This window comes from Stegodyphus dumicola, chromosome 4, assembly GCF_044657685.1.
Source record: "Stegodyphus dumicola isolate Sdum_Otavi_A_Nest chromosome 4, ASM4465768v1".
In the NCBI taxonomy this organism is placed as follows: Eukaryota; Metazoa; Arthropoda; class Arachnida; order Araneae; family Eresidae; genus Stegodyphus; species Stegodyphus dumicola.
The window spans coordinates 33,324,941-33,427,462 of record NC_140771.1 but is presented as its reverse complement, the minus strand read 5'-3'; the positions used below and the strand labels follow the sequence as shown (position 1 = coordinate 33,427,462).

Genomic DNA, 102,522 nt, shown 5'->3' with positions numbered 1-102,522 from the left:
TCAAACTCTGCCCGAACACTAAAGGCTAAACTTCGAAGCTCTATCCAGCGCGTTGGAGCTGCGCTTTAGCGATAAGTGATTAAAAGACTACTGCAGGCTTCAGTTGAAATCCTGCCAACAGAAGCGTACAGAAACACTCCTGGAACTCGCCAAGGACGTGAAAGGCAGTCTCATCTAGCCTTTTTAAATTTCCCAACCGAAACAAAGAAAATCTTATCCCTACAGTACTTCATCGAGGGCATCCGGTACCTAAGATACAGAAAGCCCTGCGAATGGTAGATATTAAGAATCTAAAAAGCGCCTTAGTTTAAGCCGTGAAATTTGAGGTAGCCCAGCAGACAACTCGTAGAAACCGCCATTCAATCAGAGCTGCTCAAGTGGAGGAGGGAGGAGGCAATGAATCAAGTGACTGTTCATCTAGGCGGTTTAGGTGAGATTGAGGAGGAATATGAGTGGTTATAAATCCATTCTAAAGTGCTGAAACTTCAGTGTGAAGGCCAGGTGGGAAGGAACTGCAGAACGCTCCCAACAAAGAGGAGGGAAACTAATTATTAGCCGGGCGTAGGTTACAAAATATTGAGAAGGCCTATTTTAAAGCACTTCAGATTTCTGCAGTGAGTGGCGGCAGTAATGGAGTCTTCCTCATGAGGATATAAATGGATATGACTGGCGATACAGAAGACAATGTTAACATCATCCAATAAGATTTGGATCAACATTTGAAAGCTAAACTCATCTGGACGCAGCCCTCCGGTACCTTCCAGACTTCCCGGGGATGGAATCGACATCGATGAACTATTTAACTTTAACATCACGTTTGGAAGTGTCACCTACCATCACACGACAAAAGTAGCAAACGTTACAGACCCTTGCATACTCAGGCCAATCTTTTTTAAGGAAATACAATTTTTAATTGGGCTTTAAAAATAGCGAATTGTATTCAGCCTCTGAGGACACCACTGTGTTTGGAATTAAGATGATGGAGCTAAATCCGCCCTCCGAATAACAGTTCAAGACTATAGCCCAGTACTACTAAGAAGAGAATTATTACTTTCTTGATCTATATCTGAAAACAGAAATTTCTGGTTCGGCACAATGGAATATCCAAAGAATTGTGACAGCCCGAAAGGAATACTAGTAACCTCGGCATTTGTGGACCTACCAAGGACCGTCACCCCGGTTAGAGATGTCAGCTGAGTGATAAGGCAAAGGCCATTACGAAAGGTGAAGTGGTACTTGGCTTGTACCCCAGTGACCTGCGTTAAAGTCTTTCAGTCTCTGTGCCTTCGGGGAGACTAACATCAGATTTATTGCAGAAAGCACAACAAATCGATGAATAGAGGAGTGTTGCAGAACGTGGCATTCAAGAACTTCAAAATTTTCTTAAGCATATCTTCTGACGTGGTCCAACCAGTTTGTCAGAGCATGGATTTATACGGGACATCATACATCAAGCAAGCAACATGCAAGACATCTACTGATTGCTAAACATAAATAGGCAAGAAAAAATTGCAAATAACGAAGATTTTTCAAAGAGAGTGCTTCTGCTGGTGTAATGCAAGGGCTGACGTGCAAAAGAGATGCCAATCTTGGGATGCATATGTTGGTTCGAAATTACCGAAGAAACGCAGCTGAGGAAAGCAGCAGCGTTACAATGTGGAAGCGCCTTTTGAACGTATGACCTTCCATAACCTCATAATTCTGCCACGGGCTGCTAAAGGTAAGAAATGCATTCTCGTCGTCATTGATTACTTCATCAAATGCCCTGAAGGGTATCCTATTCCTAATCAAGAGACTGCCACGGTACCAGACGTAATGATACAGCATTGGTTTTCCAGGCTCGGAATGTTTCTTCAGTTACATTTTTATCAAAGAAGAAATTTTGCTTCGGCTGTAATTAAAGAACTCTGCAAGCTACTAGGCATCGACAAAAACCAAATGACAACATTACAACTCTAGTCGCACGTCATGGTAGAGAGGTTTAATCGAAAGATCCTTAATAATCTCTCGCTGATGGTTTCAGAAACGAACAGGACTGGGACCAGAAATTAGCACTGTTCTTATTGGCCTATCGTAGTGCTGTCTACGAGACTACCAGTTATTCCCCATCGCAGATGCTGTTCGGTTGTAATCTTCGACTATCTTCACTGCCTGAAGAGTACATTCAAGCTGATGGAGGCGAGTCAGCTTGGCAACAGGGGAGATGAAAACCTAATACGACACGAGAGCTCCAGAACATTGATTCAATGAAGGTGACGAAGTGTGGTTATAAACTCATTCGACGTTAAGATCTTTCTCCTAAACTGCAGTCACGCTGGGACGGTCCTTACGCAGTCCTAAAGCAGGCCGAACGAAGTCGTGATTCGGATCCGCAAGTCATCAATTTCTAAGTCGTTCATAACGATAGGCTAGCTCTTTAATATGGTCATAGTACGTATTCTCCATATAGTGTATAGAATATAAATATTATACTAACATCATGCTCCTATGTGTATATAAATTTTAAATGCATGAATTTATTTATTAATTTAGTATTGTGTTGCGTTTTATTTATTGAAATTATTTTAGTATTGCATTGATACTTACATAATTTTAGTGAAATTATGTGTAGTGTTTCATACATAATGGAACATGGAAGACCTCAAGAAACGAAGCGCAGCTGGAAAGTAAGTTTACAGGTGCGAATCCATTTAAAACTGAATAAACGGCTGGTGAGATGGCACTAAGCTAGCGATGGTTTTGGCGTTTTTTAGCCAAATTCGGTGAGAAATCACCAAATGTTCCAATCATAACGAGCGTTTGGCGACATTTTGTTCCAGTGCCTGTGTAACTGTAATTTGTAATCTATTTGAATAACTGTAATTCAACCCTCTATGTAACTGCAGCCGTGTCCAGTCGTTATACGTATTTTTAACCGCATATGCCTTTCGGTAATTTTGAGAAATGGAAGGTACTGAAAATTTCTTGACGGCCATAAGAAACGACATAAAGCCGGAGAGAACATCAGTTGTCAGTTTCTAGTTCAGTGTTGACTTTGGAGTATTAAGAGATCTCTGTGCGAGCTTTGCTTTGCATTGTGTTGTGTTTAACGATCCTAGTAGGCTGAAGTGGTAATTACTGATCATGATCTATCATATTGAGAAGAGCTGTATGAGTACTTTTGTGCAAAGTTCCTGAAATGTAAAGTGTTTCTTTGGGAAAATAAATTTTATCAAACTATTATCGGTTCCGTGGACATTCAGTCCAGTACGAACCGTACGCTCTGAACAATAGTTTAAACTTTTTACATTTTCCCCAAATTTTTTAAATCTAGAACAAAGAGGATTGTTTCAGGATACGAACATTAAACGTGGACACACTGAATTCTCATCCTAAAATTAACAGGTGGTATTCAAGACCTCTACGAGATGATATTGATGATCCAAATGCACTAAATTTGACCAATGTCAATTTTTTTTATTGAATGTTTCTATCGGTCGTCAATAAAACAATTAATCTTCCTACGTTTTGAATAAAACCTTAAAGTTCTTTTAGCTAAGGATTCAAAAGATTCGAATAGCAAAATTGAATGAAAATTTAATTTTCCAGTTTTAAAGAAATGTATTTCAAGCTCGTGCTATTCGAGGATTTGAAATTCCATCTCTAGTAAAAAGAATAGTATTGAAAGTAATAACGGTAACACTGACTTCTTTGAAAACATAGAATATAATAATAATAGTGCATTTCGTTAGAGGTTTTTTATTTTCTAAATTATTCTTTAAACCATCCATACGGGTTGTATGCAATGCAATTTTTTCCTCTTGATTTCAAGAGATCAAATTAAGGGGAAAATGCGAAAGGTATATTTATTTCTTATACAGTTTGTCTTATAAAGGTGACAGAATCTATAATTTTTGTCTAGTTTTGCGTAAAGTTTTTCAACATGAAACCTTAAAGAGATTTCACCCACATAGCACAAAAACATCCTTGGGATATCCCGAGGATGTTGCTCGCGGGATATGCGCACATCCTCAGGACAACCCGGAATATCCCGTGAACCTTCTAAACACCTCCTCCCGAGTGCTTAATGTCACATCCCGGGATATCCTCAGGACATCCTAACTAAGTCCCATTGACAGCGTGCGGGATGTTATTAGGATATGAACTCCTACTTACTACATCCTCAGGACATCCCGGGATATCCCACTAACCTCCTAAACACAGCCCATTATATCCTAAAAACATCCTATCTATATCCCATCGACAGCGTATGGGATGTTATTAGGATTTAAAGGTCCTACTTACTACATCCTCAGGACATCCCGTAATAACCCAGTTTCCTCCTACACTCATCCTCCCGAGTGCTTAATGTCACATCCCAGTATATCCTTAGGACATCCTATCTAGGTCCCACCGACAGCGTATGGGATGTTATCAGGATTTGAAATAATAGTTACAATATCCCTTTAACCTCTTAAATACATACTTTCAACTGCCTAATGTTACATCCCAGTATCCCTAGAAATCTTCTTTATATTCCAGTGAAACTGTGTGAAGGTGTTATGATAACCTGAAACTTGCTTATTTTCCACAGACAGTCTCAGGTCTTCCATCTGTGGTTACTATGGAAAAATAAGAAATTTTAAGAATATTTATACAATTTATTTTCTAATTTGAATTTCAGTTTATTTAATAATTTGTAAATATATCTAAAACTGAGCAAGAGACTTGAAGTAAATTATTAATATAAAATATTATAAGAGAAAATTTTGCTTTAAAATATTAAAAATCTTTCAATCATTTTTAACCATTCAATAGCTCAAAACTGAATTCTTCGATATATTCATAATTAAATTATTCTACAAATTCAGTTCTGACTTCAGTTAATTTGTATTCAAAATTCAATAATAAAATTAAGCATTTAATAACCTTTAAGTAGTGGACCAGATGTGTGTAAATTTTGAAATTCTGAACTTAAGTCGGTTACGTTGATTGAATCATTATTCATGGCTACAGTATGATTAAACAGTTCATGAGTTCGTCTTGCTATTTGCTGTAATGGAGCGGAAGATTTTCTAATCAATTTTTTTATAGAAGATATATAGCTTTTAAATTTAAATGCACTGTAATTATCTAACGGCCCAAACATTTTTACATCTTCGCAAATATGCAGTAGGCCGTGAACATTATGAGCAATATACTGTTTTTCATAATAAAGCCCAAAATTTACTACGAAGAGTTTTAATAGAGACTGTGCGTATTCATCAATTGCCGTCTGATTCTGTATTTTGCATAAGAGTCTAATCGAAATATGAAGTAGTAAAAAATGATCATGTAGCTTTTTGTTAAATTAAAAAAAAATAATAATAAATAAGTGGGCTAGTGTACAGTAAAAATTGACGGTATTCTGTAGCTTTCCAGTGTTTCAATTCTTTTAGAGTTGGTTCCTTGGTTTTCTTGCAAATTCAATTGGTACATAAGGCTTTAAAAACTGGTCATTTAAAAAAAAATTAGTTCAACATTTTTATGTGGTAATCGTGCTTGTAAGGTGCCTCCGCCTATCCTAATAGTAATCATTTTTTGTACTACTGCTAAGCACACAAGGGACATAAAGTCTAACAGAATATTTATTAGTCCCATATTTGGAATATTCCTTAAAATGGGATAATCGTTTTGGTAATCGTCATCAGTCAGTTCTTCTTGAGACATAAAAGTTCATATTTCGAATCACAGTTTGAAATGGAACTTAAAGAATATTTACTAACGCGAAAATTCGACACAGTCCTTTTTCATAATTAAATACTACTTCATCTTCTGACGAATCCGATAATATACGTTGATTTATTCTGCTGTAAATCCGTTTTTTAGATATCTGAGATAATTTTTTTTAGTTCTGATCATTTTTGTAGAATAAAGGAAACATTTAGAAACTTACTTTTCACACTCTGTCAATGTGACGCTTGCAAGCGTCAGCAAGTCAGTTCGTAACTGAAAGAGAATTTGGAAAGACGGCTATTAACGTTTAGCAGAATAGCTGAATTCTGGAAATCAGAAAGTAAGTACGTGTACTTTCCAATTCGTGGGGTTCTTCAAGGATATCACTATTACGGAGCAATTAAAACCGTTGGGGAAGTTCTACGTCCTTTGTTGTGAAGGGATGTGAAGAGATGTTTCCCTTGTAGGGGGATACAAAAGAAGGGAAGGTCTGACACATAAATCTGCCACGTTAACAAAAGAGAAATCTTCTTCGGGCATCGGTTACAGAAAAAGTGCTCAGAGGTGTTACATTCTGAGCGGAGCTCGGTTTCTCAAAAGCAAAGAAAATTTGAGAAGCAGTTTTACGGACAATGATAATGATGGAAACGAAACTTTAAGATTTTCAACTTCAATTGTTATTTATAGTATAAAATAAAGTAATAAAAATGCTGAGTTTAAAGAACGCGTTTAATTTAAAAATTAAATCATTTTAATTTAAAATTTGAACATCTATTTAATCCGTTATCTAATTTTGAGTTTTCATAACAACATTTAACTTTGTGTTATATTCCTTGAAGAAACGTGTTTACTGCATTTTCTGGATGTTACAAATAAATTAATAAAGCAGCAATTGTTGTTAAATTATGAGGAGTCATGTAGCATTGTCGGCATAACGTATAAGACTGCAGAGCGCTGGATATATTTTTTTCGCGCTTTGTTTAGCAAAGACCGAATATTTGTATGGTTAAAGAGGTAGCAAAGTGAAGTTTGAAGAGAGTAAGAACTTAATGTTAGTTCTTCCCATTCTCAAACCTTATTTTCCTATTACAGAGAGGTAAAAAATAAGTTACTTCTTACCTCAGTCGCTTTGAAAGACTAATTCTCATTATTAAAGAACTTACCAGAAAATGAACGAAGAAACTGCAATGAATTTTTTAGCCCAATAAAATTATTCTTCTGTTTATAAATTATTCTTATTTTTATAAATTCAAATTAAAGGAGGTTAAACCTCGTACAGACTAGTTTTTAACTGCGTCTGTAAACTAAAATTTCGTTTGTTAAAAAAAAAAAAAATATTGTTACTTATTATTCACAGCACTAAACATCATTCATTACTAATATAATAGTGTAACAGATCAAAAAGTTTTTTTTTTTTTTTTTTTTTTTTCCAGTTTCAAAGTATAGTTATTTCTATGCTAAGAACTCGATGAATTAAATCAATGAATTTAATAGAATACTTTTCTAACTTGATATTTCTGATTAGTGCCTCAGAGACGGGTATTACGTATTTCCAGCGTCATTCTGACTAGAGGGCGCTGCGTTCGTCCTAATATTAAAGAACCTTGGTCCTAATAGTCAGTGGCAGGCAGGATACTAAAGGTGTAAGACGTGGAAGGCAGAGATGCCTAATAATATATGTCTAATTGATTGAAATTTTCGTATATTTTCTTGTAAATAAATGTTGTTATTGTTAACAAAACCTCTTATTATCTCTTGGATGCACCTTTAGTCTCACAGAACCATTAGATGCAAAATTGGTGCATCTTGTCCGCGAATGTGGAATATCGGAAGCAATTAGTCATCATTACTGGATTATAGTTCTGAGAAGTTTGGATACTTTACGCACGCTTTTGGATACGTAACATTGCATACTGGACTGTGGAGGTAAGATCTTTTGAACTCACAAATTCTGAGTTAATATGGATAAGCTTTCGAAAATAATTGAAAAGAGAAGTAACGTTCGCGCTAGTGTTACTAAACTAGTTAAAAGAGTGCAGAAGCTTGATGAAGCCGTCGAAGACGTAAGTTCATTATCAGAACTACTGGAACTATTAGAAACGAAGGAGCAGATCTAGAAAAGCCATGATTTAGATGTGGAAGCACTCATAGACGATCCGGAAAAATTTAAAGGTGAATTAAAAGCTTCGGAAGAATACGATGACAAAATATTGTTAGCTAAGATTAAACTAAAGAGCAAAATTAAAGAATTAGCAGCAGAAAATGTTCAGCAGACTTCTTCAGTTCTTAACACATCTAGTGTTTCGGAAAACACCGTTACGGCTTTAAAATTACCTAAGTTAGAAATTTCGCGATTCTATGGTGATTCTGGCAAATTTATGGAATTCTTAAACTGTTTTGATAGCGCAATCGGTTCAAACAATTCACTTACGAAAATTGAAAAATTCCAATATTTAAAATCTCTTCTTTCTGGTCCTGCATATAACGTAGTTGCGGGTTTTGAATTGAATGAGAAAAACTATGACTCATGTCTTGAGCTTTTAAAACAAAGATATGGTAGAACTGATTCTATAAATTCTTACATGACTAAATTATTAAGCTTAGAATCCGTGAGAAGTTCGTCTAATGTTAAGGGTTTGCGTAAATTATACGATGAAATAGAAGTTAATATAAGAAATTTGCGTTCATTAAATGTAACGGAGGGTTCATATGGGCATTTATTGAATCCAATATTATTGAAGTTGCTACCACAAGATTTGGTGTTAGATTTTCACCGAAAACGAAACAGGGAAGTGAATTGTGAGGTTTCGGAAATTATTACGTTTTTGAGGAATGAAGTCGAATCTAGGGAAATTGCCGAAACTGTGATGAGCCCCCTAAAAAGTTACGAAGCAAAACGATCCTTTTCCCAAAATTATCAAAGTGGTCAAACTTATCAGAAAAACTATTCAAAGCCTAAAAATATATCAACCGCTTCAGCGTTAAATACACAAATAAAAAATGCTTGTTTATTCTGTGACGGTCATCACGATTCCGTAAGTTGTAAAAAATTGGATGTAGAACAAAAAATAAATAAGCTTAGGACTGAAGCTAGATGCTGGTGTTGTTTCCAGAAATATCACGTGTCTCGTGTATGCAGGGCAAAAATATCATGTAAAAATTGTTTAAGCAATTTTCATCATGAGTCAGTGTGTAGAAAAAATAAACCCGTTAATGTTACTTTGAAAGGTTGTGAGAAGCAAGTGGAAAGCGAAACTGTTTTGAATGACTCACAATCTAAATCTAATAAAAGCGCCGAGAATATTTCTGTGTCTCATAGTAATATATGTACCAAAAATAAGCCCTTTTTACAAACATGTACAGTTTTAGCCTGTTCGGATAAAAATTCACTCTTAACTAATGTTATTTTAGACAATGGTAGTCATCGAAGTTTTATTTCATCTCGATTAGTTAAAGAATTAAAATTAAAGCCAATACGCTACGAAAGAATAGCTATTTTTGCTTTCGGAGACAAAATAGCACGTGAGAAGGAATACGGTATCGTTTCATTGACGTTGCGCAATAGGGATCAAAGTTCGAAATCGTACGAGTTAGAAGCTGTCATAACGGATTATATATCTAATTTGTCCTTGAAAATTCCTGATGTATCTATTCGCAATGCGTTGAAGGAAAGAGGTTTACCTTTGGCTGATTCATTTTCTGGCGACTGCCAGACGGAAATACTTATCGGATGCGATTCATTTTGGGATGTTGTTTATGACCAGAGAGTAAAGTTAAATGAAAACATTACTGCGATAAATTCTTGTTTCAGTTGGTTACTAGCGGGAGTGAAAGGAAGTAATAAATTGACTAATAATTATGAAAATGTATATTTAGTCATGGACTCTTCTTCCATTTTGTGCGATTTGAAAAAATTTTGGGAAATAGAAGAATTTCAGTCAGACAAACAAAACTTTTCTGAATGGGACAATCAGTTGATTGAAAAATTTGAAAATTCTCTGGAATTTAATGGGGAAAGGTACGTTTGTAGATTGATGTGGAAGGAAAACTTGGGACCTGCAGTTGGGTTGAATTCTAATTATGAGGTTGCGAAAAAGAGTTTTGATTCGTTAAAGCACAAACTAAATAAAAATCAAGAAATTTATGACCAGTATAAACAAATTATATCGGATCAGTTAGAATATCAGATTCTGGGAAAATGTGTTAATGAAGATAAAAATTCAGGATATTATATGCCCCACAGAGCGGTAATTAGGGATGACAAGAAAACAACTCGAGTTAGAATTGTTTATGACTGTAGCAATAAGGCTAATGAAAATAATAAATCTCTTAATGAGTCTCTAGAATCAGGAGTAAATCTTTATGCAAATTTATTGGACATAATATTCTTAAATTTGGAGAATATCAAGTTGCATTTTGCGGAGATTTAGAGAAAGCTTTTCTTATGATAGAGATTGCGGAGGAAGATAGAAAATACCTTAAATTTTTGTAGTTTTCCGAAGAGGTAGGTCATTCAACCGAAACTCTCCATTTAAATCGTCTCCCATTCGGTTTAACTACTTCGCCATTTTCCTTGGCTTGCGTTTTGAAATTTCACATAAAGAAATTTAAGGAACTTCATCCAAAATGTTATGACATGTTAAATTCTTTTCTTTGCTATGGAGCCAATACTGATCAAGATGCTTATTATTTGACGTCTACGGCAATAGAGATATTAAAAGCAGCGGGATTTCATTTGAGGAAGTTAAAAACTAATTGTCCGGAATTGTATAAACTTTGGAATGAAAACCGATATGAGGAAAATACTGACTTCGGGCAAGGAACAGGTTTCTTGGGATTGAAGTGGGATCCGATTGAGGATAAAATTAAATTAGATTTAAGAGATGTTAGGGATTCCATTGATGCTAGAATCACCAAGCGTCACGTTTTGAGAGTTATTTCAAAGATATTTGATCAATGTGGACTGATCAGTCCCTTTGTAATCACTGTGAAAATTCTTCTGCAAGAGATGTGGGAACGTGGTCTACAATGGGATGAAGATTTGCCAAGTGACCTACAAAATAAATGGAGAACCTGGTGTTCTGAACTTTGTGAGCTTGAATCAGTATCTATTGAAAGAAGGTTTTTTGAAAGTGTAGAAATAAGTGAAGTTTCTCTTCATGTGTTTTGTGACGCCAGTCCCAAGGCATATGGGGCTGTTGCGTTCCTAAGGTACGTGAATTACAATGGCCAAATCAAAGTGAGCTTTATAATGTCAAAAAGTAAAGTTGCTCCTTTAAAAACTTTGACTCTTGCAAGATTAGAGTTAATGGCAGCTCTCCTCGCTGCACGTTTAGGAAATTATTTACAAGGTCTATTTCCTAATTTCGCGAAACAAATTTTCTTTTGGAGCGACTCTCAAATCGTCCTTCATTGGCTGAAAGGATCTTCTAAACAATGGAAACCATTTGTCGCCAACAGAGTAGCTCAAGTGCAGGCGCTGACTCTACCAGAGTGTTGGAACCATTGCAGTGGCTCCGACAATCCCGCAGACCTTACTACTAGAGGAGAATCGGCTAGGAGGATTCTTACAAGTTCTCTGTGGTGGTCAGGCCCTGTTTGGTTGTCTAAACCACTTTACTCGTGGCTTCTTCAAGAATCGCTACAACATTTTAATGACATCTGTGATGAACGTGTTGTAGTGAAAGAGCGACAGAGCGACGGACTACACTGGTTAATTCAATGGTAACCAGTTCAGCTAATGGAAACTTACCTATGTCGTCGTTACTGGACGTTAATGACTTCAGCGAATTAAGTAGATTACTGCGTGTTACTGCTTGGATTAAAAGGTTTGTGCACAATTCTAAACCTAATTCTACAAAATTAAGTGGACCTATATGTGCTCCAGAACTCGAGCAAGCTTTGCGTTTTTGGATCAAAGCTACTCAATTCAAACATTATAGTACAGAAGTTACCCAACTTCTTTCTAAAGGAACTATCGATAAGAGTTCACGCATATTTAATTTGAATCCTGAACTTGATGATAATAACTTACTTTGTTTAAAGGGACGTTTACAGTTTTCAAGTAACGATATGCGAGCCAAACATCCTTGGCTTCTTCCATCTAATGATAAATTTGTTGAACTACTTATCTGTGATTCTCATACTAAAATGTGCCATTTAGGTGTTGATGCAACTTTAACACATTTACGAGAACAATTCTGGATTGTTAAAGGTCGTCAATTTGTGAAAAAAGTGTTAAATAACTGTCTGATTTGTAGACGATTCAGAGTGTAATCTGGAATGCAGGTGATTGCCCTTTTACCGCCTGATAGAATTCAAGAGCATCCACCATTTGATGTATGCGGTGTGGATTTTGCCGGACCATTTTTTGTTCGTGATTTTAATTCAAAGTGTTATTTACTTATATTCAGCTGTGCAGTGACAAGAGCTATCCACTTAGAAGTAGTTCTTAACATAAGTGCTGATTCCTTTTTGTTAGGATTCCAACGATTTGTTTCTCGTCGAGGATTATGTTCCACTATATATTCTGATAATGCCAAAGCTTTTAAAAAAGCAAATAGTGAATTGAAAAAATGGTGGAATCAGATAGATAATGATCAAGTTAAAAATTTGTTTGCTTCTAAAGGTATAGTTTGGAATTTTATAGTTGAAAAAAGTCCATGGTGGGGAGGTTTCTGGGAGAGACAGATACGGACGGTTAAAACCTGCTTAAAGAAAATTGTTGGACGATCCTCTCTATCTTTGAAGGAATTGGAAACTGTTTTTTTCGGAAATTGAATCCGTGGTTAATTCCAGGCCTATCACGTATCTGTACAACGAACCCTCAGAACCCTCTCCACTCACCCCATCTCATTTTCTTATTGGTAAAAGATTGGTGTCTTTACCTGTAATAAAACATAAAAATGAAAATTTAAATGTTAATAGGAATTCTTTGGTAAAGAAATATAAATATCAGCAAACACTTTTGAATCACTTCTGGAACAGGTGGAGAAAGGAATATTTACTTAATCTAAGATCAGCTTATATTTCTCCACAACCAGGTAAAATAGTTTCATTTAAAGTGAATAATATTGATTAATGATGAGCGTTATCCCAGAAATATGTGGATGATGGGAAAAATTTTAGAGCTATATCCAGGAAGAGATGGAAAAGTTCGTTCTCTTCTTATTCAGACTCCTAAAGGACAAATAAGACGCTCAGTACAACTTGTGTATAATTTGGAAATTAATCCTTAATTGTGTTAGTTTAATTGAGTTGCAACCTGTTAATGTTCTATCTGTGTATTAATGATAGTTTAATTGTGCTTATATTTTAAGGCTTGATATTTGAACAATTTTCTTTGGAAGTTAAAAGTGTAATTGATTTTTGTATGTTAAGTCACTGAATAATTTTGAAGCTTTGTATTTGATATAATATGCTATTTATATTTTTATTCTTGTAATTTTAAATGGTTCCTGAATGTAAATTTAGTTGAAATTCAATGGTAAGTGAACTCAAGTGAGTTCAGGTGGGGAGTATTACGTATTTCCAGCGTCATTCTGACTAGAGGGCGCTGCGTTCGTCCTAATAGTCAGTGGCAGGCAGGATACTAAAGGTGTAAGACGTGGAAGGCAGAGATGCCTAATAATATATCTCTAATTGATTGAAATTTTCGTATATTTTCTTGTAAATAAATGTTGTTATTGTTAACAAAACCTCTTATTATCTCTTGGATGCACCTTTAGTCTCACAGAACCATTAGATGCAAAAACGGGTAAGTGATTATAGTGACTGATTGCCGTACAGAAGGGCTCAAGTTCGAATGTCATATAAGGCATGGATGCACATCATGCCCAACTGTTCATAGGATAAATGTCTTCGTAAAAGATTTTCTGAGTTAACCTGTAACGTAAATAATATTTGTGTTCAAAGATATTAGAAAAGTATCTAAAATAATGTTTACAAAATATATTATGTAGCAATTAGAATTTAATCGTAAACACACTTTCAATATAAAACTCAAAACGGATGAAAACACGTGCCTATAATTTGTAAGAAAGTACTCTGATCAATAGGCACTGTGAAACAACAACAAAAATTTGAAAATATTATTACTTAATACTTACAGCCAACATATACGAAAACCAGTGTAAGCATAACAATTAAATTTCCATATGCAGAATAGGTAATCCATAGAGTAAGATTTCGGTTCTTATAACATGACTTGCGTGTGGTACAAGGTTACTTTAATATTTTCAGATATGAGCTTCCATAAAAAGTAAGTACCGAAGATAGCTGAGAAACAACATCCTCAGGAGATCTTCATATATCCCGAGACATTACGACTTGAATAGGACATCCTTAAGATGTTGATTTACGAACTCCTCAGGATATCTGAAAATCAACATCCTGAGGAGATCTTCATATATCCCGGGACATTGAGACTTGAATAGGATATCCTCAGGATGTTGACTTAAGAAGTCCTCAGGATATCTGAGAATCAACATCCTTAGGATATCCTAACTGCTTCCCGGGACATTGCGACTTAAATAGGATATCCTGAGGATGTCTTGTGTTATGGGGGCATTGTTTTAAGTTTATGAAAAAGATCTTAGTATAGTCAATAACTTTAAAACTTTCACTTCGTGACTTTGTTTTTAATTAAATTAGAACAATTTGTTTTTAATTAAATTAGAACAATTCTTAAAAATCTCAATGAAAAGATGTACAGAAAGCAACTGGCAGAAGGCATTTACATATTGTTACGTTTTTCTATTCGTCTTCTGACACCAGTTGTTGCGTTATTTTGTTCCTTCACGGTCGTACGGAGTTTGTAGACTTGGAGTGAATAACGACGACACTTGATGAAGTATTGAAACACACTTTATTAGTCAGTATTGTCAGGACAGCTCCAAAACACGTTTTGCTGTCGTCTATGAACTACTATAAACACGCTGGAACAATCAGCGACACAGCCTTCACAATGTCAGGCAATAACGGTGGAGACAGCTTCCTGCAAAGCACACGACTCTGCTTTCCGGAGTACAGCTTCCGACTCTGCTTGGTCGTTCTCGGAACTCCACGTACTCTCGAGACTCTACACGCTACAACTCGCGATGCACTCGATGACACAGAGAGCACAGCTCCTGACTCTCGGTTCAGTCGTTTCCGGAGCTCAACACGCTCTCTCGACGATGCATTAACCGCGATGCTCTACGAGACTCTTTCGGTGCATTCGACGACCCACTCGGCACTGGATGCCCGGCTGTCAACACGATCGCTTCCGCAGGGATTGACTCGCTAGACGAGACACACTCACTCGACGAGAGACGCACACTCAAGACTACTCACTAACTGACTGCGGACCAGCAGGGTTTATATAGCTTTCGGCTTGTGTTCGGGAACATTTTGGGGTAAAGCGGTAAGAATTCGTTCCAGAAGGTTCTCCAACCGTCCATGGTATATCGCAAATTTTATCGCCAAATGGTCGATTTCTCGCCAAATGTGGCCACCCTGCCCTCCTTGCTATTTTATAGCAACCCTAAAACTGCTTTGCGGGGAAGCCATCTCACCGCGCTTGTACATTTCGTAACAATATTTATAGTTTAGTATGAAAGTCCTTGAATTCAACCATTTTTCGTAATCGTTTTCCAAAATTGCGTAATGTATTGCGAGAATAGACAAATAAGTTTAAGATCTCATTTGTTATAGCAATTTTTGCATGTACAATGACGGCTTTTTCTTCAAGCATCTCTACAGATTATGTTAAATTCTGTGCTGAAAGCAGTCATCCTTTTGCCTCAGTAAAGACATCAAGTATTGTGCAGCCAGCTTTTTGTGAATGAAATCATAGAAACGTTTCTAAAAACGAATTATTTTCTGAAAATTTCTTTTTGCAGTCTTTTTGCGCAGTGTGAAATCTTTCTGATAATATTTCTAAATTAAAAGTATCCCCTCTTGTCTTTCGATGGCCGCATGTTTTCACTTTAGTTTCAAACTCTTGAAGCGGAAGAAAAATCAATTGCCCACTTTAGCAAAATTATATTATAATTAATTATTGAGCACACGACTGGAGTATTTTAATCAAACAGAAAAAAATAATAAAACTGAGTGAAACTAATTCTTCCTTATATTTCTACTCTATGGTCTATACTAGTAGCTAATAATGTAACGATCCAATCGTTGCATTCATTGTTCCAATGTAATCCATTCGTTCAGATTTCCTTTCTTCTTACTTCAAAAGATATAGTATATAGATTCAGAGCTGTATATGTAAATTTTTTTTAACGCTTCCTTAATTCGCCCTTGTGAAATAAAGCCATATAATTTCTTTTTAACGCCCCTTTTATTCTCAGTTGCAATAAAATCATCTAGACTTCGGCATTTTTCAACTCCGCAAAAAAACTTGTGAAGTGTATGTTGTTCACTCTTCGTTTGGTAGATTTCCATTTTTTAGCTTTATGAAATAAAACATAGAAAATTTGCTTTTCTGAGAACGATTTGCTTTCTAGGAACGAGGGAAAAATAGACATGTCGGTGTACTTGTCCCGCTAAGAGAGATAAACTGTGTAATTATTTAAAGTCATTTTATTGCATTATTATTTTGGTGGGAATTTTATAGAATTTTATTTAACCGTAGTTAAGAAATAACGAAAATTAGTTTTTTTTTTAATATCTAATAAAGTAAAATGAGCTCAAATTACATTTGTTTAATGGCACTCCCATTTACCAAACTTTTGATTTTGCGAATTTCCTTAGCTTTCTGTAGAAGACTGAAAAATCGAGAGTTCTCTGTGTTGTTATTATAATTATTTATAAGCTTATATTTTACCTAATAACTAATAGCATGTATCTAGCCTGATAATTTCTCTTCAACGTCTCTTTTCATAAATTGTATTCTGATTCAATAACAAAAATTATTGATAGTAGTGTAAATGTATTTCAGTATACCTCTTTGCTAATTTTACTACATTTTAGAAAGCAAAACAATTAATGAAATACACATTTATTATAAGTATTGTAAAATATTTAATGTGTTTGATGTTAGTGGAAGATTGCACCACACTCCGAAGATGTAACTGGATTTGTTTTACTTTCAGAATAACGTGCCTCTTTATTTCTACAACTGTGCGATTTCACTCAACGAAATTCTTACAATTTGGGTAAAAAGGTAAGTAATCACAAATCCTTGTTCTATTTTCATTTTATAGACCCCTCTTCTTGCAAATATTATTCTGGTACGTAAGGTAACTTAAAGATTTATTGGATTACAGCAAAACATACTAGGACTGGCCAATTGGCTCATTTGTCAGGATTTGAATTCGATCCGAATTGCTGACATTTAGACGTTTTTTTTTTCGGGGGGGGATTTCAGGGAAGTAGCAGGGTTATATTCTGGAGACATATTCAGCATCGTTACTTCAGATCACGATTATCATTTAACGGATGGCGTTTTTTACGGTTTATACCAGCAGTCGTCAACCCTTAGAACTTCACGGACCACTACATATATAATTTCATATTTGGCGGACCACTAGCATGGGGGGAGGAAAGGTAAATACAATGAATAGTCAGCAAACTACACACATTTCGTTCACATTGAAAAATTACATGAAAAGTACAAAAATCTTACCTTCTTGTACACAAAGCTTCACATTTCCAAATCAGTGAAAAGGAACTTCACGAAAAGCAAGAACAAATTGGCAAACGCAAAGCAATATCAATAAACTGATAGTGTTATACCGCCAGTTTTTAATTATTGTAAAGATAATAATCACCTATAAATGTCGGTTCACTTTTCAAACAGCTGCCACAAAATGTTAGAGTCCTGCATTATATTTAAAGAAATTAAATGATGAAAAATCTGCGTAAATGTATGTATATTTCTCGCATTGTGATAAAACAACGGTATCTAGAGTCATCCAATTTTGAATGACGTAATCCTACTGCGCATATGGGCATCTGAAATCCCAAATTTGGAATTTGTTTTATTATCGATTTCATATTTTGTAAAACTTTAACGAATTTTTGAGTAACAAATTCAACGATTTAAAAGCGAGCAATAGCAGCACCCTACGGAGGAAAAAACCTTTTTATCTCCAGCGCGTCGAACTATGTATCGGAAATTCTAAAGATATGCTCATTTTAAAATTATTTTGCGACATTAGCATTGAACTAAATTTTATGGTTTAAGTGCAAAGAACATGATATTTAATAAAAAAAGGTAACACACAAAATGTAAAAGAAAACGCCCCTTTGGACGTAATTTAAAATCTTCTTTTTCTTCTTCTTCTCTCTCTCTCTTTTTTTTTTTTTTTTTTTTTTTGTAATCTCTTTATTGGCATTAAGGTGATTGGTACTTATTTATGTATTATCTGTTACACACTAGCTTTTGCGGCTTTCCACGTGCTAGACGGCTTTCTGTAGATTCTTTAAATATATAGTCATTTCTTTTATAACCCAAAATATAATTGTTTAAAATAATAATCTTAATAATAATAATTAGATCATTCATTTAAGTTAATTTAGAATTTATTCGATTAGGGGTAGGGTCTCGAATCCAGGCACCCTGGTGTCGAACGCCGTTCCACCGGAGTACAGGAAACAACTTTTCTTGAATTACAGAAGTCCAGCAAAATTTAGTTTAAACAGTCGAAGTGTATTTTTCAAAAATTCTAACGCTGAAATTACATAAATTTATTCAAGTATAAAATTAATCTGGATAGCAACAATAAGATTAACATATTGTCCCTAGATGAAAGAAATTTGGAGAATATCGATAATATCTGGATCAAACTGGGGGGAAAAAATGCCAGACTAGGAGTTGTGAAACAGCACTGAAACTGTTCATGGAAGGAGGTCGAATTTAACATCATTTTAGGACAGAAGAGAAAACATCTCAGCTTACCGAAATTCATCTTTTAAGGAAATTTTGGATCTCTTATAAGAAGTGGAATGCTTTGTAAAAAGGACCATGAAGATTAAAAAAGACAGCATTACGAAGGCATTTGTGCGAAGGTTTCTAAGGATGGTAATATTCATAAAATAATAAAAAGCCTTTGTAAAGAGAACAAAGAGCATCAGATTCTGCACAACATATTAGGGCAGCCTGGGGACCACGTTTGGCAGTGCTAGGTATTATTTGCTAGGTATTATGCCAAAACAATCAATAGAAGTTCCTGCCCTTCAATCTGAGAGAAGATAGAGCAGTATTATCGACCTTTCGCAGCATTATCGAACTTGATAAAGCTATTATAAACCAAAACAATTCAGCGCCAGGATAAGATAGGTTCACAGGAACTGCTATGAGAAAGGTAGCTGTTGATAGCAAGCAAATGTTACTGGAAACATGCAACAACTCATGGGTTTCGGGGTAGGTCCCAGAGCAATGGAAAGAGACGGTTGTGATTCACTTTCTGACACTCGAAGGAAACAGCTCTGTGATGTCAGCATACAGACCAATCTCCTTGACAAAAATTATGGCCAAAGTTATAGAAACAAAAGGCGGAAAAATCGTTAATTATTTTATCGAGATGATATTTTTTACTGTACAGACAACACATACTCCAAGGCAGGGCTTAATTTCTAAGATTAGGAGTGCCGGAGCCCTATGGAAGACCGTCAGCAAAGAAGAACAAGAGTAAATAAATAAATAAAATGACTATTAAACTCATTAATAATTTTAAAATTAAATTTTTAATTATTATCAAATTAATTAATAGCTATTTAATTAATTTTTATAAATTGTTATTTAATCAGTAATTGTTATATAATTAATTAATTACAATTTTATTGATAATTATTAGATAATTAATTATTATTTATTGAAATAATTAAAGATTGAAGTAATTGAATAATTAAAATTAAATAAAATGTAAAGAGATAAATGGAAATTTAATAGGCTATTTTTTATAATTATGAATTTAATAAAATTTTTAATTTATAATAATTTTCTAATTATAATTTTTATAATTATAATATAACGCGATTTTATAATTTTATTGTTAAATTAAAATTTTCGAGATAAAATTTCTACCGAAATTGTTATTCAATTACATAAAAGAAGTGCCGCAGCCTTCTTATTCAGGGCTCGGTGCATTAAGGCTAGAATTATGATTTATTACAAAAACTAAGATGGGTTCCGCCCCAGTTTAAGCTCTGATCCAAACGGGGAGGGTTATCATCACAAAAATTAAATAAATTTAAAGTATAGCTGATAAAAGTTCCAGGGCGAAACAGAATGAGGGTATGAGTGAATGGAAACAAAAAATGAAGGGAATATCGGTGAGAGAGAACGTTCTTTTTGACCGCGGCTCTCTGCTGATATAATTGTAGCCATCAAGCAGATGTGTGTCAGGGCTAAAATGATTTTTGAATCTGACTCCTAAAGATAAATGTAAAGTTGCTGATTACGCTTTCCTCCCCATTAGTGGATACTGTGGGAAGACAATGTATAGAACGTGCTGGAGCAGTTTATCTCAGTATTTTCAATCTTATTGTACTCGCTGTCACTTAACGTACATTTGAGAACAGAAATTTTCCTTCCTGCGAGGATAGCTAACTGTAAGCATCGATAACAATGTACTAGATTCGAAGGCATGGCGAGAAATTTACGCGTTCCTAAACAAACTCCCCCAAAATTATTGCTTTTCTTAAAGAGAAAGGTTTCCGCATGTGAGTGAGGGAACTTTACTTGAACATCTCATAAGTTCGTATTTCTAGGGAAAAAGAGTATCGCAAGGTCTGCTTATTGTTAAACTAAGACGTTAGGAATGCTAAATTTTTTTCCCTTTAAATTGTGGTTCAATTTTATAAAAAGAAGTACCGGAGCTCATCTTATTTAGGGCTCCGGTGCGCTCCGGCTAAAATTGTAATTTATCTTAAAAATTGAGAAGCACCGGAGCCGGGCTCCGGCGCAATTTAAGCACTGCTTCAAGGTGCTTAGCAAATTACAGCGGTGCTTGACAAAAGTGCAAATCTGGGTTAATGAGTGGAATTTATGCATATTCTCGAAAAAACATTATTTTCGGATGGAAGAAAAGCAAAGAAACGAGTGGTTTTATTAAACAGCATCACCATTTCAGTAAAGAACAAGTTAAAATTTTTGGATTGCGGTTCGACAGCAAGCTGAGATGGAATGCTCATGTAAATAAAGTTATCTAAAGTTAGAAGGAATGTTAAACGCGTTTAAGTTCATGATAATCTCTAAGTGGGGCTCGCGACCTTGTCAAAATTGCGAATGCTACTGTAAGAGAAAGGACTGAATACGGCAGTTAAATTTTTATATCCACTTTACAAAAGGATTAAAAAAATTAGAAACAGACTACAGTCAATTCTTAAATCGGAACTCCAGTTGCTAGTTTTAAGTCAATTCTTAAGACTAGCAACTGGAGTTCCGATAAGCACTCTTTTCCTACTGTTTACGTAGAAACAGTTTTCCTACTCAAACAAGTATGCGCATAGCAGCGACAAATTCCTTGATTAAGAATACTGCTGTCTTAGACTCTTCTCCTATAGCTGCCAGCTTGAAAAGTTGTGAACAGAATTAGTTATAAATGGGGCGGTTTAAACAAGCTCCTTACACTCCATATGCCAAGGGCAAGCTCATCAAATTTGATACTGGTTCTGACTATTTGTCATTTTCACCGATGAGCAGGATTTGTCGGAAGACTGGAACTTCAGTACAAAAATGATTGAATACGAGTCCCGAAGTAAAAACATTCCATACTAGGAGATGCAGCAGAGATTAAATTTTATAGCTGAAAAATATACGAAGCGAGAGTGTAATGTTTTCCAACGCATGAAATCTTTCCGCCATCTTACTGTCTTCTGGTTCTCTCTTATTCTAGAGCTTTATAAGCGGAAAGAAGCTTCCAGCCATCTCACTGTCTTCTGGATTCCGAGTCACAAAGGCGTAGGGTTAAATAAAAAAGTAGACAAAGCTGCAAGAAAGAGGAACGCGCAGGTGTCCTTCAGCAAAAAATGCTTGCAGCTTCCTTACACAATTGCCGGATTACCGCATCCTCAAAGATAAATAAATGTTATTTTCTTTTTACACGTTGCGTTTTTCAATTTTTAAAGTTTACCATAATATTTTCTAGTTTTTGCCTAATTAATTTTAAATGTGGTCAAATTTCCCCGAAATTGTGGCGGCTGCTTTAACAAGGATGAAGGAGCCTCAATAATAGTTATGTGCGTGGGGGGGGGCTGTTAGAGTTTGGCATATTCTAAAAATTTTGCGACTTCTGGCTAAGGTGCTTGTTCTATACATAAGTATCCCTAAAGTCTCGAATTGCAGTTTTTGTTAATCTTCAGCTGCAACAGCAACGACTTTGGGTGAAATATGTATTCGGCAATAATCAATAAAATACGGTAGCTGGTTCCAAACTAAAACAGAAAAAATCCTTTTGTCAATAATGTCTAAATGTCGCTAACAACCACCGAAAGCCTACTTCGCATTTCAAACTAAAAGTAATAATAATTTTTTTTAATTTCCTGAATTTAGAAAAATCATGTATATTTCAAAAATGATAAAAACAAAAATTTCTCGAGAATTGGGAATGGAGCCTTTTTTTTAAATTTTTGACATTTTCTGTGACAAAATTATGGAATGTAATCACTGTCTCGAAATGCCCGCTATCTACATTGGGTTCTTTTCAGAATAAGGTATCTCTTAACAACATTACAAAATTAGGCGTCAAGGGAAAAAAAAAAAGTGTTTCAAAATAGTGGCTCATTTGCAAGTTCATAAAACAACAGATCAATGAAATTTCAAATAAAAAAATAGCATTTAAGAATTAAATAAAAAGTTATATTTAGTTTATTTCCTAATTTGCAGGCCATGGCTTATTTTAATTCATTTTAAAATGTTTATTAGACAGATAACTGCTTCTGAATCCAGAAATCTTCTAAGGATTAGTGGAACATTCAGATTAGTGTTTATAGAGCCTGGGTGATAATGCTAAAAGATAATAACGATGTATCATTGTCGTATTGTATTGTAGTATACCACTCAAAATTTCTTGATCTACAGTAATCAAATGTAACTTAGCTTTATACCCTATATATTTTAACCTCATATTTTTAGACATTCATTATTAAATCATACAACCATTTAAATACAAATTTCTTTTACAGGAAATTGGAAATAGAATTCTTGAAGATTGTGCACACAAGAATACCGGTGGAAATATCAAAGAAAATTCGAGTGGATTATATGTAAAAATAATTTCGCTAAAGAGTCTTCTCAGATGGTCAGTAATGACAGAATGCGAGTTAAAAAAAATTATCAAAAAATTAATGGAGAAATGTACTGGAATATTGATTTTTTAATAATGTATTGTCCTAAGCACTTTTTTAGTGCATATACTATGCATGTTTAAATGTCAAAATAATCAAGCAGCATAGTTATTTTGACAAATCAATTACTCATTTACATTATTTGTTTATTAAATGTGTTCATTTATAATATTTTGAAAACAGCTTAGTAATATTCTGATAGCTGATATTTTTATCATTATTTTATGCAAAATCTTACATGTGAAAATGACTAATTTATTCTTGTGAAATATTTTGTGATTAATCCTATAAAAATGACTGTTTTTAAAATGTTTCAACCAATATCTTGATAAACATGCAAATAAAGGTTGGCTATAAACTAAACAAATAATGAAAAATTTACGAATATACTGAAAAATATGGTTTCTGAATGATATTTGTCACCTGATTTACAAAATACTTCTTAATATCCTTATTTTGGGAAATATAATGAAATACTTATTTTTTAAATGTATTGCCCTAACTACTTTAGTATATAAATTGTGAATGTGTTATCAAAATCATTAAGGAGTATTGATATGAATACTGTGGTTATTTTGAAAAAACAATCACTTATTTACTTTAAGTTATAAATGATGGTTTTTTAAATTTTAGATCAGATTTAAATGTATTTATAATATACTGAACACGGCTTTTTAATAAATATTCTGAGAGCCGACTTTTATCACTCCTCTATGCAAAATCCTATATGTTTTAATGACATATTACCACATGAAAATAACAATCGTGAAATATTTTATGATTCATCATATAAAAATGACCTTTTTTTTTTTTAAATGTTTCGATTAATTTCTTGATGAACATGCCAGTAAAGGCTAGGCATAAATTATGTAAATGAAAAAACAAGTATACAATTAAGTATGTAATGAAAACTATGACTTCTGAACCATATTTGCAAAATGATTTATAAAGTATTTCTGAAAATCATAATAAATATTTTACCATTATCAATAAAAGTTAATAAAAATTAAACGTTGATTGTAGAATGTATAATATTCAGTAATCATTTTTGAATCATAATGATTTATTTTAGTTTATAAAATTGAAATGTCTTTTGCACTTGTTTTATGTTACTACACATGCAAGATACACATTTAGTCACTTTCAATTTTGTTTCCAATTTTATATTACATGATGACATTGTAAAATATAAATCAAGATATTAATTTTTGATATCTTTAATCTGAAATTGATCCAAATACTTTAATTCTGTAAAAAAGAATTTGATGGATATTTTAATACTTAATATTAGATTTAGTTGAGATTTTATTTGAAATACTTTATCTGTTAAAAGATTTTTCTGTAATTTGTTAAAGACTTTTGTTATACTTTATATGTTGAAGACATTTCTGTACTACGTAGATAATATATTAATCTATAACATCCTTAAATGACTTACATGATGTGTGTTGTATTTAGTATCTTTTTTAAGTTGTTCTTTTTCCCTTCTTAAAATTTGACATTAACACTTGTTCTAGCAAATTAAATCAGAACACAGTTTCAACACAATTTATACTACTTTATTTTTATACACACTTTCTGAAAGTCTCTCATATTCCTAAAAATATGTTACTGAATGCTAATATTTTCAAAATGCATTTGATATTAAGTAATTTTATATGAAAATTGTGTATTTAAATCTACAGAAAAAATAAAAAGTTGTTGTCTAAGAAATATTGTCAACGTCAGTTTAGTGAAGTTTCACACCTTATATCAGTTTATTTAATTCTAAGACTAAATTCTAACAGATCTATTAATTCTAACAGATTTAAATGATCACAGCTTTAATACAAAAATGTATCATAGCTATGTAATGTTTTGTTACTTCATGATTTTAGTTTAACAGACAGCACTAAATTTCAAGAAAAAAATCTATTTTTATTTAGAATACTTAAGCACATAACAAGTTGTCAAAAAAGATGAAAAATTAAACATATAAATTAAGTATAAAATAATTTGAACTGAAAAATTAAAAGCTCATCACAAGCATCTTTATTTCCAAAGAGATAATGTTCTGTTCTTTGCATTTGACAATTCAAGAGATCTTATTTTTTAAATTTCTTCTAAGACTGTTAACTTCTATTACTTTAAATACGACGCCCATACATGTAATATGCATTTTAAATATGCTTTAGAGCAATAAAAAGTTTGTACTCTAACATTATACTAAGCTATGTATTAATTGCATATTACACCACAGCAAAGATTCAATATTGTTTCTCTATCAAAATAAACTCTTAATGAAAAATGCATGATAAATATTTTAATTGCTAACATGTCATATCAAACATAGTTATTAATGAAGTATTTCTATGTGATTGTCTAAGACTTGTTATTAACAGTATGCTAAAATTTAACTATATCAATAATTACTGTAACAAATATGTAAAGTATTGGCTTCATCATAAATTTGTAGACTATATTTAAAATATAATATACTAATATATTTTTATCTTCAACAAGATATATAAATAAAACACAGACAACTTCAAATAACAGTGCATTCCTATAACATGGTTTTAACAAAAAAAATCTTACTGAAAGCTGCAATAATGGGCACATTTTCCTAAAAATGTATTCTACCAGAACTAACTGGCTCCAACAATTTTTATTCCCAGATTTAAATGCTGCATATTGCAGGCAGTTAAACCAATCAGAAATAAGATTAAGGATTCAAAAACTATTTTCTGCCACTGCAAGCAATTACAGTCCTCTAGAGCTTCAATTACCAAATGTAGAATTAACCTATAAAAGCATATTCTTATAAAAGCAAATTTCTTAGAAATGTTTCATTAAAGGTAATGAATGTGTTCTTTAGTCTTACAGGGTCTTTAACACAGTTAAAAAACATGTTTAAATTAAATTTAATAATAGTTAAAATTTAAATTTCAAACCAAGCTGTACTATTAAAAACCACAAAAAAAGCACAGACTTAAAATATGTACCAAAATTATTTATATGAATATCCAAATGAAATGTTTTTACATGTAACTGATCTAAATAACTCATAGAAAAATTATGCCAAATAGAAGTTATTTTCACTCCCCTTTATCTTCATATAATTCTAATGAATAAAAATGGAGAAGGAGGACTTCCACTAAGACACTACAGTTTTATAGGTAAATTTGCAAATAATTTACTGCAGCACTGCAAAATGATGAAAGATCATTTAACAAAAATTAAAACATTTGCTAGAAAATAATAAGTGGTTTTGGGGGGAAGGGGGACCATAAAAATCAAGAAGCCACAAAACAGATATCAGAAGACAAGGTGTGTGGTGTGGTATGGTGTGGTGTATTTAATTATGGCAAAGCACACTAGGGCTATCTGCCTAAGAGGAGGGATGCCTTTCGTGGAGGACTTTCTAAGAGAAACTGGCTCGTATACATGTTACACATGGGGAAAACCACGAAAACACCCATGCAGCCAGCCCGTTCGCGGGATTCAAACCTCGGACCGAACTACCAGTGTTCAGCGACTTTACCGCTCGGCCGCTGGTGGGCACTATCAGAAGACAAGACTAGTTTTGGCAGACAGGAAGTGTTCTAATTTAATAGAAGTTAATATCAAAGAAGAGGTGGAAAAAATCACTGTTCATTATTAAATGTAATATATAATGTTTTGTATCAATTAAGAATAATTTTAATGTCATACTTCTTATAATTATAAAAATTATGTAATTATCATCTGCAGTCTAGACCTGTTCTTTGCAGTAGTAACTTTATAATATAACACAAGTTCACATAACAAAATATTCTTTTAAAAATTGGCAATCGAGCGGAAAGACGCTGAACACTGGTAGTTCGGTCCGAGATACGAATCCCGCGAACGGGTTGGCTGCATGGGTGTTTTCATGGTTTTCCCCATGTGTAACGTGTATACGAGCCAGTTTTCCTTAGAAAGTCCTCTACAAAGACATCCCTCCCTTTAGGCAGATAGGCCTGGTGTGCTTTGCCATAATTAAATAATCCAATCCAATCCAATCTTTTAAAAATTGTTTAATTTTGTTAAACTAGGCTTGCTTCCTACATTTAAGCAGCAAGAATGAGTGTATTGTAAATGTCTGTTGCAATGCATTGAAATATTACACTCGCATGTTAAATATTTAGTAACTATGGATGTACTGCTTGCAGCAAAGGCAACTAATTTAAGAAAAGAGAGGAAGGGGGAAAGGAACATTTTCATTAACATAAAAAAAAGATTGTTAAAAAATTTTGATTTTTTAAGTAAATGTATAAATATTATGTATCATTTATATGGTACATTAATAAACTAGTGTTATTAAGTGCAGAAATGGTATGACAGAAATAGGTGATGAGATGTTACATTTATAAAACATCTATCAGTTTATGAGTTCCTTGCCTAAAAACATTTTATTTATACTAAGTTAGGCCTTTTTTTATGTAAAAGTAAAGGAATTAATATGAAGAAAGGTAATTAGCAGAGATAATACTTTAGCACAGTATTAATGACGGATAATAAAAAAATCAGAAAAATGATAAACCATATTTTTATATGTTAAAAGGTAAATAGAGATGTTATTATGATTTAGACTTAACCTTTACAAAATGACATACTACAAAAGCACGATGTTGTTTTACATATAATTGTGGAATTCACATAAGAAATTTCATTAAGTACATTCACAAATCAGCACCAATTAATTTTTATTTTCATGAAATTTTACTTGTTAGTTTTAAAGTTTAAATTATATTTAGTAAGTTATTTTTTAGTTATTTTTAGTAAGTTTTAAAGATATGTAAACAAAAATTCTGTTTTGATTTATTTTTAAATTAATTTAAGTTTCAACTTACTGATCTACCTCTTGCTGACTAATTTCAGCTATCAAAGTATATTGATAATGTGAACATTCTTTGTTTACATTACTGGAAAACAAAAATTTCAGAATATATTATTGTTTTTTAAATAATATAATCAGTCAGCAATTTATTAATTATATAAATTAATTTGTCAATAAAAACCATGCAAAATATAGTACTTATGTCTACTATAATTTTCAAACATCTTCCGATTAAACCCCGAAAATTATAGCCATTGTGGTAAAGTTTTACCAATATTTGTTTTTATGTTTTACATTAAGTAGACTTCTTCTGCAGTAAGCTCATTCTATCAAAACTGAAAATATAGACTCATATAACAAATTAGTTCTATATCACAGTTCAAATTTACAAGCAGTTGATACTTTTGCTTTAAGTTATTTCTTAACTATCTCATTGTTTTTAATGAGCTTTCCTTCTTAATATGTCCTTTCACTTTAGAAGTTGCTAATTTTCTGGCCTTGAAAAATTTCAACACTATTTTATTCTACTTGTATTTCCAAAATGTATTGCTGTATATATTCTTCCCGAAAGTTCTGATGGTACACCTTTATAAAATACCTCACCATACCCAGTGCTGGCACTTATGCAAGTCTTAAGACTTTACAGTTAAAAGATAGAGACCACATAAGGAGATCTTAAAAGTGTTCATACTGTTATGAAGATTAGTTTCTAATTTATGAAAGCATACTTCATAAAAATATGGGAACTTTTATGCTAGTCAAATTTTCACCAGTTTTGTATATTGAGTATCAAATTAAAACTTCCTTGTATAGCAGAGACTTGTATAAAGGACATCCACATTTTTATGAAGTACCCTCATGAAGATTTTGGCTTTCTGAATGGTATCTGACTTGAGTAAAAGTGCGAGCACCTTTGTAATGGGACACTGTTTTGAATGCACTATTAATTCATTCATATTATAAGTTTAATTTCATGCATTCTCCTCATTGGCATTACTAAGAATATCATAAATAATGATAATACATCCAAACTAACAAATGAATGGAATGAGTAACAATTCTTGACATTGCAGTGGCCCATAATGATTTAAAAGCTATTTTAAATATATTAGATATACATTACATTAAAACTGAACAAATATATGATAAAGTATTTCAAGAGTAATATTACATTTTTTAATGTTTATCTTCAAAATGCTCAATTATAATTAAATTCTGATCAGTAAAAATAATAAACATTAAAAAATGATCACTTAAATAAAAAAGTAATAATTCAATCATATAAGCATATAATGCAAGATGTATAGATAACACATTTTAAACCTTGTTACAGATTTAATTTGCGTAAAGTGCAATATATACTCTTAGCATAGCTGTGGATAGTATAAATTGACCTTCTTTCATTTTCAAAATTGAGATGAACTTAATTTCGGCTAATCTGCTTAGAGTTTGTCACAATCTTTCAGCAGCACACAAATGGGAATATTTCAAATACCAAAGCTATAATTTTGTAATCCCGGCAAAAGATATTTTATACAACCATATGGAAGACCTTGGTAAGCTACCTTTACACAAATAATAAAAAGCAGAATTCATAAAGCTTCAAAACCTCTGCATGGAACTTCAGAAAAGACATTAAACTCTTCATAAACTTAACCATTAACACCATTTGCATTAGTCGACAAATATTAAAAACTTATAAGAGTAAATTCACATTATAATTCAGTACATGAGGTAGACAGCACTGTTACTGGATTCTAGAAATATTCAAACCAATTATGCATGCTTATAAATAATTTTTATAACAAATCACATGTTGTGAAAGCATTTCAAAAAATTACACTTCAAATAAATGCTGCGTCATTTTTTAAAATCTCTCGTATGTCTTCAGGTAGTTCTTTACATAAGGCTGGTGTGGTAAACTCAAAGAGATAAGTACATGGCGAGGATTCAACAACAGATGTTATTTTATTTTCTGTACCACATTTTATAATCACCTGGAAATATACATACATATAATGAATGTACAAGTGCTAGTATTATGTAACATGATACATTAAAAAAATTTATGTTAAAAATTTTTTATATGACTTATAGTCATTTCTTTATTTGGAAATTTAGCAAATATACAAAAATTTAAAAAAAAAGCAAATAGCATATTTCTGGTTTTTAGAAAAATAATTTATATTACTGGGATAATATAAAGCACAAAGCCTGAGGTCCAGACTTGTCAGAACTTTGGAATTTTCCGGATTTTAAGCAATAAATTTAATTCAGAAGTCAAACAACAAAAATCAGCATTATACAGTACAAAGTCTTTAATCCGGACTCGTCGGGACTTCGGCGATCCTGGATTAGGGGTTTTTCTGGATTATAGATCATCAATTTAAATCTGGTAAGATGGCATGCAGAAATTATACAATTAAAAATATGAAACCGTAATTTTTGAAATAAAGAGAAATTATGATCTAAAGGGTATCAAAATTTACACCCCCCTACACAATAATAATAATAATAAAAATTTTTTTGTTTCCTTTATTAAACATTTCTTTCAATGTAAGTGTTTTAAATTGCTTTGTTTTATGTGCTAATACTTTCTTTTTAATTCTATAAACAGATATAATTTCTTGTTCAGTTACAAAGTTCCGCTGTTCAAGTCCTATAATTGCTGTGTCGAGAATACCAACTAATTTGTCAATCGAAATTTTTTCGTTTTCAATAACATCTGTGTTACTTTCTTCACTATCGGAGGTGAATTATAATGATGAGGAATTTGATTTAAATCATATCAAAGACGGAGTACATCGAGATGAAATACTACATTTAGTAAGGAATTATAAGCCGAATAAAATAAAAACATCTGCCCTGAAGATGATGATAGTGCTGACACATCATTTTCCAGTTCATTGCGCGCCACGAAAATTATCAGTTAGATATTTATATATCAAATGCATTTCAGTTTGTATCAATTACATACAGTATTTAAAAAGAAAATAAAATTTAAATTATTAAGAAATGTGCTTCTTTTAAATTGCTTGATATGTTAATCAATAACAGATTGATTAAAATTGAAAGATAAAGGATTTTATACTTTCTTAAACAGCAGAACTCCAAGAAAGCACCTGAATGATAAATTAACACATTCCTCACTGCAATAGTGCCTTTTGTCACTACATCCTGTACTAAGAGTTCCCAAGTGCTAAACTTAAATATGCTCTTCAAACTTGTTTATGTTAAAAAATAACGATCAATTGTAATCAATAATACTCCCAATAAATCCTTATAATGATTTAATATTAAGTTTGTACATAAAATTTGTACATTTGTGCATAAACATGTAAAAAAATAGTATTAAACTGAAAATAGTAAATCTTGTATAACATTAGATTTTATGGAATCTATGATATTTTTGACTTTTTCAAATCATGACACTACACATAATGCACGCTTTGATGTGCATTTTTGCATAGATGACGCATTCCTTGTTGACATAGCTTTAGTTAGTGTTATGGGCATTGTATTTATATAATGATGGCCTTCTGTTCACAAATCTGAAGACCTATGGTGTTTGAAATAATTTCCAGGAACTGGTGTATCCCCACACTCACTAGAATCCAGTAGTGAATGAATTATTTCTCCTTGAAACCAGATTTGAAGCGGCCTTTCACTAAACTTGGCATACAAAACATTGGGTTTGTCATATCCAAATGCTGAAGCACAATCTTTACACACCATTTTAATGACTTCCACAATGGTGAGCACAATGGAAAACAGCTGATCAATTCCATCAATCTCGCACATCTGTTTGTTATAATCTAGAACACAATTGAACCTGCCTACGGATTGCTTTGTCGATCCCCTTCAACCGAGGTCTTCTTTCTACTACAAATTCTTAATTGTATACACAAGAACACCTCATTTTATCTTTCAATTTCATCATAAATCTGTGATGCTTTCTCTAAGGGACTGTCCCACCTTGTTTTAGCCCTGCCTTCACAATTTCTTTAGGTTGTTTGATCACAGTGTTCCCTATAAAACTGTTTTGTTTTCAAGCAGCTTATTTGTCATAGGTTTATTATTTGTTATTTATTTCTATAATCATTAACACTGTGAAACTTATAGTGTACTAATTGTCTAAAGCATGTGTCCTTTGTTTAGAAGTTTTTCAATCAAAACCATTACTATGCTTTTTAAATACCTGTTGGTTTTTGATACAATGATTTGCACAACCTCCTTAGTGGCAAACACACCAAAAAATTCTATTGATTGTAAGAAAGCCGAGTAGTCTGCACACTCAGGATGCACATTATATGTCCCTGCTTCCCTGGAAAACAATATCACCAATTGTCATGTAATTCACCATTTACAATTTGATATTGAAGCCACTTGAGAATCACTAGTCTCCCCTCATTATCTAACAAAACATTCTCTATTATTTTATCACATCAGTGTTCAAACCTGCAGCACAATGAAATGAATCTATATATGCTTCATCTCCTTCTGCACTTTCTTTGTCATCACAACTTTTATCTCCACTGTGCGAATCAGAAACAGGACGTCAAGTCCACAACTGCCTTCCCCAGAGCTGTCATCATCAACAAGCAACTTCCTTAAAAAAAGGGCGGGGGGAGAGAAAGGTTTCACTACCTGATCAATTGAAAGAAGTCCTTTATTTACCTCATTTTCTTTCAAAAATGTAACAAGTATGTATAATGCATAAGAAATGCAAGAAGAGAGGGGGGAACTGCATAGGTATGAAAATTTTGCCAAAGCTCTAAAATTTGTGCTGTTTGTGACTTTCTGTAGAAACTTTACAAACACAAAATGATATGGACTGCGATGCATTGAAAACCTATAACTTTCTGGATATGCTGTAATAATACCGAAAAATCTCCTGTACAGGATGAGTTATTTTGTCGTTAGAATTCAGCAAACATACTCGGAAGACAAGATATCTCATCTGCAGCAAAGGTCTCATGCAGTGGAAATATTTGCAAATGAAATGCTGCTTCTAGATTTTTTTTCTATTTGTTATCTATCAATTTCTACGATATAACAGTGTCTGCAAATTTTATTTTGTCAAAATATGATTTTGCTCCTCCACTGAAAATAACAAAATTCATTCAAGGTATACAGCTAGATTTCTATAATCATTTTTGAAACAGTCCAATAGCCAATAAACACAATGATAAACAATACTGCCACATTTTCTGCATTTTAAATTACTTTCATAAAATATTAAATTCAAAGATGAGTCCAATTAAAAAAAATATATGTGAAAGAAAACCTTTGAGTATAATAAATTTCAAAAGATTAAAATTTTATAATACTTAACAGAATTCTACAAAAATGTGTGAATTTATAACAATAACTGGCTAAAACAAATTTTAATTTGCTTTAAAGTACATACATCAACAGAACGGTTCGGTCCATTCCAACAGGATGCTCCCCGAGAGTATTTCATCTGTTGATAATGATCATTTTCTGGTCCACTCCATTTGTCCCATAAACTGAAAAGAATTACGTTTATATAAGAAAATAAACTCCTTAAATGTTTAATATTATTAAAATATTTTTATGAAAAAAAATTTTTTTTGGTTTTTAAAGTTTTAACTTTTAAAAGCAAGCCATTTTTATAAATAAAATCTTCAGCATGAACACTATATCAAGTTATGATTTAGAGCAATGGTCAGAAGCCTTCAAGCTTCTGTTAAGGTACTAATGAAAAATTATCATTTAAACCTCATAGATATCCATAGGTGTAAAATTTAAAGGAAGATTTTTATGACTTTGATTAAAATGTTTTTGTGATAAAATAAATATATTCACAGTACATAGACTTCAAAAACTTTTTATGTGCCTCCTTTATGTATATTAGAAATATAGTTAATAAATAACATAAATAATAATAAATAACAACAAACTAATAACATCTGGCATGCATATGTAATAGTGAATCTATTAATTTCAAACACCTTCCACGGATAACTATCTAAAAAAATGAATAGTATTTGGGGGTGGGGGAATCAGAATTAATAGATAAATTATTTTCTAAAATTGTCACACTCTAACTAGACTGAGACTTTCAAAATTTATATTTTGTTATTAAGTAAAATGTTTTTATGGAAAACAGTGGGTAATCACGTCTGAACCATTAATTTTATCAAAGAGGCTTGTTATATTACAGTACTTTCTAAATGCTTAATCATGTTCCTAAATGGATCAGATTAATTTTCTGTTTGCTTAAGACATAACATACCACAAAGCAATATAAAAGTAGTACAAATAAATCTTTCTGTTAATCCGTACTGTTCTGTACTGTTAAGAATAAATCTTTTTGTTTTTCATGTTACTGCAAACACTCATGATTATTTCTAGCTACACTGAAAATCAGTCAAGAGAAAGATATTTTTGAAATGCCTGCCAATATCTCTATTTTAAAGAATCAAAACAAATTTTACAGTTGGAAGAATAAACAAATTAAAAGAATTAACTTGGACAATAACAATATCTACAAATTTTATTTTGTCAAAATATGATTTTGCTTCTCAACTGAAAATAACAAAAGGTATACAGCTAGATTTCTATAGTCATTAAGACTGGGTTGGTAATTTGAAATTGTCCAATAGCCAATAAGCACAATGATTTCCTGAGGTAAATAATAAAATTACTTATTTGCCTCATGAAGGTCAGACTATATTAGAAAGGAAAGTGATTACCAATAAGACAAAATCAAATAAGCTGGATGAACATTCTAATAACCTGCAAATATTCTTAATATTACTAAACAAAGCTGAGTCATTAAGTTTTTCTTTTTCCAATAAAATTTGTTTTTCATTCACTTATAATATTTTAATAAACTTTAGATAACCTTTGTTTCTGAGTTTTGCTTTATTGCTACAATGCACACTACTTATCTTTGCAGTTAATTTTTATTATTAATAATAAACGCATATATTACATTTCCTTTTCATTAATCCCATAAGCCTTGAGTAGAATAAAGCCACCACATGAACTGATAATCACCATCTTTGGTAATCACAGTGACTATAATCACAGAAGAACAAATTATATTAAACAACAGATAAACATCTCAGAGAGGATTCATGGTATGCATTTAAACTTGAACCATCATACAAGCAGAGAATATATAAGAAATTACAAACATTTGCTTTGCATTATATTTCAAAAATTCATTGAAAGCCATTTAGTAAATAAAAATAAGTTTCATCAAAAGTTGCTTTATTATCAAAATACAATGAAACATTTTTTTAAATGACCAGCCACGATCACAGATTATCTTGACCCTCTATGGAGCTACTCCTCCTACAGAAGGGATTTGAATACTGATTATTTTTACGCTTTTAGGGAAAAAAAAAAAAAAAAAGTCATTTTCAGAATGGTGCTGAGAATGAATTGCTGAATCACTGTATTTGAATGCTCTTCATATCTACAGAGTTCCAACTACCTGGAATTCAGATAAACAGAACTTAAGTTTTCTGAATTGCTTATTCTTCCCGCTAAGCCAATTAAATCAAGACCAAGGCTAATTTATTCACAGGTTTTTACTTTTCCATTAACTTAAATACTATGAATAGATAATACAGCCTCGTATCTCTACTTTAAGAAGCTGTTAAATTAATTTTAATGTCTTGCAAAAATAAGGAAGTAGTGAATAGATTCTTATAAGCTTGGGACTATAAGGCGATTCATCTTTTAAAGAATAGAAATTTTGTATTCCTATTGATTTGTTTTATTGCAATTTTAAAAATTCTGTCTCTCTGTCTTTCAAATGGAAGGGGGATCTTTAAACCTTTTGCAAGATTTAGGATAATCTTTACAAAGGCCATTGCACCTTTGCTTTGTAACTGCACATATCATGAAAGAAATGAATGCATTCTTACTGAAGATTAGCTAGCACAGATCAGCGATGAAATTATTTTTCTTTTAAATTATTTTTTGATGAAACTTTTCATATCATCTAGAAGGGGCAAACTTCACAGATTTTTTTACCTTGCACTGGGAAAATTTTCAGTGTCGAAAGTTCATATGTATGCTCAGTGTTAAATGTGTAGCATTTTATGTATAAAATATCAGTGCCAGCTCCAAACAACAACACAGACAGCCACCTACAACAAATATTTTTAAAGGCCAGCAGTTAATTTGTTCTCACTAGCAACAGCTAAATAAAGATATATTTCACTTTGAATTATTTATATGTTTAATTTACATGGGATACCTGCAGTACAAAAAGTGCTGAAATTAGGTCTGTAATCTATATATAGCTTTCAGATGAATAAATAAAAACTTATAGCTTTAATTGTGTATCAAAGCCAAAAAGTTTAATTTAATAAAAATAAGGGTATTTTTTACGTTTTATTTTACAGAGCTATAAGTACCTTATCTGTATAAGTATAATCTTTAAAAAAAAAAAAAAAAAAAAAAAAAAAATGCAGTAAAAAAAGACAGCACAAGAGAAAGATGACAAATACACTGTATCTCATTGAAAATGCAACATTAAAAGTGATATGAATTGCAATATATTTTAATGGAAGCTATAACATACACAGTACTATAACTTAAGAGATATAATTATTAGAAAGGCTTAAAATGACAAATTTGAGGGAAAAAAAAAAGAGCTAAATTCAATATTCTGTATGCCCATCTTTAACAACTGTAATAGCATGGCAACAGCCAATAAAACTTGGCTATCAGTGGAAATCACTCCATGTAGCCTCATTGCATATCAGTAACACAATAATATTAACTGTAGGTGCTAACATATCATTCTTACTTCAATCATAACTTACATATGCTTAATAGAAAACAAATCCTATGCTTGCACAATCCATAAAAGAGCTAGCATATGCTAATCACAGAGTAAATGTTAAGATGTCGCTTGTAATATGGATAGTAACACTATTTCACTGAAGTGTAGTTCCAGGAAGATTCTTTGAAAGTTTGGAAATTCTGATTTCTACACCTTACTGAATGTAACACGTCAAAAGTAGCAGCAAACAAAAACACTACTCTTTATGAATACAGATATCCTAGTTAGAAAACTCAGAAAGAATAATTTGCATGCATTTAGTGCTCCAGTATTTTTTCTTTTTGCACCACTGAAGAGATGTCAATAGTAGAGTCAAAGGAAATCATACTTAATGGAACACAACCTTGACTTATTTTTGCAGCAGTTGTCTATGACAACCATGATGTGTCACTGCTTTTCTTATTGTGATAATCGTATGGCATGATCCATCACTGCCATGCATATTCATTTTCCGTCTCCTAACACCAATACAACCCCCAGCTTATCCACATTTCTGTTATTAAAGTGCTGAACTCTATCCACTGTCTCCAAATACTCACAAGTGTATTCGCATTTCTCACAATAAATACACCAATCATACAATATAGAAAATCCTCTTCTCCCTAGCTTATAATTCTTCCCTTTTCAAAATTTTATCAATTTTTAATAATAACTTGTTTTATGCTCAGACATGTTTCTGTATATGTAAAATGATACTTATCAAATGCATGAACTCAGTGTTTGGATTAATAAAAACTTTTTTTATAGTACAGCTGAAAAACATTAATTGTGATCATTTTAAAATGCTCAGCTTGAATTTTAAAGAGAAAGCAGATATTTAAATAAAACTAATGCAAGCTATAGGCCACGTTTTCAAATTATACAATGTTTACATAAATAAATGCATTTACAGATTACTTTTTACGCACAAAACTCATTAATTAAAACTAATATGCCCTTTTTTGTCATAGAACTTCCACGATTTTTTATTAGGAAGTATATGATGGAAACGTACAGTAATAATAACTATGCATAAAATGATTTCTTCTTTAAATTGGAATATTCTTTGTCTAACCATTCACAATGGAGAAAGTTATTCATTTCAAGCACTATGGCATTCTTGAAACCAATGAAAAGTAACAGAAATGCCATTTTTTTTCAAGAGACCAGTGGATTAAATTACTCACCCAATAAGAGTTTCTTCTCGATTTACTTTAGTCACTTGTACCACTTTATCAAATGGGCACATTCTATACAAATAACGTTTCTCTGAAAACTCAAAACACTGATTTTCAAGCACAAGAAATTCATCCTCTTCTCCAAAATCAGCTTTCAGTTTTCTTTTTAAGAGCCTGAAGAGATAAAAATTTGCTTTTCACCATACAGAACAACACAAAAATATGAACTGTAAACTAACCAAACGCGGGAAGGGGCGGGGACAGATTAAAAAAAGCAAAAAGTCTTTTACTGGTAAAACTCATTATAAGCAATTAGCATTTAAGATATAAATAAAATAATTATTCTTACAGTAAGATAAATTGCTCAGTTAATTTAAAACTCATGTTACTCTTATAAGATTAACTAATAAAAGTAAATATGTTACGCACTAATAATGTTATATATTATTAATCATAAAATAATAAATAATATTAATAATTCTGATCCAAAATTATATATTGCCATTCTTTGTAATAAATGGAAAGTTACGAGTACACAAAGGTAGAAGAAAAGAAAAAATTTCCATCTTCTGTGAGATGACTGGAATGAATTTTTCAGAAGTTTTAATTACACAAGGTGTCTTTCTTTTAGATTATTAGTGTTGGCCTATCAAATGAAAATCATGTTTTTAAAATTTGAAAAACTAGATGAAATCTAAATGGGACTTATGTACTAGTTATGAGGGAGAGCATACAGCATAAAATAAAAGAAATCTTTTTCAAAAATAGGATCTGTTGAACATAACTTTCTATGGCTAATTAAATATTCTAACAAAAAATATTACAGCTGATAATTAATTTAAGTTAGACATTAAACTTTTACACTTAATTACTTATTTCACATTTTACAGCAGATTCCAGAAATAAAAAGAAAATAATAATAATAATAATAATAAAAACAAAAAAGATGAAGAAAGTTTCAGATTTAATTCATGTAGGTTTACCACACATCCTCATTTTCTTTGCTATGTTCTCATTTTCAAGGAATTAATTAATGTCTGGAAGAATTTTTAAAACCAATGTGAATCTCCACTGGATTTGTATTTTTAAAAATGCATCACTTTCAAACAATGGATGTTAGAAATCTACTGCAACAGAGATAGGAAGGAGTACTGGAACAAGAGATTAAACATTTTTAAAATGGTGCCAAAACTCTGTATCATAACTGCACAGGTTACAAAAATGTGTGGAATCTCAGGTTTCCCTCCCCTCAAGTGGATGAAACCTGAAAAATCTTCTGGGACAGAAAATGAATCATCAATCACAAGAAGAAAGAGAGAGAGGGGAAAAAAAAAAAAAAAAAAAAAGATGCAATTTAACATTGCAATAGGAGAAAAAAAAAACCCACTGAGTTAGTACCATTTCATAAAAATTAGGCTCGGTCATTCTAAACTCCCAAAAATTACACAGTTCTTTGCCATTCCTGCTTAGAATGCCAATGTAGAGAGAACACTAAGGAATCATCTTACTGTGGCAGTTGTGTATTATTCCATTCAAGTGTGTTAAAACATCCAGACATTTCAAAGTAATTTAGATTGATATAGAAATATGCATATTACCTTTAAATACAGTTCCCCTTTATTACAGCATTAATGAATGAATTCTGATTACATAATGAAGTTTACTGTTACATATTCTATGTATAATCAGGTTATAAAATTTTAGGAACAGCATACTCAATAGGTTTCAATTGTTTGAAATTAAACGTCTTTCCCTCATTATGTGTATTTTTATTTGTAAAATGTTATTTAAGATTTAGAGGAGCATTTTTTTTTACTTCAGAACATGGTAACTCTAATTTCACATTACTTCATGTGTGAATCAATCCTTACTACATAAATCTTCATTTTTCTATTAGAATAATTACACATGTCCACTATTTATAACAGAATACACTTAATTTAGGCCAATCCAAGATGAGATTTTAATAATAATAAATTGTTCTTGAAATTTATATTCTGAAATATTTTTTAACAACATGAAGTATGTACCTTCTACTTAAGATCAGCATTTCTCCCTTATATTTTACACAGACATACACATGTGCATGAACTCACATGCTCTTCTTGCAGTCTGCCACTGTGGAATAGCATATCTGAACTTTTAAAATTCAGACTATTAAAATAGAAATTTAAAATTGGAATATGTGCCAGGTATGTCAAATGACGAAATGAACTTTTCATGAATTGTTGATGGTTGCACGGAAAGGCTTCAATTTCACTTGATGGTCCACCAGCGGCCGAGCGGTAAAAGCTGCTGAACACTGGTAGTTCGAGTACTGGCGAACGGGCTGGCTGCATGGGCGTTTTCACGGTTTTCCCCATGCGTAACATGGATACGAGCCAGTTTCCCTTAAAAAGACCTCCACGGGGCATCCCTCCCTTTCTGAGTAGTGCCTAAGGGTGAAGCACGTAATAAATAATAATAAAAAAAAAAAATTCACTTGATAAGTCGTGATCTTTGTATGGAACCAGCAATAATTCTCTTGTTTTATTCTTTAGTTTTGCATTTTAATTAACAATTCAATTACTTACAAATTCCATTTAATAATTTTCATAAAAGTTTTCTATCAAAATTTTACTTCACATTTCATAGGAGATAATTTTCATTCATAAATTCTCTATTAAATTAAATTTTCATTTTCATTTATATATTCTCTATTAAATTAAATTTTATCTCTGCAGCAATAATGCTGGATTTTACTTTTAAATAAATTTTTAAATTCATTAATTTTAAAAGTTCTCCTTCTTGTTTTTCTTTACAAATTTTATTAATATATTAGCACTACTTACTTAAACAAGGCTTTCCAAAATTTTCTCCAAAGAAATATTGTTTTTGAATGTTTTGGTAAAAATCTTAACTGTAAAGAGACAACCTCCCACTTTAATCTAAATATTGCTCGAATCAATCAAACTGAATTTAAAAAATGACGTTGCTCAAAATGATTTACATGTAAATTTAACACCATGCTTCTTGTTAGCATAAATTTAGGTATTTTGCATAATGAAATTTGAAAGGCATACGAAATGAACGTGCGCCAAGATATATATTGGCGAGAGAAAGTAAAGTTCATGAGCAATGCAGTATATTTGACTTTCACCTTAGCTACGTGGAGTGTATCACGGCCAAAGGTCTAATTCAGTAGTACTTTCTCTTTTCAGGTACGGTGTCAAAGTATGTTTCCTGTTTCTTTTTTTTAACTGCCTAAATAGGTAAGCCTGGTGATATTTAGGACTGATGATGATTCTATGTAAGTTATCTTCTTTTCGATAATTCAGTGTTTTAATGCCTGTGAAGATTATTACTTTTTTGTTATGTTTAAGTTAAGCAAAATTATCCTATTTTATTAAATAAAGATTTCGTAGTTAATTTTTTGACTTATGATTCTTTAATGAAAACTTCGCCTGAGGAAACTTACTCACTACGCCTTCAGTGCTACTGCACAAACCAACAAAAGATTATGAGACTGAATAGGGCAATTGCCTTGTAGAAATGCTTCTAAAAAACTGAAATGTTGTAAGATTCCAGGGGCATAAAGTATTAAAACTCGTTGTTGAAAATACTAGTTACAAAGTTTAAAAGAATAATTGTAACGAACAATTATGTCTATTCTAAAAGAATCAGTTTATGTAGAGAAGTTAACAGATGAAAATTATTCAGTGTGGAAATTTAAAATAGAACAACTTCTAATAAAAGAAGGTTTAGATGATGTTGTATTCAAAGAAAAACCGGGAACTGATACTGATATTTGGTTAAAGAATGATCGTAAAGCTAAAGCTTTAATATTCCTAAACATTTCGGATTCGCAAATTATCCATGTTTTGCATAGTAAATCTGCAAAAGAAGTTTGGCAGAAGTTAAAATGGGTCCATGAACATGTAAATTTAACAAACAAGTTATTTCTTCTTAGAAAACTATATTCCATTAGATATAATGAAAGTTCTAAAATGCAGGAACATATCAAAGGAGTACTAGAATTGGCTGAAAAGCTGCGTAGTATAGGTGAAGAAATTAAAGAAAATAACTTAATAGCAATATTACTATGTTATTTACCAAATTCATACAACTCCTTAATAACTGCAATAGAAAGTAAATCGGAAGCTGAATTTTCGCTAGAATATGTTAAAAACAAACTAATAGATGAGTATTGTAGACGTGTGGAAACTAAGAAAGTTCAAAAATATGATTCAGTTGCTTTAAAAAGCAAAAGTGAAAATAAATCAAAGTATGTTACACGATATTGTACTTATTGTAAGAGAAATAACCATACGATAAATGACTGTTTTAATTTAAAACGCAACGCTAGAACTTCCCCGAAAACAGATGTAAATAACAGTAAAGTAAAAAATTATTCTCAAAATTATAAATGTAATGCATGCCAAATAGCAAATACACAAAGTGTAGAAAACATAACAAAACTTGAAGAAAATAAATATCTTAAAATTATTGAAACTGAAAATTCACAGATTCAGTTTAATCAAGTTCTAAAAGTGGAAAATAAACATGAAAACACGCAAACACAAGAATGAGTTATCCACTCAGGAAACTCAACTCATATGACGAGTGATAAGAATTTTTTCTCTCAGTTAAATGACTCTAATAAACAAATAGTAACTGTGGCCAATGGTGCTAAATTAAATTCTTATGGTATTGGTGAAGGCTATTTTAAAGTTCAAAACTTAAAGGGTCAGGTTACACAAATAAAATTAGAAAATGTATTGTATGTACCAGGTTTAGGTAGTAATTTACTTTCTGTTCAATCTGTTACGAATAAAGGTTGCATTGTTACATTTGATAGTAATAAGCGTTACATAAAGCGTAACAATATACTCGTAGCCGACGGCAACGCTCAGCAAGGTTTATATAAATTGACCGTAAATTCAATTGACGAGAAAGCATACTTAGCTATGATGTTTCATGTTCTCATACGAACTGTATACTAAAATAGCATCAAAGATTAGGCCACAGAAATATAGATGCCTTAAAAACATTTGAGAAAAATTATTTGGCAGATGGCATTAAACTTGGCAAATGCACTCATAGTGTGGGATGTTCTACTTGTGTAAAAGCGAAACTAACTGAAAAATCTTATCCCAAAACCGGTTTTAGATCTAAAAATCCACTGGATTTAGTGCACACAGATGTGTGTGGGCCAACTGAAGTCAACAGCTTAGGAGGGAAAAGATATTTCGTAACTTTCATTGATGACTATTCGCGTTATACTCAAATTTATTTTATTACTTTAAAAGATGAATTATTCGACAAACTTAAACAGTATGTTGCATCGACAACAAATAAATTTAGAAAGAAAATAAAGGTTCTCAGATCCAACAACGGTACAGAATAATGTAACGAAACTACTGAAAATTATTTAAAGAAACTTGGTTTCATCAAACTTCGGTTCCTTATTGTCCAGCACAGAACGGCGTCGCAGAAAGGAAAAACCGTTCTTTGATAGAAATGACAAAAGCTATGCTAATAAACTCTAAATTACTGAAAGGATTCTGGGCTGAAGCAGCAGCTACTGCCGCATATCTTCAAAATAGGTTACCAACTAAAGCCACAGATAGAACACCATATGAATTGTGGAATGGTAGAAAACCAAACTTAAGTCACTTACGAGTATTTGGCTGTAAAGCATTTTATTATGTGAACAAACAAAAACGGTGTAAATTCGACAACAAAGCTGAAGAAGGAATATTCGTAGGATATGATTTACGAAGTAAGGGATACAGGATTTATGTAGGTGGAAGGAAAATAATAGCAAGTAGAACTGTTAAATTTTCAGAAAACGCGTCTTTATCTGACAAACATGCAGAAAATAATGCTGAAGATTTAGAATTAATTCACTTCAATACCTCACAAGAAGATGAAGAAAATAATGAAGAAACATCTCTTGGCGATGATTTTACAGAAGATTCAGAAAGTTTTGAAGAGCTAATTAAATGTCAAGAAAATGTAGAAAAAAGGGTTTCTAGCAGATCAACCAAAGGGGTTCCATCGGAAAGATTCTCTTATAAAGCAGAAGACGAAGAATCAATCTTACCTAAAAATAAAGATTCAGAAAGCTTTGAAGAAATTCTAAACTTACCAAAACGTGAACAAGAAGCTTGGATCAAGGCTATGCAAGAAGAAATACATTCTCTAAAAGAAAATGAAACCTATACACTTACAGAATTACCACCAGGAAAACATGCAGTAGGCAGCAAATGGGTGTTTAAGACAAAATATGATGAAACTGGTAAAAATATAAAATACAAAGCACGCTTAGTAGCCAAAGGATTTACTCAAAAATACGGCAGTGATTATGATGAAACGTTTTCACCAGTAGTGAAACACACTACGATAAGAGTTTTCTTAGCATGGGCAGCTTATAATAATGTCAAGGTACATCAACTAGATGTTAAAACAGCTTTTTTGTACGGCAACTTAAATGAAGAAATATATATGGAACAACCAGAAAGATTTGTGGTTCCGGAAGAAAGACATAAAGTTTGTAAATTACAGAAGTCGATTTATGGTCTCAAACAAGCAACTAAGTGCTGGAATGCAGAAATTGAAAATACATTGAAGAATCTTGCGTTCAGTCAAAGCAAAGCAGATCTGTGTCTTTTCTCAAAAGTGGTTCGTAATAAAAGAATTAATTTAATAGTGTATGTTGATAACATCCTAATAAGTTCTACAGAAGAAGGACTAATTCTTCAAACAATTAATGATTTAAAGAAACGTTACCAAATAACGCATCTTGGTGAAGCCAAATATTTCTTAGGCATGGAAATAAATCGCAAGGAAGATGGAAGTTATCTCTTATCACAGAAAAATAAAATAAATCAACTTGTCAAGCAATTTCAACTTGAAGAAGCGAAATCCGCTAGCACACCAATGGAAACAAACTATTATAACCTAAACAAGGAAGAAAATATCCTAACTTCAAATGATAAATTTCGCCAAGCTATTGGAAGTCTTTTGTATATATCATCTATCACAAGACCAGATATCACAGCTTCAACTCACATACTCAGCAGAAGGTGTAATAATCCATGTCAAAGGGACTGGAATGCTGTTAAAAGAATCATTAGATAATTAAAAACGACAAAGAATCTATCCTTACAAATTTTGTCGAGTGAAGAACCTAATATTACAGTTTATTCAGATGCTGATTGGGGACAAGATATTGAAGATAGAAAATCTACACCAGGAAGTGTTATTTTATTAGGAAAAAACTGTATTTCGTGGTTTTCAAAAAAAACAAACTTGTGTTTCTTTATCCTCAGCAGAAGCTGAATATGTTGCACTATCGCAAGCTACGCAAGAACTATTATGGCTATTAAAATTAACAGAAGATTTCAATATACCCCAAACTCTACCGATAAAGATATTTGAAGATAACCAGTCTACTATAAGACTTGTAGAATCTGAAAAATTCAGTTCGTGCACAAAACATATTGATACAAAAGTTCATCATATACACAACTTGAATAACAAAGGAATAGTAAAACTTGCTTATCTTTCAACAGAGCAAATGGTTGCTGATATTATCACTAAACCAATTCCTAAAGCTAAATTTCAGTTTTGTAGGAATGAATTGTAATTGGTATGAGTTTCATTAGCAAAACAGGGGCAATGTTAGCATAAATTTAGGTATTTTGCATAATGAAACTCGAAAGGCATACGAAACGAATGTGCGCCAAGATATATATTGGGAGAGAAAGTAAAGTTCGTGATCAATGCAGTATATTTGACTTTCACCTTAACTACGTGGAGTGTATCATGGCCAAAGGTCTAATTCAGTAGTACTTTCTCTTTTCAGGTATGGTGTCAAAGTATGTTCCTGTTTCTTTTTTTTATTGCCTAAATAGGTAAGCCTGATGATATTTAGGACTGATGATGATTCTATGTAAGTTATCTTCTTTTCGATAATTCAGTGTTTTAATGTCTGTGAAGATTATTACTTTTTTGTTATGCTTAAGTTAAGCAAAATTATCCTATTTTATTAAATAAAGATTTCGTAGTTAATTTTTTGACTTATGATTCTTTAATGAAAACTTCGCCTGAGGAAACTTACTCACTACGCCTTCAGTGCTACTGCACAAACCAACACTTCTCAATAGCTCTGCCACATACACACACAAAAAAAGCAACATTAAATATGTTGGAAAGAACAAAATAATCTTAATCTTCGAATTAATGATCATAAGTTTTAAATAAAAAATACTCAACTTTATTAATTCAAATGACAAGCAAGACTTAAGCATAAAATAATAGTATTAGTACAGCAGAATTGGAACGCTTTCAATTACTTCAGCAATATTGACATTCAAATTGTTGATATTGTTACTCATGACAGAATATTTCAAGAATCACTGTACATGCTTAAAATGAAAATGCTTTACCCTAATGGGCTTAACATATATATTGAGCATTAAAAAGAATCTACAAATTTCTTAACTTACTGCCAATTTCAACTTTTTAGTAAAAAGACAAATAAAGGAAAAAGAAAAGGTTGTAAAAACAATTTTTACCATTATAAGACTATAAACAAGATTATGTTGAAAAATTTCTCACTTAAACAAATATCATTCAAAATCTCATTAATTGGTTGCACGCTTGTAATTGTAAATTCTTAATGTTCATTAGCAACCATTTTCAATTTCCGTATACCAAGCAAAATATTTTTACAAACTTTCAGATAAAAAAAATTAACACAAATCACTTGTAAAATGACTTTCCTTTACCTAGGAAAGTGATTTGTGTTAAAATAATCTTGTAAAATCACTTTCCTTTATCCTAAATATGGCCAAACTAATTTCCATAAAATATTTAAAAATCACCAAAAACACTTCCCAGAAATTAAAGCTCGAATCATACTTTCTTTTAAATATAAAAAAACTTTAAGTCACAGGATTACTAACCACCGTGATCTAGATCCGACTTTAGACTATTACTGTAATTTAGCAGAATATCTTTCATTCCTCAATGAACACCATAAGCACATCATAACAGGTTATTTAGACATTGTCTAAGATCAACAATTAAATGAACTTATGAAATAAGGAACTAAATTTACACCAATCGACAGCATTAAAAATTTAAACTGCCTTAATAATATGAAAGTAACTTCAATGAATTTACTAATTCAGAAGTCAAACAACAAAAATCAGCGTTAATTTACAAAACTTTCACAGTTAAACAAAAGTTAGCTTCATTTTATTCCTATGTTTTCCGTGCTCTTCAAGTTTGCTCCTCCAAACTAGCCCTTGATGAAGAACTAAATTATTTAAAAGCAATAGCTATTGACAGGGGCTTTTCACCCAACATTATTAATCAAGCAGTTAAAAAATTCTCATCTCAACACACTAAAAGCCACACTCTTATTTTAGGAGATTATAAAAATTCTGTTGTCATTCCCTTCTTTCCATCAATTAGCTATAAAGTTGCACATATTTTGCAGAAATTTAACTTTCGGGTTGTTTACTCTCCCATCAATAAAATTCCAACTTCTATACTCAAGGACCCCATTCCGGATATGAATTCCTGGGGTATTTATAGGATTCCTTGCCAGTGCGGTTTAATTTACATTGGCCAAACTAAGAGAGCCTTAAAATTTCGCGTCAAAGAACATGAGGCATATGTTAGAAAAAAGGAAACACAGAAGTCTTCTGTTGCTCAACATTGTTGGTCCGAAAATCACACTTTCAATTTTTCTGCTGCCAAAATTATTCAAAAAACATCTTCCATTGGAGAACTGGATTTTCTAGAGGCATTTCACATTCATAAAAATCTTTCTGTTCTAGTTAACGATCCTAATTCCAATCCAAATTTGCCTTCGGCTTTTAGAGAAATTATGTTTTAGTTCTGGTTTCGCCAACAGATGGCGCCACTTGCTTATTCTTGTCCAGGCTTTCTTATCTTATCTAAACATTATTTCCTATCTTGTTCATTTGCGGTTTTGCAGCTGAAGATGATGGTTCGGTAAAACCATCGAAACTAGTCACTGTGAAAGTTTTGTAAATTAACGCTGATTTTTGTTGTTTGACTTCTGAATTAGTATTTATTCGGCGTGTTATTGTTGTCTTAATTCAATGAATTTATTATCAAAACAGTTCATAAACTTAATCTATCAAGTAATACATTCTTAGAATGGGAAGAAAAAGTTTTTAACAAAATCAAACAGATTAATAAGTTAAAATTTTCAGGCAATTTTAATAGAAACAGGATTCAGCACAAAGCAAAAATTTTCTGCCGCTAAAATAAACAAGCAAGTTATAAGTTCAGTATTGCATGAAAAAGATTTATATAAAAAAAAAAAAAAAAAAGATAGAAACCTACCCCCCCAAAAGGAAAGAAAACATTAAAAAGAAATTTCTATTATAAACAAGTTTAAACTTTCGATTGCAAACTTAAAATTTCAATTTCTAAAGAAAACAATAAATTATCTAACCTCTAAGCTCTTCTTAAATTACATAAAAACACCATTTAATTCATATTTGTTGTCAATGGAATTAAAAATTATAAAAAAACACTGACTTCTTATTTGCACAACAGCTTAAACAGGAGTTACAATTATATAAACTATAATAATTGTAACTTAAAGTTACAACAGTTGATTAATGAATTTCCTTTGCATGAAAAAAAAAAAAAAAAAAAAAAAAGAAGATTTAAAAAGTTATAATTAACAGCAATCAAATTCAATATATAATTTACCAGATTTCCGATTGAATATCTCGAAGTAATTTGTCAGCATCTGCATAATCTTTTCTTGCAAGTGCAGCATCTGTATGAAGTTAAAGTGTTCAGAAATTATTGGTTGAATAAAATTAAAGTCATATTAAAAATTAAAAGCATTTTGCACAAACCTTTCAGAATGGTTTCCTTTTCTGTTTCATCTACCACAAAAGGATCCATTTGATCTGCATTTTCTTTTAGATCCTATAATTTTTTTACAAATTAAGCATCATACATAATAGCTCAAAAAGGGTCAAAATGAACATTAGGACTACCAAACAGTCACTTGATTATTCCTTTCCCTCCCCACTGGTAGAAATAAATATATCATGATTCTTAGTGAAATTCAGCTTTTAATTCTCATAACTCATTTCCACAAAAATTTTTGTGATTCAAGTAGTATTTTGAATTTCTTTGTGTAATCTTGTATAGGAAGGTCATTCAGGTGATCATTAAAAGCATGATTACCAAAGCACACATAAGCGAGAGATAAAAATAAGACTGCAAGAAATTTAGAAATTAACAAAAGCTACAAGATTTTTCAAGCATAGCTATGATTTTAGATTAAGAATTGTTATAAATAATAATTTACATAACATAAAAAGTGTTTTAATATAAGAAATCTTATCCTTCAAGATATTATTTTTGTATCATGACAAGATGTATAATTTCTGTTACATATTTAGTTCCGAAAACCTTAAAATAAGATAAAACAAATGAATATGCAAACCTTTAAAAAGCAATATCAAAAGTAAAATAAAGCATGTAGAGGGGATAAAGATGAAAAATTTCTGAAGTCCAGAAGAAATAACATTGCTTTAACAAGATTATAAATTAGAAAAATATTAACATGATATTTAATGTGATAGAGAAATTCATTGCAACATTTTACACATAAGAAATACAGGTGGAAAGAAAAGCCTGATATTTACAAAAGACTGCACCTGAAAATCTTAATTGAAATAATAATTATTATCAGCATTTAATTATTTGAAACTTTCTAAATGTTAAATGAGTTCAAATCACAAGACTCAGACAGTCCAAAAACAAGTCAAATACGAAGGTTGATATTTATATTTATGGCCTTGGAAACAGTAAGTGTTAGGCAACACCCCATATGATTCCAATCAAAAGTTTGATATTTTTAAGCGTGATTTGTGTTGTTTACAGTAAATTGAAAAATTCATAACAGGCAAAAAATGGAATTGACTTGTGAACATTTTTAAGTGATTATTTTTCATAACTTCGGACATGGATTATCAAGACAAGGGTGCTTAATTCTTTATACAAAAAGCACCATCCTAAAGCACTGTAAAAAACTGGTATAAAGAATTCAGTTATGGTCGCCATTCGCTCCGGGATGAATTCCATGAAGGTCGCCCAAAATTGGTTCTTGTGCCAGAAAATATTAATGCTGTGAGTGAACTGATAAAGCAAGATTGCCATGTGACATACCATGAGACAGGCATATTTGGGCATTAGTATGACAAGTATCAATAACATATTACATGAACATTTAGGAGTGAAACAGATTTGTTCATGTTAGATCCCACATAATCTGACAAATGCTCAAAAGAAGGTTGGTTGCTAGATGTCAGAAAAATATGTTCAAGGTGTATCAAAGGCTGTGTATAACATCTACACATGGATCGTCGATTTATCCATATGAGCCGAAATAAAACATCAGTCAACTGTATGGGTGTTCCGACAAGCCAAAACCAATAAAAGTTGTTCGCAGAAGAAGCACATCGAAGCAAATGTTTGCCTCTTCCTTCAGCATTACCAGTCACACGGTGACAGTGACATTAGAGCAATGCAGAACAGTTAATTCCGAATTGTACATGATCATTTGTTTGCCAGAAGTCATCAGAGAAATTCGAAAAGAGGAATCATTCTTCATCATGACAATGCGAGCTCTCAAACAAAGGAATTTTTTACGGGCCTAAACATCAAATTGATGGGTCATTCACCATACAGCCCTGATTCGGCATCCAATGACTTTATTTTATTCCCACACATCAAAAATAAATTATGTGGTCAGCCAATTGTGACACTTAAAGAAGCAATTGATGCATTCAAAACACATGTTTTGGAGTTACCTCAGTCGGAGTGGAAAAAGTGCTTCAAAAATTGGTTCAAATGCATGGAAAAGTGCATTTATCTTCATGAAGAATATTTTGAAAAATAATAAAACCAATTTTGATCATAAACATTTGTTTTTTCATCATTACACCAAAAATATAAATAGCATAAAGAAATATAAATAGCCTTGTATTGCCCATATTATGTCCTTAAAATACATAAAGTAATCACCTAATAGCAGTCTCTTTTCACTTTTTGAAACCAGATTTGCACTAAAAATACAATGACCATTTTGTACAAAGAGTTCTAGAAACCCACGACCACTTAATTTACAAACGCTTCTAATCCCTGCTCATTTCTGGATATAAGCAAATAAAATTTCAGTGTTCAGAAAATTCGGCAAGGTAAGAGGAATTTTTTCTTGTATGCATATGTAAATTAAATTTTTAATGAAAATAAACAAAATGTAACATATTTTGATCACAGAAATGAATTTATTTTTATGACCAAACTTATTTTAGCATTTTTTCTGTGCATGTTTGCATGCATGGAAAAATGTTTTCACTTTAGTAAAAACTGATCATGAATCTTCAAAATTTTCATTTCAAACAAATTTTTTTTTTTTTTTCAGATATATGTTCCCCTGTCTTCAAAAATTATTTGAGTTTATTTGATTAGCATGTACAAAGAGTTAACCTGTCCACAATTTTTCAGGTTTTATGCACCTAGTGGCTAATTTGTTTACATTCTGTGTGACAAACAAGGCTTTTTACATCATCAGTGAACAGTAATAAATTATTAAAAACAGTTCTTAAAGAGATTTTACTGTTATCAAAAATAGAAAATATGGTTAAGACAACTGCGTTTCTAATCCCCCCCAAAAAACTATTATGTAACCTTTTATTAACTACTAGTAATGTTAACTTAATTTTACATGAGCAGAATAGCAATTAAATTTGAGAAATTTTGCTGCATAGTTTTTTTTTTTTTTTTTTTTTTTTTTTATAAACAGTATATTTATTTATTCATTTTTCTTTCACTTAAGAGCCACTAATTCTTCCACCCAAGTAATTTTACTGGTGGATATACCTTTATTTCCTAAAATATTTTAATGCATTTTTACAAAAATATTCTTAGTTCCTTAAAATATTTTTCTATCATTTATCCTTTCTCTCAGTAATATTTTTCTCTTGCATTGATATTATTATTTTTTTTGTGCATATAATCATACTTAAAAAATAATAGTTCTGTAGTCTGTAAATCTTGAATTAATAATTGACTATGTTTTAGTAGTTAATATGTGCAAATATCGAAGTTTAATAGAAAAAAATAGAACAAACAAAACTCAGAAGACACAACCTATAGCCCACAAAATTCTCTAATCTGTGCAAGCCTTGTCCCAAGATATGTAATTGGAATTCTATAGTATAAAGCAAATTCTGTTTCTGAAATAAAATGCTGGATTATTATTGGACAAAACAAAACCATGACACATAAAATTACATCATTAATGCAAGTCTAAGAGAAATTAATACATTCTTTTATAGGAATTTTAATCCATTTTAAGTCTCTAACACATTAAGTTCAGTAACATATACAAAATACTTAAACATGCTAATTTCATCTCATACTTACATTGCCTTCCTCAGTCACCATTTCCCTTTTTGTAGAATCAAAATCTGTATGTTCATCAGTCTGAGAGAAAAGGTAGACACAATTTAATAATTATTAAATATATATATATATATATATATATATATATATATATATATTTAAAAAATGTTCTATAAGCTACCATAAAATTAAAGTTAAAAAAGTTAAAAAGAAAGAAAAATATTCTAAAATACTCAGGGGAAAATATAATTTTTTCATAAAAACAGTTTCTATAACTGAAATCAATAAATTCTAAGGCAATGTTTCTGAGCACATATCTCGTACCATGTTCTTGTTATAGGTACTATTCATTTTGGAAGCAACCTCTATAGCCCACAAAGTAATACTGTCAGTGCCAGTACAGTTGTTAGAACTGCACAAATTCAAGACAGGACTCAATAGTACAGCCTCTGTCACTGCAATGGATAACCTCCTCTGACAAGCAGAAATGTCTCCCATGCATCTGCTGTTTTCCATGACTGAACAGAAAATGTTTAAGATGTCAAGACTGAAGGAGGGACTGTTATTCATTCACAAGATCAGACTGTATAAGAATAGAGAAGAACAAAATATTGTACAAGAACTCAAGATCATTATCAAAAAACAGCAGCTGATTCATGATGCATTTGCTGTTTCATCTATTGTATCAAAATGATTTTAGGGCAATTTCTGATTCATTCTGAAAATATTACATGTCCTGTACACATACCATTTTCAACAGATTCCCTGTATGCAGAAAACAGCTGGTACCATCTGAAGACAAGTGCCACAACTAACTGTTGTGCACCAATGAAATTTACGAATTTACAAGTTACTTTTCCAAATAGATTTACTCATTCTACTATTTCATAGAAATCCAGCAAACAGTTCAGCTGTACATTTATCATTATTAAGATATTAAACGAAAACATTTTCATATATATAGAAATATCATACAAATTCAATACAGGAAATACCTCAGTGATGATAAAGGCTGGCTTCATGATTTTCCAACCATTTGATAAAAAATCCTCCAGAGTCATTTCTTCCTTTTTATGCATATAGAACTGGAAAAGATAAAAACCAATTTAAGACTAAAAAAATATTAAATTACTCATTAAACATTTAATGAATTTATATAAAAGCATCATACCTGAGCTTCTTTATCAGACACCATGCTATCACCATCATAATCAAATCGGCTGAATGATTTTACTTCAGTAGTTGTCAACCTATAAAGGACATTTTTATTCATTCAAATGCAAGAAAAATTTTAATACAAATAAGTTATAATTAATGAACATCACAAGCAGAAGCAGAATTAAAGTGACATAAATAGAACATATACGAGGGTTGGAACTTTAATAGTGGCAACACAGCTGAAAAAACGCTACGCAACAAAACCAAAGAATATCGCGTATACTACATACCTACCTTACCTCTCAGCAAAAAGACTCGTCCTGCCTGCGTCATGCACATGTGGAGTGACGCGAAGAAAGGATCCTTGTATTAGCTCGCGGTCTAAAGTAAGTGTTGTCAGGATGTTTTCAAAACAAAAACAACGATGTTGGATAAAAATTGTATGTGCCAGAGGTTGTACAGCACGACAGTGTCATCAAGGGCTTCAAGAGGCTTGCGGGGAATCTACATTGCCTTACAGAACCGTAGCAAGATGGGTGAAAGCATTCAATGAAGGATGCCAAAACGTGGCAGACTTGAATGTTACAACAGATGCTTGAAGTTTGCACCATCAGATGGTAAACCTGCCTCTTGCCAACGGACCATTTATTGCCAGGCATGTTCAAACACAAGGGAGTTTCTTTGATTGTAGCAGTTGCGCAGGCAAGTCTTGCCATGAGATCCTTTTCACACACAAAAGGATCATAATACATGACCACGACACTTTTGATGACTTTCCACAAAAACAAATCAAGGCGTGACAAATCCAGTGAGGTTGGGGTCCAGAGAACTGGTTCACCACATACAATCCATTGATGTGGGAATTATCTGTTCAAATGCCTACGAACATCCAGTTCAAAATGAGTCCACTTCTTAATGATCCGTAGTTGCACAAATTTTGTTGCAGATGTGCAAACAAACTGTGGTATGGCTGATGTCTGTCGGAGAAGCGTTCGCAATAAATGCATACAGCGGTTTGTCCATTACCTTCAGCTGTTCTATACACTAAGTGCATGTCTGCAAGCTTCTGGTTCGTATAGCATTCCATGCTCTTCGTATGGTACCTACTGCTCGAATGAGGCAATCCTCACTTTCCACTGCCCTGTACAGCACCCCCAAGTGGCATATGATGACATTTCTGGTATGGGTTCCTATGTAATCCTTAATCCTTATAATGTGCCCTATCTCCTCCAGAAGTCTGTTGCAACATTTATGCGACACCCTGTATATATATATATATATATATATGTAAGATATAACAAAATATGATAGCTGTTTAAAAAAAAAAATAATTGGCGACCTCAAAATTAACATTCTAAATTTGGTGATCTGCCCCTAAATTCATCTCTTCTCACAGGTTCCAGATTTTTCTATCTTATGTAATGTTTTAATGCAGATACCTCTTGTCCAATCAAATTAATTGTAAACTAAAACTCTGAACTGAAACTTTCCCACTCCCACCCTTCTTCCTCTGAAGTTTTATGATACTCTTCCCCTTTTCCACATAAGCTCTCCTGCCGGCAAGATGCTTTTTATGTATGCTGCTGCCGCTTACTTGCTTAAAAGGACATCGTACTTCAAAATGCAACTTACTGTATTCAAATATAATTAGGAAACATCTTGTCTGAAAAAGGATGATTTGATATGCATAAAAAAAAATAAAAATAAAGATTGTGATTTTTCAAGATGCGTTGTGCTAAATTGCATCATCATGCTTTCCACACTGGCACCTTCAAGCCACTACAATCTTCTTGGTCATCTACACAGTATGGTAAGCTGTTAAAGTTCCTGTGCCTTTATCTACACATTTCAAAATCATCACATATATATATTGTGAGGTTATATACATACAGAACACGAGATAAGTATAAACTAATCTAATTTATTTATGAATTTACTAAGATGGAACGAAAATATGATAAAAGATAAAATAAACATTACAGCTGCTAACAGATGAAATAGGCATAATGATAACCTTACAACTTATCTTAGTCCAAGAATAGTTCATATAGTAATCAACAGTTCACAGACTTTGCATTTCTTGTCAAATCTCTGGGTGGATTTCCATAACACAACTGGAAAATTATCCCTTTATCAACCTCCAGGAAGACAAGTCAACACAGTTTTGGGCTCATAGCTGTCTACCTGGTCCTTGAGAGTCTCCATGGCCAGCAGTCATCAGTTTGGACACGGAACTAAAGCATGTCAGCCTTAATCCATGTCTGAGACTCTTCACTCCTCAGCGCACCGCACTGGCTGCTACTCAGATGACATCAGACCTTGCTTGCTATTTGCCGACTATACCCCCCCATATATATATGTCAAACACACACAAACATATATATACAGGGTGTCCATAATTAAACTTGAAATTTGCGAGCAGTCTGTAGCAAACACTATACAGTGGAATTGCTTGAAAATTGGGTAACGGCAGAATGAAATGATGGGAATTTTATCGAGGGGAAAATAACAATGAGTTTCAAAAACTACCCCTAGGTGGCATACCATAGTTTTTTAGAGAACATACAAATAATCTACAAAAGTTTATAAAACATGCTCGATATGATGTCCACCATTGTCTGCTATCATCTAGAAGTGTAAAATCACATGTTCCACTGTTGAAAGCAGCATGAAATGGAAAATGACATATGGCATTCTATGCTTTCTTTAAGGTCGGATAGAGCTATGATGGGATCATAGTAGACCATGGCCTTGAGGTATCCCCACGGTTAAAAGTTGCAAGGATTCAAGTCGGGGAATCTAGGAGGCCAAGCTGTAGGAAATTGCCGGCTGATGACATCACCGAAATGGCGGCAGAGCACTTGTTTCACTCAACAGGCAATGTGTGGAGAGGCACCATCCAGCATAAACACTGTGGTTGTATTACATCGCCTTGCCTGAAGAGCTCGAATAATGGATTGCTCTAATAATGAAGTGTATCATTGTTAAGTGATGGTGCATGTCACAGGCTCTGTGGTGCTGTGCTCTTCGAAAAAAAAAAAAAGGGATCCACAATGAAGGTTGCAGTAAAGCCACATTAAACCGTTACATGCAAAGAGTGTAATGGAATTTGTAGGAGCCCAAATATGGCAATTATGCGTGTTATCCACACTTCCCATATGAAAGTGGGCCTCGTCGGTCCACACAATGTTCCATGGCCATTTATTCTGGAGCTCATCTCGCAAAAGAAACCACAATGAAAAAGTCTGTCGACTATCTAGATCAGCTGGTGAGAGCTGCTGCACTAGCGACAGTTTATAAGGACAGTAGCATAAGACCTTCTGAAGAAACTTATGAAACGTGGAACGAGGTTGGTCAACATATGCTGCCGATGGTTTGCGATCTGTCTTCCTTCACTTGCATCGCTACATCATCGGAATGGGATGAAAATGTGCTGCAACACATTTTCATCCCATTCCTGGCTGAATACCCAATGTTTCCATTGCTTCAAATTTCCTAATCATGTTTGTTAGTCCTTGGCTAGTGAGTGGACATTTTCGTAACCGGTTCAAAGACCAAAATTTTTGCAAAGCTTCAGCAGCAGTCTCCGTTTTGGTAAAGCAATTTCAGCAGTAAAGCACGTTCCTGGAGAGATTGCGTCATCTTTCTTGATTTGGAAATGAGTATGACTGCAGTTCTCCCCTTGCATCTTTATAGGGTTGCTGTGCTCACACAGGATTACTATGGTTGTGACATTTGCATATGCTAATAGTAACATAGCAATGTAACATTGCACAATGCCATTTTTAACGGATTGCTCTAATAATGAAGCATATCATTGACCGGTGACAGTACATGTCACAGGCCGTGCGGCGCTGTGCTCTTCGGAAAAAAACGGACTCACAATGAAGGTTGCAGTAAAGCTGCACTAAGCCGTTACATGACAAGAGTGTAATGGCATTTGCAGGAATTGATGTGGGTTTGTAGCAGTCCAAATATAGCAATTATGCATGTTAACCGCCCCTTTCATATGAAAGTGGGCCTCGTCGGTCCACAAAATGTTCCATGGTCATTCATCCTAAAGCTCGACTCGTGCAAGAAATCACAACACAAAAGTTTGTCGACTATCCAGATCAGCTGGTAAGAGCTGCTGCACTAGCGACAGTTTCTAGGGATAGTAGCGTAAGGCCTTTTGAAGAATCTTACTAAGCGTGGAACGAGGCTGGTCAACAGATGCTGCAATACGCCGAACACTAGTCTGCCAATGGTTTGCGATCTGTCTTCCTCCACTTGCTTCATTACATCATCCATTACATGTGCTGCAACACACTTTCGTCCCATTCCTGGCTGAATACCCAATGTTCCCATTGCTTCAAATTTCCTAATCATGTTTGTTAGTCCTTGGCTAGTGAGTGGACATTTTCGTAACCGGTTCAAAGACCAAAATTTTTGCAAAGCTTCAGCAGCAGTCTCCGTTTTGGTAAAGCAATTTCAGCAGTAAAGCACGTTCCTGGAGAGATTGCGTCATCTTTCTTGATTTGGAAATGAGTATGACTGCAGTTCTCCCCTTGCATCTTTATAGGGTTGCTGTATGTGCACAGGATTACTCTGGTTATGACATTTGCATATGCCAATAGTTTACATTACACAACACCATATAGTAGTGTTTTTTGAAACTCGATGTTTTTCCCCCCTCGATAAAATTCCCATCATTTCATTCTGCCATTACTCAATTTTCATGCAATTTTGCTGCATAGTTTTTGCTACAGACTGCTCGCAAATTTCAAGTTTAATTATGGACACCCTGTACACCACATTTCTCACACTTAAGTGCTCAATAATTATGTGTTTCATCATCTGTAAGGGATTACTAAAATCTTTGTATTTTTAACTTGTCAATGCACATAATCAGTATTTAATTACAAGCTCAAAATGTTCATGTTATCTATAAAAAGGGAACTCAGATAAGCATTAGCCAACTATATTTGGCAACATTTTGTGGGATAGAAACAAAAACTTTTTGAAAGGATGGTTTTAATAGGAAAGTACTTAAAAGAGAGGAAAAAAAAAAAAAAAAAGAAAGAAACTAAGCGACAAGGGGAGGGAGGGAAAAAACCCTATTTGCATAAATGGCCATCACTGTGGGCAACATGTAAGAAAAATACAATTTAAATATAAAATGCAGGAAACATGTTTCCTTAAAAGCAGCTTTAAAAAATCCTTAATGTTACAGAATCCAAATTATATATATATGTATATATATATATATATATATATATATATATATATATAAAAATCATAATGTGTTCTGTTTCTACCAACAGAAGAGATATTTTTTTTTTCTTTTTCTCTGTCAGTAAAACTGAAGCTAGGTATTTCTAATAATAATTTTAAGATGCTACTAGACAGTTCCAAACTTTAGAACAGTGATTCTCAAAGTCCGAGATACTGCCCCAAAGAGGGCACTAGAGTGGCCTAAGAGGGACATTAAAGCTCCAGACATATCAGGGAGGCATCATATAATGGGCCGTGGGAACATCTGTCAAAAATCTTTCCAGACAAATGAATACAGATTTGCAATTTTTTTAAAGCCTCGAGAAAACGTTTATAAAAGCCCACATTTTCGGAACAGAAAGAACAAATCTTTTTACAACAGTATCCAAACAAGATAATGGTACATTATATGCTTCTTATATTCTTATATATATCATATTTACTAGATCAGAAAAACCACATATTATTGGAAAAGAACTGATTCTAATAGCCATAAGAGATACACTAGAAACAAAGCTATTTAAGTTACCAACTAAAACCATTAAAACAAGAAAGAAGTAAAATATCCTTTTCAGTTATGACACAGTTAAAAGAAGAATAAGTGAGATGATTCAAAACAGTAAACTCTAATGAAATTTTTAAAAAATCTAATTTTTCAATAAAATGTGATAAGTCAACTCTGCCAGGATAGTAAGCCTTACTTTTCACATTTTATAAAGGATCAATGAATCTGCTAAGCATTGTTATTTGCTTACAAATTTAAATATTAAGTTATCGGTATTGGGAAAATAAAGATGCTACTTTAAAAGCAGACTTAAATTTAAAACTAGACATAGCTTACTTACCAGATTACTTTAATAAATTCAATGGATCAAATCCAATATGATTATTTGAATTTAAAATTTGCAAATGTAATTTCTGCACTTGTGGCTAAGCTTCATAAAGGAAGCTTGAAATAGGAAATATTATCCACTTTCTAAATTTCTCAAAAAAATAGTGAAGATGTGCTTGGAATTTCTAGAACTGGACTTCAAGAAACAATTTTATAGTATTTTAAAAATATTTACACAACTGGTTTTTGAACCCCCTCTATGAAATTTGAGAAGTATCTCGATAAAAGAATTTATTGAGTTAGGTACAAATAAGAAGCTGAAATTTAAATCTGGTTACTAACAGTTTGGGCTGCAGAAGCAGATAACTGGATTTTATCCTGGTTTATGGAATATTAATTTGAAATTTCTCATAGCACTCCCTTTTTCCTATTTAGAGAAACAATTCTAACAACTAGAAAAAGGAAACAGCTGCAAAAACTATCATAGAGATTTGAGAATCTGTTTAACAAAAATGTACCAAATACTGACAAACTGCTATTTTACCAGTAAATATAAGTTGAGAACTCTGAACATTATTAGAAAATGTATGCATCTGCCATAGAATACAGTTCTACCATTTCAGGAAGTTATATTGTAAAAATTATGCCATGGAATATAAATATTATTGGGCAAAGAAAACAGAATATATATATATATATATATATAAAAAAAAATGAAATTGAAGTGTCCTCCCCAGAGGTTGATGGTAGGGAAAGAGGGGTGAGAGATCCTTGGATCCATCTTCCTTGGAGCTTAGATAGTCACAACAACACAATACATTTCTAAATGCTATATGTTTAGAAGACTTTCTCATATTTTATTGGGCTTTAATATAAAAGTAAATATTTTAAATTCATTTTGAATGCACAAATCCAACTTTCAAACATATTAAGATTGATCTCATATATTTTATTTTTCATTTTGCCATTTCATCAAGAGAAAGAAACAAAATTCTTTCTTATGTCTGTATTAAGTAATATTAATTTCGAAGAAAGACTTCCATTCCTTGTACATCTTTAAAACTGTAATTTTTAAACGTCTTTAAACTTTAAAACTGCTTTGGAGTCATAGGTTGAAAACTTTCTAATGGTTCATTATATCTGTTGAGAAAAAAAGGTCTTAAAAAACCATTCTTTATCACCGAGTCCCAGACCATGTTCATCGATTTCATAAAGAAATATTTGAATCTCATAAAAACACTCCACTAAGAACAAAATTAAACAATAACAACAAGATTATAATTTGTAAGAACATTTACAAATCCATTAAGAACTTTTTCTGACTTAATTATCATGTTTTTTAATGTAATTGAGAAATGTAAATGCATTTCCTCTGCTTGAAACAAAAGACGTATCTTCCCTGTGCCTTTGCGCATAGCTGGTTCATTCACCAATGCGTAGGAACTTTAATTCATTTTTTAAAATACAAGTAAACAGTCATTAGTTGATATGCTGAATGAATTAAAAGCAATAAACACATTTCTTAATAATTTAAATTTTTTACTTCTTATGAACATTTGCATTTTGTTGCAATTAATAAAAGATATTTCTAAGTGATTGGTACGGGTTTATTTAATTGGTGTAGGATCATTTCTTTCATAATTTTTATATTTGTTATACAATTTGAATTGTGATTTTTAATGGTAAACTGTTCTTTGAGTTGTTAGACTGCAATCTGAAATTTTCAGTTGTCAATATTTTTATTTATTTTATCTTTTATTTTAAACAGTTAATGAACAAGGTAGGCTAAGATGTACTACAGAGAGTGATTGTCTGGGTAAATTAGAAGAGTATACAACTTAGCAGACAATTAATACAAGATATAATTTTTGTAATGTCTGCTATAAAATATAGTTACAGCTTTTTAAACAACTGCAAATTAAAACCTAATAATCAGCTTCACAAAATAAGAATAAAAATTTTAGCTCAGGTTCACTGTTTTGGAAGCAACAAACTAAGTAAACTCTTACAAATATTAAGGTAAAATAATTAACTTTACTAAATGTATCTGTTTTACTTTTAGTTAAGCAAATGGTCTGGTGAAAAAAATTGACCCACAATTCAAGGAATACATTGCTAAGTATTCAATTTTACATCACGATTTGATTTTTAAATGTTATCAAATTCATATATGTTACATTTAGATAACAGTGAAAAATGCTATATAAAGTAAAATATGAATAACATACCCTACATTTTACCCTGCAGTTAACTATTAAGTTCAACTGCAGCTTCACTGCATAAAAAGGTCATTAATTGAATACACTGGGTTTGATAAGAAGTCAGCAAATGTGCAGTGAGTTGTTGGAGGGATTAAACATCTGCAGTCAGTTTGGTACATATGGATAACTAGACGAACAGGATGAAAAGCCCTGAAAAGATTATTCTAGCTCTGTATATGTTCTCAGGTTAAATTGTCAAGAGGCACTGAAGCTTATTAGGCTCATTAAAATTGTATTGTCATTAGTTGAATTCGTATTCCTGTCTTTTATGTAATTTAGTTAAATATGACTATGCATTTACTGATAATTTTATAAATATACAAATAATTCATTTGCACCATTACTGTTTTATTAAAAAAATAGGTATGGTTTCTCAGAGGGGTATTGAGTAGCTAAGGTTTTCCAAAAATGTATAGGAAACCAAAATGTTTCAGAAACACTGTTTTGGAATGCTAGTGAAATATCGACATGAATATGTTATTAATGATACCATCTAGTGGGTAAAAGGGAAAAATTTATTTCTCAGAATTTCACATATCAACAGAATATTACAATCTTTACTATCAAACAAACAAACAAACAAACAAACAAAAAAAAAAAAAAAAAAAAGATTTCTCAGTAAATCTTTGAAAGCACATATATGATATCATTTAAAAGCTTGATCCTGAGCTTAAGGAAATTGACTAATGTCTACAAAAATAACTTATTAATAAAAATATTTCATTAATATATTTGTCCAACTCTCCAAATGCAAGGGTTAAAAAATTTTTTAATGTGAAACTTAGCTGAATGCTTTAGAAAAATAAAATGACATTATATTTTCCAGGCATAAAAGTAAATCAAGTCATTTTCAACCAGATAATAATTTATTAAGAATTTGTCATAAATTAAAATACTTTGGAAAAATGAAAATATTTACTTTCCATCCTTATTGATGTCTAATTCAGCAAAAGCTTTCTGCCCTTCAGCTTCTTCCTGTTGCTGGTGTTCAAACAGCAATCGTTTTTCGGCAGCAATCCGTTTCTGTTGGGCTAAAAGACAGTTTGTATAATACAACAGACAAAAAAAGATAAGTAATAACATATAAAACCAAAAGAAAACTAATATGTATAGATAATTTTTTTTTTTTTTTTTTTTTTACACACAATGTTTTAAAAACAATTATCCAGAAAAGAAAAAAACATACATTGTCTACTATATTTTTTGCCCTTTTTATGCAAGGTGCATAAAACCATGCATAAAAAGGGCATTGCAATTCATAAACTGCAATGCATGGTGTAATTGCGCTGTTAAATAAGCAAATTGTGCTTATTTAACAGCACAATTTTAAAGCAGATTTTCCCCATTTCTCATATTTCTTCAAATCAAATAAAAATAATCACAGTTGTAAGAAAGCTAACTAAAAATTTATACCTTAGGAAAGATTGCTTGTTTACTTGTTTAGTTGATTACTGTTTAAAAATTAATTTATAAAATAATAGCCTCAATAAATGGCAGCCGGAATTCATTGGAAAAATAACAACGAAATCTTACAAACAAAATAGCAACAATAAATGAAAAAAGGCATAAAAAATTTGAAGCAAAATTTTTACATCTGAAAGTTGCCATGAATTTATATCTTTGCAGTAGAAAAAGTGAATGTCAAAAAGAAGATACCAGCTTTTCTTGTAATAGAAAAATATATATAAAAGGCAACAATGCCATTTCTGATATTTATTCTATACTTAACAATTGCAGGATGCTATTAAATGTAGTTTTTCTAAAACGTTTTTCATTATCCTTAGATAGATTAACTCTGAAATTCTCAGAAAATTAATCATAAAAGTAAACATGGTGTAAATAAAACATTTTTAAATGCATCATAAAAGCATTTCATGTTGAACTCATTTATCGTAAGCTGAAATTAATATGGCAAGACTAGAACATATATATATATTTAATTTACTATTTACAGAAATAAGAAAAAAAATCTTTATACTCTATTAAATTACAGTAATCCCTTTTTAAAATAACCACCCTTAATTCCAGTTGATTTTTGCATTCTGTGAAAGTGGTCATTTCAGAGAGATGATGTTCAGTAGTGATGATTAATTATGTTTTCAAAAATAATGGTTACTTTCAGAAGTGGTCTTTTTTGAGAGGTGGCTGTCATGAGAGAGTTCATGGATACCGGAATACTATACAGGTATTGGAATCAATAACATGACATGAAATACAGGGTGATCTTTTTTAAAGTGACAGTGTTTGGAGCACCCTGTAGCGTGATCTAATAGCTAAAATGGAACCAAACTTGGTATTTAGACTAATCAAGACATGGGAAAAAGGATTCTGTGAAAAAAATTTTACTTCCAAAAATCGCTGCTAGGGCATTTTGTGGTGCTGCTGTAGCTTACCATAACGAGAATTAGCATAAAACACGGGTGTCAAAGAAAAATGCAAATGTTGTGAGATGACAGCACCAGTAATAGGGGCTATAAAAGCAAGTAGTAGACAGCTCCGACAAATAATCTCAGCTGAAGTAAACGAGCTCCATTGGGTATTGATAATTTAACTGTACGATTGTATATCTTGATGTCCCATGCCTTGATTAGTGTAAATAGCAAGTTTGGTACCATTTCGTCTGTCAGATCGCGCTACAGGGCGCTCCAAACACTGTCACTTTAAAAAAGATTACCCTGTACATATAACTGCAAACTATTCTTATCCTGAAATATTTGGAATTAACATGACTTATTTTCATATACACAGTCATAATGAAAAGAAAAAAGCCAGCTTTTGAATTAGAACTAAGCCACGCTTGGGGGTTTTGTTTCATTATTCACTAAAATATTTTAGTGCGAATGAATACTTTTTTTAATCTAAAATAATACATAGACTAAGTTAGAGAGTCAGCATCAACTCTGATATAACTAATGGGGGGGGAATTCATGAAGCTAAATATGAAATACTTATGCTTGAATTTCAACTTCATATGTTAATTTATCTAAACATGACAAATAAAGATATCATTTATGACAAATATGACATAATTAGTTTATGTCTCAACAGACCTTTCTTAAATTCCCGTTCTTTACTAAGAATGAGATTTTCCTTCATTTCAGCATTCTCTTTTTCATCTATCAAAAAATGAATTCATAGAATATTAGACAATGAAAACACATTTGAAACTATTCAGAATATAACACTAATAATATACATGAGTCTACTAAATGATACAGATTTACTTAATTCAAAACATCAAAATTTACACAAAAGCACATATGCTAGTATCACAATGTATGAACTGTTAAAGAATCATTAAAAAGTGCAAATTTATTTTACCATTAAAATTAGTTTGAATTAAGATATTTACACAATTACAGATTTTTCACATAACATATCCCTGTTAAACAATTTTATAAATGCAGTAAAATCTCTCACAACTTGCATCCAAATTAACAGGCAGTATGGAAATTACAACACTTTTGAAGTTAAGAGAGAACAGATAACATGGCAAAATAAAAAATAAAATTGTGCAATGCAATAATCATCTGTTTGGCATATATTTTAGCCAAGACTGTTGATTTCGAGAGCAAAAGGTGCAGGTTCCTCATCATCAGCAGAAAAGAAATTCTGCAAAGAAGAAAGCTTTATTTGTACCAAAAGCCAAACAGTAAAACAAATAGGGAGATAGTGACATCTGTCCACAGAAATGGTAATGAAACAAGAAACATAAGTTAATAGCATTTTAAAAGTATTAGGAAGAACTGGATTGAGATGTAAGTCATTAACTAAATAAGATAATTCTTTAGGTTAAAATAGCACACTGAACAATGATTATTTTAGAGGTCAAACAACAAAAATCAGTGTTAAATTTGCAAATTTTCCAGATTGACTGACTGAAGAAGCTTTTTGAATTATTTTTGAAGACCCAAGTCAAAGTTGTGATTAAATTTCAAACAATGATTAACAGTTGAAGACTTGTTTATTTCTTCTTAAGAATTCTTTAGTATTGCAGACCCAAATCCAAAACTGTGATTAAATTTCCAACTATGATTAGCTATCAAAAGATTTATTTCTTTTTAATTTTATTGTTTTGGTTTTGGGTCTGCAAAACTTTTCCAGAAAGCTTCTTCAGTCAGTGAATTAGATTTCCTTGAAGCTTTTCACATTCACAAAGATTTATTTTATTTAGTTAATGACTTTTAATTCCAATGTGGTTCTTCCTATAGCTTTTAAAATGCTATTAACTTAATTTTTCATGTTTTGTTATTATTTTTGCAGACAGCTATTGCTGTTCATTTTACTTTTTGGCTTTTGGTATAAATATAGCTTTCTTCTTTGCAGAGTTTCTTTTTTGCTGATGATGAGGAACCTGCACCTTTTGCCCTCAAAATCAACAGTCTTTATTAAAATATGTACCAAGCACAAGGTTTTTGCTTTGCCTAATTTTATGTAACATTTTTGAAGGTCCAAATCTTAGAATTTTTGTATTATGTTTTTGCCACCCTATGTAACAAGCCTTATCCAACCAATGAATTATTCAGAATATAAAGATGAACCACCAATCCCTTTTTATGCATTGATTGAAGGTAGTGTGCATGATTTTCAAAAAGAATTTATGTTCAAAGACACCATATTTACTTGCTTGGTCTTGCTTGGAAAAATATGAAGAAAATTACTTTACATTCAATTTGGTGCAAAGTACAGCCTATGGTCATATTCATAGATGATGAGTCAAGTGATGATCATTCTCTTGGTTTTAAAACAAGTCCAGCACTCATGTTCCACATCTTGGATTTAGTTAAATGTTCGGAAATGATTAATGTTGGTAAAAAGAAGATGCAGACTTGGATGGATGGACAATTTTTTTCCCCTCATATTCTTTCAAGATGATAGAATGTGTAATGAGAAAGGAGACATATGATGAGAAGGAGGAGCAGAATGAAGATGATGATACACAAAGCAAGAAAGTTACATGGAAGGAAGCTGATGAAGAATTGCTAAATTTCATAAGATTTGCTTTAAAATGTTCATCCATGGCCATACATGATGTTATGATGCTTCATTGTTATATGCCATCACTAAGAAATTTATAACTTTCATGTAATAAAATATATGATAATTTTAAAATGTTTAATTTTGTTTTTCTGAAATATAAAAGTCATGAGTATGTGCTTTAATTTTAAATAACCTGTATGGTTTCTTATATTATTAATTTAATAGTGGCCTATAGAACGAAAAATACAATCAGAGGACAAAACAGAAATGGGTCAATCATTAGGAAAAATATCTTATCCAGAAATGGTAAAATCCCACGGCTACCAGTTAAGAGAGATTCTACCATTCTGAAGATAAGTTCATATTGCAAAACGAAACGTGTAGAAAATAGTCAATAAAAAAACCAAAATGCAAATTTGTACTCACAAAAATCAAATAAATAATATTTCTCCTTATGGAAATGAAATAACAGAACATCACTTTTTTTTTTTTTTTTTGAGAAAATGAATGATCAGATTAAAAGTTACATTTTTAAAGAGAATTTACAACTTCCCCCCCCTATAACTATTTTTCAAACATTTTTCACAATACATATCTGCTAGAAAATGTATTAAAAAATCATAAAATTTCTTAATAATATTTATTTTATGCAAAATTATTACAGCATATAATTTTATCACCATGAAATAAAATAAAGTTCTCATAATGGTATTACATTAGCTATTATTTTACTGATGTGCTACATATTATGAAAAATATGCTGGAACCACATCTTAGAAACTAAAAGAACTGTTTTAAGCATGGCAATTCTTAAATAAATGACAAAAAAAGAGAAAGAAATACAATATCTCCAACAAATGTGAGTTGTAAGATGGTTTCTTAGGCTATTTGAGTACAGCAAAGCACACAAGAGCTATATACCAAAGGAGTATGTCTTCATGGAGGCCTTTCTATGAGAAACTGGCTTGCATTCATGTTGCTTATAAAGAAAACCACAAAAACCAACCATGCAACTAGCCTATTTGCCTGGGATCAAACCTATATGGAACTCCCAGCAGGGTTTAACTACTGAGGTATTGGTGAAGTGAACATAGTAAGAAATTTATAGCTGGGATATATAATTAGGAAACAATACAAGTTGCAGCATCAACTTGTCAATCCCTTTCTTAAATATATTTGAATTTAATATATTGTTTTGTTTTTTTCTGACACTAGTTGTTACGCTATTTTCTTCTTTCACGTTCGTATGGATTTGGAGTGAATAATGACGACAGCACTTGATGGAATATCGAAACACACTTTATTTACCAATATTAATCAGGACAGTTCCAAAATACTTTTACAGTCGTCGAAAATCTACTATAGACACGCTGGAATAATCATCAACGCAGCTTTCACACTGTCAGGTAATAACGGTGGTGACAGCTTCACTGCAATGCACCAAAGCACAGCTCCCGACTGTCCTCGGTCGCTCTCGGAACTGCACCTACTCTCGAGACTTTCCATGCTAGAACTCGCAATGCACTCGATGACACTGACTTACTAACTCGAGACTCGATACTACTCTCCGCATACCAGCAGGGTTTATATAGTTTTTGGCTTGTGTTCGAGAACATTCTGGGCTAAACTGGTAAGAATTCGTCCCAGAAGGTTCTCCATCCATCTGTAGCATATCGCCAATTTTTTCGCCAAATGTGACAGCCTTGCCATTTTATGGCAACCCTAAACCTGTTTTGCAAGGAAGCTAACTTACTGCACCTGGACATTTCGTAACAATATGAAAAGCCTTCTAAAGATGACAATAAAATTGTTGAGGAATTTCTTTTAACAGCTGAGACGAGGAAATTGTTTGTTTTATTATTGTCTTATTATTATTAAGAGTATAACATTGCTCATATTAAGAAATGCTATAAACATGAACAGTTTGTGAACAAACGATTGCTGGCAATCCATTGTTGGTGATTTAATATTATTTTTAAATTTTAGTTAAAATCCTATTATGTGTACATCAGTAATATTTTTTATATATTTCTATTAAATTAATTAAACTGCATTGAGATTTTTGGCCCTGAAAAAGCCACTCATGAATATGACCATACTAAATGGCACCCACTATTCTATGCAGCAGTAAAACTACATATAATACCTTGTTTGTCTTCTTTCACTTTGATGGCCTCTTGTTCTTGTTTATATAACTCATCTAGAACAGCCTAATAAAAATAATACAGAAATTATAGTATTTCAATAAACAATGTTTTCAAAACAAATAATAATTTTTTTAACTCAGAAATCACAGCAAAACTTTTTACGATTATAATCCACAGTTCCAGATGATTCTGGTTTTCTATAGATGTTACTGCTCTTTAGAACAATGATACTAATGATGTTCTAAACTTTTTACTATGAGAAATATTGATTATTTTCAAAGATGATCATCTTAAAGAGGTATCACCAAATCTTAGAGCAATTACATCTTATTTCATATGATACAATAAATTAATGAAAACAATTAATTAAACATATCATACATATGCAATATTTTTGCTAGCAATTTTTCAGTTATTAAACTGATACAAATGCACAAATCATGATATAACATTTTATGCACTAAAATTTAAATGAAATATATAATGATCCTCTAATTTATGATTATTTTTTAAAAATCACTGAGATAAAATATTTTAAAAGTAACTCGTACTTTTAATTCAAATATCTCATTTTTACATAACATAGTTTTATTCATTCAGATATCAAATTCAGAACTTCAGACACCCATGTTGCCTTTTCCTCATACCAAATATAATTAAGCTTGCTATTAGCTTATTTGTTTTTAATTTAGTTAAATAATGCATAAAAGGCTATCTAATATAAAATGCGCACACATACTAGAAGTTTTCTTAGAAATAAAAAAATATAAGAAAAAATGCATACTTATAACAAAAAGTTTTATTAGAAGTTTAATTAATGGAAATCGTTCTTTCCATTCATTTGACTTGGATTGCACGTTTTACGTGCTCAATTATCCAGAACTTTCTCATATCCAGAATTCTGCACTTTACGAGCTCCCTGAATAGCCCAGCTTTTACTATAATTTTATAGTCTTTGATGCTCTCATTTTTAGTACTTGATAATTTTCAGAGAATCTTTCAGAGAAGATTTTTAGTATGATTTAGTACTTTATGAGCTCCCTGAATAGCCCAGCTTTTACTATAATTTTATAGTCTTTGATGCTTTCATTTTTAGTACTTGATCATTTTCAGAGATTTTTAGTATAACTTAAATTTTAATAACTGTCCATTAATTGGGCAGCAGTTAGCACAAAAAACAAATGATGGCACAAATTGTAGTCTGAAAGAGAGATGCAACACTAATAATACATTCAAGTTGCATCATTACTCAAAAATATCAGCATAAATGAGCATTTAAGAAAAGTCAACAATCATTTGGTAACTGCCAAGTAAAATCAATCAAAGTCCGTTAAAAAAAAAAAAGGCCTAAATCTTACACGAAAAGCATATTTGGATAAAAAATGATGAGCCACGATCTTGACAACTTTTGAAATCTAAAGTTAATATCTATTCAGCGTCTTTCTACACATTTTGACTGCTGCTTCATTAATGTAACAGTGCCTAAATTTTAAAATGTCATAATGCAGTTACTCAAAGTTACATAAAATCCCCATCTGTTACCTACTAATAATCAACAATCAATGCTAATGCTCAAACTTGTTCCAAGGTAAAAGATAATGAATTAAAGATGAAATCTGGTATCTACTTAAATAGGAATACTGACTTCATTGATTGATAAATTATCATCATTTCAATGACTTATATATATCAATTAAAAGAAGCTGTCAGGTAGACCTGCAGGGGGGGGAAGATCTCAGAGTAACTGCTAGTGTAATTTTATTGAAAAATGTTATTAGTGTAAATTTTATAGGGCAATTTTTTTTTTTTAAATATCACTATTTAGCCTATAGTCCTCCTGAGAAATTTACTTTTTCTCTTTGCAATATAATTAATACCTTTTATCATAACTGCTTAAAATTTTAAAAACTATTTTATTTTCAAAAAATTAAAGGTAATGGAGTGTACATATCAAATAAACAAAAATATCAACTTTTCAAACAAACAAAATATCAAAATTTCAAATTCAACAAAAATATCAAAATTTGTTATAATTTTCAGAACCAATCAAAATACCTTGTATTCGTCTTTTTTTTCTTTACCTAGTTTTATGAACTCCTTCCTCATTTCCTGGCCTTTCAAAAATTTATCACGTATCTTTCTTGCAGCAATGAGAGCTTCTTGCCCCAGTTCCCTAAACAAGAGTTCTGTTAAAACATCAGATTTTATATACAGAATCATAATGAAACTAGAGATAAACATTCATATAATGATATATATGCCAACTATTAAACGAAAATCAGAAATTCATACAGGGAAAATTAATTTTTTATTTATTTATGTGTAGGCATAATAGCATTAAAAATTACAGAATAAATGAAATACAAATTAGCTTGTGCTCTCTGGCAAAGCTAGTATGATCTATTTGTTATTATTTTCTTTAAACCAATATGGTGTGAAATACATTTATGCAATCATGAAGAAAATCATGAAAACACATAGTCCAGCAAGCATGCTTTTCTTGTTCAGACTGAACCTTTGGTGAGGAGCTATGCACACAGATGGATCTGAATTCCTACTGTTTGATGAAAAGGGGTAAAATCTATGAAATTTAAAAATCAAGCACCCCTCTTTTTTACAAATTGCCATAAGAACAATAGGAGAATGAGTAAGATATAAGCAATGATTATATAAATTAGACCAAATATTTCAACATAACAGGAAAAAAATGGCAATGATAATTACATAGTTCATTCAATCTATTTAAGAACTTCTAGCAAAGTGTTATAGTAAATGCTGCATTAGTTTCCAATAAATAATTTTATTCAACAAGCTAGAATTTAACATTTTATGTTATTTTATTAGAAACATTTTATGTTATTTTATTGAAATATTTATTCAAGAATTTATGAATTAAATAATTTTAATTGTCTTAAAAAAAGAGACTAGTATTTATGATCATCTTAGAGAGGGTTCACTGTACTAAAAATAAATATCAGAGGCTGTTCGCACATTTTTTACATGAATTTGTCTTTATATAAATATTTTTGTTTTATATGTTCTATTTGATACGTCTCATTCTTCACTATACATCTATACCATAATTTCCAAGTAAATAAAGCCTTTTTTTAGTATCAAAACAGGTATTTGATCACAGCTTTCCCAAGTCCAAGGAGGATTGTCGGTTGACATTTGGAAAATTCACTTTTTTAAAGTCCAAAACTGCAAAATTCCCTGAATCAGAGATTTAGTAGGGATACTAGTGAAGGATATGGCTTTGATACATATTTCTTGTTAAATTTTTTTCCAGCAAATTTACACTGGATTTTGTGCGGCGCCTTCCTCTGTCTTAATGCAGTTTTAATGATAGATGGCACAGTGCGTAAAGGAAAGGCATTTCATATTTGAAAACTGGGTAGAAATATGTTTCTGATAATGTTTGGAGCTGACCTTAACAGTTCCCTGCCCTCTTTTTAATTTTTATTTGTTATTATATCAAAAACCAGGAACAATCATAAATCCCTTTAAGAAACTTTTATATTCTTTGAACAACGTTCTAAGAATTTTTCCTTTTCTTTGATGATAATACATGGATCTCCTATTTTTCTGTGCAGTCATTTAAATATATTCAATATTCATCTATTGTGACAAGTTTTTTCCATTTTTATCCGAATAATTGTTTCTTACAGAGATTTCTGCAGTGTGTTCTGCTTTCGGCGATATGTTGTGGGGAAAGACGATGCACATTACATTTTTTTCACATTTTTAAGATTCAAATCAGCATTAATCACTTTAATTTCAGTTGACACTGAGCATTTTAATGATTATGCAACTGTCCTTTGACTTGGCAGACAGTCTTTTAACATTAAAGTTCTTACCATTGCAACATTTGAAACATTCCGTTTTTTTCTTGGATATGTAATTTGAACAACTTTCCTCCTTGAAGCCAAATTTTGGTGTTTCTTTGCTTTCATATGCATAATATTTATCAATGCTTTACATACATAAAAATCGTGGTTTTCAAAGCATTTTTTAATAACTAAAAAAATTTTCAAGCAGGTGGTTTTTTTTTAATAGTAATGCAAAGTCATCTGAAAAATGTGCAAACAGCCTCTGTATATTTTTCAGCAATTTTAATTAAATATGCAAAAAAAAAAAAAAAAAAAAAAATGGTGCATGCAGAAACTTTTAAAATTAATCAGTTTCTCTTAGAATCTTAGAATATTTTCTTCAAATACATGCTTTCCAGAATATTTTCTTCAAATACATCCTTTCCCTAAAGCAGATTAATCCTTACATTCATTTTTCAATTATTGTTTAATTGAATGAGACAGAAAACAATAAGAGTTGTTTGCCTGTAGAAAGGGATTTTTTTGTGGAGGACTTGCTAATGAAAACCAGTTCAGATTTACACCTGGCAATATTTACATAAATCTATATAACTGGCTGATCAAGGAATCCAGTTAATATCCTAACGTTCCATATAATCTTTCACTAGATTACCCTTACATGGATGAGCATTGCTCTTCCCAAAATGAGCCTACTGCATTCCTGAAAATATGAACATACGGTTCCAAGACATGTTTGTACCTTATTCAGTTCTGTGCATAAGACAGCTAATTTTGTAGGATGTAGGGAACATCAACTTTGGACCAAGCATCACAGGGACACTATTGTCCTCACAGATGAGTCTGAATTTTGCCTTACTAATGATTCTGAATATACTTTTATTAAGAGAGAAACCAGATACCTATTACCTAGCATCTGAAAAGGGGCCAGTATGTAGATAAAGTTTGATGGTATGGGTAGGTAGCATGATGGACAAATGCACAGACTTTCATGTCTTTGTTTGAAGCTCTGCGACTGCTACAAAGTATATAGGTGAGATCTTGATGATACTTTACATTAATACTTAATGAAGTATTAATGTAAAGTATCATCAATGAAGAAAACTTGTGAAAAATACCTAAAGACATCCATATTTTGCTGTAGATATCTGAGAGGTTGTGCAGATTTTTGGTCAATACATTTTAATTTATTCAGTCCTCTACTGTATAATGTGTGCAGTTGTATATCACTACTACTACTTGTTTTTGAGACCAGATTCCCCACTTTCAGTCTAAAAAAAAAAAAAAAAAAAAAAAAAAAAAAAAAAGTTCTAAATAAACAATTGCTGATAATTACCAACTCTTTTCACAAAGGGAAAAAATCTTCATATCTGTTTTTATTTCTTGCAATAACTAAAATAAGGCACAGTATCATAATATAATAAAAAATAAGGTTACATCAGCTTTAAGATTTTTAGATACATATTGGTGCAATCTAAGGATGAATTTTGATTAATTTTATTTTTTTCAACAAATTTTATTTTTGCAACAAAATTTTCAACAGAAATTTTACTTTTATCTAGATATACACTGAGGTTTCTAAATGACAAAAGAATGGATATTTAATAGATAACATATGTTAATTTCATCTTTTTATTCTCATTAGTTTAGTTTATTTAATTATGGCAAAGCACCATTAGGGCTATCTGTCTAAGGGGAGGGATGCTTTCATGGAGGAATTTTTAAGGGAAACTGGCTCATATCTATGCTACACAAGCATAGATATGAGTATATATAATATAGTATATAGGCATGAAAATGCCCAAGCAGCCACCCTGTTCACTGGGATTTGAACCCCGAACCAAACTATCAATGTTCAGCGACTCTACAATTTGGCCACTTGTGGGCCCTCTTTGTTCTCAGTGTTTGCTTAAATTTCCCTCCATGGGCCCAAAATATTATATTCAATATGCTGAAACAGAACATTTTTATCTGATATTTTAAAAGTGCATAAAAGATATTAGAATGCTGTGAAACTTAATTAAATGGAATGTCTGGTATGTCAGCTTTATTGTTATGAGTTTATATCCCATTTTATTCCAAGATTGTAAAACAAGAAATGTTTATCGTGTATTTTTTAGAATTTAAAAAGGTTCACACAGTGAAAGGGACTATATAAATGTGGCAACAGACTATAACAGATGTTGATACTTGAATTCTTAATTTTGCTATTTCATTACTAAACAGAAATAATTAAACATATAAATATAATCGTTGTTATTAATACTGCACTTGATATTAGTGTTTATAAAGTTAAAAGCAATTTTTCTGCCACCTAATATCACATAACCACTCTGCCATATAATCAATGGATCAGACTGCAATCGATAGTATGGGGTGAGAGGCAAATTATATTTCATATTCAAAGCAATAAAATTCTTAATTGTAAATATTAGGATCTTTTCTTAATATTTAAAAAAATAACTTGAATAACATGCAAGAATTTTAATATTTCAATAAAAAGTAAATTTTATAGGAATTATTCTTGAAAACTACGCTTAAATGCAAAATGCTTTCAAACACACACAGAAATTCAGCATTTTAAGGTCACAGTCCCACAGGAAACTTTATTCTCCCTATGCCAGAAGCAAAGAGGCTAAATAGGAAATTGCCACATCTGAGGGTAGTGGTATACTCACTTGCAATTGTTGAAACAGTCAGCAGGACTGTCGTATTCATCACTTGAGTCGCAGCAATCTACAGAAAAAGACTTAAAGTTAGTATAATAGAAATACATGTTAGAAATTTATCAGGGAAGTTCAGTGTTAGAAATTCTTAAATATTTCTATGCAGTTGACAACGGAAAATCACACAAAAACATACTTCACGCAATGGCCAATAATAATTTTGATAATGCTGAATAAAAGGAATGGATATCTAAGCAAATGCTTAGTTTATCTATAAACTCTTCAAGTAGCACAAGATTTAGACAAGGTGGATTCCAGTGATGTGGAAGATTTAGACAAAGTGGATTCCAATGATGTGGGATTTAGATTCACATTTTAGGCACTGAATGCTAGTGATGGCTTTTCACTTTTGCAGATGCAATATTATTTACACCTCATGAAGCATAATGAATTATCTCTTAGGTGATCAAATATTAAATATGAGACATGAAATTATTCATGCCATTTTTTATGAACGGAATCATATTTGCTTTCAATTTTAAATCCGATTTTCAATATTTCAATAATATGACATTACTTTCTCTCTCATAATGGACTGAAGAATTTTGAAAGTGCCTAGTGCATCTTCAAACAATGCATCTGAATACGTTAAGTGACACTACAACAGAAACTATACCAGATAAAAACAGAAATTTTAGCTTAACTAAAGTACATCTAACAACTTCCAGTCATGAATGTATTAAAATTAAATTTATATCTCATGAGGGCTGATGAACATATCTAGATACTGTAGAATTCAAAAACTTTTTTGACCAAATGGGACCACAGCTCATACATATTATTGAAGAATATAAATGGGTAGTTCCCTTTTTCTTTTCTTCTACTTCTAATATGCAATTATTGTAATGCAAGTGAGGTAATTTTATTCTTTGTTTATCTTGCTTGACTGCAATTATAACTGTATTTTTAAAAGAATATATTATCATTTATAATGAATTAGAAAAACACTTCTTCCTCAAGAATAAAAATCAGGGTTGATCTTTGGATTATGGTAACTTGGCGATTTTTTGGCGAAAATTTGGCCACGAAGTAAAGACATGTTTCTTTTCTTTTTATTTACTCAACACTTTTTCCAACAATCTACTAGCCGAATTACACTTATGCTAGGAATTTTATGTAACAAAACTGCTTAATCATGACAAATATTAACTGCAAAATTGGGAAAAAGTGCACAATCGCAAACTCCTTGCGCGTTTTTCAAGGACATACACATAAACCATTAGCAAACACATAAACCAATAGCACATACACATAAACCATTTACACGTCGACTTATTTTTACTTAAAAAAACATCCCAGAATTGCACAAAAATGGCATTGCACACACTCTTCACTTTATCCATCTACACTGCTATTTTCTCATAAATTACAAAAATTTGCACGAAAATGCAGGAAAATTTTCTTTATCTTTAAACTCGGTAAAAAGCACATACAGTCAAAAGTCGTTAATTCGGACACCCATAATCCGGAATGATCTATAATCCGGACCTCAAACCTACAAACATTCTGTGCATGCGTCATGTTGACGCATGCGCGTAAGACCTTTACGGCTGCGTATATCTGGGTGCGCGTGCGCAAAAAAATGTTTACAAATGCGCGTTTAATGTATAACGGACGGTATAAGCTAAGCTAAAATTATCTAATTCAGTTAATGTTGCAGATTGCGCTGTTCCTTAATCTTCAAATTGGATTCGGCTTTTATTTTTTGCAGACTGTTAGAGCAATTTTATAAAAGTAAGCTTGAACTTTTGATTATGTCAAATAGAATTTCTGATATATATTTACTAAGGATCTTAAAAGCGAAAGTGTCTTTCGAAGTCCATTAAACAAAAAGTGGAATTCATACAAAAAATGGATAAAGGCATATCCTTTGTTTATCTAAACTTTAACGTTTGTTTATGTAAACTTTGTTTATCTTAACGCCGCGGCGGGCGCGTAATGAATTGGAAGTTGATCTGTCAGCACTATACTTATCTTCAAGGCAGATGTTTTTATTTTATTTGGCTTATAATTCCTTACTACATGTAGTATTTCATCTCGATGTACTCCATCTTTGATATGATTTAAATCAAATTCCTCGTCATTATAATTCGCTTCCGATAGCGAAGAAAGTGACACAGGTTATTGAAAACGAAAAAATTTAGATTGACAAATTAGTCGGTATTCTCGACACAGCAATTATAGGACTTGAACAGCGGAACTCTGTAACTGAACAAGAAATTATGTCTGTTTATAGAATTAAAGAAAATGTATTATCACATAAAAAACGAAACAACTTACATTAAAAGAAATGTTTAATAAAGTAAACAAATAAATATTAAGCTTTTTTTTTTTTTTTTTTTTTTGTAAATTTTGATACCCTTTAGATTATAACTGTTCTTTATTTCATAAATTACGGTTTCATATTTTTAATTTTATAATTTCTGCATGCCATCTTACCAGATTTAAACCGATGATCTATAATCCGGAATCGCCGAAGTCCCGACGAGTCCGGATTAACGACTTTTGACTGTATATGAAATTACCTGATCACGAAAAAGTATATACCCTTTCCAAGGATGAACATTCCCACGTATAAAATAAATAAAATATCCAAAAGCTTTTACCTCTAAATTATCTATTATAGTATTATAAACGTCACCAACGAATTTATACACAAACATTAAAAATAATTACAAATACTTAGTATCAAATATTTAAATAATTTCCATGCACGTTTACTTCAACTGAAACGTACACCACATTGCTACAAACATAAAATTCACAAAATAACTATCATTTAATTAAAATATAACTAAGCCATGTACATGTCGACTTATTTTTACTTAAAAAAATATCCCGGAATTGTACAAAAATGGCATTGCGCACACTCTTCACTATACCCATGTACACTGCATTTTTCTCATAAATTAGAAAAATTTCACGAAAATGCATGAAAATACTCAACGTATACTACTCAAACGTATTCCAAAATGCTACAAACATATAACTCACAAAATCACGATCATTAAATTAAAATATAATTAAATTAAAAAACACTACTTAAAATATAAATAAGCACATAAATTAAATTAATAAAAATTAGATTACAATCCTAATTACTTTAAACTAAATCATTGCGAATAACAATTTTCCAATAATATGATATTAATTTATTTACTCCTTACATTTAGAACAATGCATAAAAATAATATCCTCAAATGATTAAAAATACTAATTTACCTAATCTTCTTCAGAATCTTCATTACATGGCACGCACACTTCCCTACAGAAAGAGTTCCACTCGGCTGGAGTACTACTGCTAATTTCTAAATCCGAAATCCAGTAGTCAACTGGCAGTCTATTCACCAAGTAATAAGAAATTAATAAAATTTCACCCATACTCAAACTACTTTCAGCAAACCATGTACCCTTCCTTACACTCTGTTCCACAAAATGTCCATTTTCACCAGATTTCTTGCACCGCCATTCAAACTTATCTGTAATATCCTTCCTTTCACACAATCTCAACTTATTTATTATTATCAGATAAATGCATTAAAAATTTAAAATTCACTTTACATAGCGCCATGCAATCTGAAAATTAATCAACACTATTTCACACAACACATAATGAAGTTTAATACAAAATAATTTTTCCAAATTTACCCCCTTTTCCGATTAAAGAACTGTAATTCGTCCATTAATGTCACATGACATATCTCATGATCTCTCATTTCCCTCACACAAAATAATGCGTAATCGGAACTGAGTACTTCTCACATTATTACCAAAGTCTTAGGTAGTAACCTTTATCGCCTCCAAAATGTCGCCAAACTACCTGTTACCATATTCCACAGATCAGCCAAAATCAGATATAGAAAGCTATCCAAATGTATATCAAAAAGCAAATAGAAAGAAATAGAACTGTGAATGCATACTGTGAGGAAAGCAAAAATTCCTCACATGGAGAATGAATAGATACACCACCAATAGGAATTTTAGTTTATTTTCAGAAAAAAAAGATTTATTAGAACTACATAAATCATTTTGTTTTGACTAAGAATTTTAAAGTATTAAAGATTTATGAAAGATCTCTGGCTTCATTAATTACTAACACTTTCCTATTTTGCAGCACATGGAAACCATTAAGTGAAAAGAGTGTTTTAAAAATGTGATTCAAATTTGTTTGTCAAAGAGGACAAAAGCTTGATTTAAATGCAAAGAAATAAGCTAACAGTATTCTTCTATAGCAATACATAACTGATATTATCTACCTGGATAATAAGTTTTTCCTTCTAGAGTGCATATTCATTCAAATGATGGACCAGTAATATATTCTGATATTAAAAATCGGTAAAAATACATTTACGGGTACCCTTTGGCGAAAATTGGCGGTACATGGATACTGAATATTTAAAAGTTTGTACAATTCTATGATTGTTGTTTTGTCTTTGTGTAGCCGTGATTTAAAACAAAATAAGTCAAAGAATTGCACAAACTTGGAATCCATGTACACAATGATATATTTACACTTTAAAAAAAATCAGGGAATTGCACAAACTTGGCATTGTGCACTCCCTTGATTTTGTCCATGTACATATCGATATATTTCACTTAAAAAGTCAAAGCAGCACCCAATTCTAGGTCAAAGTATATTTACAGAACATTCAACTACTCAGGTTACCATAAATGAAACAATAACTTGGCGATAAATGAAACAACAACTTCGCGATAATACAAGGGGCACCCTTCAGTCTAGTCTAACTTTAAAATCTTATATCTGACTTTTCTAAGGTCTCCTCTTTCTAAGTGGACCTGGAAACAGGAATCTTTTGAGAACTACAAAACCAATCATCATAGATAAAGCTTTTCAGATGTAGAAATTTCCTGCTTATCCTATATGGTGCTCTAGTTTCTTAGTTTAACAAAGCTGCTACATTTGACAATTTTTTACATTCCTTTATTATCCTGAAATCATTTTAAGCCTGTTTAATGGATCAAACACCAGATTTATGTATAGATCATGAACTGACCAAGATTTGCACTCAGCTATCATATTTTGCCAAACCTACACATTGATCACTTCAGGAAGAGAAATTGAATTTATTATACAGTCAAAAGTCTTTAAACCTTTCAAGACAATGGTCCCATATACGCATTCCTTAAGAACGTCTCTTACAGCCGGGCGTCCCATTCATGCATTGCTAGAGATTGCATTCAGCGGACAGGTGATTTGTATAAGCATTTTAAGCTGGAACGTATTTCTGAAGGCCACTAGATGGCATCCTATGTCCATTACTTTTGAAATGAATGCAGTTTTAGGTTCTTGACCTTGAGTTTGATATATTCTTACAAAGACTTTGGTATTTTACTCATCAGCTCTTGCGAGGCTGGGAGGGGGGGGGAAGGGAAAGCGTAAACGGAGGTGAGCTCTTTAAATTGCTACGTGCTAATGAAAACATTTGCATGTCTGATTTATATCCAATTCCTTTTTTTACTCTATTTCTTTCCTTTACTATGTACGGTCTTTTAGGGTTAGTATGTGGAGTATTATTACGTTTTGCATTGCTTTCAGATATATTTCAGTTTCTTCTCTTTTTATTTCGGAAAGCCTCACCTCCAGTCTATTATGGTGGGAAGGCGCTATTTATCAGAGGAAGAATACCCTCGTATGGTCAATGAAAGTGTGAAAAATGAAAAAGTGCGCCGTCGCAAAAAGGTTAATCCGGATTCGTCGGGACTTCGGCAATTCCAGATTATCGGTTTTTTCCGGATTATAGATCATCAATTTAAATCTGGTAAGATGGCATGCAGAAATTATAAAATTAAAAATATGAAACCATAATTTATGAAATAAAGAGCAATGATGATCTAAAGAGTATGAAAATTTACAAAAAAAAAGCTTAATATTTATTTGTTTACTTTATTAAACATTTCTTTCAATGCGCTCATGCGTAAAGCATACATTACGCATAGTCGAAATTAGAAAATTGCAACCAGAAAACTATTTGATGTGTATTCATGATATTTATAATGACGAGGAATTTGATTTAAATCATATCAAATACGGAGTACATAGAGATGAAATACTACATTTAGTAAGGAATTATAAGCCGAATAAAATAAAAACATCTGCCCTGAAGATAAGGATAGTGCTGACAGATCAACTTCCAGTTCATTGCGCACCGAGATGTTTCCCCACCCTCGCAGAGCAGCATGAAATTGATAAACAGATTTCGGAATGGTTATAGAAACAAAGGATATGCCTTTATCCATTTTTTTGCAGCAATTCCACTTTTTGTTTGATGGACATCGAAACATGCTTTCGCTTTTAGATCCTTTGGCCGCTCCAGAATCGGAAATTCTTTTTGACATAATCGAAAGTTCAAGTTTACTTTTATAAAATTGCTCTAACAGTCTGCAAAAAATAATAAGCCAGATCCAATTATAAGATTAAGGAACAACACAACGGAATCTGCAACATTAACTGAAATAGATAATTTTAGCTTAGCTTATACCGTCCATTATACATTAAACATGCATGCGTAAACACATTATGCATTTACGCATGCGCAGAAAGTTTGTAGCTTTGAGGTCCGGATTATAGATCCTTCCGGATTAAAGACTTTTGACTGTATTAAATAAAAAATTACCACATATTCCATCATTGACACGAGATGAAGGCAAGCTGATAGGTATGTGTCCGTGGTTTAAGCAATTGAAAATACCATTTGCACAAGCAGATGTTCCTAAAAATAGAAAAATTTTAAAATTAAAAATATACAAGGTTAGATGCAATGAGAAAAATACTGAAAATTCATAATTACAAACCTGGCTCATCAGATCCATCCTCACAGTCACAGAAGTCATCATTGACATAATGGAATGGAAATGAACTAGATCCATCTAAACATCGAAAGTGATGAGCAGGATTATAGAATACCTTTCCTGCATAAAGTTTACACACACTGTTTAGTTTCAATCTTCTTCTAATATTAAAGGATACAAATCTAATTTAAATGGCAATGCTGTTTTGCAATTTATACTGCTTATCAGTATTACTGATTCAAAGGTTTATAGTACTGACATTTTAAAATTCTAATATTAATAACTACATGAAGGTTTTATTGATTTCAAATGAACAGGCCGGCACATATCTGAGCACAAAGCTTTCAAAAGAGCTCCAACAATAATATAAATCTACATCTCCATAATGTTATGATATCCATTTCTTAACTTCTACAGGTAACCAGCACATGTGTAAATTAATTACTACATAATGATTGCACAATACCTGCACCTGGAGTGTAACATTATAAATAATGGTGTGGACCCATTTCTGGAGATCAATAGCAGTTTTCCTTAGAAATTATTGATACAAATCTTGTATATTTGTTCATTAAAGATATTTTTAGTTATTCTTCTAACAAAAGAGAAACTATTTTGCTTCATGATTCTGGAGATGAAAACTATTTTTCCACTTACTCCTCCGGTAGACCTTACCGATTCAATGGCATTGCAATTGTGGAATTATTCAGAACTTAATATTCACTTTCATACCGTTATAGCCACTCTTTTACTACTTTTATGGTATGAAATTGTCTATTATTAACTTGATACAAGGCATCTCCTTTGAGATATATTTGGATATGTTCCTGATATCACAGAAACCAGCGTTCAGCACGGGCACTGATTCCCAAACAGTTTGCTGCATTGCCCAACTTTCAGTATTAACTAGCCGAAATCCCAGACAGGCAATTTTGCTAGAATAGTTCAACTGTAATTTGTTTTATGTTTTTAGACACAGTTGTTTTCAATATTCTGACATTCTTTTTGTATAACTTCCTTTTATCTTAATCTTGGCAATTATTCTGATTGGATGAAGTTTTTATCATTTTTAGATGAAACTACAGATCTGCTGTCTTGGTAATGAATACATCAGATTATTCTGAATAATGTATCTTCTTTAGAACTCTGATATATCTCATTCATCACTTATTATTCCCTGTATTTGAAGTCAGAACCTACACCACCAAAAAAATTTTAAATTTTCACTTTGCTATTGTTATTAAAATTCAAACATCATTCAGGGTTCCCAACTATAACTGCGTGTGGTGGCTTGAAATTTGGAATGCTATATTCATCAAGCATTTCAGTTTTATTATCCAGTTCTGTAGCTATGTTTGAATTGGGAGAAACAGATAAAATATTACCATTTAAAATTTTGTTTTGTTTATCTTTTTATAATAACAGTTTTCTATTTGATGCACACATTACAAAATAATATGTCTTAATATATTATAAATAACCTATTATATATGTCCATGTTACATTAAATCAAGTATTAGATGAATAGCATGACTCATCAAGGGCAAGGGTTCTCAAACTTTAAAAATTGTGTACCGCATAAATAAGAATAAAAAAATATCATCATAAACTAGTAACTAGAATATGGCCAGTGTGGCTACTGCGATAGGCACCAGTTTAAAGAGGGAAAAAATATATATGTAGCTGAATAATAAAGATTAAAATACAGGTAAGATGTTAAAAGGGACACCATCTTACATGCCTTTAAATCTTTTAATACCACAAAAATAATGCAATGTACCATTAGTGGTACAAGTACCATAGTTCGAAAAACGTTGATCTAAAGTATTCAAACATTTTTCTGTTTCATAATTAAATATTTCAAGTAATACAGAATATTTCCTAGAATTAAGGTTTAAAATGGGCAATTATTCAGTAACATATTTTAAAATATAAAATCCCATTTTATACCAATTTTATACCAAGTGGCTATTAACCATTTGCTTCTATTCTGCAAGCTCTGATCTATGGGGATCCTAAAGGCCAAAGTTGCCATTTTTATAGATTATTATTATATTATCACCATTTTAGTGATTTCACACCAATGTTTGCAACAATAATGAGTGATATTACATTGCAGAAAACAGGGATATTTCAGAGACAACACATTTTACATAATTATTCTCTTTCTAAAAATGCTCCGATTACAGATATAAAAATACAGTAAAGCTATTTTAATTCTACAAATCAGAGTGCAAAGGATTATCAAAACTATCTACTTTAAAGATAACTAACCGTACTAATCTAAAAATGCTTTCTCTTTTGAGTTTTTAAAAACATAATTAAATTATTGATATTTTAAAATTATGTATTTTTTGAATAATAGATTAATTTCCAATGAATCAGCAAAATCTTTTCAAAACATGAATGAAAACTAAAGGTTATTTTACAGTATTTAATTATAGCAAAAAACTTGGCTATCAAGTAAACTTGCAAGGGAAAAAAAATGCTTGCACTAAAAAGCTATATCTTATATGTTATCTATGGATACATAATAGCTTAGATAAATCTTTTAACTATGTGAATATTTTATCTTCATTCTGCAAGAGCTAGTTGTAAATCCAGTTACCTTCATATCATCTCAAGTTAACAGGTATTTATTAATAACAGAAAAATATATCTACATATTACTGAAATATATATTTAGTTTGATAATGTATGCAGTACACAGAATGGTTAAACTACCTGTTATCATATTCCAAAGATTAGCCCACAGAATAAGTACAATACACAAACTGATTTCATATTAAAGTATAACTGAATTTGATCAACTGTATTTCTATTATATAGTCAAGTTTAACAAATATATCATAATGTGATGCTTTCATTCATTCATACCAAAGAAAGGTTCAATTTGAATTCTCATTTGGGGAGGGGGGGATTTAATTACACGAAATAAAATCAATTCATGCAAAGAACAAGAATAATTTAAATTAAACTTCCACCCTGTTATTAAATAAAAGTTTCGTCCTCATCTATTTTTATATTTTCCTTAAATTACACACAGTATAAAGTAGTTTAAGAGGGAAAAATAAAATATGGCATGCTTTCAGAAAAAGAGAGAGAAAAAAAGAAATAGAAATGTAAACAAAACATACTTGGTAATGATACACCTCGAGGCCGTAAGGCTCCCAGGGTACCATTGGAAAAAAGCAGACAGATCAGAAAATGAAGAAGACATAAAGGAATAAACGATGCCATAAATCATAAGCAATGTGACCCACCATTACAAAATAAATTTGTAAAAATTCTTCACATATCTAATCAATACACTTAGTCCATTTATAGTCAACCGCCCGCTTCTATCAAGTTCTTCTGCTACAAGACATTGGTGTTGCCAAACTTTCAGTGGTAAAATATTTGTTTCCTTATCGTAATATTTAGCAGAAAAATATTATTTTTTAAAGCGATAGCTGTGTTTTTTATTTCTTTTTTTTTTCCTAAAATATGACATATCTGGAATTATGCTATAAAATTAACTGAGTATACTCTTGATTAACTAAAGCATTTATTCAGCTTTCTGTAACTTTTAGACCAGTATTTTAAGTTAACTGTCCAAACGGTGTTAGAGACTTTCTTTGGTTAGACCAGGGGTCTCCAAACTACGGCCCAAGGGCCAAATCTGGCCCGCGAAATCTAATAATCCGGCCCGCCAGGGGTTTCTTTAAAATAATTTTTTAAAATTTAAAGTAACAAATAACATACACATTAAATATTTTATAATAACAGCCAATCTAGAAATGCGTTGCCTATCATGCGCATTGTATATAAAACATAATATGGACATTATACAATCATTTCTAAATTTACTATGAGGGAAATACGCTCTATATAAAATCTGATGTGGACACACATGGATTCCTCATTCAGTTCTCACTTCGTGACGAGGCAAAAATACATAAAAACTCAAAACATCTTCAAACAAAACAGGAGTTGAAAATGTAAACAAATAGCGACTTTAGTAGGCTTAGTAGCACTTAAACAACTTTTAAAATATTGATAATTCTACAACTATTGCATGCAGATTAAATAAAGTTATAAAAACCTTAACCCCCTGAGTCACTTCGAAAGCAAAAATCGCACAATCTACAAGCATATAAGACTAAAAAACTAAACTCCCCGTCTCCGGTAACAGATTGGGTAGATATACATAGAGTTCTGATGCAGCCGATTGCAAACAAAAAGGGAGGTGCGCAACTACATGTTATACATGTCCCATATACAAAATTTCAACGTTTTGAGGCCACTCGTTTTCGAGTTATGCGAGATACCTGCATACGTACGTACAGACATCACGAAAAAAATCTCTTCTGAATCCATTTTGAGAAAAAGATTCATTTATTCTGTCCGTACGAACAGATGTCACGCCAAAAAAAAGTTCAAATGGATTCGAGAGAGAGAGAGAGAGAGGTCAAAATGGATATTTTCGTTGACATATGATATCCGAAATTTTTCGCAATTACAATACTTCCCTTACTTTGTACAAGGAAGTAGAAAACTCTCATTGTACTCTTTACAAGAATAAAGGTTTCGTGTGTTATCTTTTCTAGTTTCATAGTAGCATTCTAAGTTGCTTCATAGAAATTTTCAGTAGTGATTTTATTTAAATCTTAATTTTTCTATATATGTTGTAATTTATTTTAATTTTCGAGATTTTTTTTTTTTTTTTTTTTTACAAAAAATTTGCTTATGGAACGAATGTTTGCAGCTGATCAAAATGTAAACAAAATGCGCTGATAAATCGATTGAAAAGCAAAGTACATACTAAACCGAAGAAATCTCTAATATTCTTGGACAAAATTATATTTTTGCAAATGTTCAAAAACAGCTTTAAGAAATTTATGTTAGGTGAAACTGCATGAAAGTCTAAAAAACAAGGATCTCTTTGTAAGATCATAGCGTATAGATCCAATCACAAAAATCTCACTGCCTCGTTTAAAAACTTGTATGCTGTTCATCATAGTTGCATCGCCATGGATGATGAACTAACTGGATCTTGGCCCTCGAAGCTTCGTTAAAGCCCCAATATGGCCCGCGGGCTGAAAAGTTTGGAGACCCCTGGGTTAGACCAACACCTCCTTACAGAAGGAAGTTAAATATAACAACTCTAGAGTCGGTGTTGATCCAAGACGCTGAAGCGAGAGGGAGCTCTGACGTCACAGGCAGTCGTCTGACGAACTTCGCTCCTTCCAACAAGCTCAAAGCCCCGTAGTACTGGCGTAGCCCGTAGTACTTCTGTTATCCAGTTATCTACCGTAGTACTTCTGTTATCCAGCAAGGCCAACTAGATATCTAGTATCAACTAGATTTTTTTGGCGGAAAACATTTTTTGCAACTAGATATTATAAAGAACTTTATCAAAACGGTTAAAGATCAGATATTTTTTCCAGAATTAAATGTTTGGTGGTCGTGTGTGCTTAATGCATGATATAATTAAAGAAAATAAGAGTAGACAATCTCCTATAACAAAAAAATATATTAAATACTAAATTACAATTTAAATTACATTGCAGAGATCAACACAGAGCTCGGAACACAGTTCATGCTACCTTCGCGTACCTTTGTGTGACGAGAAGTCTGAGTGAGTAAAGATGTCGCTTTGCTGCTCCGATTAAGAACTGGATTTTACACGTGGCGCCATCTCATGAATAGAAGTTGAAGTATCTGTCGGAACGCCACAGTGCTCCCCCCCAAGTACCATCGGTACGTTATAAGTACTTTGGGTTAAATTTAACCTTTCTTCCAGATCTGGTAGTTTTAGGTTGCTCTTTAACGGGATGTAAGCTTTCTTCCGGGAGTGATGTTGATGAGGAAGTTGTTGGATCTTGCATTAGAAATGCTGGTTTGAGACGATCGATTCCAATCACTGATTGTTTGCCATTGCAGATGATGGTGAAATGTTTCGGTGTTCGTTTGACAACTTTGAATGGACCATCGTATGAAGGTGTTAAAGTTGGCTTGATTGCATCGTTGCGCACGAATACGTGCGAAGATGTCTCAAGCGCAGGATGTACAAAATAGCTTGGCTGGTTATGCGAATATGCTGGGGTTGGCGAGATATTGCTCATGGTCTCACGTAAACGTTGAAGGAATGTTGGAGGGTCGATTACTGGAGTAGATTCCGGGTGAAAGAATTCACCTGGCAGACGGAGGGTTGCACCATATAACATTTCAGCACAAGTGCTACCAATGTCTTCTTTGAATGCTGTGCGAAGACCAAGCAAGACTAGGGGTAAGGCTTCTGTCCAGTGTGTGCTACTGTGGCACTTCATATTAAAGTATGTTAATAAAAATAATAATAATATAATATATAGTTTAGATAAGTTCTGGCAACAGTGAGTGTTGTCGTCATCAGGAGATCGTGCTTCGCGATACTGTCGTTCGAAAGAATTGCTATAGTTTGTAATTCCAATAAAAGCATCGTATTTTTGCTCTGCTGTTTGTTTTCTCTATTTTTAGAAATACCTTTTTAGGTTATGTATTTTTAAGAAATACTTTTTTAGGTTATGGGTCAAGCAAGCTCCCATATTGCGTCAAAATGTTTTGAATTGATGTTTTGTCGAAGAAACGGAACTCGTTAAGCCTAATCAAGTAAGTGTTTTGTTTTCGTTATAGCAATCGAAAGTTGTTTAGAAATCAAAGTATGGAATTATCTAAGGTCCAAGTAAAGCCTTTATCAGGTGAAAGCGATTGGCTTATATGGAAATACAGGATAAAATTTGTTTTAAATTATCATCCTGGTGCTTTAGAAATTGTAGAAGGAACTATAGTGAAACCAGAAGTTCTTCCTGTAGATGCTCCGATTGCTCAACAAGAGAAATATAATGAAGCTGTTAAGAAGTTTCAAAATGCAAACACTAGTGCTATGATGGTATTAACGAATTCCATGACGGAAGAAACTCTGCAAAAAGTTATGAGATTTCAGACTGCTAGAGAAGTGTGGTTGGAATTACATAAGTTATTTGAAGCATCATCAGAAAATCAATTGTATAATATATGCATGCAATTTTTTCAATTCAAGTGGAATGAAAAAGATAATATGGCGGCTCATCTTTCCAAATTAAAAAACTTATGGAATGAGTTGAATTCAGGACTTGAAAAGAAAAATGAAAATAAGTTACCTGACATGCTACTCAATTGCAAGATTTTAGATGTCTTACCAGAACAATACCATTTGTTTAAGTCAAGTTGGTTACTCTTGGGTGAAGACAAAAGAACAGTTGATGAGTTAACAGCACAGCTTTGCTCTCATGAAAGAGAATTTAAAAGTCATGAGAAAGGCAATACAAATGAACAAGTGGCATTAGTAATGTCAAAATCTGAAAAACAAAAGCAATATAAAAAAGATAAATTCAGAAGAAAACCAAGAAAAGAAGATATTTGCAATTATTGCAAAAAGAAAGGACGCTGGGTAAAAGATTGTAAACAGTGGATTGCTGATGGAAGACCACCCAAGAATAGGTTGACGAAAACCAATGAAGGAAATACAGGCAGTGTAATACTGATGTCCATTGACGAAGAGGCTGAAACTGATCAAACATCTTTTTGGATTGATAGTGGAGCTACAAGACATATCATGAATTGTTTCACATACTTTATTGACTTTATGAAGTTTGATAGTCCCTGTAGCATCAAGGCTGCTGGAAAAGAAACTTTAGTTGCTCTTGGTAAAGGTACAGTATGTGTCAAAACAACTATTGGTAGTAAAATCCAAAGAATTTACCTTAAAGATGTTTGGTATGTCCCTGAGATAAACAGAAATTTATTTTCTTTACTTGCTGCTCAAGATAGAAATCCGAATAGTAAATTTGTTTCAACAGTTACAGAATGCTGGTTAAAGGTTAATGGTCAAGTAGTGCTTTTTGGAACTCGCAAAGTATATGGTACTTTACACAAGGCAGCTATCGAACCTATTATGCCTGATAAAATTATAGAAGTGCATGCTGCTGAAGCAGACAATTCCTTGTTAGAGTTATATCATCAGAGATGGGGACATCAAGATAAACGTCACATTAAGAACATACTTGAGAAAGAATTAGGAATTAAAATCCCATTTGAAAGAAAATTGTGTGAACCATGCATTTTTGGCAAAGCACACCGTTTACCATTTGGCATAAGAAAGCCAGCCAGCAAGACTGGTGAATTAATTTCAGCTGATGTCTGTGGACCTTTTGATGAATCTTTCCAGAAGAAAAGATACTTAGTTGTGTTTAAAGATAGCTACACAAAGTTTCGTTATGAGTATTTTATCAAGGAAAAATCTGCTGTTGTAAATATGTTACAACACATGCTTGCACACGCTAAAATTTTAGGACATCTAGTCAAAGAATTTCTCAGCGATAATGGAGGCGAGTTTGACAATGACAAAGTGCGTGCTATTTTTCATTCTGAAGGTATAACTCAAAGACTAACAGCACCTTATTCTCCTGAACAAAATGGCTCTAGTGAAAGAGACATACGTACAATAATCGAAATGGCAAGAACATTTAAGTACTCAAATTCTGAAGCTCATTTTCCTGCAGCAATGTGGGCTGAACTAGTCAACACTGCCATATATGTACTAAACAGAACTGGCAAATCATCAGTAGAAGGCATGAGTCCTTATGAGCTATGGTTTAAAAAGAAACCTCGAATTAAGCATCTTCGTATAGTAGGATCTGTGTGCTATGCCCATATTCCTAAACAAAGAAGAAGGAAAATGGATAATAAGGCTACAAAAGCTTATTTAATTGGTTATGATGGAGACGAAAGATACCGATTATGGATCAAAGAAACCAATAGTGTGATCTGTTCACGGGATGTTATATTTAACGAAAAGCTCACAGATTGTGAAGAAAGGGTGCAGTTACCTATTCAAGATCAAGATAGCCTAATTTCTGGCTCTGAACATCAACAAAATTCAGAAAAAGATAAGTCAGAAAAGTTTCTTTGTGAAGAAGATAATTCAGAAAAAGAGTACAACAAAGAAATATCTGGAAATATATCAGAAGAACATTCTGAAAGAGAAGAATGTGAAGATATTAATTTGCAAAATAATGCACAGTCAAGATTCCTAAGAGATAGAGCTGACTTGAGAAAGCCAAAGCGTTTTGAAGATTATATAATGATAAGTGAAGCTTTTATTATTGATTCTGAAGAACCTGAATCTTATGAAGAAGCGATCAACTGTAAGCAAAGTGTTAATTGGAAAGAAGCTATGGATTCAGAGATGAAATCATTGATAGAGAATGAAACATGGAGTTTAGAAAAATTACCAAAAGATGCTAAAGCTATACCATGCAAGTGGGTTTATAAGATCAAAAGGAATCCTGATGGATCTATTGATAAATTCAAGGCTAGACTTGTTGCCAAAGGATGTACTCAACGTTTTGGAGTTGATTATGATCAAACGTTTAGTCCAGTAACAAAGTTAGGAACTATTCGTTCAGTTTTGAGCATCGCAGCCAATGAGAAAATGCATCTTTCTCAGTTTGATGTCGGTTCAGCATTTTTATATGGAAAACTTGAAGAATCTATATACATGCAGCAACCAGAAGGATATAGTGACGGTTCGAAGAAAGTCTGTAAGTTGAAACGCAGTTTGTATGGACTTAAACAATCATCACGCTGCTGGAATAAATATTTTGGAGATTTTGTGTCACAGCTGGGCTTCAAGACAAGTGAAGCTGATCCATGCTTATATATAAGAAACAATAACGGCAAGAAGCTGATCGTATGTTTATATGTAGATGATGGTTTAGTAGCATCAACAGATCTACAAGAATCTGAAAAATTTCTCAGAGAATTGAAGTCGAGATTCAGAATCACAACTAAACCAGCAGTATACTTTCTTGGACTTGAAATTAAACATCTTGAAGATGGAAGTATTAAAATTAGTCAGCAAGCTTATGCAAGAAAAATTCTTCAAAAATTTGGGATGGAAGATTGCAAGACAGTGTCAACTCCTATCCTGAAGGAAGGTCTAACTGAAAAGAAAAAGGAAGATAAATCAAACAGAGAAATTTTTCCTTATAGAGAAGCTGTAGGAGCTTTAATGTATCTTATGTTAGGCACAAGACCAGATTTAGCTTACTGTGTTGGCATTCTATCACGTTACCTAGAAAATCCTTCGAAAGATGATTGGAAAAAAGTGAAACGTGTATTCAGATACATAGCAGGTTCTCTAACTAAAGGTGTTACATACAAGAATAAATACAAACCAGGAATTCTAGAATGCTATAGTGATGCAGATTTTGGAGGCTGTTGTTGTGTAATTTGAAGAAAAGGGCTAGAGGGCGCTGTTGCTCGCTTAGTTGTAAGAGAATAAAGTTTGTTCATGTTGAAGGCGGCGGCCTAAGAATACGCTCTGTATATAGTAATTAAAATATTGTTTAAAATGTAAAAGTGTTAAAATTTAGTAAACCCACTGAACCACCATCATCTGACGTTGGAGATGCACAAAATTATTATATGGTGCATCGGCGTAAGGAATTAAGGCTTTGTGAAGATTTTAGGTGTTCGATCCAAGTGTTTCGATTTCAATGGATATTTCATATTCAAGTGACAATGGAATTCCAAATAAAGGTAGGGAAATCTTAAATTAATTATTTAGTGATTATTTGTAGTACATTAGTAAGTATTTATTATTGCTGTCGTGGGTGTATTTAAATTAAATAAAATGGAAGAGAAGTTAGATAGATTGAAACGTAAACGTTCCACATTGAGATCGTCTGTTACTAGGTTAATTAAAGTGATTGAAGATAAATTAAAAATTGAAGGGGAGGAAAATTTGATTAAAGAATTACGAGAATTGTTTGAATTATTAACCGAAAAGAAAAATAATTTAAGAACGCTTGATGATGAAATACAAGAGTTAATTGATGTTAACTTAATTGAAGAAGATTGTAGTATAAGCGAAGAATACAATGACAAATGTATAATTGCTTGTAGTCAAATTAAGCAGTTTCTAGGTGCGATTACCGCAGTACCGCCAGCGAGGAATCCCCAAAGTTCTGATTTAAACCAGTCTAGTGGTAATGGAATTTTGCATGTAAGTTACAGTTCTAGTGGGAATAGTACGCTGAAATTACCAAAATTAATGATTGATAAATTTTGGGGAGACCCCAAACAATGGAATGAATTTTGGAATAGTTTCGAAAATTCGATACATAAAAACGAAACGCTTTCAAAAATACAAAAATTTGTATACTTAAAAACATTCTTAACGGGACAAGCTTCGAATGTTGTGTCAGGCTTTGAGTTAACAGAAAGTAATTATGATAGTTGTGTAGCATTACTAAAGGACAGATATGGTCGAAAAGACCTGATCATTAATTCATTCATGAATAAAATTCTCAATTTAGAAGCCGTTAAAAATTCTGCTAACGTAAAGGCTTTACGTAAATTATATGACGAATTAGAAGTTTCGATTCGTAATTTGGAAACTTTAGAAGTAACTTCTGGCTCATATGGACATTTATTAATTCCAATATTATTAAAATTAATTCCGGACGATTTAGTTTTGGAATTTAATCGGCAAAGAGGATCGAAAGATAAAGTTGAAGTTTCGGAATTAACACAATTTATTAAAACGGAAATAGAATGCAGGGAAGTTTCAAATCTAGTATTAAGCGAAAGGAAAAATCCTGTGCCTCCGCGAGTCGATCAATCAAAATATGAAACTAGAAAATATGTAAAAAATATACCCACGGCTGCATTTCATACTGCAGTTAACCGAAAATGCATCTTTTGTGATAATTTGCACGAGTCATTTAAATGCGAAGTGAATGTTTCTGATAAATTAAAGAAACTAAGATCCGAAAACCGCTGCTTTTCTTGTTTTAAAAAATTCCATACTTCAAAAAGGTACAGAAATAAAACTAAATGTAATAAATGTGGCGGTATGTATCACAATGAATCGATTTGTACTAATAAATCCCTTGTAAACAAAAAGTCGGAACAAGGTTATTCCAAAAATGAAACTGAATCTCTGACTTTGAATTCTGAGGAAAGAAATAAAGTTCAAAACTTAAAATTGATTGCTTCTGTTCCTCAATGTGATAATAATAATGACTGTAATGCTAGGGAAATATTATTACAAACTTGTACAGTTTATGCTTGTTCTAAGTATAAATTAAAATTAACTAGATTAATTCTTGATCAAGGCAGTCACAGATCCTTTATAACGAAAAAATTGGCCGACCATTTAAAACTTACTCCAATCCGTTATGAAAGACTTTCTGTTTATTCATTTGGTGCGACGAAGGCAATGAATCATTCCTATCCGGTCGTTGAAATCGAAATTCAGAATTGGAAACAAAATAATAAAATAAAAATTGAATGTTTGATCTCGGATGTTATTTCCTCGGCGTCCATCAGTGTGCCTAGTAAACAAATTGCAGACTTCATGGAGCATATGGGGTTGCAGATCGCCGATTGCGCAAGAAAAAATAACATAGATGTTGAGATATTAATTGGAGGGGATGAATTCTGGAATGTAGTTTATTCTGAAAGAATTAAAATATCTGAAGGGTTGTACGCAGTCAGTTCTGTGTTTGGTTGGGTTGCCGCAGGAATCGAGAAAAATAAAACAAACAAAAATTGTTCTGAAAATTTAGCGGTAATGACAAACACTGTTGTGTTGAAAGATTTAAAAGGTTTTTGGGAATTAGAACATATGGGAATTAATGATTCTGATGATTATTCTGATATTGACTGCGAAATAGTAGACCAGTTTGAAAGAAATTTGCAGTTTAAAAACGGAAGATATGAAGCAAATTTAATCTGGAAATACAGTCCGAATAATCTAGGAAATAATTTTGAGGTAGCTAAGAAACGATTCGCAAACCTTCACAATAAACTAAGTAAAACTCCGGAGATTTTTCGGGAATATAAAAATATAATTGAGAACCAGATATTAGAAGGAATTGTGGAGGAATGTCCAAATAATGATACAAATTTGGGATATTTTATGCCGCACCGAGCAGTGATACGACCTAGTGAAACTACTAAGGTAAGAATTGTGTACGATGCTAGCTCAAGGACAGAGGACAGGAATTCGTTAAATGACTGCCTTGAATCGGGACCTAATCTAAATCCAAATATACTAGACATTATGTTAAATTTTCGTAAGTTTAAGATAGCGTTTTGTGGAGACGTTGAAAAAGCCTTTTTGATGATAGGAATTGCTGAAGGTGATAGAAAATTTCTAAAATTTCTTTGGTTTAGTGAAAATAATGACTCCTTTAAGATTATGCAAATGTGTCGCGTAGCTTTCGGTTTGACTATATCTCCTTTCATTTTGGCCGCCACTATAAAATATCACATTCGAAAATATAAAGATAAAATGCCGGACAGTTTCCAAATGTTAAATTCTTCTGTCTATGTCGATGACCTATATTTTGGAGCAGGAACGGTTGAAGATGCATATCGGTTATCTGTAGATGCGGTTAATATATTTAAGGATGCTGGGATGAATTTCAGAAAATTAAGAACTAATTCTAAAGCATTAAACGATTTATGGGTCTCAGATGGGATTAAAGAATCAGACAACAAATTAACTAGTGAATCGAATTTCTTAGGCATGATTTGGAATTCCATTGAAGACGATATAAAGTTTAAAAAATTTAATTGACTTTTCTACTGGAAACGATTTTGCTACAAAAAGGAAACTTTTGCAAAGCATCGCCCAAATATACGATCCATTTGGATTTATTGCACCCTTTGTTATTCGGGCAAAAATTATTATGCAAGAAATCTGGTGTTCCGGTTCTGACTGGGATGAGGTCCTTCCTGCAGAGATTAAGGACAAATTCAACATTTGGCGGGAGGAACTTAATGATTTAACTGAAATATCAATACAGAGAAATTTCTTTGATGACGATCCTATGAATATAAGCCTTCACCTATTTTCGGACGCTAGTCCTAAAGCATATGGGGCCATCGCATATTTCAGATATTGTACGAGTGATTCTAAAATTAAAACTTCCTTTATCATGTCGAAATGCAGAGTTGCACCTTTAAGAGCAATCACTCTTCCTCGTTTAGAGTTAATGGCAGCATTCGTGGCTGCTCGAATGTATAAATATTTGAAAAAATTGTTTGGTGATTTAATTGAGGATGTTTATTTTTGGAGTGATTCCGAAATCGCCATTACTTGGATTAAAGGTTCGCCAAATAATTGGAAACCATTTATCGCCAATCGTGTTACAGAAATACAGAGTATATGCAACAAAAAATTGTGGAACCACTGCGAAGGAAAACAAAATCCTTCCGATTTACTAACTTGAGGAATTAGTGCTCAGTCACTAATTAAGAATGATCTGTGGTGGCATGGGCCACACTGGTTTTTTCCTACTGAAAACTTTCCAAAACAAAAGAAATTAAAACCAAATTCAGAATTGTTGGAGTTAAGAAAAAGTATTATTTTGACTGCACCTGTAATTAACAATGAATCCCCAATTTTGCATATAGAAAAATTCAGTTCTTTAGGAAAATTACTTCGAATTACTGCCTATGTATTTAAATTTATTGGGAGGCTTCGGAAAAGGTCTACAGGGAATGGACCTTTAAGTGCTTTTGAGATTAAAGCAGCTGAACATTATTGGGTAAAAATTACGCAACGAGAATCGTATCAAGCGGAAATAATTAAGTTATCAAATAAAAAATCAATTCTCGATTCTTCCATCTACTCCCTTAATCCAAGGCTTGATGAGGAGGGAATTCTTCAGTTGAAAGGTCGCATTCAATTTGCAGACTGTCACGAGAATTTAAAACATCCTATTCTATTACCCTCAAAATGCAAGTTTACCGAGTTGATCATCATGGACTCGCATGAAAGGGTATTCCATGCTGGAGTTAATTCGACACTAATTCAGATCAGAGACAAATATTGGATCATTAAGGGAAGACAGCGTGTTAAGACTATCATCAGCAAATGTGTGATATGCAAACGATATAGTGCTCGTCCTGGGGTACAGGATATCGCTCCACTTCCTCCAGACAGAATCCAAGAGGCGCCTTCATTTGCTGCGACCGGGTTGGACTTCGCCGGTCCATTTTTTACGAAAGACAGGCAAGGTAAAGTTTACATGCCGTTGTTAACGTGTGCGGTCACTCGTGCCTTACATATAGAGATAGTAACTGATCTCAGCACTGAAAGTTTTTTTTTTGCTAGCTTTCCGAAGATTTTTAGCTCGCCGAGGACTGTGTACCACCGTGTACTCCGATAATGCCAAGACTTTTAAAAGAGCTGATAAAGAATTAAAACATATTTTTAAAACTTTGAGTGATTCATCTGTGAAAGAATTATTTTCTGCTAGAGGCATAAATTGGAAATTTATTATTGAGAGGGGTCCATGGTGGGGAGGGTTTTGGGAGCGTATGGTACGAACCATAAAATCCAGCTTGCGAAAAATTATTGGTCGATCATCCCTTACTGTGAAAGAGCTTGAAACAGTGCTCATTGAAATCGAGGCAATGATTAATTGTAGACCAATTACCTACGTGTTTACCGATCCCAATGAACTTTCTCCACTAACACCCTCTCATTTTCTGGTTGGTAGACGATTGCTATCTCTGCCTGCTAATAAAATAACATCAAATAATTTGACTGGGTCAAGAAATTCAATTATTAAACGATATAAATACCATCAAGATATTTTAAATCATTTTTGGAAGCGTTGGAGATCAGAGTATCTTTTTAATCTGAGATCTGCCAATATTTGTCCTCCACACTCTAACGCATCTCAGTTTAAAATCAACGATATTGTCTTGATTCATGACGACAAACATCCCAGAAATCTTTGGACAATAGGTAAAATTTTGGAATTAATGCCAGGCAGAGATGGTAAAATAAGATCTTGCATAATTAAAACACCTACTGGTACCTTAAAAAGGCCTATACAATTGTTATATAATATGGAACTTAACTAATGTTTGTATTTTGTATTTTTAGGTTTGATTCTCCTGACCTTGCTGATAGGTATCATTTAATGTTTTGTAAAATTTTATGTGCTTATAATTATGTATGCATGTGTTATATTTAACCATTTCTCCCGGATTTATTGTCGAAATATTAATTGAATATTCTAGAATATACTATTGAAAGATGAACTCTCCGAGTTCAGGTGGGGAGTGTTGTGTAATTTGAAGAAAAGGGCTAGAGGGCGCTGTTGCTCGCTTAGTTGTAAGAGAATAAAGTTTGTTCATGTTGAAGGCGGCGGCCTAAGAATACGCTCTGTATACAGTAATTAAAATATTGTTTAAAATGTAAAAGTGTTAAAATTTAGTAAACCCACTGAACCACCATCATCTGACGTTGGAGATGCACAAAATTATTATAGCTGTCAAGAAACAGGAAAATCAACGAGTGGAGTAGTGATATTATATAGTGGTGGAGCTATATCATGGATTAGCCAAAGGCAAACAGTTGTTGCAACTTCGACGACTGAAGCAGAAGTAATTGCAGCTAGTGAATGTTCTAGAGAAGTAATTTGGTTAAAGCGACTATTTAGTGATGTAACCAAGTTACGTGAAACTCCAGTAATTCAAGTAGACAACGCCGCTGCAGTGAGACTGTCACAAAACCCGGAGTTTCATCGACGCACAAAACACATTGATATCAAGCACTTTTTCATACGAGAGAAAGTTCTAGAAAAGGAAATCATTGTGCAGCAGGTACCTACAGAGGCGCAAGTTGCTGACATAATGACTAAACCTTTATTTAAACCGAGACTGTTAATTCTTTGTGACAAGATGGGACTTTTGTGACTCTTTTCTTTTAATTTATTATTATTATTTTTTTACAAGGGGAAGTATTAAAGTATGTTAATAAAAATAATAATAATATAATATATAGTTTAGATAAGTTCTGGCAACAGTGAGTGTTGTCGTCATCAGGAGATCGTGCTTCGCGATACTGTCGTTCGAAAGAATTGCTATAGTTTGTAATTCCAATAAAAGCATCGTATTTTTGCTCTGCTGTTTGTTTTCTCTATTTTTAGAAATACCTTTTTAGGTTATGTATTTTTAAGAAATACTTTTTTACTTCAGACCTTGTTTGAGAGATCGGTGAAAGCGTTCCACCATCCCATTTCCAGATGGATGGTATGGTGTTGTACGAATATGGCGAATGCCAAGAAGGGAGGTGAGGGATGCGAACAAGTGACATTGAAATTGTCGGCCTTGGTCAGTAGTGATGGTGGTAGGCATGCCAAATATTGAAAGCCACTGGGAGATGAATGCTCGAGCTACAGTTTCAGCGGATATATTTTCAATAGGAATGGCTTCAGGCCATCTTGTGTACCGATCAATACAAGTGAGGAGGTAAGTGTAACCATTTGAAGGAGGCAATGGGCCAACCAAGTCCAAGTGTACATGATCAAAGCGTCTTGCTGGAAGGTTAAATTGTTGAATGGGACTGTGAGTGTGACGGGATACTTTACACCGTTGACATCTAATACATGAACGAGTCCATTCTGTGATGTCTTGATTCATCGCTGGCCAGACAAATCTGTCTGCGATCAGCTTTTTGGTGGCACGGATTCCAGGATGTGCCAAATTGTGCAAGGCATTAAACACTTCAAGTCTAAAATTGACAGGAATATAGGGACGTATTCTATTGTTCTCTATGTCACAGTAAATTTTAAGCGTTGGATCAATGTGCAGCGGTTGTAACTGAAGGGAGGTTTATGGATTTGAGATTAGGTTCTTGAGTTCCTCATCATGCAATTGAGCTTTTGCAATTTCAGAGAAATCTGGGGTAGTGAGGTTGATATTGTTTACCCGAGACAAGGCATCAGCGACACAATTATCAGTACCAGAGACATATCTGATATCTGTACTAAACTGGGCGATGAAATCCAGATGTCGAAGCTGACGAGAACATGAGTCAGAGTTTTTCCTAAAAGCGAAGGTTAATGGTCGATGATCGGTGAAAATGATGAAGTCGTGTCCTTCCAAGTTGTGCCTGAAGTATTTAACAGCACAGTACACAGCAAGTAGCTCTCTGTCATATGTGCTGTATTTCCTTTCTGCAGTAGTGAGTTTTCTGGAAAAGAATGCCATTGGGGAAAGTCCTTTAGTGGTATGGGCTTGAAGCACTGCTCCTATGGCCGTGTCAGATGCATCTACCATTATAGAGAGCTGATCACTAGGTGAGTGATAAGAAAGTGTGGCTGCATTTGCCAGATCGTGTTTGCATTGCACGAATGCTGCAGATGCAGATTCAGTCCAAGGGACAGCTCGTTGATCGTTTTTTTTTTGCTATTCTTCAGAAACTCATGTAGGCAGGCTTGTGCTTTTGCGGCATTTGGCAGAAAGCGTCGGTAGAAATTTAACATTGCTAGAAAACGCTTCAGTTCAGAGATGGTTTTGGGCTGAGGTAGGTCGTTAATTGCTTTGACTCTTTCCGGTAAAGGTTTGACTCCATTCTGGGTGATAAGGCATCCAAGAAAGGAAACTGAGGGTTGACCAAGTACACATTTGGATGGATTTAGTTTTAATCCATGATCTTTAAGGCGATTGAAAATCTGACGCAGATGTTGAAAATGTTTTTCCGCATCTGTAGATGCAACCAGGATATCATCAAAATATGGGATGCAGAAATCGAGGCCAGACAGTACTTGGTGTATGAAACGCTGAAATGTTTGGTCAGCATTGCGAAGGCCAAATGGCATATATAAGTACTCAAAGAGGCCAAATGGTGTAGTCACTGCGGTCTTAGGCACATCTTCAGCATGCACTGGGATCTGATGATATGCTCTGGCAAGATCGAGGGTAGAAAATATGTTTGTTCCATGAAAAAGATGGGTACAGTCTTGGATATGTGGGACTGGATATCTGTCAGGGACTGTGATGGCATTAAGTCGACGATAATCTCCACAAGGCCGCCAGTCACCATTAGACTTTTTAACCATGTGAAGTGGACTGGCCCATGGACTTTTAGATGGGCGAATGGTTCCCTGTGCTAGCATGAATTCAAATTCTTTGCGAGCAGCTTTTAGCATCTCTGGAGAAAGACGACGAGGCTTGGAAAATACAGGTGGGCCATGTGTTTCAATGTGATGATACACTTCTGGCTGATGAGTATGCTGCCCTGATTTGGATGGGTTTAAAATGTCAGGGAATTCTGCTAATAACCGATGAAACCGTGTGCTGCCCGATAAAACACTTATGTTGGTAGGTGCGTTTGATACGTGAGAAGCTTGGCCCTGTGATGTCAGCTGAGTTGTAGCATCAATTAAGCAATTATTCTTGACATCCACTAGAAGGTGGAAATGTGTCAAGAAGTCGACACCAATAATTGCTTGAGTTACATCCGCAATAATAAAAGGCCAGTTGAAAGTCCGGCGCAAGTTTAAGTCAAGTGTCAATAGTTTGGTGCCGTAGGTTGCAATTTGGGTACCATTGGCTGCATACAGTACAAGTTTATTAAGTTGGTGAGCATTTGTTTTAGTTCTCGGGAGCACTGATATGTCAGCTCCAGTATCTACTAGAAAACATAACTGAGTTGAACGATCAGCCAGTACTATTCTGTCGATGTGGCAGACATTCTGTTGGCCAGCAGAAGACCGCCCATTTAGTTTCCCGCTTGTACAAAAGTGCATGGAGGGGGACACTTGCGAGCTTGAGAGCCGAAATTCATATGATAAAAACATATGCCACTTGTGGGTTCTTTGTACTGCGTTCGAGTATTATGACGAGATTGACTCCTGCTTCGGGCACGAAATTTATTACGTGGGCCCTGATTTGATCGATTGTATCTCCGTGAAGCATGAAGACTTGTAGAGAGTTCAGATACTTTTTTGGTCAATTCAGCCACTTGTTGTTCGAGGGATGAACTGGAAGGTGCAGCATTAGCAGCACTGACATAAGCTGGAGTAACAAGTTCATTAATTTTGTCAGCCATTCCTGCTAAACGGGTTAAATCTTCATTGGAAGCAGCAAGAATTATTTGTATGTTATTAGGGAGACGCGAAAGCCATAGTGACTTCAACAAGTCGTCACTAAAATGGCTTCCTGCCAGATCATGCATTCGTGACAGCAAGTATGAAGGTCGCTGATCTCCAAGTCCTTGTAGTAAAGTACGTATTTTTGAAGATTCACTTTCTGAATAGATTTCAATGAGTCGCTGTTTCAGTTTGGAGTATTTATCACAATCAGGTGGTTTGAGAATTAAGTCATGCACTGAATTCAGAATATCAGACTCAATTGCTGCAACTACATGGTTGAATTTTGTAGAATCCTCA

General features: G+C 32.4%; 1 protein-coding gene across 4 annotated transcripts; it reads right to left on the bottom strand.

Annotated features, from left to right (window-relative positions):
• Positions 1-24,870: 24,870 nt before the first annotated feature.
• On the bottom strand, positions 24,871-85,626 carry LOC118206094 (glucosidase 2 subunit beta-like). Of its 4 annotated transcripts, none has more exons than XM_035378360.2 (16): positions 85,393-85,626; positions 82,259-82,375; positions 82,081-82,176; positions 75,398-75,455; positions 70,948-71,065; positions 68,892-68,955; positions 64,816-64,881; positions 62,685-62,796; positions 53,433-53,511; positions 53,257-53,346; positions 52,283-52,342; positions 48,697-48,769; positions 48,545-48,614; positions 37,811-37,975; positions 33,225-33,324; positions 24,871-29,811 (listed from the first exon to the last, which is right to left on the bottom strand). In XM_035378360.2, exons 1-16 carry the CDS (start codon positions 85,493-85,495, stop codon positions 29,659-29,661), a joined length of 1,524 nt encoding a protein of 507 aa, XP_035234251.1. In that variant the 5' UTR covers positions 85,496-85,626; the 3' UTR covers positions 24,871-29,658. The 4 variants fall into 4 exon arrangements, with proteins under 4 accessions (XP_035234251.1, XP_035234252.1, XP_035234253.1 ...); XM_035378361.2 differs by having other exon boundaries at positions 82,259-82,333; XM_035378362.2 differs by lacking the exon at positions 82,259-82,375.
• Positions 85,627-102,522: the final 16,896 nt, after the last annotated feature.

Bases quoted from the DNA above. Each gene is read 5' to 3' on its own strand.
- LOC118206094 (XM_035378360.2), bottom strand. From the start codon at position 85,495: ATGGCATCGTTTATTCCTTTATGTCTTCTTCATTTTCTGATCTGTCTG. The intron at 82,376-85,392 runs GTATGTTTTGTT...AACTTTATGCAG, and splicing joins TCGAGGTGTATCATTACCAA to GAAAGGTATTCTATAATCCT. The intron at 52,343-53,256 runs GTATTTCCTGTA...CTTTTCTCTCAG, and splicing joins CAGCCTTTATCATCACTGAG to ACTGATGAACATACAGATTT.